Source organism: Labrus bergylta, chromosome 7 (assembly GCF_963930695.1).
Source record: "Labrus bergylta chromosome 7, fLabBer1.1, whole genome shotgun sequence".
NCBI lineage: Eukaryota > Metazoa > Chordata > Actinopteri > Labriformes > Labridae > Labrus > Labrus bergylta.
This window is the reverse complement of record NC_089201.1, coordinates 17,139,429-17,283,607: the sequence shown is the minus strand read 5'-3', so window position 1 is coordinate 17,283,607 and position 144,179 is coordinate 17,139,429. Positions and strand designations below refer to the sequence as shown.

General features: G+C 40.0%; 5 protein-coding genes across 9 annotated transcripts in view; 2 read left to right on the top strand and 3 right to left on the bottom strand.

Annotated features, from left to right (window-relative positions):
- Positions 1-2,063: 2,063 nt before the first annotated feature.
- alx1 (ALX homeobox 1) lies at positions 2,064-8,937 on the bottom strand. The gene is made up of 4 exons (XM_020637236.3): positions 8,569-8,937; positions 7,859-8,163; positions 7,337-7,465; positions 2,064-3,624 (listed from the first exon to the last, which is right to left on the bottom strand). The coding sequence occupies exons 1-4, from the start codon at positions 8,753-8,755 to the stop codon at positions 3,283-3,285; spliced, it is 963 nt and encodes a 320-aa protein (XP_020492892.1). The 5' UTR covers positions 8,756-8,937; the 3' UTR covers positions 2,064-3,282.
- A 2,311-nt stretch (positions 8,938-11,248) lies between these two features.
- On the bottom strand, positions 11,249-53,566 carry lrriq1 (leucine-rich repeats and IQ motif containing 1). The gene is made up of 23 exons (XM_065957236.1): positions 53,426-53,566; positions 51,584-51,804; positions 50,816-50,890; positions 47,222-49,192; positions 46,839-46,991; positions 46,122-46,272; positions 45,479-45,672; positions 44,334-44,461; positions 43,988-44,061; positions 43,439-43,532; positions 39,456-39,635; positions 33,562-34,026; positions 32,869-33,058; positions 30,627-30,752; positions 29,122-29,208; positions 28,051-28,193; positions 26,897-26,968; positions 26,667-26,749; positions 25,765-25,866; positions 20,284-20,398; positions 19,371-19,431; positions 18,593-18,713; positions 11,249-15,009 (listed from the first exon to the last, which is right to left on the bottom strand). Exons 1-23 carry the CDS (start codon positions 53,499-53,501, stop codon positions 14,876-14,878), a joined length of 5,016 nt encoding a protein of 1,671 aa, XP_065813308.1. The 5' UTR covers positions 53,502-53,566; the 3' UTR covers positions 11,249-14,875.
- A 22,474-nt stretch (positions 53,567-76,040) lies between these two features.
- On the top strand, positions 76,041-97,155 carry slc6a15 (solute carrier family 6 member 15). The gene is made up of 12 exons (XM_020637201.3): positions 76,041-76,197; positions 77,894-78,421; positions 83,155-83,312; positions 84,036-84,162; positions 84,267-84,448; positions 88,819-88,929; positions 90,575-90,816; positions 91,778-91,976; positions 92,611-92,803; positions 93,603-93,762; positions 94,409-94,571; positions 95,825-97,155. Exons 2-12 carry the CDS (start codon positions 78,121-78,123, stop codon positions 96,203-96,205), a joined length of 2,217 nt encoding a protein of 738 aa, XP_020492857.1. The 5' UTR covers positions 76,041-76,197; positions 77,894-78,120; the 3' UTR covers positions 96,206-97,155.
- A 1,033-nt stretch (positions 97,156-98,188) lies between these two features.
- lrrk2 (leucine-rich repeat kinase 2) lies at positions 98,189-134,062 on the bottom strand. Its single transcript, XM_020637204.3, has 52 exons — positions 133,521-134,062; positions 131,994-132,079; positions 130,757-130,866; positions 128,982-129,070; positions 127,783-127,920; positions 127,297-127,431; positions 125,420-125,551; positions 123,984-124,103; positions 122,881-123,041; positions 122,710-122,789; positions 122,257-122,363; positions 121,903-122,032; positions 121,124-121,248; positions 120,082-120,209; positions 119,057-119,201; positions 118,647-118,786; positions 118,379-118,507; positions 117,780-117,950; positions 116,815-117,076; positions 116,505-116,693; positions 115,278-115,393; positions 115,063-115,135; positions 114,064-114,260; positions 113,720-113,970; positions 112,421-112,569; positions 111,768-111,861; positions 111,490-111,676; positions 111,224-111,405; positions 110,850-111,073; positions 110,061-110,188; positions 109,538-109,756; positions 109,250-109,451; positions 108,844-108,932; positions 107,905-108,092; positions 107,662-107,816; positions 107,390-107,536; positions 106,854-107,045; positions 106,335-106,481; positions 106,053-106,165; positions 105,436-105,626; positions 104,855-105,015; positions 104,520-104,690; positions 103,953-104,053; positions 103,566-103,766; positions 103,162-103,355; positions 102,554-102,626; positions 102,257-102,447; positions 101,654-101,803; positions 100,479-100,705; positions 99,798-99,866; positions 99,566-99,706; positions 98,189-98,794 (listed from the first exon to the last, which is right to left on the bottom strand). Exons 1-51 carry the CDS (start codon positions 133,654-133,656, stop codon positions 99,582-99,584), a joined length of 7,620 nt encoding a protein of 2,539 aa, XP_020492860.2. The 5' UTR covers positions 133,657-134,062; the 3' UTR covers positions 98,189-98,794; positions 99,566-99,581.
- Positions 134,063-137,136: 3,074 nt separating this feature from the next.
- The window catches only part of LOC109986536 (proton myo-inositol cotransporter), a 9,738-nt gene continuing 2,695 nt past the window's right edge, over positions 137,137-144,179 (top strand). Inside the window, exons 1-10 of one of the 5 annotated variants that reach the window (XM_020637221.3) lie at positions 137,137-137,237; positions 138,493-138,977; positions 139,826-139,985; positions 141,098-141,306; positions 141,389-141,497; positions 141,674-141,837; positions 142,063-142,177; positions 142,593-142,718; positions 143,273-143,391; positions 144,080-144,179. The exon at positions 144,080-144,179 is cut by the window's right edge and continues 53 nt beyond it. In XM_020637221.3, the coding sequence (XP_020492877.2) occupies positions 138,530-138,977; positions 139,826-139,985; positions 141,098-141,306; positions 141,389-141,497; positions 141,674-141,837; positions 142,063-142,177; positions 142,593-142,718; positions 143,273-143,391; positions 144,080-144,179 (1,550 nt within the window). In that variant the 5' untranslated portion in view covers positions 137,137-137,237; positions 138,493-138,529. Of the gene's footprint in view, positions 137,238-137,600; positions 138,978-139,825; positions 139,986-141,097; positions 141,307-141,388; positions 141,498-141,673; positions 141,838-142,062; positions 142,178-142,592; positions 142,719-143,272; positions 143,392-144,079 lie in introns of those variants that run through there. The other 4 variants (XM_020637222.3, XM_020637223.3, XM_065956909.1 and 1 more) reach the window with 4 other exon arrangements.

Here is a 144,179-nt window from a genome sequence, read left to right as displayed (position 1 = left end):
TCTCTTTTTTTCTTTAATTGGGGTCACTAAGGGGCGTGAGGAGCCTAGCAGTTAGTGTGCGCGCCCCATGTACAAAGGCTTAAGTGCTCGAGAGTGGGCAGCCCCCGGTTCGAATCCGACCTGTGGCTCCTGTGACTCCCTCTCTCTCTCTTTGGTTCCTATCTAAAAAATAAAGGCATAAAAGCCCTAAAATGATCGTTAAAATTGGGTTGCTGATTTTGTAAATGCAGGAGCAGCAAAGTGTCATTAATGTTTTTTAGTCAAATGTAATTTTGCACTGTCAGCTATGAAGCAATTATAATGGTTTTAGTTCCTAAAGTGTACAGATTTAATGCCATTCTCTGATTTATTTAGTTGTAAATTAGGATTTTGGTCAAAACAATCCATTTTAAAGACGTCTTTTGCTACCTGAGAATTAATTGATATTTTTGAGTATATATTGGACTTCATTGATCAACATATATATATATATATATATATATATATATATATATATATATATATATATATTTTTTTTTTTTTTTTTAAACAAAGAAAAGGCTTAAAGTTGTAGGATTGGTTGGGTTTTTATGCTATTGTTTGTAGTAAAATTTTATGAGTGACAACAGTGATATATTACAACCTGCTAAAGATCTGAATGACTAGTTAAATATATAATATGTCTTGCAGGAATATCAAATTGTTAAAGGATCAAACCGCTGTTGTATTTACTTTTCTTAAAGAAGGCAAATTCTATTACGAGACTTAAACCCGGCATAAGACTCGTGTTTCTGGGACATGGGACCAAGCTCACGGGTTCTTACTTAAGACATCCATTTTAAAAACAAATAACAAACAGATAGCACCATTTGGTCAAAGTGCTTCAGTGTGTGGTATTCCTTAAACAGCAGGAGACTTTATTTTAAGTTTTTTAAGGTTTATTTTGGGGCTTTTTGGGGCTTTATTTTTAGAGACAGGACAGTGGATAGAGTTGGAAATCAGGGAGAAAGAGAGGGAGAGAGAGAGAGAGAGAGAGAGAGGGGAATGACATGCAGGAAAGGAGCCAAAGATTGGATTCGAACCCGGGCCCTTGCCCTTGTACATGGGTGTGGAAACTAACCACTTCAGTCTGCAGTGCCCCTTCAGTTTGGACTAAATATATTCTAACACACACACAAAAAGTCTACATTGGGGACTATTTTCAGCTGTGCCTTGATCAACATTTGGTGATCTTTGGAGTTTTTTCATGAAGGTGCTGTAATTTTTTTTTTTGATAAGTCAACATCATTTTGTATATTTAGGGTAACAAAGGAACAAGACACCTAATGAGATAGTTTGGTGAATTTACTTGTTTATATTGTTTGGAATGCAATAAAGCTCTCTGCCACATAAAATAAATTACACACAGTACATGTCTGTGGATCTCGTCATGTTCTTCTTTGAAGTTGGAGTCAGTGGCATGTTTTTCTTTTCAGCTTGTAAACACAACATTCAAACTGGGCCCCCCCTCCTGGATGCATCGCTCCTAGAAGTGCACACTTACTGCAGGACATAGTGTGAAAGTATACTGCTTGTACCTACGCTGCAAGCTACAGCAAGCTAGCACGAGCTAACTGCTTGTGTTTGGTACCTGACTGTCCAACAGGAAGCAGACCAACTCCGCCTCCGCAGGTAAAGGCTAACCAAAGGTTCGCCGCCGTTCTGGTCAAGCTTTATCTGCTTGGAGTTTTGCCTCACTATGATTATATTTTGTCTGCTTTGCCGCTACGTCCACATCTATCATCTTCACCGGTTTGAATCACGTCCAATCACTGAATTGTATTCACTCCTAAACTCAGCTGCGCGCTGTCATTGGCTGGAGAAAACACACTATCTTCCAGCACAGAAACGTCCAGAGTCAAGTAGAAAACATGAAAATCCGGGAAGAGGACAGAATCCTTGCAGACACAGTCACCACCACACATATATGGAGGCCCTAAGTGATGATTGAGCAGCATTACTTCTGTAGAGGTCTATATTAGATTTTTTTAGACTCCGCCTTTAAGTTTACCGATAACGAGAAAAGAAAGTGCAGACCTCTGGAATCAAGAGACATTCATTTATTTTGCTTACATCAGATAAATTTACAACACAATTACAAAACCTGCCTCCTCTACCTGCATCATGTACCTGTGATACAGAACAGAGACAGGCCATAAAGATTACAGAGCTTTGCTGCAAAGCACAAACACATGTCAGTACATCGCGTCACTTTGACCCCCGCGCCGCTCATCTTCAGTCCTGAGCTGTAAGGAGGGAGGAAGACGAAGGTATAGAAAGCTTATTCACAGTTCTTACAAAATGCTGTAGTGGTTTGAGGACGCCTCCCTCTGGATCCACATGCGCCCACGCTGGGAGCCCGGGAATTTTTTTCTCCCGCGCCACTCTTTCAAAGTCTTTTTGTCACAATAAAATTAAAAGGACTCTTCAGGTCTTCCTGGTCCTGATTAAAAAACAAAAATAAGAAAGCAAGCACTGGACACTATCCTGAATCGTATCGCTAACGTTAAAATTACTGTGAGGAACTTTAGGGTGTGTGTTAAAAAAAAAAGTCAGACCCCTGAGGATGAAACAGTACCTCTGATCTCTTTGTTCATCATGTCCTGTACATGTGTTAGTATGTTTTCTGACAAAAAAAAAAAACTCATCCTGCTTTTTTTTAACAGTCAAACATATCACTCACTGTTCATCTCTTTGGTTGAAAATGTAAACAAAGGCACTTCCGGTTTGCTTTGACAGAACCGACCAGCACTGACAGGCATCAAAAATAACTTTATAGACAGCCTGTTGGCTTTATGTAGGTCATATAGAGACATAGAGACATAAGCATATTATTCAGTCCTGGACATAATCAGTCATAAGCTCTTCAAAGAGGGTTTGAGTTACATGAAGGTCCAGACGAGAGGACAGTCTTTGACCTCTCTATATTGTTTAAGGTCTTTTTTTCAAATAGTTCCAGTCCACTTTGCTGTAGATATGACACTGTTGATTGTCTGTCACATATTATTATGGCTTTTAAACTTAGGGCAAGACGTTTGAACATATTGACTTGAGTCCTTTACAATATGCATAAACTTTGGTCTAAATTAGAAGGATAAAGTAACAGGGCACCTCTGATTTTCAACTAAAAATAAGTTACATATAGTTTGTAGATGAATAAAAATATTAGAGCTGTGCTGTGAGAGACAAACAGATTCTCCTGAAAACTATTTCAGACACATCTGACAAATCTTTCCATACATTCTCCAGACTTTGCAGGAACCCTCACATGGCCCACGTGATGTTGGCCGCGTGCTCCTTGGCCTTCATGCGCAGCACGGCGATGCTGGACGAGCGCCTCTCAAACTCAGGCTTGGTCTCGAAGGCATGGTGGCCGTTGGCGGCCGGCGTGAGGAGGGAGTCTGTGCTGAAGAAGTTGTTGAGGGAGACGTGGCTGAACTGGTTCTGCTGGTTGGGGAAGCCAACGTAGCCGTGGTCCGGGGCGCCGGCAGCAGAACGAGGGGAGTGCGAGTAGGAGGTGACGCAGGGAGGGGAGCCACGAGGCAGCATGCAGGAGGAGACCACGGAGCCGGCAGGGGAGGAGCTCGGCCACAGGTTGTTGGGGATCTGTGGGTGGAAGACAGTTTTAGAAAATGAAGATCCATTTGAGCACTTGAAGCTGCATGTTCAGAAGAATACAAATGTAAAACTTCATAGTCGTTTGTAGACAAGTTAGGAGATTCCTCCAATCAGAAACACTGAAGACAGATGTTACTCTTACTGCACATGCTCAGTGAGACCTTCCACCCACCAGGAACTCAGATGACACATCACACATTTACTGTCCTAAATCCTAAAGTGTTGTATGAATTATTGAAATCTTTTGAATATGAATCCTTGTTTTTTTTTGGTAAGTAGTGTCAAGGTTAATGTGTGTGTAGCTAACACATGACTTTCTGTAAAGACTGGGAATGAGGTCTGTAGCTCCCCAACATTTATTTATTGAGGGAAAAGATGTTAAATAAACATTTTTTAAACTGTTTTTGTTCTTCTCATGTCTGACAATGAAATACTCAAGCATTAAACAACATCTGTAACATCTGTAGTTACTTCAGTTAGGCCTTTTTTATGCATAAACATTTTTAATAAAATGTTGTTTAAGAAATATTAGACTGATTATTATTATTATTATTATTATTATTATACTGTATTTCTATTGCAAAATAAATCATACTACAATATAAATTCATTATTGGGATACTTTGCTTATTGAGACACACGGAAAAAGTAATTCATTGAAATGTAATCTTTTTTTATACATGGTAACATCTTAAAAGTTAAGAGCAACATGTTGAGGTTTGTCCCGTAAAAATGGTTTGGGTAATTCAGCAAATTGATGTAAAGGGTTACCGAGGGTTACCCAGGTGATTCTGTCAGAAATAGAGCCTGACTGACTTCGGGCCTGACTTCGGGCTAATTTTTACTTTGGGAATGTGCCGATAAAACGAAGTTTATTCCATTCAAGTTTATTATTTATTGTTACATCGTTTAAATTTACAATGTTAATTTCAAAGTAAAAATGTGTGTTTCAGTGAACTGTTGTCAACTTTGAAATATATTTTCTTAATTATAAATCTTTTCAAATAGAGTAGATAAAGTGTTCGATAACAGCATCTGAGGGATCAACGTTATACATGTGTGTAAACATTGAAGATAGGTCTAAGTAAGATATCTGCTGATATATATATATATATATATATATATATATATATATGGCGTTACACACAGCCACCCAGAGAAACTGCAAGTTCCTCATTTCATCATCAGCACATGCAAACAGTCTCTTAATAACATACAGGAAAAAAGTATTTCAACCATCCCCAGTTTATTAAACCCTTCACTGAAGGAGAACCTCATAAACTGATGTTGACCATGAGGTGAGGCTGAAAGCGCTGAAAATAGGATCGTATCCAGTTTACTTCTAGTTTACAGAAACATTTCAGTGCTCCCTATGAACTAAATAAAATCGAGATATTTCTTTAGAAAATAATTCTCTGTTGTAGCTCGAGTTCAGTAAGTGTTTTATATGCAAAGCAGCTGTCAATGTGTCCGAATCAGAATCGTTTTTTATGCCAAGTACATTTACACGAGGAATTTGACTTGGTGTTTTGGTGCTAAAACAATGAACAGAGGACTAAAGATAAAATAGTAAGAAGCAATAAAACTGCTGAGCTCCTGCTGACGACTTTAATAAAATAACACACAAAAAATATAAAAGCAATTAAAAAAGGTATAATAGAATATAAAACTATAAAAAGGTGCAGTGGAGGAGCTGTGCAGTTGTGCAGGTTTGTTCATGATTTACTGCCAGTATTCTCCTCACAGAGTGCGGAGTTAAATTTCAATAGATACTTAAATAAGAAGACAAAAATGAAAACCTATAATCTACACATAGAAACTGAAAGCATGCACATTTAAAAAATGAATATATAAAATTAAAGTATTTGGGTTGTGTTTTCCAAATGTTTTAAGTGTGTTTGTTGCACACAAAAAATAATTTCTGCCACAACAACTGAGTCTCTTTTCCTAAAGGTTTGTTGACCCGTACAACAATGAATAAACATGTTAACATTTAAACCGATTGCTGACTCTAGTAGACACTCATATTCACTGGGACGACTTGTTCAGTGACGAAATATCCGTGAACCCCATTGTCCCAAAAAAACGTAAATACATTAATCATTATGGTGAAAGGAGTTTGGAGAATGACAGAGCTACCCGAGACAACAGAGCGGTGACAATCTCATCTGGTCAGCAGTTTTGAGTCCATATGACAGTGGGGATGTGAGTGTGTGTGTGTGTGTGTGTGTGTGTGTGTGTGTGTGTGTGTGTGTGTGTGTGTGTGTGTGTGTGTGTTGGCACTGAATCCAGACTGCAGTGACTGCTCCATCACATTCATTTGACATTATTCACTGTGACGCAGATCATTTGGTCTGATTCGCCAAGATTTCAATCAAACGGAGAGGTCGAGCCAATGTGAGTAGCATGAAAAAATAATTTCTCCCTGAACTGTATTTCATCAAAATGATGTCACGGAAATGTGCCAACATCATTTTTGTTCATTCTTAACATACTTACGCATTTCATAAAGCTCCCAAGCGGTATTTTAATCAAAAGAAAACTAAAGTAATGCTCCAAAATGTCTCAACACATTTTGTACAAGTTAAAACCAGAAAAATGGTTCCTTGTATTTTACATGGCTAAACAAAAACAAAAAAGTATAGACAGTACCAACTGGCTTTTGCTCAGTACAGGTCAGAACCATTAGCCAGAGTATGTTTGTAGTCAGTACAGCTTACAGAAAATGTAATTTAAAAACCACAAAGCAACAGTGGGCTCTGACAGTTTCATGAATTTCCTTCACATCATGGAAACATGTTGTAGCTCGTGAAACAGCTTTGCCAACATGTCCCTGAAGCGAGCCATCAATAAGCAGGACTTCAGTCTTTGCCTATAAAGCCGAAATATTGGCCAAAACCTCCCTTTTAACAAAACAACCTCTGAAAAACCCACAAAAATGCAATCCATGTCCACTGTGTTCAGGGAGACGAACCCCCGCCCAGTGCCAGCACAATTACACATGGGATGGTCAATTTAATGATAGAAATCTGGATCAGCTGGAAGAAGAGGGCATGGCTGGTATTCAGGAAATCTATCAGAAACATATGTGGAGACAATTTAAGACCAGAGTTCTGACCTGGTGTTGGGCCGGAGCAAAGCTGGGCCCTGGCTAAAAATTCTACCTCTTTAAAACATTCAGTGCATTAAGCTTCTTTCTGTGAGCTAAAAATGTCAACACACACCCATCCAAAGAGCTCCCGCCTGTATATCACTCTGAGGCCTAATCTCAGTCTGTGAGAGAAAACACCCTCCACAGGGACTGACACCGTGCGTCTCCTCTCACCTCATCTCGTACCTGACCTTTGTTCCAAACACCAAGACAAATGCTCAGCTAACATGAAATCTGATATAAGACCATTAATTCAGCCATGACACCTCACACAGGCTCTAATCAGCGTCCAGCCTCTTATCTGAGGGTGGCTTTCATAACAAGTGATGAATGGAGCAGCAATGACAGGGGCTGATTAATGCAGATCCAATCTTTCATTTGTTGTGGGAGGGTTTTTTTTTTGGAAGAGAGGACTTATTTAGATGAAGAATTACGCATTACGTATCACCGCCTACACAGAGTTTACGATTGACAAATAGACTAAAACTCCCATCAGAGGCTCATTTAAAATAATTGTAAATATAAACCACAACTGTTAGAAAAACTTGCCTGTGTGTAGCTGTCGGTCCTTGGTAACACAGATAAATCGTAGGTGGCTGCGAAGTGAGTTTTGGCTTGTTGGATCTGACCGTAGCGCTCTCTTTTCCTCCATTTCGCTCTTCTGTTTTGAAACCAAACCTGAGTGGGAAAAGAGAAAGCAAATATATGTGACGTACAGGTTAAATCCAATAAAATAATTCGACTTCTCTATAGAATTTTTCGTGAAAAAGAAGTGCAAAGAAATTCTGGCAAAAACAATTAAGTAAAATTAAAGCCCCTCTTTTGCACTCGTTCGTTAAAAAAATAAAAATGTTGAAATATTAATAATAATAAAACAATAATATAAGAGATGTCTTGTGAGTGTTGCACATATGTTGATTTATACGCCCTGCTTCGTTGAATTTAGATTTTTACGCACATAGGCCAAACGAGTGCGTCACATTCTTGTGTGTAGGCCTAATGGCTGTTTTCTTGATTGTGTGGTTTCTCTTCTTCGTACGTGAGATTTACAACAATGTCGATTTACTGTACCTGTACTCTGGCCTCGGTTAGTTCCGTCCTCATGGCCAGCTGTTCCCTCACGTAAACATCTGGATAGTGCGTTTTCTGAAACACTTTCTCCAGCTCCTCCAGCTGCGCGCTGGTGAAGGTGGTCCGGTGTCTCCTCTTCTTGCTGCTGGACACGTTACTGTCACATTTGTCTCCAATCTCGTCCAAGTCCGTTTTCTCCTGGCCGGATGTCACCGGAGAGGCCCGCAGAGTGCAACAACTGTCCATCGGCCTGCCCAGGTCCGAGTGCAAAGTGTCCTCGTCTGTTTTTGGCACACCGTAATTGCCTACAAAACCAAATCACACGTGTAAAATAATATACTTTCACCTGCTATTCCAAGACACTTTAAACCGAACCTTAAAGCATACAAATAAAAATGCAATATGGAAATGACTGCTCCCCATACGAAAAAAAAGTGTCTTGGAATAGCACACTTAAATTACCGGCATTTTGTAAGACCAAGAAAGATTTTTACAAGTTTAAATAAATTAAATTGCGAAAACATAAAATAACAAGCCTACAATGACACCATTTAACAGAAAACCAAAAATGAATCATGATAAGAATCGTGTGGACATTACATTTCCCTCAAGTGTCTCTCTTACTCACAGACAGACGCAGAATAGCTCCAGAAAAACTGCAGTGTTCATGCACAAAGAATAAAAAGTTACAAAAAGTCGCCTCTACGCACCGTTCTGGTCTCCGCAGGGCGAGGAGCGGTGCTCTCCGCTCTGCAGCCCGAAGGCCTGCACACATTTCGGGGAGGACTTGGTGAAGTACTGCGCACCGTCCAGGCTCTCCATGACTTGCTCCATGTAGTAATCGCTGGCCTTCATCGCTTGGCTTTTCAACGCAAATTTATCCTCCATATACTCCATCACCGTAATCCTCTCGCTTTAACCAAATGTCACCATATAAAAAACGAAACTAATCTCCTTCGCGCGCAGATGAGCGGAGCGATGCGTCGTAATGCAATAATTCGCCAATGGAGTTAATTTGCTCTGTGTTGAAGGCACTACGTCTTTATAGCCCCAAAGAGAAAGAGATCCTTAAAGAGCCCCCCACCCACCCCTCCTCTCAGATTATGAAGCAGCACCAACTCCTCCCACGAGCTGAACCCAAACCGAGAAGCAGTCTGAAGAGATCCTGGACCCACTACGACTCAGAGAGGAGGCGATCAAAAGTGACTTTAATTTACAGCCTGTTTACACATCAGCAAAGAGGCTATAATTTACACTGCTGCAGCTGCTTCTGATGCAAACTGGATCTTAGCTGAGGCTGTGGATCGACTTCAAGTGGCTGCTCGTTAACTTCAAATTTTAAAGTTTTAATTGCAAAATACTCGAAAATTTACTCGTGGAAAAAACATACATTCACATAATTATATTTAAATTATTTAAGTTATTATATCTAAACCTGGACGTTTGGTAATGCCTTTACTCTGAAATAATTAGTCCATGCAAATGTGTTAAACCTCATGTTTCAAGGATAAAGGCCTTATAAGAGATGCCTCTATTGATGGCCAGAGGAACACATTGAAAATAATCAATCAATAATAATTTTAGAAAAGCAGAACTTTTTCTTCTTTTTTTTTGAATGGATGAATTTGCTGTTTTTTTTTATTCTAATAAAATGATGCGCGTTTTGCCTACGTGCACTTTTTTTTATTTAAAAATATGGCTCTAAAGCTTTCATTTTCGTTTCGATTTTGAAAGACAAGCTTGCATCATTTGTCAATTTAACAGTGATTAACACTTACAGCACGCTCCAGACTTTAAGCGAAATCTAAACGACCTGGAGAAGGTCCTGGGAATTTGGAAAACTAAATGTTTACAGTTGTAACTCCTCGAGTGGCTTGAAAAACAATTTCCTTAAGTTTATTAAGCAAAAATTAAGTTCCTTATTTGAACTCCCGAGGTGGGACATTTATGTCGACGAAAGATATTGGATGGTTTTGCGCACGTGTGTGCACTACAGTCAATGTTCTCGATGAAATTCGCGTTATGGGCCATGAAAAAATAATACCTTTGGCATACGATTTCGTCACAAGAACAAGTTATGAATGAATTCCTTAATTCAGTTTTTAAAAGTTTAACAGGAGCTTAAAAACATGAACACTTACTAACCTGTGCTCATGAGCAGCGAGTGTTTTTCTGACCTTTAGCAATTTATCCTTTATGAAAAAAAGTATCAATAAAACAAAATATATCTTACATTCATAAGTCCTGTAAATAAAGTATTAACCTTTACTTGAATTGGACTACGCAGCAGACACACACACACCAGACACACACGCACACACACTTAACTTAAACCGAGTTTAAGTTTTTGCAAAGAAATAACAGGAAAAAGCGGTTCTTCCATTTCTTCTTATTGGAGGAATTATGTTACCACTAACCAAAGCCTATCTCCCTCCACCTCCACGTCTCCCTCCGCAGCCACACCACCTGCCATGCACACCATGCATGCAGCTTTGGTTCGCTCTGGGGTCAGTGGCAGTTACCTGGAGCTTCATGGTGCCACAGGAGAAAAAAATAAAAATAAACAGGGTAGCAGGGGGGATGTCTTATTGGGCTTCTAAGATGACCTCGCACACTGGCTCACGCTGAGGAGAAAATGTGAAAAGTTCACTGAGGTTTGGTTGGGACTTCGTCTGGAAATTCCTGCGTCGATAGATGCTGTATATGGACTAGTGAAGTTTAGGGGGCTTGGTCACCTTCAGGCCGATCAGTCAGATTCGTTCTGTAAGTCATACAGCCAATATGTCATGTGAAAGGAGAACATGTCATTTTAAATTTAAACTAAAACTGATAGCTGTTAAAACCTCATGCTGCCTCCACATGGTCAAAATGTGATGAACTGAACTAATCATAATTCATTAGAGTTCTAACGTGTCTGATCACCGTCCAATAAACCAAACGGAGCCAAGACGTGCCACTTCAGAAGGCACAAACATGATATCATTTTGCTCAAAGCCACCCTGGGGTCTAATTCAATCAACTGAAACGTCTTCAAACTTTGGCGAGCCACTAAACACAAAGACGAGCAGAGTTTATTTTCCCCAAAAGCCCAACATTTTTATGGAGCTTATGAATGTCATCTGAGCCTGCAGAGCTTTTGGCTCGCAAAAGCTTTTGAGTTTGAAAAAGTGAAAGCAGTGCATTCGTGCTTTTAAGAGTTCGTTTTGATTTTGTTTGTTTGTCTTTTTGTTTTTCCAGGAGTCAGGCGTTCCTGAGCGCTGACAGTCTTCAGCGCTCAGTCACTTGACAAAGTCATCTGGGTTCATGGCAGAATGTTAAACAAGTCACCTTAGACTGAAAGCAGAACTTAGCCGCCGCGAGCGAGCGTCAGACTCAATCCAGATGCTGTGATACACAATAAAAGACAATTTTAATGACCTTCAAAAAGTCACAATAAGATTTCCCTCATATAGAACTTGAACAGTTTATATCAGCAGAGAACACACCAACACGATAGAAAGTAACAGTGAGCAAACACACATTATCACAATTTAAATTACCACAATTTGACCTTTTCTTAATGCTTGACAATTCAAAATGTAGAACAGATTAAGGTCAGAGTAGTACAGCTTTAAACAGCATTGTGCATTCCTAATAAGTTAATCTAAAACACAACATTTTACAGAATAACTAAAGAGATGCACAAACACTAACTCAACACATCAGGGAGTACTCCGGCTGCAGATAAATACGCTGAAATTAAATCATGCCACTGATCGAATATTTACAAGTTTTCTTAGAGCGATATCTGTTCCTACTGGTCTTACCAATGTATTTATAAAATGTGATTAGAATTTAAAATGAAAAATCACAGCTGAAATTATTTGTGTGCGTCTCTGTGTGTAAACCAGTAATTCAAGACATCTTTAAAAAAAGTGAATCTAAATCTGAACATTTTGCAAATGTCTCAAACATAACAACTTCTATAAAGACGTCATGCATGCACTTATTTTCATCAGTCTTCCATCTGTGACTGTGTTGGTAATAAACGTGTTAGTAATCTTTTAACAGGCTTGAATCTCATTGGGTAATATTCTCAGTGCTTTTACTACCTGTCCCGCCTTCAGTCTAGTGAAAAGAGCGACTCAAACCCGTCTTCATCTGCGTGACATAAAAAGCAGGCGGTCGCTGTTTAGACGATAAATCAGCTTTGACCTCTCTCAGGCTGCAGTGCAAAGTTTCTGTTTGTGTGAGCTGATTCCAGATTTCTCTGTAAACAGGGTTCATATTTCCAGGAGTGTTTACACACACTCAGGGAGTATTTCATTTGCATAAAAGCATATTTAGGCATATATTTGTAAATATATGTATGCATTATTTATTGAGGGGTTTTAGTATTTTTTAAACATTATAAGTGACTCTTGCATCCTGGACTATATATGTCATTTTTAGATATCTGTATTGCTTAAATTGATTTTTTTGTGACATAAGATCTGGTATGTTGAATGTGATTATAGCTGCTGTGACTTTATAATTTCCTTTAAAGGATTAATAAAGTATCTGTCTTTGCAGAAGCAGTTAAGTCAGTATTATGCTGCCTGCACACATGTACTCTAATTGTCTTTTGTATGTCATGCAGCGTCTTGTAGTAGATGCAGTGTGCCTCAGTTTAGTGCCGTCACTATATTATAGTTTCTAAACCTTCATGATATTTGGTTTGAGACGAGCTCTGAGGACGGATCAACCATCTCTTTACAAGCATTGATCAGGTTAAAGAGGCCCAACTGTTAGTGTAATAATTGATGAAAACTGTCATGGATAATTCTCAGCCTGTTTACACATCACGTTAAAACTAAAGTTGTAAAAAATGAGCAGAGGCATTTCCATCATCAGAAAGAACGCCTATTTTCTAACAGAAGATACAAGAAAACAAATGATACACCCTTAAGTCTTATCCCAGCAGTCTGGACATCTAATGATTCAAAACAAGAGCTAAATAAGATCCAGCTCATGCAGAACAGAGCTGCCCGTACGGCTCTACACTGCTCAATGTGTGAGCCTGTCATGGATCAGACGAGAGACTCGCATCTTTCAGTTTATTATAAGTGTTGACATCTCTAGTAAACCTACATATATATACTTCCAGCGTACATACACATGTAACACAAGGCAGCGAATAGCTTAAATGCATAAAACTCAGTCTGTGTTCATTGTGTTGTATATCCTTGTACGACACAAAGTGCATTACAATTCAATGATTATGAAACATTTGATAAAATCTGATTTGCCGCTGAGTGTGATTAATTACACAACCCAAGCACGTTTTTTCATACATACACAAAAGAAATAGAAATCAATGGCTGCCTGAAACGGTTTACAACATATATCAAAAGACAGCAAAGGAATTTAGTCAGCAGAAAAATGTGGATTGTATATAATTTGTTGCTAAACTTGATGGCACTCTGTTGTTCTTGAATGCATTTGAAGGAGGATTTGGAGGGATTCCGACACAGAACCTCTGCCTGCCAGACTCGAGCTGACAACATTTGCTGACTTGAGGTCAGGCTGGCAGCACGGTGCAGGCCGACAGCTACATTCTTCATCTTATCTAAATGTGCGGTGGAACACTCACTTCACCAGGCTGTGGATTTTGAATGTCTTAGGTTACATGTAATTTACCCACAACTCGAAAGTAGATAAATCTAATAAAAGGCTGGTAGATGATGGTTGAACAACAACACAAACAAGCTCATGTGAAACATTCAGAAACTTTACAGTACCTGTGTGCTCGTATTCATGTATTTTCAGTATTTTAAATAACAACCTAAATTCTCCAGTATCACAGTTGTGTAAGGACAGAGGAACTCTCGCTTTATGTCCCCCAGAGAGCCAGAAGAATGAGCCTCCCCCTGGATGAGGAGGACAGTGCTCTCTGGTTTCACAACAGGACCTCCACATCTTTGGCATACACGACTCTCCGAGACAAAAATCCCCCCACCAGCTCTCGTACAGTCAAAACACACCCTCCAGACATGCGCTAAGTGAAAGATAGAAGGAAAATAAATAGACGAGCGACATGCATTTCCTGCCAGGCAGCCACTCTGCAGCTCTGACTATTTGTTTTGACATTCATTAAGTTATCATTTCCAGGCGGCGGAGCAGCGAGGAACCGCCAAGCCTGAGGTTCACCGCCTCCGGTAAGGCCGTGTTTGACGCCTTAGCTCTCCAAATTCAAATACACAGACAAGGCCATCGTAATCCACTGCTAGAATTAAAGAAAACATTGTTCTAATTCTAACACCAATGTTTGTGCTCGGCTCATAGAAACAGTAATTTCAAGCCCTCTGTTGGTAAGCAGGAGCTTAAAATAGAAACAGAGTGCGGGGGTTTTCTCTTAAACCTTTGGGCTTTATTAAACTTCAAGGTTAAAAGGGGGCGAGAAGAGCTGTAAAAGTACGCCTCTTCCCATGGCTGCAAACCATAATTAGTGCATTTTTTATTGTTGACATAGTAAATGGATGCAGAAGCAGCAGTTCAGCCACTTAACAAACATGAATGCAAAGATATTAAAGCTCATGGTTTGTGTTTCCTGATATTATTTGCATATAAAGCGTGCCATTTTGCTGAAAGTGTGCCATTTTCTTCCATGTGTTTTGGTGCTGGTCGGCTGCCATCAAACTCAGCCAGTGACACTTGAGCAGAATCAACACAATGGAAGAGCCTGGAGATATTTGGGCTGCAGCGGGTCCTATTGGTCTTCATTTATTTGCAAAAGAGTGCTCTCAAGAAATGTTGAGTTTAAAATGAGCTGCTGCAGGAGGATCAAAAGAGTATAAAAACAAATAAATTAAGTCGTCCGCTCAGAGAAAATACCTCTGTGGAGCGAAATCTGTAAGTGTAATTCCTTTTGTGTTTTTCCTTGAAGTCATGTTAATAACACAACGGTTGTTTGTATAAGTTGCAACACAAACATAGGAAGCTTTTGGTGTTGGGGAAGGATGGCATAAAAGTGGACATTGTTGTAGAGGGTTCTGAGTTTTACTTGTACACTTTGTCCCTCTTCTTGCCTCCTCCCCAGCCGCCGCTCAGCTGGACGGGGTTGTCTCTGAAGGACATGCGCTCCTTTTTTGACGGAGCAGACGAGACTCGCTGTGGAGATGGAACCTCTTTTCCTGGAGACAGAGAGAGGAAACAGTCAATATTTTTCACATGTAAACCATTCCATGTTTGACTAAACTTTAAGTTATCGATATCTCTGCAATTTATAGAATGGATTTGCTGAGAGTCGTGTTGCCCTTTGTAATTTCATCTTAAACTTATTAGGATTCTACAGAAATATTGTTGACCAGGTCTGTTTGTTTTTCAGTCATTTTGTCTTACTTGATAACTTGGGTTAGTAATGATTAATATCTAGGGGCAGCAGTAGTCTAGAGGTTAGTCCCACGTACAGAGGCTCAAGTTCTCGAGCAGACCAGGTTCAATTCGGACCTGTAGCTCCTGTCCCGCATGTCATTCCGTTCTATCTCTCTTTGCGGGTTTCTGTCTCTATCCACTGTCCTGAAAAAATCTCTGAAAAAAGGCCCCCAAAAGAATCACTAAAATAAATCTTTAAAAAAAATCTATAAGTGGTTTCTAGAGGAAGGACCATCAGTACATGCTTCCTAAATCAACATGTTGCTGATGCTAATGATTGCCTTATTCTTGCACAACTGAGGATTTATCTCTGGAAAGATGTCACCAAAATGTGATTTTGTTTAATTTTAATTCTTTAAATTATTGAGAAATTTAAACTACCTGAAACAGATGATGATCTCACGACGTTAACTGAACCATATAAAGTTTATCACCAGAATATCTGTGTGAAAAATTAAACCTATAAATATGAAATTTGCTGATACAGTGGCTATCATTATTTGCTAACCTGCTGATTATTACTGCTATTTATCAAAGTATTAGCAGTTTAATTGTGACATACTGTGGATTATTCAATGATGAGCATCTTTTTCTTTCAGCATTTTAATGCATTCCAATCAAGCAGCACTCACAGAGATTGACAACAGTGAGCCTGCAACGTTTGACCTTACATGCATGAAAAGAGGAGGATATAGAAGTTTTAAAAAAAAAATACACATTTTTACTTTAACCGTTGGAGTTTCTTTTAGATTAAGAGACTGATTTGACGTTTGTTTTTCTCTCTGTCTCAGCAGATTTAGGACTACACTACAGTATATAAAAACTCTCTTTAAAGACTTCAGAGTGAGCAGGTATTCTTTGTGCAGTATCAGAGGTCTGTCCTTTTCACCTGGGGATCAGCACAAAGCTTTTAAAAACACAGAGAACAAAGGCAGAGCTTCTCCCGGGCATGATGCATTCCACGTGTAGAGCGAGGGCCCGCGGTCTCAACAGCCGCCCCACACAGGGAGCCAAACAGCAGGGAGGGCTCTGGAGGAGGTGGAGGGCCTGGGAGGTATTGCAGGTACTGACCCGGCTCTGAATATCTGCACAGCTTGCACACTGTATAGAATATCCACGGACTCACACGTCATACCTAATCACACCCTCTGTACTTTTTGATTGAACTCGTGTTTGAGGGTATCGTTCCCTTTCCTCACGGTCTGAGCGATTTAGTGTGAAGATAAAGCCACCGCAGTCTGGTGTGTTTATTTCCAGAAATGTCCGGCCATGTTTGGTGGCTAAATTCAGTTTATTAAAGACTTTTGTCCAACGATCTATCCTAAATCAAATACAGAACCTGACGCACATGTTGCCAATTGTGGACGATTAAATGTACAGAGATAAACAAATGGCCGTACATTTGACCCAACCGCTGTGACCAAACAAATTGTTTTCCTTCATTTTGCTCCCATTAGAGCTGAGCGGCGGACAAAATTGAGGGAGCAGATATGCAACTTAAGCGGTTTCCTCTGCACAAGAAGTGAAAATATTTAGTGAGGCTGGAAACCCATTTTATGGCACCGCCCCAGCAAGTGGTGGGTATCGTGTTTCAATAGGTTATAGAGTAGGTTATAGAGTATTTATGTAGGCTTTACTGCTTTGGCAAACAACGTGAACCTTCCCACTTTAAACCTTCACTTTGATGGGTGTGCGCCACTTCAGAAGAATAAGATACATCGTTTTATATGGGTACCGTTTGTTTTTAATCTCTCCTTTTTCTTACCCTTATTTCACCCGAGTAACCCTTCTCCTCTGATATGTTGACTTTCTGATGATGTAGCAAAGAGACCATTAGATGCCCTTTTAAAGTTTATGGAATATCTCAATTGGCTTTTTGAGAAATGCTCTTTCCTTACATACACATTCATGTTTCAATTTGTTGTAGATTATTTCAATAAATGGCATTTTATCAGTGCGGACAAAGACGCTTTCTTTTTAGAGGCAGTCCTTAGCAGGGGAACAACAGTCTGCCTGCTGAGCTTGGCGACACTCGCTCCTGCTGCTGCTGCACCTCGTGGAGATCATTTTAAAAGCATCATCAGAATCCACTTAGGCTTCGTTAACGTGGACAGGGCTCTCCTTCACTCAGATTCCTGGGCTTGTTTAAAGCGGTCATCTGCCTTCAGCCCGTCAGTAGCATCTTTGTCAGTCAGACTCCTGAGCCCCACGTCCTCTGACACAAGGGCCAGTCATTATTCTCTGAAAGGACTGAGAGTTTTTTTTTTTCTTCCTTTCTGCCAGTTTCCTGTCAGAGGAGAAATTCACGGCACTCTGTCCCCAGCTCGACCTTGTGCCCCCCCCCCACTCCCACCCCTCCCCTCTCAAAGCAGCAGACCGATGGACTCAGTCTGGGCTGAATAAGCAGCAGCATTTATCCCCGGCTCTGCAACCTCAGGTCTATGTGATCCAAGACTTTGGGTGCAAGTGTGCAAACATTGACACATATGTGTATCTGTGTATGTGCTTAATGTACAGGTATTTACACACATGCACACATACTATAGGTATAAACACAACAACATGCAGGTCCCTTAGGTAGCAGCATGAATGTAGTGATAAACTTATTCTCTTAATACCACAGGAATAGTTACTTAATTCAAAAGTTGGCAGAACAAAGGTGTCACAGCTTTTTTGCTGGTGTTTACAAATACTGGTGACTTGAATTAGAGTAATTTCATATTAGTTAGTTTAAAAAAAAAGAAGAAGGAATATCAGGTATTGCAAGACATCTGAATTACGCAGTACTACCTTGAGCACTATCTGTTCATTCACAATGTATCTGAGTGTTTATGTATGTATTTTATGTAAGTATAAAATATGTCCTGTGTCATGAATCAGTAATGCCTGACAAGAAAAGTAATGTAAGGCCTTTTTACACACGTGCACCCCTAAAAACATCTAAACATTTTAAGGACCGGCTGTCCTGAAATCTTCCTAAGTAAGTTGTTCACATATGCACCTCACAGCGGGGGGCACTATCCTTGGGAATGTGGCCACTTTGCATTCATAAATGCAGCTCACCCCAAAAATGTCAGGAGATTTGCAGGGATTTTGTGTATGCATGAAAATAAACAAGAATCCTTTAATTTAGCATTAGCAATATATACCACTATAACCATTTACCTGGATTAAAGTTATTGTGAGAAAATGTTTAGCTAGAAGTCAGTGCCGACACTCGTTTATTTCAGGTAGCAGTTGAGTCATCTGAATGCAGAAAATTTCATGAAAGTTCAATTCAAAAAGCCTCTGAGAGGTGGATTGTAAATCGATTTTAAGAGTGAAGAAGTTCACAAGACTCACTTGCATGACCCAAAGAGTTTCTGTGAGGATAACCGTTGTCTTGGCAGGGCCGGGCAGCTACACTGCTGTTGGCCCATGATCCACTAGCGTGATGTTGATGTTCTGTGTATCCAAGATCCGCCTGCACGCACAACGACACACACACACACACACACACACACACACACACACACACACACACACACACACACACACACACACACACACACACACACACACACACACACACACAAATGAGGCCCAACATAACACGTCTCACGCAGCAGGCATTCTAATATTGTGAAAAACATTGGACAAGCAGCGGCTCGGCAGTCTGAACATATCTAAGAAACAGGAGGAAAGGGTGGGGGGCTCGTCTTGCCAGTGATCATAACTCAAACTGCTCTATAACTGCACAGGGAGACCTGCAGTTTCCCACTTCAAAGACCTCAACAGCATCAGCATCGTTCTCGAGCACAGGCAAACTGCTCCAAAGTGACACTGGGATTTCTACAAGTAAAATGAAGAAATTGCAGCCAGTTGATCCAATTGGAAGTGTCACCGCAGAGCTACCCCCACCCCCCCCCCTCCTTTTGACTCCTTAAAATGGAAGCTGATGAGACAGGCTCCAGGGGAGAGAACATGCAGCCCAGGACGTGACTCTGACTGCTGAATGTAAATACTGCATACCTTCACATACATGCAACTGCCCCCCCAAAGAAAAGATCCAAATCGAGATTCACTGTCGTACCATGAAGTGAATGAACTGCAGAGGGAAACAGGAGAGGAGTGTACTCACCACAAGCTGCACTCTGCCTCCATGCAGAATGTCTGTGCTGATCTCGGGTAAGAAACGAACACTGTGGAAAAAAGACAAATGGGCCCAAGTATTTGGGCTTTTAGTGCTCTGCATATTTCTATCAATGTAACAGTTTCCCTCCTTTATTTGTGCAATTACCTCTGACATATCATAGAATAAACACAGATGCTCTGCATGATAAGTTTAATGTCTCTTTGAGGGGAAGAACGGCCTGCAGCCTGATATGTCCTGTTTGATTTTATATCCGCTCTATATCACAGTCATTTATGAGATTTTTTGCCCCTCAGCTAATGTACTACACAAATCACTTACCTCTTTCACTTTAGAAAGAGTTAATTCATTAAAGAGAAATAGCAAAACTTCTCAACTAGTTATGAAACTTCACCTACAGAAATACAAAAAGAAAGCCTCCCTAATCTGTGATGACACATACACGGACAATATCTGAAACAAAAAAGCATTTATCTTCTGAAGGGGGACATTTTTCTTTCCTTCATCTCATTTTTGATTTTAAGAGAGCATGATTTTGTGATGTTAGAATTTATTTTGAAACCCATTCAAATAGTTTTGGTTTCCTTTGCGCAGTTTTTAAAATATCTACCTACAAGACTTCAGCCTTCCTCATAGAACAGCAGAGAATTTGTGGTTGTATTGAAAAAAAATTCTGGAAACATCCAAGATACGCTGTATAATCCTGTACCTCACTTTGAAATCACAGAGATATACATTTCAAAACCGTAATGTTTACAAGCCAAACTATGTGCATGGCTAGATACCAGGGGTAAATCAGAAATCAGAAATCAGGATACAAATTCTAAAAGTTGTTTAAGCAACCTTTCAATTTTAGCTGCACAAAAAACAAACATCATATGCCCATCAGTCAGTGCCTCACCTCTCTGAGTCCCTGTCAGAGTGAACAGCCTGACTGTGCAGCCACTGCTGAGCTCGCTCTTGCTTCACTCGCTCCGTCTCCTCTGCCTCCTGAAGGCCCAGCTCGCTCTCCACCACTGCAATCAACACAGAAGTTCAAACAAACATCACAGGCACTTCATTTTCCACATCCCTCTCGTCAATCAGGTCGTTTTCCCGAAGACAACGGTAGCAGAGAGTGTTCAGCGTAATCAGAGAAAGTTAGATTGAAGATAACAGGTTTATAAAGGAAAAAAAAGACTAAATAAATACTGCTGAAAATGAGTGGAGTTCACAGATGCTCAAGCTTAGCAAATAAACAGCTCATAAGGTTGATCTGTGGCTAAGTTTGACATATTTCACTGTAACTAAAGCTGCTCAGGGATCCCTGCTTTGGGAGAGCTCAGTGGTCAAAGCTCCTGGCGTTTATGTTTGGGCTTAAGCATTTTGTATTTGTTTGGAGGAGTCACAGGCAGCTGCTACGAGATGCACCAGGAGAGGATCTGCTTTTTTTCAGTGCCTGTTAGGGATTTGATTCTTTAAAAAAAAAAAAAAAAAAAAAAAAAAAAAACACAATCAAAGCAACAGTGTGTTAGAAAAAGAAATCTGAAAAGGCAGCTGATTCACGAGCCGTACTGACATCCTGTAATAAGGTCATAATTCAAAGTAAACATTTATGTTGCGCTGACAGCAATGCTGCCGCCGACTGGTGTAAACTGATAATGAATTTTGACAGCCCAATGCTGGAACTAATGATGCATTTATTTAAGCCATTTACTTGGTTTTGCTGAGCCATAAAAAGGACAAAAACAGCTTTACAGTTTTCATGGGTTAATTGCAAAGCGCCACTAAAAATGTCAAGTGATAGATTTTCCCCTCGGGCCAGCAAAGGGCCAGGAAATGGCTACACACACACTTCCTAAAATACACAGAGAGGCAGGGCACAGGCAGGCCACTTACACTCTATAAAGATAAGGAGATTTCTACTTTGATAGATCAACACATTACGTAGAAGACTCATGGTAAAATAGAAATCTCTGAGGATTAATACATATTGTAGCAAACACAGTGACACAAGACGAGCAACATGAAATAAAGCTATCGTGTAAGTTGCACTCAAAAAGCTTGAAGAGACTCCACTCTCCCTTTTCCCCTCTGAAACTCCCCCCACCAAAGCCCCCCTCCTGACCCCCTAAACCTCCTCAATCCCCCTACAGTGCCCCTCCAGGACATCAGGAGGGGGCCTGTAGGAGTCACGCCTGTTAAGAAAGGCTCTTAAGCACATTAAGCAATCCTGTCTCTGCTGAGGAGGAGAGAGCCCTGACTTTATATCACAGAGTTTGGGATGAGGAGGAGGGTGAAGGATTTGGCCTGCAGCAAAGCCACAGATAAAAGGAGACACACTGATCCCACTTTTAAGCATCTTCTCCTTCTACCTTTTTTATGGAACAAATAACACAAAGAGTCGGTTATCTTGAGGGACAGTTATCTTTCCACAATTTCCCAGTTTAGGATCAATAAAGTAATTCTATTCTAATTCTATTCTATTCTAAAAGTGTTTCTAAGATTTTGGAACAGGATGAGGCCAAAAACAGGCTGTTATAAAAACAATCAACACGCCAAGACTGCAGTCAGGTTGGACAAATCATTTTTGTATGAGGTGTAAAATGGAAAGACAGCTCAGCTGTAATGACTTTCCAGTGTACAGCAACACTGTAGCACAACTACAGAGAGTATGGTAAATGTTGCTAAGTCTCAAGCTAAAGTATTTGCAAAACCCAAAGGGGAGAACAAAAGCCTGCCGTCATAGAAAGACTGACACTCAGTATATTGTAAAACATGTGGATAAAAGTGCAGACTTTTGGACGGGAATTCTGACAATTCAAAGTTATTGCACAGTTAAGCATTTACACACCTCCACATTATATTTTTGCATATTTCCACTTAGTAGAAATACCATTTCAGTTGATGTTCTTAATTCTACTGATTTTCCACTAATGTTGCTGATACTGTCTTTTTAAATGGAGTCATTTGTATTGTGTCATTCTGTGATCTCCTGCTGCCAAATTAATTTCTCCTGAGACAATAAAGAGAGTCTGAATCTGGACCTGACAGTGTCTTCTTAAGGGATTCTTATTGTTGCACAAAAAGTGAGGACAATAGGTATGTGAAGAAAAGTGCATATTTAGTAGCGCACTTATGCCTGACGGATTTTCTGTTTGGTAAAAACACCAAAAACTTTAGATACAGACACGGTCCACTTTCTACTAAACAGTCAGTTAAGACCTTCATTTAATGCACACTGACGACAAAATATGACCAAGTATCAACACACTAAAATGATCCTTTAATCATTCATCTAAGAAGACATCCAGGTCATGGGAATGCAAAGCTTTATCCAAAGGCAACTTCACCAAAGTCCAGTTGTCTTTAGGATATAAATCATTTTAAATAAATTTAATATAAATCACATTTTAATCATTAGACTTAGATTACATTTCAACTAATTTGTCTTAACACAACAAAACATGAAAAAGAAAGTAATCAAATGGTGTGTCATGTTGATGGTTTATAGACTTGCATCCTTGCTTGCTATTCCTTACGACCTTTATTATTACAACAATGTAATCTCAATTAACTGACCAATTTTAAACATGTCCTGTAACATTTAGAAAAAGAGCTAAACTAAGACTTACTCTTAACTTCTTTTGAATTAATTTTTAACACATTTATGAATCCTGTTTTCATGACATTTGCAGAGTGACAGAAGAATCAGAGCGTATCTGAGATTGGAGGATATTAGCTCTGTAAGAGCCTGTCACTGTGATTGACTCTGACTGTACTGTAGCTCTATATGTTTCTTCCTTAAGTCTGCCAGTGCATCTCAAACATACACCATGAAGAGAGGGCTCCGCTGCCTGACATAAATAGAAGCTCTGGGATTGCAGGGGAGAAATTGAACGCACATGAATGGTGGTAAATAGTCTGACATTAAGTTATTTTGGATGATGAATGATAAACAAGATGATTGAGTTTCAGCTGGACTTTGTAGATGACTTGAAGTGTGAAATCGAGTTAAGTGCTCAGGAGGTAGGGGTTCCAGGCTGAAATAAAAATATATACCCTTGTGTCCCTCTGACATGAGGGCGGATGTTTAGTGGGGCTGGATCCCAGTTTGGATGGAACAAGAAGGTTGGAAGAGTGTGTGTGCCGAGAGGAGGGGGGTTGTGTGGAAGGTTTTGGTGGAAAGAAAGAGGAGAAAAAAGGAGAAACGCTTGAAGGCATGAAACATCTTCAACATCTGCAGCCACCAGAAACTTGACAATACAAACCATCTAAAAAAATAAGGAGATTTTATAACTATATAGATATTTTTGCCTTTAGAAGAAAATGTCTTGTGGCTCTGCTCCATTCTCTCCCTCAGTATCTCCCTCTCTGGGTATGTAAGCCGATACCCATTTCAAGTGGGTTACTCATGTCCAGCACATCCACACAAAGAGCCCGGATAAAATAAACACGCCGCGTCGGATATCTTGGAAAGAATCTGTCATGGGTTTGGGGCTAATCACCTCCAGAAGGGGCTTGACTCAAAGCCTGAAACGTTAGCCCCTGTCGGGGAGCGCTGGCTGGGCCGGGCTGGGCTGGCTAGGCCCCGGGCACTGAGGATGGATCCGGAGGAGGGGGTGCCTTCCACAGGTCAGGACCAGGGGAGCAAGAGGGGAGGCTGGTTTGGGCCGAATGACAGAGAACCAACATAAACAAGTTCTTAAAACACAAATCTCACATCTCTGTCCCAACTATCTTACAGTCACCTTGTTAAAAGACAACAGGAGTCGTCCCCTCCAGGAACTGGCAGGCTAAGGTTACATATCATACAGTGACCAGAAAACTGACTTAGGACTCTAGAAATAAGCAAAAACGGGTCCTAACCATGACTTTATCAGCTGATGTAGCTGCTTCATTTAATTGCAGAAGAACAACAGCTCTGTTTGATAAATTATCAAGGTAATGCAAGAGTAGAGGTAATGACATTGGAAGAAAGAGAGCTGGAAATATTGTGGTATTGGTAAATAGGCCTTCTTTGGATGGAGCTGGTTCTCGACTGCCAGTTGGCTGAGAGCTATTTGACAGAGCTATTAGTGTTGGTAAGGAGAGTGATGAAAAGCTGACATAAAACAGATGCAGTTCAAAATGAAAGCAGAATGATCTTGTCACTTCGTCATCAGTTAAAAATCCAGCTGCCATCGACCGAATGCTAAAGGTTAGTTTGTCCATCACCTTCCAATGACAGTCAATTATTAGTCTGGCAATAAGATAGAACTAATCAGGTGTCAGTTGACCAAAATGTTTTAAAAAAAAAATACTCCACAGAATCACTGCAGCTAAAGGTCAAACAGTAACTTTTCATTGTTTTCAAAGATGTACATCAGTTAAAAGATGTGTGATGATAATTCTAATGGACAAGGGGACTTCTTTACAGAAATGAATACATCGAACTCTTAAACAAGAGGGATCCCAAAGCCAAAGAAACGGGTTGTAATACTTTTAAAAGACTAACAAACATATTGAGTTTCTCCACAGGTTATTAACAGGTATTTTCATAATAATGGCAGCGTTGGACCTGGACTGGAGACAGTCATTTCACTGTTGTTACAGCGTCACCCTGACTGCTGGATGACCGCAAGCATCGTGCCCTCTGCAAGTGAGGCCTTGACCCTGCTGTGTGGAGGTGGAGGGGAAAGATAGAGACAGACTCCCATGATAAAAGTAGACTTCCACGGTCCTCCGCCGCCCTGAACTCCCTCAAGCTCTTCCTCCCTTTTAAGTCTGGCTGTGGATGTCACAATGTCAAATTATCTACGCACCTCAGGGCAGAGCGGGAGGCCACAGCAGGAAAAATACAGTGGGAGAAATTTGCCTCTTCACAGACTATTGTACTGCTTTACATCAGAGTCAACGCTCTTTGGGAGATGGTAACAAATTAATTAACTAATTAATTTCCTGGACCAGTTACGTAGCTCATAGCTTATCTATTTGTGTGAACATATTTAAAGGGATATTTGGCCACATATTAGGTAGGTGTCCAAACAGTGCATGCTATTCTGAGCTAAAATGCTGAATTCTTTTTAAGCCATGCTAGAAGTGCCCAAATGTTCAAAGATGCACTTAGCGTGAGCACCATTGTCTGCATATCTAGGTGTAAATTGTTTCCTCTTCTGTAAAATCCTCAATGCTTCTATTTTTGGGTCCCTTAAGCAGTTTGAAATTCAAGATAAAGCTGAATATGAAATTAAAGTTGAAATTGCCTGGGTTTTTTTTCCAACTCAGTGGAAAAATGGCGCTCGACCAATAAGAATCAAAGATCGGGGAGCTTCCTTGATATTCGCCTTACGGACACTGATAACATAGGTCCAAAATTGAAGCACTTTTCACACAGAGTAAACACATGTGAAGCAAGTCCTACCCTTTTTATTATTTCTATTGCGCTTGGCTCGCCTGTTCGGTGCCCCCACTGGATCCATCTGGTAACTGCAGTTTCTTAACGACGTCGGATGGCCGGAGGGATCTAAGAGAGTAAGAGAGAAAGAACAGGTCAAAGAAGGACAAGCCAGGCCGAGAAACAGAAGCAGAGAAGCAGAAGCAGAAAACCAGATCCTTACATTCGGAAAATATTAGAACAGTGCTCTGGTTCCACTGAGGCAGATGCCATTAGGAGTTAACGTAGACATAGACCTGTTTGTCAGTGCAGCAAGATGACAAGAGCCCTGCCGCCTTTGGAATCATGCATTTACAATTCTGATCAAAGAGCAGCCCCCCTCTACATGACTGTGGCATGATACCCGTGGCAGGACTACTGTTTCTTGGAGCAGAGCTGAGGTGAGGTCACCTTTCACTGCAGCCGCACTCAACCACTACAATGAATGGTAATGAAAATCATCACGGGATGACTTGTCAAGAGGTTTCTTGGCAACCGTTATTTCCTTTGCAGGATTTCAAATAAGGTCCAATAAGAGGCGACGGGCCTGGGCTTCTGCTGTCTGTTATGGCTCATTAACATACACAGGGTGGAAATGTTTGCTGCTGTTGAAGCAAGGGTGAAGAACAAAGACAGGAAGCAATAATTACAGTAGACATGTCCCTTTTTTTAAATAGGATTTATGTCTTTACAGAGCGGTCTGTGCTGTTGAAAATATTTAAGAAAGAAACCATGAGAGCATCCCACTATGTCTGCTTTCATAATGTTAATACTTTTGTTAACAATATATATCAGAATGTTTTGATTTAAGCCGTAATATTGTGCACACAAGAAAAGAGGCACATGCAAGACATTATTACGTATACAATTCTTCATGTTCAGATACTCACTTTTCTTTTGCTGTTGCTTCTTTGACTTCATCTTCTGAGCCCTTTTCAGCATCAGAAGAGCTGTGTGGCTGTGAGTGAAGCCCCTACAGAACACAAGATGAAACTATCTCACTGACTATTCTACATGAAAACATAACAAAAAAAAAAACACACACACACACGGCAATACAAAAAAATAGTAAAACTGATCACAAAGACTTCATAAAGAAGAGAAAGAAAACATGATTTACCATTCTTCAAGAATCTTTTCCGATCTCTCGGTGAGACCGTTGAGCAATGGTGTTGAGGCAGGAGATTTACTTCTGAAATTATTTTACAAAAACATATTGATATGGCATCATATGGGCTGTATTGTATATAACAGTCACAGCAGCACTGTATAAGTTGTTTTTTCATGATATGTGCATATTGTATGCTAAGGTTACTTTTTTTGTACCCGTAGGTAGATTTGGCTGCGTCCAGACGTAAGAAACTGAAATTCACCATTTGAAAGGTGTGAGTCAGCCTTTTTTAAATGGAGTTAGCAAAAGGTATGATATACATACACTAATGTTTACACCAGTATATATACATGCACCATATAGGAGTAACAAAACAGCATCTGGTAATTTCTCAGTTCCAAGATGGGCTGTGACTGATGTGGAAATGAAACCCATCTTGACCATGACGGATACAGTTAATGAAATATGGTCAAAACATTTTGGCTTTCTAAACGATATAGCCGTTATAATAACGGCCTTTAAGTATTTCCTTCTTCATTTTTAAATTTTTTCATGTTTGGAGTGCCTGATTTCCTCCACTTGTGTGTAAGAGCATCCAGTCCACTTTTTTCTTTAACATCTACTTTGACCTCATTGACCAATCATTCACGCCCTCCTCTCCTTTTTCTCTACAATACTTAAGTATCTATTGAAGTTTTTGATTTCAAAGCTTTCTTAATCAATGCACATTATTGATGTGATGTTTTGGATGTAATGTATTTTGCCTAATTTACTGTACAGCACTTTGGTCCACCTTGGCTGTTATAAATGTGCTATATAAATAAAGTTGACTTGACTTGACTTGACACATTAAAATACAGAGGCACATGTCTTTGAAACAAACTACCTCACACTTCTCAGATTTTATTGTAGTGCATTATATCATTTAAAGACACACCTCTATGTCATTGTATCTACATTCCTACAGACTGTAACTCCTGTTATTCTCAGAGGGGGGGCATCTTCATGAGACTTTTTCTGGCATCTAACCACCTTTGCACAATTGTTTAACTTGTATTACTTTCTGTTGTCTTTTTTTTAGTAATGTGCAAATAAACTAAACTAAAAGTTTTCATGCTATCAACTTAAGGCCAGATTTAACATAATTGTATGGATGCACCTACCTGGTGGAGCTCACAGGGGAAATTCTCTGTTCAGCTGAAACCACCTGTTCTTCATCCACCCAGGCCTGCTTTGACCTCCATACAAGCGGTGGAGGGAGTATGTGCTGGGAGGCTTCAGGAAAGGTCCCAGGAGGCGGAAATACCTACATGTACCAATATCACCAGAAATGTAAATCTTTTTTTACATCACCCTGAATTGATATCTAAAAGCTTACATATTATACAAAATATATATAAAGAAGCTAGTCTTCATATATTAGCTTCAATTTATCAATCAAATCCAAATTTAAAACATATTTCAAAACAGTTGACATGTACGAGTAACTTTTCCTTCGCTTGAGTAAAAGATTAATCCTTAATTGAGGTGCTTACAGAAGGTTTTATGCTTGATCTTCAAATGGAAAAATAAAATAAACACTTAGTACAGGGAAAATAGAAAACAATGTATAAAATGTATAGATGTCAAGTCACATCTAAATCTTCTTTGTGTTTTCTTTTGAGGTATGTGGCTGACACTGTTAACCACAGCAAGTTTATACACTCTAGGAATGCTTATATTTAAGTCTAACTAACAGCTTAATTACCCTCAAGATCCCATTTTCTCTCTGCGGAAGCTCTAAATTCTACATTCCCGACTTTGATGTGTACCTCAGTGTCAACACACTGAAGCTGGCCACGACAGCAGCTGCATCACATCAGCTGGCCTAAAGCAGCTACCATGATGTACAGCCCTGAGCACGCTCCAAAGAAAAGATCCAACGAGAGGTAAATGAGGGGGGGAAAAAACACACAACAGTCCGCTTGCATGAAATATGACATCTGCTGGTGCAGAGCAACCTTCAGCCCTCCAGGAAATAATCTTGTTTTCTAAAAGAATACATTTAAAGATCAACCAGGGAGGGTGAGAACAATCCTGGTGGGGGGGCAATATCTAAGATGAGAGAGGGATAAGGCGAGAAAATAACTATTTAACATCATACAGGGAATGGTGATTCCAGATCTCTGGCAACTTTAACTACCAGCCAGGTAGGTTTACAAGGATTACATATTGTCCTTGAATATTTGTTTTACCTTAAGAGACAGCTGCTGCTCTGATTCATTGTAACATCTGGGAGGTGGGTCTTCATAAAGCGTTGTCCAGTGTTTCTCCAGTGCTGCCTTTTTTTAAATGAAAACATAGTTTTTTTTTAATCTCAATGTAATTGTGGACACAAAGAGGTGAAAATCAAACAAGAAAAATGTATATGGAACCACATCCAATATATTCTCTTTAATATATGTACCTCAGTGTATATGATATAGGAAAGTGAGTTCTTCATTGTCAGGATGAGGTTACATTAGAGCTCCTAAATATTTGCAGAGATGTTTATTTTTTGTGAATAGGTGTGTATCTATAGGTTAGTTTATGTGTGTCATTGTTGGGCCTTGGATGGAGACGTGGCACAATTATATCCCACCCACGCTGGCAGAGAAAGAAAGTCTTACTCGTCATTTCATCTCCTCACAAACAAAACAGAAGAATGCCTCAGAGTTGCCTTGTGGTGGGAGTTGTTACTGTATGAAACATGGATGTAGTCTCAGTGACGTCACCCAATGTTTTCTGAAGAGGTGTTACGAAGCGCAATGAGGATGGCTGCCATATTGTAATGCTATCTTTCAATCAGTCTAGACACAGGCAAATAAGTGGACTGGAGCTGAGGCGGGGCTTAAGCCTCATAGCAAACAGCTACTACGCACCCACCAGTTAACTCTGCCCGCCGCTACTTATGCAAATGTATGAATCATTCTTAGCCTTAATATACTCCACAGATAAGCTGTAAAAATGTTCAGCCCCCTCCGATATTTACCAATAAAGAATTAAGTAAAACTGTTTCTGCTCTAGGCTGTAAACATGTTTATTTCTGCTTTAAAAATGTAAACATGTCCTTGGCATTTGCAGCCAGCTTCAAGTGGACACTTGAGGAACTGCATTTTTTTTTCACTTTCTCATTAGCTTTTTCAACACTGGAGGTTGCTGCATGTTTTCTATCCACAGGTTAAAGAACTGAGAACTAAGATTGTTAGCACCAAAGTTCAGAAACTCAGTCTTGCAGAGAAAACAGTGGATAAGGGTAACACAACGTAAAACATCACCAGGAAGAATTGGAAACATTGTTACTTGTGCAGACAGACTGTAGGAGTTCAAGCTAATGTATCCTTGCATATGTGTGCTTGATGTTGTGAGTATGGAGATAATGTTAGGATTATATATTTATGAATTCATGTTGTTGTTTTTTTTTTTTTTATATTTATTTTTGCCTTTACTGGAGAGAAAGGACAGTAGATAGAGTCGGAAATCAGGGCGAGAAAGAGTTGGGAATGACATACAGAAAGGAGCCACAGGTCGGATTCGAACCCGGGCCACCCGCTTGAAGGACTACAGCCTCCATATATTGGGCACGCCATTAACCACTGCGCCACCATATTGTTCAAAATATATCGCATTCTGTGCAGGTTTGTGTCTGATAGGGTTGAGGGGTAAGAAATCACTGAATCATGAAAGTGAGCACGAGGAGCTCATGAACTTGTGTGCATACCTCATCAAAAACAAATTCATCCACATCCACCTCCTCGAAGGTGTCGTCCTCTCCTGTGTTCGTGCATGTGACGGCAGCCAGAGCAGATGTGAGCCTCCTCCTCAGAGTGAAGCCCCTCCAAACAGCCTGGAGGTAAACAGAGAAGAAATGGTAGAAAACCTCTCATGAATCACAGGGCAAACGTAAATATTGTGTGTTATCCCATTAGGGAGATAAAACATGTTAACCTCTCTTTTAATTGCTGAGTGTTCTGCTGTCTGAACTCTGTGTGACTCCAGCCTGTTCAGAGACAAATGGAGCTCCATTGTGCCTCTAAATCCTACAATTCCCAATGGGCTTGGGGGGGCACACTTCACTTCAAGTTGAGCAGAGCAGGAATCCTACAACTCTTACTACCGCACTTCTTTGGAATCTGATTAATCACTCTGTATCCCCCCAACACACACACACACACACACACACACACACACTATCCCACTACACCAGAACCCCCACCTCCTGCCTTAGAGAGCCCAAGAGGATCATCAAACACTTTTTGTGTTGAAAAGGGATTTGGGAGAAGTGTTGAGTAGCATGTTTTTCAGAACAGCAGCCTACACCTACAGTGTATGCAGAGAATTAAGCCAATAAGCCTCCACAGCACGTATGAGGCCCTGAGATGGATGATCAGGGGTGACAAAGTACATTTACAGATATCCACAATGTGAAAGTAACTCCAGTCTTCAGCCATAATATTGAATAATTCTAATTTTAGCAGTAACGTCCTCTATTACATATTGACAGGTTAAAATGCGGTCTCTTGTTCATGCTAAACAAGTCTGCTCAACTAGATCCTCTTTTAGATCACCATTCTGCAACAGTGCCACTACGAAGCTCATCCGTCAGTGCATCTTTGTACATTCATATCGAATCCCGAAAGCCCGATGTGTAGAAAAACAGGGGGGCCTCAATTTACACACACACTCAGGCATGCACCTACACACACACACACACACACACACACACACACACACACACACACACACACACACACACACACACACACACACACACACACACACACACACACACACACACACACACACACACACATGCACCCACGCACACAGAGACGTCACAGGGTCATACATAACACACTTTAAACGGACAATCTAAAAAAGGGCTTGGAGAGCGTTTGAGAGTTCTGATGCAGATTGATTATTAAGCAAAGAATTCCAAACCTTTGCTGTTTTTGTCTCTTTAATGTAAGAATGTAAATTTCTTTCTATTCATAAAACAATGATAAGTTTGCATACACATTTCTTTAGGATCATGGGCAATTGAACAAAAAAGCATTTTTTTAATTTTCAAAAAAATCTCTTGTAGAGTCAATGCAGGGTACACTGTGCTCTGAAACTAGCAAAGCTATCTGCTTGCTATTTGTGTTCCTTTTCTTAACTATTTTTAATAATACAAATAATAATTAGCTCAGTTATTACTGGCATGAGTCAGGAGAGAATTGTTTTATCTTCTGAGGAGAGAATGTAAAGAAAGATTGAGGCCCACCTTCTAAAGGTATGTAAAATTGTAAATATTATGTGTAGATTTACAGAGCTTAAATAAACTTCAGGATTAACCAATATGCAAAGAATTGTTTTATCTAATTTGTGTATTCTACTTGGACAGATTAACTCAATTGGGATGGTCCATAATTTGCAAAACATGAAGGTTAACTGTTTTGTTATTTGTTTGGTCCCTCCACCATATAAAGCATCCTTGGGTTCCTTGAAAGGCACTATATAAAATTAAATATATTATTATTATTATTATGCATTGCGTATGTGGGTGCTCTTAATTTGTATCTTTAGAACTAATCTAGGTTGCATTCAAACAAGCTGCAGAGATTAAAAGAGTGGGAGGTATGCTCATGCTCTGTGGGTATGTTGTTTTGTGCATGTATATTGAAATTTACTTTACAGGGAGTTAGGGTCAGGGTTAGGACATTTGGTTTTAGATATAGCCATCTTATTTCACATGTGGAAGTTGTTAATTTTTTCTCCATGTGCAATGTGATAGTATCCTTTCAAAATAGCACCAGAGAGATCATGTCTGGTGGAGTATATTGGGGTATGATTTCTATAGCGCCCATATGTAACAAGACCAACCACCAACATTAGAAAACTGTCGACTTATTGCACTTAAACTCCAGTAAAGCCAATAAAAAAGGAGCGCACAATCTGTTTACTAATTCAGACAGTTTTACCTGGATGACAGTTGCTGCATAATCTTGGCCATTAACGCTCCTGGTAATAACAGAAGGTCCTGACTCTGGCTTTTCTCCTCCTCCTCCTTCTCCTTGTCCTTCTCGCTTCTCAGCTGTGGAAGGGCTGCTGATGTTCCAACATTTCTGCCTGTATTTCCTCCACATCTGCTGAATCAAGACTGCTGCTTTGCTGCTCGAGAAAGAACACACATAGAGTGAGGGATTTACATGATGTCACAGCACCTTCGTCTTTCAAAAACAAAAAATGTATTTCTGAGCCGACATCTGGAGAGCAGGGCTCTGGGGAGTTAAAAGCCTGCCAGAGCCACCCTTCATATGAAAGATGTATAGTCCTCCCAAAGATAGTGCAGTGTTAATGATGAAGCTGTGTGTTAAAATGAATAAGATGTTCAACATATTCTGCTGTAAATCACATAGAGGAGGTTCCAATGATGACAAATGTTCTGCAGCAGAAACTAATAAAATGCAGAGCCAATATAAAACAGAATCATATGAAGAAAGAACGAGGCTTGAAGCCAGTAGTGTCCAGTCGTGTGTTCTGTGAAATAATATGGAGGCTTTCTATATAAACAATACATCAGCTAATGTCACTGATCTGTTGTCAATGGTGTATAATTTTAAGAAAGAATCAAACAAGTAAATACTGTCAACTTAGAACATTTTGTGAATTACCTTTGGAGCTCCAGGTCTTGATGGTTGGACACAGCTGCCACTTCGAAATCAGAGGAAATCCTACTTTTTGACTTTGTTGTCACTGTGTGCTCACTGTCAGAGTTAGCTATATTAGCATTCAACCCCATCTTCACGCCTGCTGTAACACAGTCCGATGAATCTTGAATCTTTGCAACGGACTTCTCCTCCAAAGTCCAGTAGCTGCATCTGATATTGTCTCTGTTCGGAATAACTGCTGGAGCTTTGTCAGTAGCCTCCATCTCCGTTGGTTCTGTATGCTTCTCAGCACTGATAGGGCCCATATCAGTTGTCTCCTCAGGTGTTGTTGGGCCTCCAGCCTTGTGTCTGTCTGACACTGTTGTGTCACCATATTCATGGGCGAATCTCTGGTCTTCTGCAAGCTGCAGGGCCTCTGTGAAATGTCGGCAGGAGGTCTTTAGAGCATCCAGAGGAGATGAGGCTTTACTGTGAAGAAAAAATATGTTTAAGAATGTTTGCATGTATTGTAGATCAGTGATGGTCTCAGTCAGACTAAAGGGCCTGTGACAAACACCAAATAACAGACACACACACACACAGAAAAAAAATAGTCTTTAGCACAAAAATAGTCTCTACACAATCATTAACTGGGACTTGAGACAGTCTCCTTTTTAGTGAAGGAAGCTGAAACCTTTACAGCAACACCAATTAGCTTTAATACATTTTGTGATATGGTTTAAAACAGGTTCTCAAATGGCCTAGCTTCAGGAACCCAGTACACCTCTTTTTTTCAACAAATGAAATATATTTTATGAAAAATAGTGCATACTGTATTTTATGGTTTCATTCTTTCATGGGCTGGCATTTTGCTGCACATAGCACTGCGTTTTTTTTACCCTCTCTGTCCCCCAATGTAAGAAAACCCATGTTAATGAGTTCATTGTCATAGTTACATAACTAACTTTACAATTCTTCCTCATCCTCCTTTTGTTGTTTATTAAGAGTGGCAAACAGCCTTGAGGTGCATTTCCACCATCTACTGTGTGGGAGAGTTATAAATAAGGCACAGCATAAAGTATTTTCCCCTGGAACACATCGACGACCCGCTGAAAAGGGTTCCATAACCCACTTTTGTGTCCCAAACTACCAGGTAAGAACCAAGGGTATAAGACATAATGATTGTATCTATTTTCAAAATGCAACAGTAGATGTGTATGAAGAACATTGAAAAGCTTGCATTGTTAAATGCAATCATGCAAATATTCATTTAATCTCTAATCCTACTGACTGGGCTGCTCAGGGTACCAGAGGTTAACTTTTGTCATGTCTTAAAGATGTTTTTGAAGGAGACAGTCTCTCTCCTTTTTTCATATCAAATTAAATTCGTAACTAATAATCTTTTGAAAGGGAAATCATTACATTTTGCAGTGATATTTGTTTTTTTTGTAATTATTTGTTATATTTATGGTATTATCCAAGTCACTAGTCCTTGAGCGTTAAATTAGTTTGTAGGCTGAGGACTACATTTTTAAAAGTTTTTATGTTACTTTCAAGTCCCGCATTCATAATGAACTCCTCCTATTCACCTACAAATCTCTCCATGGTCTAGCACCACCGTACCTCACCGACCTCCTCCATCCCTACACCCCGTCCCGACAGCTGCGGTCCTTCAGTGCCTCAGCCTCCACCCTCTGGAACTCTCTCCCTGCCGAAATCTGCACTGCTGCATCTCTGGTCATTTTTAAAAGCCTCCTCAAACACCACCTGTTCACCAAAGCATTCAGCCTCATCTAACATTCCCTCCAGCTGATCATCCACTACTTTCCTCCTTTATTTGTTTGACTCTTGTTGTCTCCCAAAAAACAGACTTCCACTTTTTAGAAAATCTTCGCTTTCATCAACAAACACACCAAAGAATATTTCATTAGCTAACCATGCCTCAAGTAAACACTAAACAATTTCAAATAAATTGTAGTGTTATGCAATGTAAACAAACTAAATGGAAGCAGCTGCAATTCTAACAATAATCACGAGTTGTAGGGTAATCAGGTTTAGATAATACTGTTGAATAATTCATTTATACCTACTTTTTTTATTTTATTAATTTACTTTAATGTTGACCAGTTCATCTGAGGTGATATCGATGAATTGAGTGTGTGTGTGTGTGTGTGTGTGTGTGTGTGTGTGTGTGTGTCTGTCTGCCAATACCATATAATGTCTCTTTCATTGAGGGGATAAAGTGACTACAAAGCCACCTCAATGGAAACTTAATGAATCTATTAGCAATGCTCTGCCCCCTCCCCCTTTCCTAAACCCCGAGGGGGCAGATACGCTTCAGTACTCAGCCAGTCCGGAGATACAGCCTCTTCTCTACAAAGACGCGGCTCATCAGTCTCAGTGGGACAAGAGAGAGAGGAGTCGGGAGGTCCAAAAGGATTGTGACCCTGCTGACCCCAGCCACCAGTACCTGCTGGTTCACTCCAGGGTCACTATCAACATGTATACCACTGATAAAAGAGAGCAGGGATAGGGTGGAAGAAAAATGCTTTACACTGTTAAAGCTTCAAGTGAAAGAAGAATTACAAGCCATTGTCGTTTATTTTTTATATTTCAGGAAATTTGGACATCAGCACTTGCTATGGTTGTGTTACATACGGTACATTTATTACAAAAGAAGTTTTAGCTGCAATAGCTAATGGTGACATTGACTGACAAACATCAATGTATTCTGTACAGAATGAATTGAATGGGTTTCTATCATAGTTTCTTCATTCAGTACTGGCCACAAAGAGTTTTTTCTTAACATGACACCACTGAAAGAGATGGTGGGCAAATTCATCTGTTCACAATTGTTAGAGTAGAGAAGTTGTAGGTAGTGTTGTGCATCCAACAATCATAAGATAAGTATTTGTTTTGTTATGTTACAGTAAATGTCTGGAAAGAATGTGTGTTACAGTAAAAAATAATATGTTACAGTAGATGTCAGACATTGCGTTTCACAATATGCAGGCTCTGTCTTTCAAAAAAAATAATTCACCAATGAATGTCTTAATTCACAATATCTAAAGAGAAAATAGGCGGATGCAGACTGACTACAATGAACAATTAATGTATTGTTTTGATGAGATCACCATTTTGGTGACATTGAACATTTTTAACAGTTTAATGAAAGTTAAATAATCAACTGAAGTTTTTAATAATTAGCTCAAGCTGCAGCTGGCAGGGTTATGGGACAAGAAATCATCTTATTTGCTTGTTCATCCATGCAAATGTTGGTAGGATGTTCAGCAGTAGTCACATCAGTAGAATCTGGTTCCTCGCTGGGTTGAACATTCATCACTTTATCCTTCAGGACTGAAACTGTAGCTTCAGCTGGCAGTTATAGATGGTACCCAAGATGGCATGGTATCCATCAGCAGGTTTGTCCATTTGAGCTTGAGGCTCGCTCAAACAGCCCACAGATGTGCCCCCACTACAACATCAGTGATGGTGTTCAGTAACTCAGATTCAAAACGGTTCTTCTTCTTCTTCAGGATGTCTGGAGAGAACGTCTGTCTCACCTTTCCTGTGACAGAGAGGACCATGTCGTCTCTCATGGATCGAGAAAAGGAGACCTCTCGTAGCTTGGTTGACAGAGCAGCGGACACCCGATCAAGAACTGCCTTTGTGACTCCTACAGCCATTTTACATAGCTGCTTGGAGGGCATTTCCCAGGAGGTGGTTCTAGGACGGACCCATAAGTCCTGCAGGACTTTGGGAACCACATCTATCACCACCCCTTGCAGGCCCAACTGTTTGGAAATGGGAACCTCATGTCGCTGTTCTTCCAGGATCCTGCAATATTCATGCGCCTGGCTGATGATCCTAGGATGTTGAAAGGAGGATGGAAACTTTTCTGGTGAGTCAAGCAATCTTCTTGCTTCAAACTCAACATCTCTCATCTGGAAACTGGTGTTCACCTCCCACACCAGTTTAAGAAGAGACCTGATGTCCACATCATCAAAATCCTCCAACTCAAACTCCCAGAGCTGCACCTCTGAGAGACTTCTTACTCTCCATCATTAGAAGGTCAGTCATGTCTTTAACAGTAACCTCAGCTGGAAGCTCGTTCTTCTGCTGAAGATGTAAAAATTCAGCCACCATTGCGATCTTGACTTTATAGGACTGGATGTGCCAGCAGATCTGCAGTGCATGTTCATAAATGGGAGTGTCGAACAAGACCCCAATGGCTCTGTAGACGCCGTTACTTCCTTCATTAAATTCCATGATGTCTGTGTAGGTTCTCAGTCATCCAGGTTATGGTGAATTCGAAGCTTTATCCAAAGGCAACTGGACTGGTTGAAGATCTTGAAGACGTTTCACCTGTCCTCCGAAAGGCTTCTTCATTGCTGAACTTTCTGGTGGACGGAGCTAGAAATGTAAGCCTCTGTGGATCATTAGCATGCTAATCGTCAAGGATTACTTACATCAGAGTCGTTAACTTAGTTTCACCTAGAGTCATTACCACCCCCAGTCATCTGTGGGTCGTTGGAGTCACATGTTCCAAGGTGGGACTGGGGCTTCAGTTGTTTTGAGAGAGAATTCAAAAAGCATTGTAGGTTGGTGAAAGATGGTGTTTCTCAGACCACCATATCTGCATATCTGTCATATATGGGACAGGGAAGACCATTGGTTTGAAAGGGTTGTTAAAAACGCCATGTCAAGGTGAAAAACCATCTCTTAGCCGAGGTGGTGGTCCGAGACACCATCTTTCACCAACCTACAATGGTGTTTTGAATTCTCCCCCAATACAACAGAATTCCCAGTCCCACCTTGGAACATGTGACTCCATCGACCCACAGACGACTGGGGGTGGTAACGACTCTAGACAAAACTAAGTTAACAACTCTATCCGAGTCATCCTTGACACAATGAGGACAAGGTTCTAGGACTAATTGCTCTATGACTGATTTTTTTTCTAACTTGTTGCCATGTCGCAAAAATAAAGAAGATAAACAGCAGCTAGACATGTTGTCTGGTAAGTATAAAACAGGGGCATTTTGTATGAAACAGAGATTCTAGCCTCCACCCTACACCCCGTGGAGAAAAGTTGTGAAACCATACGACTGACAAACCCCATGGTTCCCCACCTCACAGTCTGCAGTGGACTGACGTGTGGCACTCTGCTCACCTCCTCTACACCCCAGTCAGACACGAGGTCAGGCCGGGGGTTAAATGGCTGTGTCGGTCCTTGCAAAGCCCCCAGAATGGCTCATTGTCCAGAGGCCAGGGGGGTAGAGGGCACACAGTTAGGGGTGAAGCAAAAGGAGCGCCAAGCTACCCCTAAGCCATAGGAGTCCTCAGTGTGACCCGCTCTGGTAGCCGCAGCCACGTTTCATCTTTTGTGCGGTGTAATTTGGAAGGGTCATGAAGATAAGCAGAAAGCTGACCACTGTTTTAAGTGTTGGTGGTCCGCCGTGCACAGAGGTGTCAATGTGTGTGGAGGCCGGTGACATCGAAGGAGTTGTGAAAATAGATGGACGTTGTCTTAAGGCTCACTACGCCCTATGTATCAGACATAACAGGAGGATAGCTAACATTCCTGACAGCATGTCTGACTCTCTGAAAGGCTGATCAGCATAAGATGAAAGGTGTAATAAGTTATTTAAACTTTATTCAATGTGACTGCTGTTTGCCCCTGATTATTTTAGTGTGTTAGAATCCTTTTTTGGGATCACATGTCACCAGGTTGTTTCATCACGGTACACACTTAAATCACTTTGAATTGCTTTATACAAGAGTAGTGCTCTATAAATAAACTTGGCTTGCCTTGTTCAGTCTATAACAGCTCCAACACGTATCCAGCTGATCACTGACCGACCCAAAGCCCACAATGACAGTACCTCCACAGAGGCAGTCAGTCATTTGTCTCTTACCTGAGTTCCCTGCTGTGCTGCTTCTGTAAATCATGAGTCTGCTGAAGCTGAGCCTGACAGAACGCTAGGAAGCTGTCTGAGGCCAAGCTGACCTGTTGAACAGCAGGGGGCGATGGAGAGGAGTCTGTCTCCTGGTCATAGAAGGCCCTCAGACCAGGCAACGCTTTCTGGAGAGTGGATCTGAAAAGGAGAACAAACAGGATCAGATATCTGCGGCCATTGAGGCCTCTATTTCAAGCCCAACTTTTTAGTTATTATAAAGTGAACAGAACATTTATTCAAAACAGTAGCTTATTTACTAATTTAAAAGCTACTGCAAGCTTCTCTGTCTTCTCTGTCTATTCAAAGGACTCCTGCAGCTATTGTACTAAATCATCAAGCAATCAAAACATGCTTTACACCATTGCAGTGCTTACAATCTTTTTGATGAGTTTTACAGATTGTATGAACAACAATATATTTAAAGACAATAAAGACCCTTCAGAAGGACATGAAGAAAGATTTGAAAAAGAGTTCAAATTCAAGATTAAACAAAAAAAAAATATGAAGATTAGACTTGAGTTCTGGCTAAGAAACTTGAAACAAAGCATTCACACTAAAGAGTATCATTGTCTTTAAGTAAACCAAATGGCGCTTACAGATTACCAGTTTAATGAGGATATCTTTGTCCATGTTACTGCAATGTGTAATGCACAGAGGCGCAAATATGGGGCCATGGTGTTCCACCTCGATCCACCAACAGAGCTAGTAATAGCGGTGTAATGAGGGGTACTCGGTAGAAATGTGTAATGTCAGTATTACAGCAGAAACTTCACATTCTCTAAACGGCTGTATTCAAAGCTGTATTGCTCGGATGCTTCACGTCAAGATAAAGGGAGAAAAGCCTATCTATCCACTCAGACTGTTTGGGTACCACTCATAGTACATGCTGTTCAGCAGACAGAGCACACTGTATAATTTGTCCTCTAGAATAATTCGTCTAATCTATTTAGAAATATTTGGTTAATTTGCTGTCCTCTATCAGCTGCTATAAATGATGCACACTAGGATCTGGTGTAAAAGTCTGAATATATACTGAGACAGTTAAAAGCATTTTGTTTTCTGACAAACTAGCCGCACAGCCACTTTGGATTAAAACTAAGACAAATAATGTTTGTAGAATAATCTTTTCAAACTGGATGGGATCCCTGAATGACTTGTGAGTGTGGGGGAGAGGTAACGGCTGCCCGAGGCTAAGGATGTCCAAGCAGAGGAATCCCAACTATCTGCCAGAGAAACAGACTCACAGCGTCCACCAGCGGAGGCCAAATGTGGTCTGTGTTCAGTGGGAAAATGTGGAGCTGGAAACTCTACAGGACACAGGGGAATAGCAACTATAAAATCTGTTGAAAAAAATAAAAAAATACAAGCCTTCAGGCTACTAAGTAGAATTTTTAAAAACCTTTTGAGCAACTGGGTTTCTTTTTTAAATTGACTCCCAGAGTTGCATATTCTCTTAAAAGTTGTCTGCTGTCTCAAGTCTCACAAGAGGAGGATAAAATATCTGTTGGGAGAATTTCAACAGCTCATAAAGTGTTATTTTTGTAGATATTTCTGTTTTCTTATTTCATACTGTATTTCTACAGATAAATATATCACAATGTTGTGTTTCATCTAGCCATTTATATTTTTAAGTGTGGATCGAGCTGGTTTATTAAATATATAGCCCTTATTTTAAATAAGAGTCAAGTGGATCCGACCATAAACACTTAAGACAAGTCATTAAACACAGTCATATATCAATGTCATAAATAGACTGTGCTTTAGGTGTTTTTTTGTTTTTTTGATGCAGGTTTGGATTGTAATAAAAAATGTTGTTACCCTTGTAGGAGGTTAAAAACCATATAAATTGTTCATATAGTATTCTGATAGCATGCAGAGTTCTCCAGACTGGCCTGCCAACCTGAGAGAAAGACATGACCACAAGAAGGACAGGATCTGTGTTTTCTCAGAGGGTTTTTGATGTGGCCCACTTGGTCTCTCCGACACAGATCGGGATTAGATTCCAACCCTTCGGGCATGTTGTCTGGCAGGCTGGCTGTCTTCATATGAAGCTCCAAACCCAAATAGGACCTTTGCATCGTTACATGAGCTCATTGAGGTGGGGATAGTAATTCAATTCAGGGATAGACGCCACTTTGACACACTTGGGAAAAGCTGATTAGACCTATGTATGTGCGTAAGAATTAAATGGCATCTATGTGGACGTTAGCGATGGATGAGGAAGAGGAAGATTTTTGCTGGTTTTACTGTGATACCCTCTAGACTACGCTGTTTTAATTATATTTCTGAAGCATACATCCATGTTTCTGTGGGGTACACCATGTGTTAAATTGAACTGTATATATGAACCTCATAACTCCTCAGAAGAAGTGAAAGCATCACAATTTAGATGCCGTTAATCTCTCTTACTAATTCTCCTTGCATCTATTTCTACATTGACTATACTTGGACTTGAACCTGAACCTTTCCTAAATTGATATAAATGCCTCTCCTCCTTTCTGAGGGAAACACTGTTCTGTGCTCACATTCCTCCATCCTCCTTCTCCAGCACAAATCCGTATTTCATTTAGTGAAGACTTCCTCCAAAACACATGCTCTTCCAGTGGCCTCTGATTAATCAGGCCCAGTGTTTTCTTCTTCCACGTCTCCTGGATCAGGGGCAGCCTACGGGGAGTCTAAGTCTTAGCGCTTGCCTTTTGGTGCTTTAATTTAGCCAGTGTTATCACTGGCGCGGGATGAAAGGGCCAGGGCATGAGGGTGGAAATACAGAGGGTTAATTCCACTGTTGGCACTGAGAGGTTAAATAAAGTTCAATGAAATATGTTTCAGCTAAGGCTTAAGACAAGTCTAGGACTAAGCCATGTTTTTTAGTGATATAGAATTACAAAGTATAAAGAGAATTTACAAAAAATGGTAAAGATATATTCAACCTGTAAGCGCTTTAAAACGCACACAGCCACTATAAGACTAAAGTGTCTCTAGGGGTCTAGCTGATATTCAATTCTTCTCGATTATTATTTCAAATGTTTAAAGGTGAACACTTCTTTTTTTAAAGTCCAAAAAATAAAATCCTCCCTAATTCAAAAGCATAGATGAAGGTATCTAAACAAGCCATGAAAACATTTTCAAACCAAAACACTTACTGAATGTTTGGAGGGGCGAGCAAAGTATAGTTTTTCATATTTTGCTGTTACTAACTGGGTGTGAGTAGCTCTGAGGAGCCAAACAATTTAGCCAACCGGTAACAACTGACATCATCGCTCATGACAGGCCAACAGAGGCATGAAAATTGTAAGTGGTCATTGCATATTTTTCATATAAACTCACTGCAACTGTCCTAACATCGGTAAAATATTTGGGGATGATAAGTGAAAGAGCAAATTGAACTGAAAGGATAATTGATTTTTCTGTTGTATCAATATTTGGGGGAATTACGGGCACTTAGTGCAAAGTGCGTACACACGGGTGTCGGTGGCACGTTGCAGTAATCTAATAGCGGACGCGGATCACAGCGCTAATCCTGGGATGTGGACAGGAAGGCCTGCGTTCTGCTGGAATGTTTAGACTACCTCAGCCAATAGACCAAATTTGTGATAGAGAAATGGAGGCTTTTCATTGGTATACTCCTTTGAACATCCGTCACAGTGAGTGGGTGATATTTCAGAGGAAAGGAGGCTGAAACTGAAACTTTTGTCCAAAGAATGTCCCAGAAAGAAATACGGAAATTTCTTATTATACTATCTTGATTTGAAGCTGAGAGGCTTTCGCTGCAGAGGAGCGAGTGTTAAAGTCGGAGGTGAACAGCCATCTAGAAAAACAGAGGCTTTCTGGTGCATTTAAATCAGCTAAAAACTGCCTAAAACAATCTACAAGCAGATGCACAACCACGAGAAAAACAATGCTTTAGCTCCAAGCATATAGCACAATAGCCTTACTCTTACCTCCAGCAACTCTCCTGCTGAAGAGGATTCCCTGTGAGTCGGAGCTCTTGCAGGATATGACAGCCATCCAGACTTTCGCACAAATTCTGGAGCTCTAAAAAGGAAAAACATTTTTGCCTTGTCGATGTCTATTTTTTAGTATTTCTAATTTTCACCATTGTCAATTCTAGTTATGAAATGAACGATCAACCAAATGAAACTAATAGCGATGTGCTCCAAAGACTTGGGAACTCTCTGAATGCATCCAATATCTATGGAGTCGTGTAAAGTACTCAAACAGCTGCCATAAATTCAAAATCCAACAGGTTCAAACTGTGTTTTATACATGTACATTTATACTTACAAACTGAGAGTCTCACATTATATTAATTAACATAATAACCCTTCCAAACCAAAATTAATGATTGCTTTACACAAGGCAGAATATCAGAGTCAGGAAATTTAAGTAAGAAAAAGGAAATTAAATTTGTCCTGCATGGTCAAAGTTGGTACGTTTTAATGATGAGGAAATTTGATTTAACAGCCTGTAAAATCAAGTCAATCTGTTACCTGACAAGCAGTTGAATCGAAGATCAAGATTTGCAAGGGACACAAAATCAGACATGGAGGGCAGCTGGATAATTCTACAAAACAGAGAGCGATATCTTTATTTAAAACAACATACATGTGGCTGTTAAACACAAAAACAGTCTGAAACTATCTGACTGATTTTTAAGTTGTCTAAGTTGTTTGAGTCCTCTAAAATTAATTATGTCCTTTATTTTGTAAAAATACTTAATAAAAGGGTCAACTCAAAGTGGAGAAATGTATTGTTTTCTCCTCTCTATTTGTATTTTTGATCAGAAAACAGGATGTATGTAAAAACAGATATGAAGTAGGACTGGAGGATATGTACCTGTTCTGGGCCACAGAGAGATGTTGTATGAGGGGAAGCCAGCAGGTACTGAGGTCCTGCAGGGAGGAGATGCTGTTGTCATCTAGATGCAGCTCTCGGAGGAGGACGTGGTTGTTTATACTCGGAGGCTGATGGATAAACGGGGTGAAGATGACAGTTAACACCAGTCACACTGAGAGGTTAGACTAACTTTACCCTGCTGCTGCTGCTCCTGGTCCAGCGAAGCCGAAATGGCCTCATCCATCACTGTCACTTGTTTTAGTGCTGCTGTGTTTACAGTCATCAGTGTCAGACACAAGTAAACATCTGCTGCAATTGAAGGTGTCTTACAAAACACCAAACATGCATTGTTGCAATGCTAATTAAGTTTGTTGAACTAACTTTTTTTTTTGCATGAATTTTTTTTTAATTTGCTTTACCTTGACAAGCATTGACAAAAAGTGACTTTTCTTAAAATAGAACAATGAGTTTCAGTAATTTGACTTCTCTTTTTCTTCTCAAACTGTTATTTGAAAATAATTCTGATGGTAAACATTTAAACCCCTGTTAATAAAATGTCGCCAATAAAATAATTGAATTTATTTTGTAAAGATTTGCAAGGACACCTTCTTTGTGCTGGCTGACTTTCTCACTCCCTCTTTGCTTTCAAATGCCCTTAATGTATTCAGTTTGATATATCTAAGACCTTCATGTCCTAGTGCAACATTTTTCAACCTGCAAATTGCCAATGCATTAAAATAAAAAAAGTAACCTCTAGGTGTAATTTATGCTGGGAGAAATATGTATGTGCCATAGCCCCTGTTACATCACATAATTGTGTGGAACAAAGGTGAAATAATGTTCAACTGAAAGAAAATGTGATGCTACATTTCAAATGTAGCAATGGTCAGTAAGAAGCCATGACATGAAGTTGTAGGGTCACAGAGAAATTTTAAAATGTTGTTGTTTTTAATGGGAAATCCCTTCATCGCTCCATGGAATTTATTTAAATCCCTACAGAAGCATAATGATGTTGACCTCAGACATTGAGACCAACATTGACCCCTGTTGAGGATAAAGCCAATTATTCCCTCAAACATCCTAATAAATGTCTATAGAGGTCTTGTAAATTCAGGGCCAATGCTTCCAGTGATCAGCTGTTTTACCTCAGTCAGGCTGTTGGTTCTCAGGTCCAGTGTGTTGAGTAGAGCACTGTTCTCCAGACCCTCCGCCCTGACCAGGTGGTTGTGTGAGCAGCTCAGGTGGAGCAGAGTGTACACGTCCTTCAGTCCTTTGGTGCTGATTAGCTGGTTGTGATCCAGTGACAACCTCTGCAGCCTCCTCAAAGACTCCAGACCAGCTGAACATGATCCATGAAAGCAGAAAACAAGGCATGTCTAACAGCCTCTGTAAAATTTGAACAGAGGCAGTCCAAAACGTTTCAGTTTTAGAAGAGAGTCAAAAAGAAGTCATCCAGTAACTGAAGGGAAACATCAATGTGTTAAACCTCTTGTTTAGCCAATAACTTTTTATGACTTCAACCTAAGGGCTGACTTCAAGTTATAAATCACTTTTCAAGTCATTTTGCCGTGAAGCAAATATTTTCTAAGCCTGAAAAGAAGAGAGATGCTGCCCTCTTGTGGAGTATTGCAGACTAGCCGGCAGTTCAGGCTTGTGAAGCTTCACATCCACAAAACATCTTCACACCCTCAATGAAAGGTATCAACACTTGTGGTTTGGTACAAGTAAATATTCTTCATACCAATAATTATGTTTCATATAGCATGTAATGTATTTTCCAGTCCTCACCTATGCGGGTGATGGAGTTGTGCGAGAGCTCCAGAACGCCCAGACTTTCAGCACCAGTTAAACCATGGATGGACGTCAACTTGTTGTGGCCAAGTTTAAGAACTCGTAAACTTGTCATGTTTTCACAGTCGACAAATGAGATGTCATTTTCCTGTACAGATAAAAAAAAAAGAATATCTTAAAACACACTGAAATTTCTCCAGTGATACCCTCAAGCTTTAAAATAAAAGAGATAAAGAAAATTAGCTTAAAGGACCATGATCAACACAAACATATTACTTCATGACGATACTTTAAACCCTTCATGGCCTGCCCCTGAATATACCACTGAAATACCCAGCCTCAGATCCTCAGGCGGCATATGTTTGAAAACTAAAGTGAGACCAAGAATTTGCTGTTGAACATCCGCGGCTGTGTATGACCTCAAAATTCAATTTTCTGCATACTTTATTCTGTTTGAAGACCAGATATTATTGAAAGGCCTTTTCCAGTTTATCCCTGGTATCTTATGTATTGTTTTAAGCCAAACCGTTGTTAAAAGCTGTCTTTTTTTCTTTAAGAGTGCCTATTTCATTCATAAATTACTCTTTTTTATATGTTCGTTGGTAGTGCTGGTTTTAATAGCTGCACAGCAGATTACATTCATATCTTTTTATAACATTGAAAATGATTAAGAAAATTGCATTAAGACTAATATAGTTGAGATTTCATATCCACCTGTACATCGATGTAGCAGAGCTTTGATAACTGGTTGATGCTCTCTAAGGATTTGAGGCCGCAGCGTCTGAGAGTGAGGGACTGAAGCTGAGTACACTGAGAAAGAGTGGACAAGCTGCAGCCGGGCAAGTCCTCCAGCGACACTGTGGTCACCTGAAAAAGAGGCAGAGAGGTGCTGGAGTTTCACTTTAATCGATAGTATTCCTCTGCTTCAATAATAGTATTTTGATAAAGAATACAACATTTATTGCCATGAGAATGACCAGAGAGTTTTGTGGCCTCAGGTCAAAACTCCCAAACTTTAATGTCTGTGTTTAAACAACTACCTCGTTATACATTTTATTGGCAGTGCGTTTGAATCACATCAGAGGATTTGCAGTTACCTCTTTCAGGGATGTCCAGCCTGCTGTCTGAAGCAGAGTATTTTGGCAGAGAGGTGGTAGACCGCTGGCCTCGACGGCCCTCCTCAGCCCTCTCACACTCCGGAAAGATCCTTTCCGCTTCCTTTTGTTCTGCAGGGAGAGTTGTGACCAGGGGACGCACTCCTTCATCCAGGACAGCCTCTTCTGCTCTGTGTGCTCTGGCAGGAACACCGGTATAAAAGCAGACACAGAGGAAGGCCTTTCTACTTGATTTTTGTCGTCCACTTTTTTATCTGTGGAGGTCTGACTGGTGATGTCTAAGTCATTTTGTTGGGGTTCACTTTCAGTAGTGATGGGGCTGATTGTTGACTCCCTGTGTGAAGGACCAGGGCTTGAAGAAGTCCAGGTGTTGCTGATAATGGAACATTCTGGTGTATCTTTATTCATTTTCTCATAAAGAAATGCTGTGCTGTAATCTTCTTTTTTCTCTTGTAGCTCATTTTCTTCTACTACTTTTACCTCCTTCTCCTCCTCCACTATTCTCAAATTGTTCTCCTCTTCTCTCAATCTTACTCCATCTTCTGTTTCTTTGTATACATGGGTACTGTTTTCCTCCATCTGCTCCTTCTCCACCTTTACATTTTTCTTCTCCGTTTCTAGCTTTTGCTCCCCCTCTTCCCTCTTACTCTTGTCATCTTTTGTTTCGTTCTCATTTTCCACCGTTCTTTGGTCCACATCATACCCTTTAAACCTATCCGTATCTTCCTCTTCGTAATCCTCCTTGTCCCCTTGCGTCCTCCATTGTTTTTCCGGTTTTGTTTTGCGTTCATCGTCTTTCTTCCTATTCTTAGTCTCTACGATTGGTCTCTGTTCTTTTTTCTCCCCTTCCTCTTTCCTTGCCTTTTTCTGCTCCATCTCTTTCCATTCCATCTCTGTCTCCCCTGTTTGCTGCCTTTCCTCCACTTCTCTCTGTTTCCCACCCCCTGCTTTTCCTTCAGCTCCTTGATTTCCATTTTCTTCTGAACCCCACGTCCTCTTCTCTTGATTATTTTTGTCCTGGGCGCTGTTTTTTCTCTCTTCCTCTTCATTGTTCAGGATAATTTCATTTTCATCTTTTTGACTCTTATTGGCCTCTTCAGCCCTTTCTCTCTCATTTTCCTCCTTCTCCATCTTTATTCTCTCTAGCTCCCTTTTCTTTTGCTTCTCTTCTTCCTCCATTATTCTCAACTCAGCTTCCAACTCCAAATTCATTTTGCTTTTTTCCTTTTCTCTCTTTTCCTCTTCTTCCCTTTCCATTCTCCTCCTTTCCTCTTCCTGATTTCTCCTCTCCTCCTCTTCTTTTCTAAGTTTCTTCTCTTCTGTTTTTCTCTCTTCTTCTATCATCCTCCTTCTCTCCTCCCCCATTCTTTTCCTTTCTGCCTCCATCTCACCCTCCTCTTCTTTTCTTTTCCTCACCTCCTTCAATTTCCTCTTCTCCTCCATTATTTGCTTTTCTTTCCCTATTTTTAAATTTTCCCCATGCATTTTATTTATGTCCTTGTTCTCCAGGACCACTTCGTCCTCGTTTTTTCTATTCTCCATCTTCCTGACCTCTTCTATATTTTTCCGGTCTTCCTCAATTTTCCTCTTTTCATTCCTCTTTATCCTCCCTCTCTCCACTCTCTTTTTTCTCTCCTCTTCCTCCATCAATCTCATTTCATCTGATAGCTTTTTCTTTTCCAGATTCAGCAGCCTTTCCTCTTCTCTCTCCATTCTCCTCTTTTCCGCTTCCTCATTTTTCCTCTCCTCCTCTTTAAGTCTCATCTCTTCTATTTGTCTCTCTTCCTCTTCCTTCCTCACTCTCTCCTCCTCCATTCTCCTCATCTCTGCCTCTATCTTGATTGTCGCTTCTTCCCTTCTCTTCTTGTCCTCCTCATCCTTCAGTCTCTTCTGCTCCTCTTCCATCCTCCTCCTCTCTTCCTTCACTCGTCTTTGCAAGCTGCTGATCACTTCCTGTGATAAAAAAAAAAGTTAAAGCACTCAAGGTCTAACACTTCAATAAGATATTTAATTGTAAGAATTAAAACAATACACAAATAAAATGTAAGTAAATCGCAAAGACTTCAAGGGCTAAAGCATGTACATTACAACAACCAGGTATTTCAGGGCAGCGAAGCTCCCCTAAAAGGACATTTGTTTCTTCCTATATACTTTTATTAATGTGAGAGCTGGCAGCTCTCACACTAATGTTATCTTCGCTCTATATTTTTGTAACTTATTATTATTATTGTTATTATTCCTCTGTTTTTCTGATGGTATCTACTCCTGTACAAATTGTGCGAGAAACATGGTTCAAACGGGAAATGGTAAATATTGGTGAGGAGAAGTGTGCCATTACAGTTCATGATGCACAGTGTTCCAATGATTTAATATTAATATTTTAAACTGTAAAAAAATGAATGGAACCCTGTAGGAGACAACTTTGAAAGCTCATAACTCACAAACTAATAGTACTATGGTATTCAAACTTCAAAATATGGTTCATAATGGCAACATGCATACCATACTAAAATATGATACTCATAGCGCCACCATGTGGTGAGATATTTAGCGTTATGCTATAAGCGAAGATACTGGGTTCAATTCCCGAGAAAACACAAAAGCTTCTCACTAACACGCAGACTTAAGTTCATGTGTGTTGTGAGGGCTTTTGCTTTTCTCAACACTAAAATGTTTCACTGATTTTAAATGAACTTTTTACAGTAAATGTTAAACATTAACTGCAGCAGATATTAAAAAGCTGATATCTCAAAATCTAAGAGTACTGTAGTATTCAAAATTGGCCATGTGGTTGCTTGTAAAATGCTCAACATTCTCATAAATGATCCTATAGCGCCACCATCTGGGCAGTCATCAAAAAGCGGATATCTCAAAAACTAAAAGTGCTATAGTCTTCAAACTTGGACATGTGGTTACTGGTTGTACGATGCGCAACATACTCATAAATGATCCTATAGCGCCACCATCTGGTCAGTCATCAAAAATGTTGTGTTCAAGGCGCATTACTCGTTTGCTGCAAGTAGTATAAAATGTATAAGTTCACTTCTCTATATTTTTTACATTTATGTTTAACATTTTGAAAACAAAAGTGTTTAAAGTCTAAGTCTAAAAACCAAAGATTTTCCAGTATTTTGTCACTGCCACATAGTGTGGCATTGTTTGATGGTGTCTTGCCTCCTCTGTAGCCCAGTGGGGGTTCGAGTCCCGAGAGTTCCAGACTACCTCATTTATTATGGAAACTTTTTCCTGTGGTGAAAACAATCACCAACAGTTGACCTACAGGTGGTGCTCAAGTACTTCAAAAATGTTAGCTGCTGCTTGGAAGTGGAAAAAGCTGCCAAACAGACTGTGGTAGCGATGGCTGCCAAGGCCATGGCTGTGATCGTAGAGTTGCTCCCGCTCCCAACTCTGCCAGCTCTTGCAGCGCTCACACTGAAATTTCTTCAGGAATTTCCCATTCTAGTTTTAAATGAAATAATGACTTGAATGATTCCTGTTTGGGAGTCCCAGCGCTTAAGCATCAATCCCTTGGCTTGAGTATGCGGGGGGAAGTGATACAATGGGATTCAGGCCTACCTGCTGAAGCAGCAACTCCTGTTCAAGTTTTTCCTGAGCTTGCTTCTCCATCAGCTCAAGCTCCCTCTGATGGAGCTGGAAACAGAGAGCCAAAATTAGAATGAAAGAAAGCAAAACGGCTGTATGATCTGGACATTGATTACAGCTTGATTTCTGTTTAATTTGATGTTTTTTCACACGGGGAACATGTCTCACTGACATGTGCCCCGTGATGATGACAAATGAGTAAACATTTGTCATAAAGATGACACAAAGACCAACACAACAAGCTTGGCTCAGAGCTTCTTATAAGCTTGTGGTGTCTCTCTTTCTCTAACGCACACGCGCGCACACACACTCAGACAATATTTCTTGAAAAGGCTAGAGGGAGCACTTGAGCAAGGCAGCACAAGACCCTCACAACATCCTTAGCTCAGAGCATCTTAAGTAAGCTTAGTTGTGTCTCTCTTCCTCTATGAAATTGTTCTTTCACGTAAACGCACACACACAGACCTTTTCTTGAAAAAAATCTGAATCTGATTTTAATTCTGAAAAGGCTAGAGCACTTGAGCAAGGCAGCAGATGCCTCAGGCTGTCTGTTTCCATAACTGAAACAAACATTAGACACATTTGATGCACAAGGTTCTATTTAACCTTTTACAGCAGCAGCATGAGTCAAATCTTTGAACATAACATTCTTGTTCAATTACACAAACCTTTCTAATATTATATTAGAAAGATATCACCAGAAGTTATCATGTTAAGTAAAGACCATCCAGAGAGACTCACCTTCTCTGCTTCCATAATCTTCTTTAGCTCCCTTTGAAAGTCATTTTCTATTTGTCTCCTTTGCTCTTCCTTTTTAACCTCCTCACAGCGCAGTTTATCTCGCTCTGCCTCGTATCCACTGCTTTTCAGGCTCTCCTCCTCATCTAGTGAGATCTCAAGGGCCCTCTCTTCAAACACAGAATGCTTCTCACCCTCCTTATCTATATCTGCCCCGGCCTCACCTGTGACAAGTAAAAGAATATATAAGTTTTATGTAGTAGTAAGCTAAAAAGAGGGCAGAGGAAAAAAACTATCTTTATTGTGCATGCATTTTTTCTATCGCACACTATGCAGTAAAAATAAATTGACTTCAAAATAATGCATAACGAGATATGATCTCATAATGATTCAGGCAGCACTTGGGCAGGTCATTGGGAATATACTTTATGTCATTCAAACTACAGTGGTGCTGAATCAGTCGATGTCTTTCAAAACATTACATTTATGGATCTAATGAGGATGGATCTTTCAAAGACGATGTTTAGTAATTAGGACATATTGCTGAAAAGTTGAAGCTCAATAACAGTTTTAACAAATGAGAAGACTTAAAGAAATTTAATTTAAGGTCTGCACCCGTAAAATTGTAACCCTTTGGTCTTTTCTGTTCAAAAGTGAGATGTTGTACCTCTTCATCATTACTGTACCACACTACAGACATTAATAGGTACAAAAAAATAAGACAAAAGTGACCTCTTGTGGGCAACTGCTGTATTACAAGCATTATACATTTCAGCAGCAACAAGAATCCCACCTGTTAAACATGTCATGCGCTACTTTCAGGGAGAATATTCAGTGTCAGGCGGGAACGTTTAAGGTTTTTACTCAGATTTTACTACAGAAAAAAACACCTATAATGTGAAAATAAACTGGCAGGGTTAGGGTTTATTTGTTTACCTGTTCTAGATTATGGTGATGTATTGTACATGAATGCCTCTGCTCAGAGTCTTCATATGCTGTGCAGTCTGGATCATAGTGAACAGAGATGTATCCCAAACTGTGGATTTCTTACTCATTATTGTACTTTATCATCTGAAGTCAATTGAAACTGATTTAAGTAGATGTCTGCTTGCACTTTGGTACTGTATATCTTCATTAGGGCAAGACTACCTTTCCTTTCTTTTACTTTCAACAACCTTTGTTTGTTGGACATTGTGCAATTTGTCCAAACTGAGATGGGAAAGAAAGCTTTTAGCTTGTTTTGCACCCTTTGGAACAATCTACACAGTATGATTGAAAACTGCAAAACGTAGTTACCCTGAATGTTTTTACATCCTTTGTGACAAGTCTTGAATCCAAAATTCCTTTATGCAACTGTTTAGTCTGATGATTTTATTATTACTTTACTTGAAATCTAATGTGTTTTGAATGAGTTTGAGTGTTTTTGTTGTTGACCAGGTCTCCTTTGAAAAACAATGAGACTAAGGTGGCTAAATAAAGGTTTAATGGGATCAAATTGAAAAACAGATTCAAATTGAATTAAAAAATATTCAGAATACTGTCCAAAAGTTTATTTAGAACCAAATTTCTAGGCTCCTCATAAAATGTGATTTTCATTTTCAAGTAACCGGACAAGTGCTTTTTACAAGTACTGCCTGAATTTTGTTATTTTTCCCCAATAAAGATGTATTAAATTGTTTGTAAATGTTTTGTATCTGTCTAATATGGCCTATATAAAGCCATGTGTCCCTTGTGTGTGCTTTTTTCAGTTAACCTAATTTCAGTGGATGAATATTCTCAAACTATTGTATTCACAGTGCACAGCTCCTCCATTTTCACCTCATTTTTTGTCAACATGTAATGTACCTTCTTTGTTGGGACACACTGACACACTGTGAGTGAGAAGTTCCTCTGTCTCTGTGGGTGCATGAAGAAGGCGCATGTCAGTGGAAGAGCTGTTCTCATCTATTTCTGGGTCACAAACGACCTGATTCAGGGAAAAAGAATAATAATAATTGTATTACCTAAACTTGGTCGTATTTATTTTTGAGTGATACAGTGATAGACTTAAGTCTATAGACTGTAAAAAGAGAGACAGTTACCCGCTCAACATGTTTCATCATGTCCTCATCTAGTTCAGAAGACACATTTTTCTTGTCCTCAGTGTGATGTGATACAAAAAAGTCTAAGATTAAATACAAGGAAAACACAGATATGATCCATCATCACAGAAAATAACCATACCAGGCATCATCAAGAGGACTTGTTATAGTGAACATTTAGAAATACAGAATATTAAACTGACAGAAACATTCAATTGCCAAGTTAGATACGCAATTTATCAGCATTTTCCTTGGGAACATAAGCTGCAGAGTCCAGCACCTGCGTGGGCATTTTGAGCAGCTAGAAGAGGTCATGGAGCCTAACGCCTTGTAGGTGTCCTTGTATCCCACAACAAAGCAGCCTCTAGAAGAATGATGATTAATGGTGTGCTTGCTGTTTCACAGAATGACATACCTCCAGGTTCTTCAAGGATGAGCTTTTCACACGCCACCGCTCGACTTTTTGAACTCTCAAAGTAGCTGAGCAGAGATAGCGGAATATCTTCGAGGTCCTAAAGTAAGAAAGATGGCTTGCGTTAATTTGGCCTAAACACAATGGTGTCTTTATGTTTAAGTGTGGTAATGTTTCATGACGCTCTAAGAATACACATGTAAAGATGATCATGATTCTAACTGATTTCATTGAGAAACATTCAAGCAACAGCATTTATGGTCATGATTATAAATAAAGCAAGCTTGTGGTAGTTCTGTTGATTGACATGAAATGGTCCCACGTTGTACATATTCCATCCATTATCTAACCTGCTTGTGTTATGTATCGTCCTGGGATTTACTCTTCAGTTGAGTCTATCATGAAATTAATAAAATTATTGACATCAGCCTTGAACCTAAACGTCTGGTGCTGGATATTAAATCTCAGTTGTTTGTGTGCAAGGCAATTGGATAAGTATATGTATAATATCGTAATATGTTATATGTGTGCTCTTAATCTGTATCCTGTAATGAATGAACATGCATGTGCATATTGAGTATTGTTGTATTTAAACAATTTTTTACTAAACACTTTTTAAATGCTTGTTTATTATCTTACTTCTCTACTTTTGAATGATATAATTAAATTTGTTGTTCTCCTTCTTTTACATACAGAAGCGTACACTCGAGACATTAATAAAAAAAACTAAAAATACTGTAAATTAGATTAAATGCCATTTACGTTTTTATTCAGTTTCAACATGAATCTTTAACACAAACAAAATAAAAGACATAAAGCAAACCTGTAAAAGAAATACTCTTAGACCTACCATTAATGACGTCATACATTTCTTGAAAACAAGCTTATAGCTTTCTGTCAGTGGCTATCACCTGCGAAAAAGTTAACACCTGTACTTTCATCTAAGTATTAAAGTGCTCTGCAGGACACTTTGGGCTACTCACCGTCTCCCCGTACATTGAAAAACTTTCCAGCTTTTCTGTAGTTTCATCGGCGTCACAAATTACGACATTACTCATCTCCCGAATGACTGTGTCACACATGTCGTCCGCATGCGTCATGGTTTTAAAAACGACTCATTAGCAATTAAACACGTTTGTCGTCAAACATAACAACAAACGCTGTTAGTCTGACAATATACCCTCTCTAAACATAGTCTATAACATGCTATAAAAGGCTTAGCTAACGTTTTATAACCCGCACTACAAGTCAAGAAACCAGGAAAGGTCTTTTCGCGTCTCGATGATACTTCTGTCTCCATGGAAACAGTGCTGTGAGGTACGTAGCCAGGCGAGGGACAAACCGTGCAAAAAGCAAAGCGAAAATTCAAGCCTCTTTATAATACGTCCTTGTTGATATGAATATAACAAAACAATGGCATTTATCTGGACGTTATGCCATTAATATTATATATTTTTTATGTTATATTTAAAATATTTCTAACTTTCAGTGCAATCCCAAGAGTTCTTTTCATACACAAAATACATACGTATATTGGACATTTTTCATGATGATCAGTTTGGTATGATAAATGTTATTGTTATTTCGCTTTATTTGGGTTTCTTAGCCACAGAGGTATACTTGCTGTACTATACTGTTGTCTTTAACTTGTATTTTTTATTCTATTCTATTCAACGCCACAAACCAATGACACCAAGACTATTTCCTGATTTTAACCTCCTTAGCAATAATTCTGGTTTTGGACGTTGTTCAAAATTGTAGGCGTACTTTTTGTACATCAAATAACAGACATTTTGTCACACTTTTGTTTAATAGCCTACATAATCAGATGACTGAAGAGCTGTTTTATTGAAGTTTTGCTTCGTGAACATAAGATGCAGAGTCAAGCACCTGCGTGGGCATTTTGGGCAGCTAGAAGGGGTCATGGAGCCTAATGCCTTGTAGGTGAATCACAAGACCAGAAAAACAAAAAAAGTGTTTGGCTGTGAACAATGCACACTATTTCCACGCCATTTCTGATCACAAAGACCAGTTCCTCTCTCCTGTGGTGAAGCTGTGCACTTGTGCTGTACTTCTTCCCTTTGAGCAGATTCCAGTAGCCCACACAGGTTTTCCCATACACATTCCCGAGGGCTTTCTAAAAAGAACCCAGTCTCCTTCCTCGTAGTATCAAAGAAGAACAGCATGTCCTCAATGCTTTGGAGACACACGGAGGCCTGTTCCCCTGTCTCGTGACGTTCCAGGATGAAAACAAAACAACAGAACGGCGCCATAAAGGAGCATTTCTTTCTTCAAAGACCAAAAACTGAATTCCACAGTGACAATGAAAGGCAAGGCATGTACATCAGTTGTGTGGCCTACAAGGTCAACACCATCAGAATATTCACATTTCAGACCCAGAAGTGCTTTTATCAAGGTCATCACGGGTCAGAGCACAACTTCAGTCCTTCATCTGATGGCCAGAAAGAGGACACATTGGTGCTGCCCCCGTTGTTGGAGTCAAACTGCCTGTCCCTTATGTTTCATTAGGTCCTCTAAGAATCATTGACCAAGTTCAATTGCTCAAAAAGGCTCCATCAGCAAGCCTTGTCCACTCTGATTAGGACCAGGCCCTTTGTCGGTGGGCAAGGTGTCCGTCGCTTTTGTCCAAGTGCACGGAACCCAGACAGCAGCCAGACAGGGCCAAGCTGCAGATTTACACAGCAGATTATGCCAGTCAATGGCGGCTCCGGCCCAAACGCAGCAGAGGTTTGGATAGCAGCCGTGTGTTTACACTGTCAAGGGTTTTCTGTTACTCGTCTGTTGCCATTATCTTGGCAGCCATTGGGCCTATCAAGCCTATTGGGCCTATCATTTCCATCTGGGGGCTTTGACAAATGAAGTGATTGGAGGGAAAAATTACATCAACTCAAACTTCCATTTTAATCTCTCTTGTTGCCGATTTCAACGCACGGGTTCAGCCTACAGATTTATGACCTATTAATGCATTGAACTGTGCTTCCATGCATTGATTAAAGACTAATGCGTATCACGTGGTGATATTGTTTAATCCATTTACCACCTTTATTCAATACAAATTGATTTAACTACAGGAGCCAAAGAGAGAAATTCAGCCCAAGAAATGAAAGACTTCTCATACATGAACTCTAGCTGACATTTCAAACCACAGTGCTGGAAAACGGATGATTCTTCTCAATGCGTTGATCCAGATTATAGGCCTCTGAGGGTGAGGCGACTTGTACGTAGACCTGATTGTAGTTACAACATATTAGATACACGTGAGGGGGGGACCATATTTAAGTGAGCTAATCCTGCACGAGCCCCATTATAAGCCTAATCACACTTATCTTATCAAATTCTTGCCTGCATGAGCAACCAATATCTCAAGTTGATTCTTCGCAAATTTCCAAAGCAGCTAAATGTGCACAAAAGCGGCATACATCGGTGAAGTTCAACCAGTTCAACCAGAGCACCTTCCTAACCGAGATTATGTCTCCTTGAGGAGGATAAAAACAGATTTGGATTGTCAATTAAAGTTATCATTACACTGTCAGTGGGATCTTAGTACTTCTAAATCTGCTTCAAATGACTGGGATTACTGGAGTCAGAATTCCCTCCCTGCATGGGACTGTTCTGCTCCTGGCAAACAGTTACAGGTTCACTAGTTTTTACCTGTTTTGAAGTTTTTTATTTTATTACTGTGTCATACATATATTCATATGCTCAGCCCGCATGGGCTTACATGACACCAGAAGTTAAAACGTTCCAGGATCAGAGTGCACTAGGTAAACTATATTCATTGTCAAGAAACTAAAAGTGAAAGCAAAAGCAAGTGAAACTCATTAAACAGAATATCCTGTCTTCTATTCCAAGCTTTTGAAACAACAAACACATCAAATAACTTAAACAGCTATTCCAGTATCTGCACATCTGTCCGCCCCAATCTTTCAGGTTTTTGACGAGCTACTTCATGAAACAATAATTCTCTTAAATCATATTTTGTACAATGCAAAAGAGCTCTCATATGTATTTTAAAAGCTACTGGAAATCTAAATCCACAATAGGCTTTTAATCATGTAATAAAGTGTCTTAGGTGTGTGATAATAGGCATCAAAAAGCTTTTAAAAATCGTCAATCCAACTTAAAAATATGGTAATTTATGTTTCTGCGACCCCTTTTGATCCTGTTTTTAAATTGGTGTGGTAACACTTGGATATTACTCCTAAACTTGGTCACGATACAGTTATTTGACTGGACACATTGCCTGTTTGTTTTTGTAACTGCCATGGGGGATCATTGACTGTACTTCTTTATGCAAGATTCAAGATCAAATTCAAACATTTCAGTAAGTCTTCTTTGCCAATCTCAAAGTCACATGATGAAAAGCACACTTCTCCACGGGGCTATCAGTGGTCACATTGACGACCAGGGGCAATGAGAGCTCTTTTGTGTACGTCACTGAGGGTTCATGTAAAGAAAGTCTAAAACTAAACTCAGCAACAGTCTCTGTTAAGATGTCAGTTGTGTAAAGGCACAATGTCTCTTAGTGTTCGATCACTGATGACTGTTTCAGAGTATTTTATGTAACTTTGGTAAATGGTAAAGTGGTAGATGGACTTGAGCTTGCACAGAGCTTTTTTCCTCCTGACTATTCAAAGTGCTTTTACACCGCAGGTCACCCCTACCCATTCACATTCACACCCACGCCACATCCACACACAGATGGTTGCTATGTACAGTGTCCATCAATATTAACTAATCCCATTCATACACATTAATACATCGTCGACAAAACAGTGGGAGCAATGTGGGGTTAAGTGTCTTGCCCAAAGACACGTCGGCATGTGGCTGCAGGAGCTGGGGATCAAACCCCTGACCTTCTGGTTGAGAGACAACCGACTCTACCACTGATCCACAGCTACATAAAGATGCAGAGTAGAGGGAATTGAAGCTGAATTTGACCTTTTTTAGACAAAGCCCTGATCGGTGTATGAGCAATAGTTTGCATTAATATGTATGAAGTTGATAATGACTAAAGCAGAATCTGGAACAGTTCATCCATCATAAAAGTGCAGCGCAGAATGGGAACTGGACTGCATTAATACTGCACTTTTTTTTTATTTTTAACTTCAGTGTGTTTTACACTGCATGCCATTAACAAAATCCTTGGTGCAAATAGCAACCAAGTTCAATCTTGGTCGCCACATTTCCAAGTTCTGCATTGTCTCAGCCTTGAGCATATTTTTAACATTTTGTCCAAATAGCATCAACTACAAAAAGCCTGTTGCTTGCTTAAAGATAAGCAACAAGCACGGCACTATACCTGAACCCTAAAGTCTACACTCCCTCCATCCACTATGCCTTGCCAATGAAATGCACCTGGTCTGACCTTCACAACAAGGCTGTTAGTCTCTCACTAAACCGTCCGCTCTCCAGTCTCCTAACCCTAACCCCCTTTCAATCTGCAGAGTTCATTCCCACCTTCAAGAAAAAGCTAAAGACCCAGCTCTTTTATCAGCCCTTAACGAAACTGATGCGACTGATGATGTTGATGAAGGTGATATTGAGGATGATGATGTTGATTGTGATGATGATATTAAAACAAAAAATTAGAAACAAAAACCCTTATAGACACTTCGTGGTTTACCTCTGTTCACTGCCTGTGTCCGATCAGACTAAAAGTTTTTGTTTGTGGCACTTGCAGATGTTGTTTCCTCCTGATCATTGTATGTGTTGTACTAACTCTCAGATGTAAATCTATTTGGGCAAAAGTCTCTGCTGGGACATAACTTAACTACATGAGCAATGTCTGATTTATCATCAATAGTTGATGCAAAATATTCCACACCCACCCCAAAACAGTTTTGTGATTTGAAATCTTGGTCTTGTCGTGGTCTCAGAAGACTCTGGACTTGGTCATGACTTGGTCTTGGAAATGCTTTACCACAAACTGTGGACACACTGCTTTACCTCCTGTGCCACAGCAACTTACTGAAAATGCTGCAAAAAGTATTTTCAGTTACACTCAAGTTGAAAAACATAACAGGATAGAGGGATGTGCAACTTTTCACTTGCTTGATTTCAGTTGATAAAATTACATTTACTACCTTATAATATTGGTAATGAGATACTTTTTATGTTTGAGGGGTTTTCAATCCACCATGGAGAGAGAAAGACTTTAGAAAATAGTTAACAAATAGTAGCAAATGGATCAAGTTTAAATATTGAATCACTCATAGTGCTGTCAAATAATTACATCTAATAACTAACTGACGTTCATTATTCTGTCATGCATTAAAAACTCCCACCCACATGGCGCCTAAGACGGGTAAAACAAACTATAAAAACAGCACTTGGCTGAATGTCAGCGCTGTGATGTTCTCTGTTGGGTCTCATGACTTGTTCTTGGCCTTGTGTCACAGGACAGTTCACAGTGAGGGAGAGGAGACGAGGCTTTGCTGCAGCTAATCCTCTCTTTGAAAACGCATCTCCACCTCCAAGTGCAAGCGCCAGAGGTGAGCCTGAGCCACAGTGCTGCCATTATGTTGTCTAAATGAGGCTTGTGTGTCTGTTTGTGTGGGCAGTGTACTGCTGGATGTCTTTACCTATCATACTGTGGTGCAAGTTACTGCAGGGCTGTGCAAATAATAGTGCAGTTTTGTTAATTGTGCCTTTACATGACCATGTTTATGAGCAGTTCCGAGATATTTAGCCTCACAAGTTTTATGTGTAATGAAAGAAAATTATATATACCCAAGTATTTCAAACAAAAATAATTTATAATAGTATGTATGTTCTGAGAATACAGATTTTAAATGTATGTGTGGCTTGGAAATGATTATTCTTTTCTGTGTATTTAATCTTGTTTATGCAGCATTTTATACACAGGCATCCATTGACTTTGCCAGTTTGTTTTGCAGGACTTTGGGGACTGGAGCACACAGCAGCCCACACTGACCGTTCAGCAGGGTAACAGTGGTTTACAACAGGAATAACCTACTTATCAAGGCAACATTTTAAGCTCACAATACCATCTGTGGGCAATTTACGGTCTAAAATCAACCTCACCTGCTTGCTTTTGGACTGAGAAATGAAACTGTTGCAGAGGAAATCATCATGCAGACAAAGGAAGAAAACACATGTGTGCATTTGCATTTCATGTACTACACACAAGACCAAAGACCATGGGTCAACTCACACTGGTGTCAAATATATGTATTTGAAGAATAACATTACAATTGAAGTCACTGAAGTGGGATACCCATTTTCTGATATTTCTATAGTAGCTTTTTTAACCAAGTTACAGAGTCATACTGTCCTGTCAAGAAGAAACTGGAATAACACCTTTACCAACAAAAACATCCATTTATATCCAGTTTCCAAACATGTAGAATCTTATCCACTCTATGAGAACAAACTATAAATCAGAAGTGGAAGCATCTACCCCACCCCGACATCACCTTTGGGTTTTGAAGCCTTGAGTTTAGCGTTTTGGTTATCATTGTCTGCTTTTCAAATGCATTCAACGCTAATGTGCGGTTAGCTTAGTTAGCATAAGGTTCATCACTAATTCAATGTGATATTAATCAGTATGCTATATTTGAAACGCTAATAAAACGTTAATTTTTTCATATATAGATTTCTTGGGCCATCTTCGCCTTTATTTAGACAGGAAATGTTGGGATAAAAGGGAGTGGGGGAGGACATGTAGCAAAGGGCCAACGTCAGATTCGAACTCATGACAACTACAAGGAGGACTACAGCCTCCATACATGAGGAGCGCATCATAACCACTGGTGCCACCTGAGGTCAAGTTCTGGTCTCTGTTACCATGCCCTAAAGCAACCATCCTGAAACTTATGAATGTCACAAACCACTTTAAAAAACTACACATCAAATCAAACTACTCTAAACCACTCATGACAATGAACAGTATTTCTCATTTTCTATTTTATCATACACAAAGACAGAAAAATAACATCCAAGTGAGCCTTCAGCAATGCACTGGACGGTAACAATGTAACGCAACAAATAACTGCAAAGTGGTAATGGTTAAATTGAACACAATTTTTTTTAGAACGTATTCATTGGAAATGATAATACCCACCTGCAATACCTTCATGGCCCACTAGGGGGATGTAGCCAACACACAGGGAATGATTCACTAATAATCTGCTTTATTGTCTATTTGACTCTAAATGGGAGAAATTTTAAGAAAATAAACATCTTGCTGTATTGAATAAGTATTCTAGATAGCTATTAAGACCACAAACCCATCAGGAAAACTAATAATTAGATCATAAATCAAGGGAGAAGTAGGATCATTCTTTTGTAGTCTCGCCTGCAGACCATTCAAAATAACGCACTTTAAGGTATTTCAACACTGCCTACACTTATCAGACTTTGGGCTATTTTCATTTCCCATATAGAGTCTATGGTGCAGAGCTAATCACAGGTCAAATAGTGACACACTGTGAGCACAGGGACACACACGCAACAGTAGAGCTGTAACAGAAGATCAGGGCACCAGAACTTAACCTGCTGTATGCCTGACTAGTGCAAACAGATATAACCATGTATGTTACCTACTGTACATCTCTGTAGTTTTATATGGCCCCAAACAGTAGGGATACAAAGAGGGGGAAAGGCCATACAAATAATGTGTAAGAGAATAAACACCTTGAGGTAACCCAGAGTCAAAGACTATAGTAGAACACTTGTACTCAGAAAAGACACAACAAGGGTGGGAGCAGATAGCATTTATCATCTCCTCGTGTTTCAAGTCTTATTCAACCCATCTGAACTCTGGAATCAGCTCTTCTCATGGCCTCGCTCGCACTCTCATTTTGACTCTTGTCTTCACACACACAAAAAAGAACACAAAGCCTGATCAAGGCTGTGAGGCTGGACGTCACAGTTGCATCACTGCTGACTGTTTTCTTTTGTTTTATCAGAGCAGGTTTGAGCTGAACTTCGCCTATCACAGCAGCACACACAGGCTTTACTGTGCTTCAAAGCTGCTTCCAGACAGCACATGAAATACTCTTTGTTTCCCCCCTGGGAGAAAACGGAGCTTTTCAAGACAATAAAACACACACATACACACCAAAACACACACATATATCCTACGTTTTTGTAGGTTGAGGGGTTTGGTGTGTTACTTGAAGGTATAAATAGTTATTCTAAATATAAATGCACCATAGGAGCTGAGAACAGTTGCATGATGTGACCTCTTAAAAAAGTGTTACTTTTTCAATTTTCCCATGAACTTCCACCCCTTTTTCCAACACTTGTTATATTTGTGGATAGCAGTTCTTCCATGGTACCTTTGACAAAAAAAAAATATGGAGGATGGATTTTTTAGCTGTTCATTGCACTATACAGAGAAGTGTTTCTCAAATGGGAGTATGCATGACTATCCTGTTTGGAAGACAATTATTAAACGTATCATACTACTATGTAAATGAAAAAGTCAAGATGTATGTAAAATAACCTTTAAACTAAAGCTACTGTGTGGAACTTGTATTTTGTGATGACTCCCTGGGGACACAGAGGTTTGTCTCTGTCAGGTGCGGCAGTAGCTCAGTCTGTCGGGACTTGGGTTGGTAACCATGGGGTGGCCAATTCAAGTCCAGGTGCGGACAGAAGTATGGAAGTTGGTCTAGTTGCTGGAGAGGTTTCAGGGGTTGCTTTCTGATTACACTGCCAAGGTGCCCTTGAGCAAGTTTGAAGCAGCCCCACTCTGACAACTTTCATTGTCTGACTCTCCATTTCTGCATGTCCATAGGTCCTGTTTCTGCATTTTGGGCCTATGTGTGTGAGAAGCAAGGTAAGGTTCTCAATAACAGAGTGTCAACCAGAATTTCCCCTCAGGGATTATTAAAGTTAAATAAATTAAATAATCATACAATTACAAGTCAACCTTATCACAAACTCTAACCAACAAAATACCATGAAGTTGAATTGGCCTTGGTTTAAAATGTTAAAACATATGAAGGAAGGATTTATTGCAGGGCAGTCGCTTTAGGCCTTATTAATTGTAGCTAACATTACCAGTTATACTGGCCACTGAGTGTACAACTTCCCTTTGTGTCCATTGAAGGAAACATTCATTTATAAGGATCTTCTTTGGATAACATCACTATTGTCATTATTTGTTTCCTCAGTACTTTCCTCAGTTTTCTGGCCATGTGAGTGTAAGGAAACAGAGGCATCACCAAATCCTAGATTGGCCCATCCATTCATTCTCTATGTGATTCCTATTGGCTGAGATCATACGTCCCTGTGACATGGTGAAAACCAATCTGCCTTAACTTTCCATCGGAGGTGTGGGAGGGGTAAACTCATGGCGGCTGGATGGCATTATGTTACCAAAGTCAGAGTCAGTTCATAAAGAATTCAACAGGTAGGCAAGGTAAGCCGCCATCTGTGACTGTCTCTGTGTTTACCATCACAAAATCAAAACAGCAGCACAGAACGGAGGATATCAAATATCTGGTATTAACAGTCCATCTGAATTAATCCATTTATTCTGATTTCACAACAACATCAAACACAAATCTCACAATTGTTAGATTTATGACTGGAGTTATATCAAGGCCTGAATTTACTCATGTGTCCCCAAAAGTAAGGACGTGAGAAACCTTTCTCTCTATTAAATTGTAACACTATTTCAGGTTATAATGTCAAGAGTACACACTCACCCGCTGAGTTGTCAACAAGTTGACCTTCTGATCCAAAAGCTCCATCTGATCCAGCTGTGTTGATCATTTAACCAGCTGTAAAAATACTGAAAAACAGTTTCTGATAGAAAACAAGGGCAGGCAGAAAACAACACTGAAGAAGAGTCAGAGAAAATGTCACAGCATGGAGAGAGGCAGCACAGCAGTCACCAAAAAGGGTTCAAATGAACAGTCAACATAAGGGATATTTGTTCATTTTTTGCAAACTAATATGGTCCTACAATTCTACAATTCACTTAGCAGATGCTTTTATCCAAAGCGACGTACATCAGAGAGTAAGTACAACACAAGCAAGGATCTAGAAAAGAGGAAACAATGTCAGTAAGTGCAAACGATCAGCTTTGAGTCCAATTGGACACACAGGTGCTGACAGGCAAAGTTCAACATTGACGGCTTTTCATGAGAGCTCTAATCAGTATAGAAACCATCTTAAAAACGTTGTTATCAAACGAAACCATCGTCATTACCATCATCATCATCATCATCAATAATATCAAAACCATCGTCGTCATCATCATAAAGGTCGCAGGTATTCATGAAAGCGCTGGGTCTTTAGCTTTTTCTTAAAGATGCAACAGGATTCTGCAGCTCAATCCAATACAAGGATTCTGTCATAAATTCAGCCTTTGTGGATGCATGCTCTATTTTGGTTGACGCTGTTTAGAAATAAATTCATTAAACTAAATCTTTATTTATTTCTTAATAAAAGGGACAGGACAGCTGAGTTAAAATGTTCACTTTTAAACAGAGACCAACCTTTATCCACCAATGAGCAAGCACTTGGAGGCAGGTAAGAAACTCCCTTTATGAAGGCGGAAACCTTGAGCAGAACCAGACTCTTTGGTGGACAGCCATCTGCCACAATTGCAGTAGAAAGCAACAACAATGGAAACAGGAGCAGATATGATGATCATGGACAATAATAATAGAAATTTCAAAAATAACTTAATTAGAAATCCTAATTGTAGCCATGGGACTCAAGCAGGAGGCCCTAAAAACGATCTACAGAACCTTCGAGCAAACAGAGTTCATAAACTCCTGGGAATATATACATTCAGTGAGATTAATTTATGGGACATGAATGCAAAAAGATAGAGGGAGACATAGGAGCTCATCGTGGGCGGCTGTGGCTCAGAATCAGTCGCCTCTCAACCGGAAGGTCAGGGGTTCGATCCCAGCAGCTCCTGCAGCTACATGTCCCCCAGCAGTCTAAGCCTATAGCAGTATAACTAAGGGCTGATCCAAGCTCGAGTCATCCCTTATGAAATGTATTGAAAGGAAAGGTATAAAGCTTACTCTTAAAAGTGACAAGGGTGTTTGACTCATGGACTGGTCAATGGTTTCAAAGGACAGGGGTCTGATACTGAAGGGTCTGTCTCCCATACTATTTTGAGAGACTTCATATATAGTTATGTACTGTAATGTTGTAGTAAGCAATATGGGCTTGTGAAGATATGACATAGCCTGACCTTTTTGCATTTTGTAGGTGTGAAGAACTTCCACTTGAAAGATTTTTAAACATGTCACAGGTAGCCTATAAAGACTTGAGGATAAATCAAGCAGCACACCGATGTAGACGCTTCTCTATTTGTTATGTTATTTCACTAATCGAATAAGGTTGTTCCTTGAATTTGTGTGAGATAATAATGGAAATATGAGACATAAAATATAATACAGAGGGTTTGGACAGCGGTAAATATTGTGACGGTCACTGCCTTGGCTGAATATCAGGCTATTACTAATTGATTCTGTCTCTCTGATTCCTAGAGTACTCAACTGGTCCAATTTAGAGCACCTGGGCTTTTTGCTCTCAGAGAATAAAAGCCCAACCCAGGGTGGCTCTTGCTCTCTCTATCTCTCTCATGCAACATTGGCTCACATCGATCATCATTTGTATATTTCAGACTTTGTTAAATTTTGCTTCACAACACCCTACACTTCATTTATGCCACACATCCATGAGGGAAACAGGCTATACTTCAGCCAAGACCTCTCCGCCGAAACCATACGACAATGGAATCAATTCAAAACGATCAGGAGAGTGTTTATCGAAAAGGGAATCTTCTGTGGATTTCAACACAACCCGTGCAGGATAAGAGTCCTGCACGATGGGAAAATATGTCTGTTTTCAACACCAAAAGAGGCGGAAGATTTCCAGCGAGGACACACCTGAAAGGAATTAAGCTGACAGAAACTGTCTGACAGAAAGCCTGCTCTTGAATAACTCACAGAAGATATAGTCTTTCTCCTTCCTTCCACTGGAACTTTTATTGAGGACTTTCTTGTTTTTGTTTTATCTTGTAAGAGGTCCTGTGTGCCGCAAGCTCAGTTTAATATTGTTATAATTTGCGTTCTTAAGACTTTGGTGCAGTCTGTCTCTCTTACTTGTTTTAAGAACTACAATTTTTGAGGGAGGAGGGCTTTTACTTTTATATGAGAAGGCTACTGATCAGAGGCTAAACTGAAACATGTTTTTAGTTGTTAATTGTATTATGCTTTTTCCTACTAAAAGGGTTGAGAATTTGTGTTTTAATATGTTTAAAGGTGCATGTTTGACGGACACCACTAGCAGACTCTGGAGATGGTTTTGCGTAGTTTAGCTGCTCCTCCAATGAGCGGATCAGCACAAGCCCCAAGGTTTCTTGTTTTGAGTAAGGGGGGAGGGTTCAAGAGTTTAATGTGTATGTTAAATGTGTTTTTAATTTTCCTTTATGTATGTAGCGCACTCCACACGGCAGTCATATTTTGTACTTTCTGCACTTGTATGATCAACATGTACTATATTTGGAACAAGCAATAACTGAGGACTTCTTTGGCATAAAACTAACGAGCTGGAATGTTAGGGGGCTTAAAAAGTTAACCAAACTAAAACAGGTTATAAATAGAATTAAACAAATTAAATCAAAGATAATTTTTCCTCAGGAAACGCATCTCACAGCTACAGATATGAAATTGATACAAAATAGATGGCCTGGTCAAGTAATATATGCAACTATGCAAGAGGTGTAATTATACTTATTCACAAAATGATACCATTTCAAACTATAAATATAATCCAAGACCCAGCCAGTAGATATGTTATTGCTCATGGAACATCCTCACTCTTACTTTAAACCTAGCCAGTGTATACGACCCAAATGAGGACAACCCTAAGTTTTTTGAAGATCTCTTCCTTACTCTATCTACTTTGCGAGGATCGTATATTATTGGAGGGGATTTTAATTGCACCTTAAACCCTGAAGTAGAATTTGTTGAATATGTTGAAACTAAAATTTATAATTATTTTGAGTTAAACACAGATCAAACTAGTGCCAGTACGAGATGGGAAGCATTCAAGGCGTACATCAGAGGAGAAATTATTAGTTATACAAGCTCAAAGGCCAAACAACAACAGATGGAAAACTTGGAAAAACAAATTAAATCCTTAGAAATAGAACTAAATAAAAAGGATGATCCAACAAAACAAAATACCTTCTACTTTTGAGAACAAATTACAATAAGTTATCCACAGAAAAAGCTGCAAAAAGTTTAATGTGGCTGAAACAATCTTATTATGATCAAGGAGAAAAGGCTGGAAAACTTCTAGCATGGAGAATTTAAAAAATGCAATCAACAGTATAAAAACCTCTTCAGGAAACCTTACAGTAGATCCAACAGAAATAAGTAATAGTTTTAAAGAGTTTTATGAACAGTTGTATAGATCAGAGGGGAGTCAATCCTTGGAGGAAAGGGAAACGTTTCTTGACCAGTTTCAATACCCAACATTGACAGAAGAGATTAAAAATTGAAGATAAATTGAAGAGATATCAAAGGCTATCCACAGTATTAATAGTGGTAAAACTCCAGGGTATAAATTCTTCCAAGAAAAGCTAATGCTTCCACTCTTAAATATGTATAACGAGTCCTATCAAAATGGAACACTCCCGCCTTCTCTAAGGCTAGCAATGATAACATTGATATTGAAACCAGGAAAGCCTCCTACTGAAAGATCTTCATTAAGTCTGATTGGATCCGACACAAAAATACTTTGTAAAGCATTAGCAAAGAGGCTGGAACCCTATATCCCACATTTAGTTCATAATGATCAAAATGGCTTTGTGCCAAAGCGTCATGGATTTCATAATATTAGAAGAGTTCTCAATATAATTCATGAAAAACTTGATGCAAAAGACACAGCAGTGCTGTCACTTGGCTGTATCTGTTTAATGTTTTACCAAGATTTGGACTTGGAAATAACTTCTTCTCTATAACAGTAGAGTTTCTAAACCTGTCACCTTGGAGCGTTCTACTCGACAGGGATGCCCCCTGTCACCAATGTTATTTATACTGGCCTTGAAACCACTGGCTTTGGCAGTTAGAACACATGGGGCCCTGTCAGGCATTAATATTGGAGAGCAAGAGCATAAAATATCCTTATATGCTGATGACGTAATTATTTTTTTAAACAAATGTATCAGTTAATATTCCAAACTTACTACAACAAATTGAATTGTTTGGACAATTCTCTGGATATGAGATTACTAATTCAAAATCATCAATACTGTTTTGAACAAAGAAGAGAGATGAAAACAAGTCATAAAAACTCCATTTATAAATGCAAAGGAAGGATTTACTTACCTTGGTATTAAAATCACTCCAGACATCAAAACCATTATACCAGCAAATTATGGCCCGCTAATGAGTAAAACCGTGGAGCAGTTTGACCAATGGATGACAATGTCCATATCAATTATTGGTCGTATAAATATTATTAAAATGTCAATATTGCCAAAGTTTCTTTACCTCTTTCATTCACTCCCTCTCCCACTATCAAAATATTTTTTTGACAAGGTTAATCACATTTTTAGTAAATTCATTTGGAACAATAAAAAATCTAGACTGAGACTAAGACTGCTATACCTGCCCTATTAAAGGGGAGGCCTACAACTTCCAAACATGGAATGGTATTATTTGTCTGCTCAGTTGCAGTCTGCAATGTTTTATTTTTCAGAGGAGATTATTCCAGCTTGGGTGAAAATTGAGCAAACATCAACACCAAATCTCCCATTAAAGTTATATTTATACTCTGCAGATCTAAAGAACCTGAAAAGAACAACTAATAATCCAGTTCTAAAAAATACTGTTGTCATCTGGTATAGAGCGCATCAGCACATCAAAGATACCGCCGCAATCTCTCGTTTCTCCCCGATTTGGGGTAATACATATTTCAGGGTAGGGAGAACAGATGGAGGTTTCAGAATATGGGCAAACAAAGGAGTGCAGAAAATAGAGGACCTTTATATGAATGGCATTCCTCTAACTTTTGATCAACTGTGTCAGACATACTGCATCCCAAAAAAACACTTCTTTAAATATTTGCAATTAAAGCATTTCATTTTATCAAAATATACAGATGTGATGGCTGAACCACCATTATCACACCTTGAGAATCTTACACTTTTAAACCTAAATGGAAAGAGGCAGATTTCATTATTCTACACAGCTTTAATGTCGCATAATAAGGAGTCTTCTGCCGACAGTTTAGAGGCATTGAAATTGGATATTCAAGAGAAGAAGCTGAATGGGAAAAAAGCATGTTTGAAAGCCCAAAAACAATCAATCAATGCGAGAATGAAGTTATTACAATACAAATGGTTGATGAGAACCTATATCATCGCCTCCATCACTGATACTCCAGATACACTTAAATATACAGTAGAAAAGGTTGCTCTGTTTCACTGTGTATGGGACTGCTCAAAACTGAAATAATACTGGAATGCTGTTGTGCTGAATGTTTCGGAGATGGTTGGAATAGATGTCCCCTGGAAAAGCAAGGTTGTGTATACTAGGAATATATCCAGAAGAACTTGGGGTTAACTCAAAGAAAGCAGCTTTGATTGACTTTGGACTCCTACAGGCTAGAAGGATGATAGCCTTATCCTGGATGAAAACTGATGTGCCTTTGATAAGCGTATGGATGAAGGAGATAGCATCTAGTATTGCACTGGAGAGACTGACTTACATAACTAAAGGAAGGACAAAAGAATTTGAAAATATGTGGAAACCTTTATTGGAGTTTCTTTGTCATCAGAGCACATGATCCTTTTAAGATCGCTGTGTGTTGAGTGCTTGTGTTTCTTTATTTATTTACTTGTATTTTCTTTTATTTAAGTGTTTTTTATTTATTTTTCGTAATGTTTATGTAGGTATTGTATTTGTGTGTGTTAAATGTGTTTATTGTAGTTCAGTTATATGTGTAAAAATATATGTAAAAATTTAAATAAAAATATTGTTAAAAGAAATATATGAATAAAACCTCCTCTATCAAATCTGTGCAGCATCAGAGTGTGGAGGCCTGTGTACTACATTTAAACTAGGTTTATACCAGCTAAGAATGTTATTTTACCAGATAAGATAACAAAAACTTTTATTTACCCCTTGATATTTTTCTTGGACTCAGTCCAGCTGCTGTCTACAAGTGAAAAAAATCCCAAAGACATGTAGTTAGTCATAACAGTAGAAAGAATATGTTCAACTTTGATAACTTTCAAGGCCATTTTAGACAAAATTTACAATTTAATTTGGACGGTAAAGATTTTTTCAAAAAACATCTGTATTATTTTAATTTTAATTTCAAGTTATGTTTTATACTTTTCTGCCTTTTATCATATGTGTGGCTACTTAAGATACTCTGCTGTGGACATCTTTCGAGGGACACAAAGTAATAAAGTGATACATATAGAGGTTGAAATGCAGCACACCACACAGTCAGTCTCATGATAGGACCTTTAGAAAGAGGCATTCTTCCAGACATACAGTTACATAAGCATTTCTTCGAAGGATGACCTGATTCCCTCTTATACTGTCATCTATTATTCACACACACACACACATCCTTTAAATCGCTATCAGCAACATCCCTTAAATCATTTTGGAGTCCTGATAATGGCTAAAACAACAGGCTTCTCGAGTCATTGATTCATAAGTGACATTAACAAATGAACATTAATGGCCATTTGGATAGCGTCTAGATGACAGAAACTGTATAAGAGAAAGTGAGAGATTGATAAAATAAAACTGCAAAATCCATCTGTACCCCGTGCTGTGTCGATTAAGATGATTCAAAGATGTGATGATGGGATATAAGAGCCTTATTACAACACAAGTGATAATACATTTTCACAGATGTTTCACAAGCAGTATATGCCATCTTCTTGTGCTCTCATCTTCTATTTTAAATGCATATTCGGCTCAAATATTTGTACTCTTTTATGTGTTTAAATCCACAAGCTTCAAAGCTTTATCATACTCTAAGCATGGAAAATTGGTCAACATTATGTGTAAGTTCTTTGTATTCAGAGATTTCCCTGATACATGTCGTCACACATAGCCTGCATTAGAGAAAAGCACAAATGACATATTACGTTAATATCAGTGACACTTGTCAGCAGTACATTCAGTCCTAGCTGATAGCGTTCACATTGTGCAGATTAGAGCACGAGAATTAAGCATCAGAAGTTAAATTTCTGGAATGTATTGATATGAAAAACCAGGGAATGATGATAATCATTTGCTTTTGTTTCTAACTATTCTGTTTGACTTGTGTAAGAAACATCCCTCCAAACCAGCATCCACTCTGGTTACATCTCCTTTCGTTTTGAGAAATAAATGCCACATGTTGGGAAATAAGGAAGTAGGCATTTTGACTTTTTTTCCATCCTAACTGCACAGTGATAGCACTATTGGGTAGTCTAATGTTTCCTCCCCTGGTTTGGTCTGCTGAAATATCTGAACAATTACAGTACGCAAATTAATTGTACTGGGGCACTGGTGGTGCAGTGGTTAGTATGCGTGCCTCTTGTATGAAGGCTGTAGTCCTCCAAGAGGATGGCCCAGGTTCTGACCTGTGACTCCTTTCCCGCATGGCCCACTCTCTCTCTCTCTCCCTGATTTCCGACTCTGTCCACTGTCCTATTTACGTTTTCTCATAGAAGTCCTGCATGTGGTACATGATGTGCGGTGAGAGATAACGTGGAGTGGGGTGACTCTGGGAGCTCACTGTCCGTCTTTCCAGAGGTGTCCTGGGACTAATTGGATGAAACACTGTAGAGAGGAGATTCCCATTTGACAACCCCCAGTGATGTCCTGGCTTTTGTTGCACATATGTCTGTACGGTTGAGTTGTTGGGACCAGAAGGGGCAATGTGGTAGGGAAGGTATCAGCGTTGTCACTACCTGGAACTTGCATGAAGACATGAGACTGGGTCTGAGGAAGGTGGCGATGCTGTTTTGGCGATGCGGGGGCCAGTAACCACAGGACATAGGGAAGGTTATGTAACTTATCAATTGGGCATAGCAGCATAAGAAGGGTTTCTTTACTGAGCGCTTATCTTTTCATTAGGGCACAAGTTCCTAGTGTTTATTTCAAATCTGCACAATGAAGTTGATATTTGTAGTTCGTTGTGAAAACCTTAAAACTGTTATTTGCAGTAATGTCAGTCTTTCCGTTTATATTCACATCCTAGACAAACAGGGTGAAATTGCAAGCATTATACCTATAACATTAGCATACATTAGCATTAGCATTGCCATGATTAGCATTTAGCCCTGACATTTCATGTTGCACCGTATTAAATTTCATTGAATTTCATTTATACTAAAATCAAACTAAGATGGTTAACAAGTAAGCAAATGTATCTAGTGCTATAATCAGGTCAATTTGTCCTATTTGTTTATGACATTTCAATAGTTGTGCTTGAGTGCTGATAAGCAAAATTGTGCATGCTTAAACAATTAACTGGGATGGTACATTAGTTAGCCTTGTATCTGTTATTATCAACATGTTAGCTTTGTCATTGTTAGCATTAAGTTTCAGCAGCCGCTCGAGATTCTATGGCATCAACATAGATAAAAAACATTTCTTATTCATCAATGACATTCCCACTGTGGTGCCGTAGTTCTTATGAGAAAATGTTAGGATTGTAACACAGCATTCAAAAAAGGGGACATAATACACATTACAAATGCTTACAACGTGAGCATGTTAGCATTATCATTGTAAAAATTTAGATCTTCTATTGAAAGGTATTTTTCTTATTTGTCTTTTAGACATTTGTAATTTGGCCTGAGTGATATTGATAAAATGTTATCATTATGAATACAATAACCTTAGTTCCATCTACCACACTACATATATTGTAGGCTACATGCACTAAGAGAATTACCATGAGCATTGGTTTTCTGTCACTGCTCTCTGGGTTTCTGTGCCGTCCTGCTGATGAGATGGAGGCTATTAGCAGCAATCAATATGTTTTCTACTTATGCTGCTCAATCTGACAACCTGCAGAAACAGGAAAACTGCTGCATGTATGCAGGCAGGCAGGATCTTGGACTATTTGTACAATGCAGGCAACAAGCTGTGTTCAGAAATACTCTTCCATCTTTCAACAGAGAGCTATGAACTGGGTGTAATTTGTGTGAGCATCAAATAAACACCCCCCTCCCACACACACACACACACACACACACACACACACACACACACACACACACACACACACACACACACACACACACACACACCCACACCCACACCCACACCCACACCCACACACACACACCCACACACACAGACATTTTGGCATATCAAAAGAGATTTCCAGGATGATGTTCTTGATGCAACTGAGACACTGTGGGTGGACATTATCACACATGGCACTGGGGCAACACAGGACACAAACATGGATGGCTTTTGGACTCTTCTTTAAAAACCAGTCAGAAAATACTTAGCAAACTCTCAAAGAAAGCAGGAATGTCAATATAATGAATCCAATTTGGAAAGAGTAAACCCATCACCTCTGACTTCATTGATGAAAATCAGGTTTTGCCATCTTAACTCTTACTCTTCTACACAAGTCTTGATCAAAGAGTGTATGAATGTAGTTGCAAGGTCCCCTCCCACGACTCAGTTTCATTTTTTGTGTCATAGCCACCGTCTCACCGTGTGGTTTTGCTCTGAAACATGTGAACATACACTCTCAAACTCTAACCACACAGTACAATATGACTTTACTTTTGCCGCCAAAAGTTTCATCATGAACAAAAGCTTTTCTTTGCTAAGCTTAACTTTGATGATGGCAACAGAAAAATATGGATCCACGCTCAATTAAGCGATTCATGTTTATGAATAGAGATAATAGCTTTTATATCAGTATTTATCATGTCAACTATGCAAGATTAAAATCATTCAATTAATCCAACAAGAACCAACTCTGTTTATGTGGTACTAAATGGTCATTTTTATCTAAAAGTGGCTGTAATATTTTATATATATATATATATATATAAGTCCCCAGTTAAAGATAAAAAATGGAGGTACAATACTTCCTGCAGAAAAGTAGAAAGGCAGAGGTTTCAAAGAGGCACAGTAGCTTTATTTGAGTAAATATACTTTACTACATTTAACCATTATGTCTTAACTTTAGCTTTGTGATATCTGGTCAGCCCTATACAGCCTTAAAAGCCTGCCTGATTCATGTTTTATACCCGGACTAAATGCGTAACACAATGACAAGATCTGTAGGTTTAGGCTACCATATAAATAGGATAAAGAATTATGTAAGTAGCCTATTACTTTGATATAGGAGTCTTTAATTGATCTTGATGTTAAAATAGTTTACAGTAAGATCATAAATTAAATGTGGATTCATTAAAAAACAAAAAGAGATGTGCCCCCTACACAATTCTAAGGTTGGTTAGATGCAGGGCTATTGGTTATTGTTTCTTTTGTTTCTTTTGTTTCCTGTTTCTCTTTTTCTCAGTTGAAATGGTTAAAATACCACGAAGATTGCGTTTTCGGTGAAATCCTAAAAAGGAACCTACATGTCCGTACTATAAGGCAGAACAATAATTAAAAAAAAAGAACCGGCATCATGTCCGAATTATTAAATAACAAATTAAAGAAATGAGCGTTTATAAACAGAGGCACATTGCAATCTTCCATGAGAGAATCCATTTGTAGTGGAATGTACCAAGTAGACTTATAGGGGTGTTCGGGGATACAACGATGCTAATTACACCTTAAATATACAATTTCACAACACTTTTATCCGTAGGTATTTATACTAGATACTTTTTGACGTTTATTCGGTAAAATAAATCATGATTAATGTTTTATAAAGGAGCCAATCATATGGACCTGGTAGGCGGAGCCCCCCTCTCAGCGTGCCGTGTTTCTGGCTGAGATAAAGAGAAGAGGCAGTCGGAGTCTGGGTAGCACATTCATTCACTGGTCGGACTGGTTCATTGATACGCACATTCATAATGTCTGCCCCGTGCATGTGCTCTCACAATTTCATTCCTTGAGACTCATGATTTCAGAAAAGGACGACTGTTATTCAAACTGGTGAGTACTAACCACAGCTTGTTTAATTAGTAATATCAGGAAGGTGTTGAAGGCATGGCATGGTGGTGTGTGTGTGGATGTAAGAGTGTGTGTGTGTGAGACTCGGGTACCAGTGAGCAGGATGTGGCTGGCCAGTGAATGATGAAACATCTCACATGGATGTCATGAAGGCTGGGCGGGAGGGAGAGAGAGAGAGAAATGATTTATTGGCATTCCTCAGGGAACAATTTGTGCCTCGGTACAACAACGAGCCACATTGCACCGGTGTGTTTCCCCTTTTTCTAAAAAAAAAAAAAAAAAAAAAAATCCGCATTTTTCTAATTGCATTGAATCGTCAACCCGTTTTTGTCTCATCATGCCTGAGTGACATTGTGCAGACCCTCTGAGCGCTCATCCTACCCAACCTAAAGCCAAACAAAGCCGTATTTAAAGCGACCAGTGCGATGCCATTTCCTATCGCAGCCTCCATAAGAATTGCAGTGAAGGTTACTCAGCATCCTCGCTCCCTTTGGCTGCTGCTGTGTTGCGTTCACTGGATTATGAAACGAAGGCCTTTACCACATACAAACCAGGCTAATCTGGAAGCGTTAAATCAAAGCTATTAATCACTTGATCCTCTAGCTGCTGAAAGAGGGGGGGGGGGGGGGGGGGGGCATGTTGTGTTTCTGTTAAAATATGGGCGAAAATTCCGGCGTTTTATGAAAGTATGTGAGGGGGTGGGGATGTGTAAAATGTACTAGGACGCCACAGGATAATGTCTGTTGTTTAAGAGAAGCATGTTGCGCACCTTAATCCGCCTTTTAAGTGTCCACACCCTTGAATGCTATTCATAGTAAAAATCATCACCTAGTGTTTCCTCTGTCCTCAGATAAACCCAGCACATGTCTGCTCATATTTGCTGTATTTTAGAAGATGTAATTTCGCCTATTGGGGCTTTTCCCATCCCAAGGAGCTGCAGTGAAAAGAAGTGTTTGGGTTCCTATGCAAATGCCCTTCTCCCTTCAATAATTCAGGAGGCTGGAAACACGATAGTCTCCATACCACGACCTGTCCCTGTCCAAGTCCACCGCCAGGCTAATGTTCCCCCGGCGTTTACTTATCCCACAGAATAACGAGTTGCAATAAAATGATCCCCATCGATGTTGCTGCCAAAGCCAGACATGTGATTTTCATGTGAGAAATAACTCTGCATACCCGTGATTCTCTTCATGGACTTTTTTCAGAGTCAGATAAAATTGTGTGGGATCATGGACATTGGAAACTTTTGCATTTCATGTAAATCAAAAATATCGTACAAATCCGACTTGAAAAATGTGCTGCTCAGGTTATTCAGTCACTTAACCTTACTCAGTACTTCTGTTGTATTGGTCTGGATAAATGGATAATGTCTTGTGTGAAATGTTTGAGTAACAATTTAACTACAGATCATTAAAATGAAATAGTTCACTAAAAGTCCCATCTTTTTCTCATTTGCCAAACATAGCTGACTTTGGTTACACAAAGTTCATTCGGGGTGAAACCAGTCACAGATGCAATTTATGGTAGGAGATTAGAGACTAGCAAAGCAATCAAGCTAAACTGATGACTGAGTTTGAGCAGAAACCATTCTTTGTGTTTTATCAATGACAAGCCATCACCAAAACCTCCTTTGTTATTTTGCTTTTACTTACTGCAATTGTTTCTGTTTTCTCTGTAGACATTTGGTGATGATGAAGAAGTAACCACTCCCTGATCAAACCTCAACCTCAACCTCCTAAAAAACTGTTCTCAAAAACTGAACCAAACTCCTTTATAAAAAAAAAAAACTTGCATCTTTGCACAGTCAAAGTTCAAACAGTGACTTTTCACACACGCCTGGCCTTGCCCCTTTCAGCTTGACAACCAAAAAGACGTTCCACCCTTTGCACTTGTTTGCTTTATCAAATGCCCAAAAACAGCAAGGCCGTCAAGAGAGAGCTTGACGAGGATGTCACAGAGTCTCACAAGGACCTGCTTTCCAATGAGGACGCCTGCGACGATTCCTTCAAGAAGACCTCGTTGATCGTCAATAACCATGAAGGGGATGGGAAAGAGTGTGATGTTGAGGAAGGGGGCTCGGATGGTGAGGAGGAGGAACGCCCGGCCTGGAACAGCAAGCTCCAGTACATCCTGGCCCAGGTTGGCTTCTCTGTAGGCCTGGGCAACGTCTGGAGGTTCCCCTACCTGTGTCAGAAGAATGGAGGGGGTGAGTTTTACCAAATGTCCTACTTAAGATTTCCCTGTCATGGTTGTAGCTTACAAAATGGAAAAAAGTAATGAACTTAATGATAGTCTTTGCAATAGAAATTATAGTGGGTTGTGTGATTCAGAGGTATAAGATTGATTGATGTGGACAAAACTGTCTGCTGCAACTTTAACTGTATTCAGAAAACCTGGCTGAGGTGGAGTGATACACACTGTGAAAAGTCCCAGTGGTGGTGTGCTCTAGATCAGCACTCATTGAATCTCTCTTGTCCAATTAGATTGCTTGGTTGGTACTTGTAAGATATCACGGTTAAACTGTGTCTATGAGTCAAAGGACAGTTCTAGTTGTAACAACACCAGAATTCATTTTATAGTTTTGAAAAAAGTTTAAGTTTCACAATTTACAGTAAGTAAGTAAACAGGTTTGCCGACATACAGGTTTTACATCAAGGTGAAACCAAAAGTGTACACACCCACAATGCCGGTAATAACGGCTAACATATGAGAAAATGTGAACGTGCCACAATGCCAAGAAGAGTAGGTCAGAGTTGGGTAATAATAAAACTGATAGTACTATATTATCTTCAATGGAGTTTAAAAAAAAAAACTTTTACAATAAATCTGTGGTTATCCAGCAAGCTTAGGCTAACACATGACTAAAATGCAAACTAAGCACAACATTGTATAATTTGGGAACCAGTATTAAATCAGTATTGTATTTATTATTATTGAAGGTAAAGAATAGGTAGGTGTGTGTTGTATGCTATTTTAGTGGAAAGTAAAAAAAAAAGATTGACATATGGTTCACTTCCATCGCCTTGAGTAGAATCAGGCGTATCGCATCACTTTCTTTTTTAAATTATTAACAACCCAGACGTGTTTGAAAAAGCCTTTCTATATTCCCAGATAACAGATGCAAAGTCTTCCTCTTTTCCTCTGTGATACAGCTTTTATGTGGGTCAGAGATTCAGAAAACGATAATGTGACTTTTATCATAACACTGATTTGAATTTGTCTCCAGTCCAGTTGAAGGGTGCTGTTTTAATGTCCACTCCATGTCTATGTACACATCTCAAATGTGCTATGTTAACACATTGCATTGTAAGAAAGACCAACAAGATACCCTTAAATAGTCTCACAACTTATCAGACTGCAATTCTTGGAAGCTAAAAAGGACTCATAATGATTTGTTTTGAAATGTGAATCATGAAAAATGCCACAGATACAGGTTATATGATATACTGAACAATGTGGTAGGTATTACATGTGAGCTTTTCTATGTGGAAGAAAGATGGGGAAGTAGAATTGGTCCTATTTGGTCTGCAAAATGTTCAGTGATCTTCAGGACTGACATAAGAGCCAACCTGTGTCTCTGTTGGTGTGTAGCTTGTGACATTTCTCTAACAACAACAGATTACCCAGATATATATCCTTGTAAAACTCCTGGCAAAATGTAGGAAATCATTTTATGAACAGCTGTGGTTCTAAGCATTTAAGTCGAATAACAACACTCAATGCTGCGCTCAAACCACATTTCCCATAATGCCCTTAATTGAACATATCTGTATTTTAACCCTCCACACAAAGTGTTGTTGGAATACAATTAAGACTCACTGCTGGCTCGAATGTGTCCTGGGGAGGTGATAAGGTGTTGCAATTCCCACCTGGAGATTATGTAGAGCTCCCTCACTAAAGCTGATTAAATGAAACCGTCTCAAACAGGTTGTCCATGTAGCACATGAAGTCTAGATAGTTCATTTGAATTGTCTTTTATCATTTGCAATGTGATCCGAGTCAAGTTGGTTTGAATAGTTTTTTTTATCATTTTCAATGCTTATGTGTGTTTCTCCACAACAGTAATGATTCCTGTTACACTCCAAGCCCCAGAAATGCATAGAAAGAAAGACCAATTATCATGGCCAATCACTCACTTTACATGTCTACATGTAGACCAGGTCGCTTTAAACCAGTCTATAGAATCTGCTTTCTCGTACCTTTTCAAATTGTATATTAAATTATTATTCCCATATCACAGTCACAAATTTATATTGTTACGATTTTGGCCATTTTTTAAGTATAACATTGGAAAACAGTAATTTGAAATGAACCTCAATTTAATCATTTTGTATGATTTTTTTTTTAGATTTGCATACTGCAGCTAAGGATAGTTCTCTGGTTATTTGATACTAGAACAGAGACTGTGTCTGCTTTTGCATGCAAGGGCAGAACTTTGTCTTTGACTTGTGCCAATGTGCAGTTTAAAGCACAAGGTAATACATTCTAACAAGGTGGCACAAAAACATTAAATACACTTAAATGTAAATGTAAATTACACTAAAGTAAATATTGAGGGGTGGTAAATACGTGCTATGTGCATGATGAGGAAGCAGGCTGACTTTACTGATCAAGATATGACTGACTGACTGTTTAAAAGGTCAAAGACATTATCCGAACATTTTTAGATTTTTCAATATGGTCAGAAACAGAGGGCTACACTTGGTCTGTGTAGAATGATGGTCCCCTGTTTGTATTGTAAGTCTGTATGTGTGTGTGTGTGAGCTGGGTGAGTTCAGTTCAAATCAGCACCTCTCATTAGACTCTTTCATGTTTTCAGGTCTGTTCTAATCAGCTCTGGTCGCCCTGCTGTGTTCAACTGTAATTATATTAAAATGGGACATGTCTGAGTGTGTTTCACTCTATGTGTGTGTGTGTGTGTGTGTGTGTGTGTGTGTGTGTGTGTGTGTGTGTACTCTAGCTACATATTTAATCCAAACCCCAGGAACCTTTGTGACAGAAATAAACCCCAAATTTGCCAAAAGCTGAACAAGAGTTTGTTAAACCCATTGACAGTGCATACAAGTATAACGCCATCTACCAACACCTTTTCTTGCATCTGGTACTTCCTGGTAACACTTACAGGCCAAACTTGCTATGCTGTTTTTATAGGAATTGTGCAACTTGTTAAAAGAATACAGAGGTGGAAATAACATGTCATATGATGAGTGATATATGTTGAATATTTCATTTCTGCTCATACTGCATGTATGTCATTTATCCATGCTCCCATGTTATTGTAAATAGATAATGATATCTGTGTTAATACTACTACGGCAAGGTAAACAGAAGAACTTTTTGATACTATCATTTGATATCACGTGGTATGGAAGTATCATAACTTTTGAGACTGTCATTGTACATAGCAATGATGGTGCTGCTAAAAATTGCAGAAATGTCCCTGATCTGTACAATGCCTTGCCTGGATAAATCTTTTCTTTTTTTTTTCTCACACTTTTATGTATTGCAAGTGAAGAGAACCGTGAAGCTATTTTTAAGAAAAAGATGAAATGAGCTCTTATCATGCTGTTTGCTTTTTCAAAGTGCCATCAAAGTGTTCGTAAAGTCCAAAGGAGACGGTTGAGGGATTTAAAAGACAATGGAAACCAGAGGGGTTTTTTGATGCTTGCGGATGTCAAAGCCTCCTCTCAGAATGAACTGTGTACTCAGTGAACCAGAATTGGATGTTTTAATATTAGAAACCTAATAGTTTACTGTCCATACACAAACACCCTTGCTTAAAACAACAGATAGACATACACATCCTGTCTGTGACCACTCTCATCTAAGCCCAACCTGGGAGGGACAGCAGGAAAGGATCTGAATGAACGTCCTGCCAGATAAAAACAATAAACTGTGTTGAAACAGTGATGAAACTAATCTGAAAACAATACACCCATAGTGGAAGTTTTGACGCCGTCATCAGCGACGCAGACATTACACTCAGTCTTTCCGCCTTAATTTTTTGATGTTGTGGTTTTTACCTGAATGAAGGGGGAGGGGTCACAAAAGGGGGATTTTTGAACGTGCGGCATCACTGCTGTTAAACCACAAGTATGACTTCAAAAAGTTTGTTTTCAAGAGTTTACCATCTGGCTTTTCCATCGGTGGTGTGCAGTTTTAGAATGATGCAATGGTTTCTTCCAGTTTTCCATGTTTGAGGGTCTAAAAATGTGACATATACTTTATACTGTACAATATGTAACAGGGAAATAAAAAGATACATTATTTAAAAAACTGTTGCTGCTAAACACATGTGACCACTGGCTGTAACTTCTAAATAAGATTTTAAGGTTCCCTAAGTCTTCTTCAGCCATCATGTGCCTGGTTGTCTTTGTTCACAAGTGCTCCATACTCCTCTGTATTTTATTGCACCACTCTATTATTGCCTGTCTAGATGTTAGTCATTCACCCTGAAACTTTAATTCTAGAGAGGAATGCCGCCTTTGTAATATGCCTCAAAGTAATCCCACTGTAATTGAGGTAATGTTAGACTTCAGTATCTCTCCTGGTTTCAAGAATTATTTGATTGCACCACACACCACTGGGGATGTTTAAGGTAGAGGTGCACACATGCAGCACAGCAGATGCTTGTATAATAATGAGCATTTGTGTTTGCTTTAGATAATGAAATGGATAACGACGTTAAAGAAGCTGCTGTGTGTTTTTATGTGTTTTTAGGAAAATGTGTCCCCATCAGGGAGAAGAAGAATAGTTAAAGTTTACAAGGCTTAGCTGTGTGTTTGTGTGAGTTAAGCATGTGGCAGATAGAGGGATTAAGTAAAACTGGTGTATGTGTTTTTTTCTCAGAACTAAATTGGGGTCACCTCACAGTTATCTGATGATACAGTCTGTGCGAAACTCATTTAATTGTGTTCTCTGTATTGTTTTGACTGGTAGGAGCGTACCTGGTGCCCTATCTCATCCTGCTGATATTGATTGGCATCCCGCTGTTCTTCCTGGAGCTCGCAGTGGGACAGCGCATCCGCAGGGGCAGCATCGGGGTTTGGAACTACATCAGCCCTAGACTGGGAGGCATCGGCTTTGCCAGCTGTGTGGTGAGTACGACACTGGGGCTTCAATCAGCTCTCCTATACCACAAAGTGTGGCAAAAAGAATGAGAATTTGACAACAGAAATGTTAGGCTAAGTTATCCTGCTATGAAAAGACACGTGACAATACATTGAAAATTGTTTCTTGACATGTAAAGTAACAATTTACAAGTTTGAAATTAATAATGCAATATTTAACAATAGTGCCATCAACATATATTCAATAACATAAAGATGTCTTTGCTGTAAACAAACAAACAAAAAAAATCTTAATTCATATTATGTGAAAACACATTGAAGTAAATTCTAGTTTTGTTTATTTTAAATTGACCACAATAAACAGGTGTCCTCACTTTTGTCAGTGTAAAGTTACAGTCCCCTTTTGGTACTATAGGACAGTATGTGTGTGATACACCTTAAACAACCTTTTCTAAGCTAAACCTCCTTTATTGTGTCTTTCTATTGTGCACAAATAGTTTGCCTTGATATTAATTGGACTACAGGAGCTATGAATAGCTGAAACAGTAGCAGCATTTGCTGTTTGTAAATTGTTCTTTGATGGATGCCCAAATTACAAAAAAACATGAGGAGACTGTTGTTAAAAAAAGAGAAATTGCAAGGTGTGTTGTCCAGACCAGTTACATGTTTGCTGTAGGTCTTTTTTAGCTATCAATGCACTTTTTCTTTTTTTGATTTTGTCTGAAGTTGACTTGCCCTTCTTGCCTGTAGGTGTGCTTCTTCGTGGCTCTCTACTACAATGTCATCATCAGCTGGAGCCTGTTTTACTTCTCCCAGTCCTTCCAGCAGCCTCTGCCATGGCATGAGTGTCCACTCGTCAAGAACAAGACCAACACATGTGAGAAAATGATATATTGAGACCAGGCCCTGGGTTCCTGAGCAACACATAACAGAACTGTAGTAGACAAAGCTAAGGATTTACCGCAACCATTTTGTTTATAGATGTGGTGCCGGAGTGTGAGAAGAGTTCAGCCACCACCTACTACTGGTATCGTGAGGCCCTTAACATCTCTGACAGCATCTCTGAGGGGGGAGGACTCAACTGGAAGATGACAGTGTGCCTGCTGGCTGCCTGGTCGATGGTATGCCTCGCCATGATCAAGGGAATTCAGTCTTCTGGGAAGGTAAGGAAGATTTGGTTTTCTGTTAGCATCTCCGCCTGTTACACTTCAAATTTTCACTCGCTGACATAATTACAAGTAGGACATTGGTCAGAAGAAGAGGCAGTTCGTGAGAGGAAAAGAACATAGGAAATGGCTTACTTCAGCTGCCCTGAAATCTTGGCCAGCAGCTTGGCCTACTTAACTACTCAAATACAACTTTTGTACCCTGAAAAATAGGGAACAGTGACAGAAACAAAAGGCCTGTTTTGTGTTTTGGAAAATCCTCTCACACATAATTAGCTAACTTTTAAGGTAGAGGCTCAGAAAGTGTGAAAGGTATTTGTGCCTGGTTAAAAGACACTAAATGACTACTGTAATATGACTTGACAAATTTTTCTAATGATATAGCTTCAGAAACAAGCCTGAGACCTCATGTGATCTTGTGTGGGATTTCTGGATCAGCTTACTTTATCTTAGAGCAGTAAAGCTGACAGTAGCGTGACTAGCATCCGGAAGGGATTAGCTCATTGGCCAAAAGGTTGGCGTTTGCTTGCATACTCACCCCACTCCTCTCTTTTTACAGGTGATCTCTATCATTCCACACTTTCCCATATCATATGACAAGCATTAGCCCGGTGTGCTTCTGAGGTCACCGTCAAGCTTGCGCTAATTGGAAAAAATTGGTGAAACTTTTTAATCTTCCTGGAGAGTAAGCTTTGATGGGGAAGTCATTTGATTTTGGTATTATCCCTACTTCTTATGCCAGACCTGGGCTGGGTTACTACAACGTTTTAGGTCAAGCTTAATTCAGTGTTTTTGATATTTTTCTTTGTCTCGATTGAGTTAGTTCTTACAGAATTTTTCTGATCATAACTAACTTGAATAAGTCTTAGTAATTGAGCAAAGACCTTGGAGATTTGACTCTTTACTCTGCAGCTCTTTGTTTGTTTGTTTTGAACCTACTACTAACCTGAAGAGACACTAAGATGAGGAAAAGAAACAGCTAGCAGCCAAAGACAAGTGACGCTGAAGGTTGTATGCTTGCATGTTAGCCATAACAGCTTTCTTCGTTAGCTTCTTAGGATCTTAGCCTTGCTAGTCCATTTATACCAAGCATCTCTTGAAAAATTAGAAGTTCTAAATGATTTATTTTATGTGGTCGATGGTCGAACAACTTTTTGGTAATAGCACGGTCTCTCTCAGCTTTGTAGAAAGTGTTTGAATTGTAAATACAGTCTAGTTATTCGATATTAATTATTATTGGAGAAAAAAAACATGGCTGTCACCAGCTAAATGAGTTTTCCCGCCTTCACTCCAGATATTGTCCTTAACTCAAGTCTAATCCCAGCAGCTGTCTGCTGTTTGCTTGGCTCTAACGGGTCCTTGTCTTTCACGCTGCATTCATCGCAACAGCTGCAGACAAAACAAGATGGATGCCTTGAACAACAGAGGTGCTTTAATCTTGGCCTATATCACAGTAGCTTAGTGGCACTAGACAGTCTCGTTTCCTCTGCCAGCCACATGCTGCAGCCTGGCAAGAAATGTCACTGATAACCACAATCACTTTCACAATCACCTTTATCTCTGTTGTTGCTGTCAAGAGACATAAAGGTTGTGCAGTTCCTTCCACTGACATTCAGAAACTGAAATGAATAGTTAAAACTAAGATGCTCATATTGGGTTAGTTAGTGCAAAAACAGGCAAACAGGAACCACCCAAGCTGCTTGTTAATGGTACAGTTTTGCCAGATGGTTTTCCTTCGACTACCTGGCGTGTCTGGATGGCCTTTTCAGTTGGCCACAGTAGAAATGGGCATGAACTTTCCCCACGAAGGGGCCAGCTCCAAGTGTCTTTGAAGTTTAATCAGCACAGTGCACAACAAAAGAATATTAATGCCCTCTCCGTCCGTGTTCACAAAAGCCTTTTCCGAAGAATATCCCTACAGCGAGCCGCATTTCTCTCCCCTTTTTGTGTGTGTGGGTGGGCGTGAAAGGGATCAGACCATTTTGGTTACCATGGTTATACGCGCTCTTTTGGCTTGGCTTGATTGTCAAGAGTGTGTCAAAAAGGAGAGTGGGGGAGGGGAGTGATTACAAAATGATGAAATTCAAGTGTTTTAAAGTTGCCCAACACCATTTCAAGTATCAAACTGTGAAAAATTATTACTTTCAGATGTAAAATAATCTTTAGATTACTGACACTCTGTGCATGATGACAAGTACACGTCTGTAACCATGAAACTCAACTTTTTCTATCAATTCACAAAGATAACAGTACAGTTCTCGGAGTGTGACCTTTGCAAGCAGCACATGTTTTCAGCCATGACATATAATCTTTCATTCTCTTCATTCAAGATTTATTTTTGGGCTTTTTGTGCCTTTTTTTTTAATTTTAAAATTTTATTTTATTTGACCTTTATTTATCCAGGAAAGTCCCACTGAGATTAAAAACCTCTTTTTCAAGGGAGTCCTGGCCAAGAGGCAGCAAAAGTTACACAGTCACACTCACAACATACATAATTGAGAGATAGGACAGTGGATAGAGTCAGAAATCAGGGAGAGAGAGAGAGTGGGGAATGACATGCGGGAAAGGAGCCACAGGCTGGATTCCAACCTGGGCCGCCTGCTCAGAAGACCACAGCCTCCATACATGGGGCGTGCGCATCAACCACTGCGCCACCAGCGCCCCCATTCTCTTCTTTGATAGAAAATAAGACTTATCACACAGAATAGCAGCCTGCCTGGCTTTGTGCTGACCGAGGTCATCGCTATGTGCTCATAAAAAGGGGCACTGAGTTGATCAGAAAAGAGCTTTCAAGAACAAAGGAAGACTAAGCAAAGAAAACGTAACTATTGTAACTATGATGTTCAACTTTTAAATGTTTAGATTTGTATTGCTTTTAGCTTATGTGTAGTTTAACAAAACATTTATGTCTTTGTAAAATTGAAACACACAGCAGGGATTTCCCCAGTATGATTTCCTGCAAAGGTAGAACCTGCACTGTGAAATCCCAAAACTTAGCAAGTTTTTTGTCTAATCTCTCATCAGAAATATCTAGTTACACTTATTTTAAGCCACATTAATTTGCAAGTCTAGATAAAAATCTTATTTCAAGATATAATAGATATAATATAAATCACAGAAAAAGCCTCCATTGCTTGTACTAAGTAAAAAAAATATCTACCAGTGGGGCATGAAATGAGATATACGGTACTACCTAATTTTGAAAGTACATCTCGTTTCAAGACACTCAACATATAAATGTATTTTTTACTGATTTTGTTCTTACTTACATACCGTATTTTTGTGTTTTATGTCTTGAAATAAGAGTTTTATCTGGACTTGTCAAGTTAGTGTAGAGATATTATAGACTGAAAATCAGACAAATATACATGTTCAGTGTGTTTAGGCTTCACAACCCATACATTACAGAAGGACAAAGCTACATTTCACCTTCTCCTTCAGAGCTATGTATGGACCACCATGTAGGAGCCTTAAGGTCTCTGAATCACGCTAAACAAGTGTATGACTCAGTCCCAAACCATCTCTCAATGCCTGCACCCAAACCACACTACCAGGCCTGTAAAGCAACATGTCACAGTTGAGTGTCTGAGTCAGGCCTCTCAGCCTTTTAAGTACTGTATTGCCTCGTCTACACAGAGGAGGAGGAGAAGGAAGAAAAAAAAAAAAAAAAGAGGCCCACTGTCTAATTAGCAAGATAATTGGACAAAGGGTCTTGCACAGGCTCAGCAGCTATACCAGATCAGGCCTCTGTCCCTGCTGAGTTCGGTTACACAACTTTTATGGTACATTAAGTCATCACCACCACGTGCAGTGAGTGATGATGGCAAAGATTCATGAAATTAAGTCTAGAAAATATGTCTTAAACTTTCACAAAGATGCAGACTCAAATCATTGACAAGGAACAAATGAGCGAAAAGGGGAGGACAATGTAAACTTATTTTTACCTGCATTGAACCGTCATCTTCAAAAAACAGAACTGCCAAGGGTTTCCTCTTCTTTCTGAAAAAAGAGATGTTACTGTTGGATTAACATGAACTATTATGTTTATTAGTTATAGTATACTATTAAGAATGCATGTATGTAAATGTATTTTAATTGTTATGCGACCTTGTTGAGCTTGTTGTCCTTGGTTATATCTCCAAGTATGTTCATTTCTGTGTACATATACTGATCATCTGACCCTGATTGTGACTAAGTTTAAACTGTAATTACTGTTTTATTTATGCATTCATTCATTCAAAGTCTTAGTTTTATTCCTTTAAGGTAGAATTAAGACATGATCAAACATGAGGAGTGACCTTACAACTTGCTTCTGCTGTTTATACCCGTGTGTTTATGGTTTACCAGGACTGATTATTTTCTTGCAGGTGATGTACTTCAGCTCCCTGTTCCCGTACGTTGTGTTGATTTGCTTCCTGGTGCGTGCTCTGCTGCTCGAGGGCTCAATGGATGGGATTCGACACATGTTCACACCCAAGGTAACATTTTCCAATCATTTTCTAATCTACCAATTATTTTGTGTTTAAAATGCCAAAAGTAGGGACATGTGCACACACCAGAGCTCCAATGTGACCTTTTCGAAATCTGAGTTAGTCTGACCAATAATGGGGAACACAGATATGTTCAGTTTACTTTTTTGTAAAGATTTATTTTGGGGCTTTTTGCCTTTATTCTATAGGACAGCGGATAGTTGAAACCCAGGGCGCCCACTTCAAAAACGTTTGCCTCTGTACATCGGGTGCGACCTGACCACTAGACCATCTGCGCCTCATTAGGGTTTTGATTTCATATGACAAAAAGGAATCAAATACTCAGTTTTGAAAAGCCTTGAAGAGCAAAAAAAAAAAAAAGTTTTCTTGGTAAACGTTGCCTGTGAATTTTCTTTCAATCAACTTCCTTGAAGCTCTGCTTTGAGTAAGAGACATTGGTTGAAAATGTAGAAACACTGCCTGGATATCCGCCTCTATACCATCTGTTACATGTATCTTCTTTTAAATCTCTTCTGAATACCTATTTTTTATCAAAAGTCCTTTTAAAATATTTATTTTATCCATTGTGTTTTATTTATTTCTTGTCTCTTTTGGTTAATTGTTCCTCTATTGTTTGTGTTGATTTTTATGTTTTTTGTAAGGATTTTTGACCAGTACAAAACAAAACAAATATTTATACAACTTTATTAAAACACTAGTAGAAATAAGTGCACATCAGGGCTTTGTGCATTACAAACCAGACAGTTAAATTAAGTCCACTGGCTGCTGAAAAAAAAAAGAAGCTGAACTCAAAAATTAAATCTGCACTGTGATTGGCTGGCTTTTTAGCAGTAACAGGCCAATGGCACCTCAGGCTGCAGAATCATATCACCATGGAAACTGCAGGAGTCAACTGAGGTTTTATGTAACCAACCAGCCAAGGAAGACGCTCACTCACAGCAGAGTGTGTCCGTCTGTCTGCATCACGTGTCTGCTCAGTCTCGACGGTTGACATCTTAAGACTTCAAAAGAAACGTTCTGTCACCATCTTCTCCCGTGCTCATCAAAGTCCTGCTGCGTGTGTGCTCTGCTTTGTTCGCACGCCGAACATTTTGAGGTCCTTGTAATAGAGAACGAGCACCAGGAAACTGTCAAAATGCCAGCTGCCATTTGGAAAGAAAGTACAATGAGAATCAGCAAAATACAGACATAAATAAATATTAGGATGAAATTACAAACTCATGAAGATTTATTACCTCTACATGTATTGTCCCCAAAGTGAAACCTCTCTTACAGCCTGGAGGAGCACAAAGCAACCTCCAGCCATGTCACTCTTAAGTCTGAAACATTGGCCAAATTATGCAAATGTGAATTATGTTCTGTTTGTAAGATGTTCAGTAGGCAGAGCACTATCCTGTTGGACTTCAGGGGCTCCTTAAATTAATGACTTTGTATTAATTTTCATCATATTTGTCAGGCTGTGTAGGCTATTTAGTCAATATGGGGAAGCATTTATAATCATTAAAGGAATCTGTGACTGAATCACACTTATATCTTCATGATAATACAGGAATAACTGTTTTACTTCAGTGGTAGCCTTAAACATCGACTTTGTTACCAAACTAAGCCAACTCTATCTGTATCATGCTTTCAGTTGGAGATCATGTTGGAGCCTAAGGTTTGGAGAGAAGCTGCAACCCAGGTCTTCTTTGCTCTGGGCCTCGGCTTCGGCGGTGTCATCGCCTTTTCCAGCTACAACAAGCGGGACAACAACTGCCACTTTGACGCCGTCTTGGTGTCTTTTATCAATTTCTTCACCTCTGTGCTGGCCACCCTGGTGGTGTTCGCTGTGCTGGGCTTTAAAGCCAACATAATGATCATCAAGTGTGTCAATCTGTGAGTACTAGCTTCTTCTCACACTAAGATATTTTTAGACTGCACTTGTGTTTCCTGTAGACCATCAAGGGGCTCGTCTGTAATTTCAGGTGTGAAAGGAACTCACAGTTAAATGGGGATTGTGGCTTTTCTTTTTGTTTTTAAAGTGGCTCTGAAAACTTTGAGTCATTAGACGTTAGAATCCAAAGGTCTTACAGCGATAGGGTTTACACAACTGTGTATCTCTGGACATGATTCCTCTAAAGGATTTAGAAGTATGAAGTATGAAATTCGATTAGCCAACCCAGACCTCAAACAGCAATTGCCCAAGAATAGCATAGCAACGGTTAAGTCAGCAAGGCCGCAGACCTATGTTTCAAGCTTTGGGTTCTTCCACTCAATGAGTCACATTCAGCATTAAATGAGTGGAATTCTTCTTCCTCAAAACCACAGAGCAAGAGTATAAAGAATGTATTTGATGTAAGGGCATTATGATAATAGAATTTTGAACATCAATCTGAAGCTAAACAATCATCGATATATGTTTCAATACTCCGGCAACATCAGCTGATGAAGAAATTAACGAATAAGACCAAAATCGTTTTTTATACCAGGTTGTAAACATGTTTATTTCTGCTGACAATTTTTTATATGGGGTGTGTATGGGACTTCTGGGTCTTTTGGAGCCAGCCTCAAGTGGACATTCGAGGAACTGCAGTTTTTTGCACTTGTGCATTAAATTACATTTTTTAACATCGGAGTTTGCCGCTTGGCATTTGATGGTTGTCAAATTGATAATTGTTGACCTTGAAACGAGGAGTCTGCATTTGTCTACATCTGGCTGTAATCATTGACCCGTTGTTTCAAAACTTTGTGAAAACCTAAGATACATCTTTTGTTGTAAATTAGCACAATAAAGAAAAACTTTACACAATTAGCAACAGTTGCTAACTATTAATCATTTATTCCTTTTTTTTTTTAGGAACTCAAAGAAGATTGTGTCGTTGTTGGGAAATGGCATTGAAGAAAGCCTGATCCCCCATCATATCAACCTCACTCTGCCTGCCCAGGTCAGCAAGGAGGACTACCTTGAGATGTTTAACGTCATCAAAATGGTGAAGGAGGACGACTTTCCTAAACTGGGACTGGAAGACTGCAGTATTGAGGCTGAGCTCAATAAGGTATTTGCAAAATAAAATAAAAAAGTTGCATCAAAATTGGATGGCAGGTTTGATTCGACTCCCATACCTGTAATATAAACATTATAGCTAGCAGCATGTTAGCTTAGCTGACCATAGCTTAGCACAAAGTCAAACTAGTACAATAGACAAAATCTCCCAACCAGCACCTAAAAAGTTAATGTTCCCTGATTTCGTACAATTCATTTGTCTAATTAACAAAACCTTGTTTGGTTGTGCGCTGTGCCTTCCTGGAGTCTTGTTGTTACTGTAGGCTAAGCTAACCTACTGCTTGATTGATGTACTTTCTGAAGATGTCCCCTAGAATGACAGACTATTTCTTTCACTTGATTTAAACAACAAAAATTGAATCATTCTCACTGATAGACTGTTTAGCTTTAAGGATGTTAATCTGCTGTAAAGGTCCAACAATTTCTGCTTATGTTTTGATATAAAAGCTTTCAAGGGAAGGGAAGGATTTTTTTTCCAGTCAACAGCTCAGAGGATTTGAATGTAAAACAGAAGAGACTGTTGGGCTTTTAGTCTTTTTAGATAAAATCCCCCTAATTAAGGATAAAATAAAGCCCCTGACTATTGAATTTTAACCTCTTGTTCTTTTTCTCTCCACCTACAATAGGCGGTCCAAGGCACAGGCTTGGCTTTCATTGCCTTCACGGAGGCCATGACCCACTTCCCAGCCTCGCCCTTCTGGTCTGTCATGTTCTTCCTCATGCTGGTTAACCTTGGCCTGGGCAGCATGTTTGGCACCATTGAGGGCATCCTCACTCCACTGATTGACACTTTCAAAGTCCGCAAGGAATTTCTTACAGGTTTGAGACACCTTATATTTAATTTGTTTCCAAGCCTGCAATCTGAAGGTATTCTGTAATAGCATTGGGTACATAAACGCAGGTATTATTGGTAAGATATCTTACATAAGTCAGTTGATCCAGGATTGCAAATAGTTCTCTGCAGACTTCCTGTATGTTGAATATTGAGGTTGTCTTTTTCAAGCATAATATCTGAAGCAATATTGCCATTAGGAAATAGGAAATGGTATACAGACTCTGCAACTTACCCAGACAGCGTAGGTTGCGTAATATTAATTTAAATATTTCCATATTTACAAGTTTTTAAACTAACAGTAACTTTGAGTATACTTAGTATTCTTTTGAAGAGAGAGATATTTTGATTTATTTTAATGTTATGTTTAAATCTCAACACAAAGTCTTATACTGTAGGTATTTTATTATTTTTGAATGCACAGCTGCTGCTACTTGATACCAATTGACTCCCAGGAACTGAAACTAAGAAAATCTAACCCTTTTTCTTACATGCTGAACCAAAAAAATACCATATGAATCCAAAAGTAAGCTCCTCCCTTAAAGAAAGGAGTAGACGGAATAAAATACATCACAAAATAGTTAGAGAAAAATAGCCACTGGGAGAAACAATAAAACAGGTTTGATAAATGATCACTCTACAGATGCAGGCTGTCTCACTGGTTGTTATATTGGTCCCACTCTACTCAGACTTCTTCTCTAACTTTAAATATAGACCTGCACATCTCACAGTTACTATAACACATCTTCCAGTATGCACAGTAACTAACCTGCTCCTCTCTTGCAGTGGGATGCTGCGTGTTGGCCTTCTCCATTGGGCTCCTGTTCGTTCAGCGCTCAGGGAACTACTTTGTGGCCATGTTTGACGACTACTCGGCTACTTTGCCACTGCTCATAGTGGTGGTACTGGAGAACGTGGCGGTCGCTTGGGTTTACGGGATCGATAAGTAAGTACACCACATAATCGTCAGCATATTGACATTTTTTGTCTGAATAACACATTATTTGAAGCACAAAACTTGTAGCAAAAGAACTTGAATTAACTGGATTTTTAAGGTGACCACATTATTATCTTCATATTTAAAATGTTGCACATAATAAGAAAAGAAGAACCTATACAGGAAATATTGCGTCATTCACAATTAAGAATAGTATAATTTGGCTTTTTGTAAATGAACAAAAATGAATCCATGAGGATTAAAGTCTGCATTCATTGACAGTTTATTCAAATCTTAATTTATATATCTTTTTATTATTTATATGTTAATAATCTTTTATAATTTGTATTATATATTTAATGCAAACTTACTTGGTATGACCTTGCATAGCCTAACAGTCTGAACTTATGGTAGTTTCATACACTACATGTTGTAACTGTTCCTGAAGGCAACTATTTTTGGAACCATTCCTTTTGTACTTTGTTTGAATGAGACAATTACATAAAAGCTGTATAAATAGCATAAAAAGGCCATCGGGGTTATGAAGAAAAATTATGAAGCAATAATGAATTCTTCACCACAAACATCTGATCTCACCTCTTGCTGTGTCGCTCTCTGTTCCCCCCCCCCCTTGCCTCTCCACCACTCCCTTCAGGTTCTTTGAAGACCTGAAGGACATGCTGGGCTTTACGCCGTACCGTTTCTACTACTACATGTGGAAGTACATCACACCCATCCTGCTTCTGGTTCTCCTGGGCTCCAGCTTCGTCCAGCTGGCTATGACGCCACCCAGTTACAGTGCCTGGATACAGGAGGAGGTGAGTAACAGCTCTGGCCCGCTGTCTCCTTGGACCAGGGTTCAATGGGGGTGGAAGTTGTCTCACTTGTTACAAAACCAGAAACAAGTACAAAGCCAATTAAAGGGTTCAAAGTGATGATGCAGTGGCTAAAAATGGATGATAAACAAACATGCATGCATCTTTATTCTTTAGACTAACAATAGGATCGAGGGCCACCGTAGAAATGATACAGGCACCTTTAAGATTAGAGAGGCTGGTCATTTAAAAGGTTCAGACCAGAGGAACACATTTTGCATGCATGTACTTGTTGAGAGTACAGTGGGGCTCACACTTCTCGGCACACCAGAGCAGCTAATGAAGTTTAACTGCAGCTGAACTAATCCGCACTGTGAGATGGATTCATTTAATGATTTATCATTGTTTTTCTTGAAGTGCAGACTCTTAATGCGTTCAAGTAGACTCCTGAGAAGAAGTGGTGAAATCAGGGCTGCGGTCATTTCAGTTATCATTTAAAAAATTAGATGTGTAAAAACACTGCTTACAATATCCAACGTAATGCTTGGACACTGTCAAACTTAGCAGTCATCAAATTCAGCATGAGAGCCAAACGTGAACGTTTTTAAGTTTGAATCTTAAAGAAGTACACTTTTCTCTATCCTGTTTGAATTAAATATGTTTCAACAAGAATGAGGAGAACTTTTTTTTTTAATTCACAGTGTCACAACTTTTTTTTTGGACCTGGTATTATTCTCTAAAAAACATCATAACAAAACATTTATGAAATGAGCATTGCCATTTCTACAAGGTTGCCATATTTGTATTACATTTAAATTCCAACTTAAAGTCTACAACCAATTTATATTTATATTTGAAAGTGAAAAGCAGAATAAAACTCGCTTATAAAACTGAACTTGAGAATGTAAGCCTACTTGTGTTGGAGACAAAGAAATGTATAGACTTAAAAAAGACAACCTAAGCCTTGAAGGAAATGAGCAAAAGTGTGATTTGACATAAAATTCTTTATAGTCCATGAAGTAGGCTTTTGTATAAACCAGCATCTACTGAATAAACTGATCACAAGATGATGTGAGTCACAACCTGAGGGGCTAACCAGCCCTGCTTAATACTGTAAATACTTCAGGCCTGCATTCCTGCCATTTAAGCTGTTCTACTGCCAACTATAATCAGCACTGAGAAAAAACCCAAAAACATTTGGCACATTTAAACCCACTTACCCACTTGTTCTTTTTTTTTTTTTTTTTGTCCTCCAGGCCAAGGAGCAGAGCATGATTTTCCCTCCATGGGGCATCGTGGTCTGCATCTCCCTGGTGGTGATGGCCATCATGCCCGTGCCCGTGGTCTTCGGCCTGCGCTACTTCAACATCATCGACGAGAACACTAGCGGACTCTCCACTGTCTCCTACAAGAAGGGCCGCATCATCAAGGAGAGCGCCCGGCCGGGGGAGGACGACGACGCCAGCCTGATCCAAGGCAAGTCACCCAGCGAGGCCCCATCACCGATGCCTGGGAACAGCATCTACCGCAAGCAGAGCAACGGTGGCGGTCCTGACGCCGACACCGCTCCAAACGGCCGTTATGGTATTGGTTACCTGATGGCCGATATGCCGGATATTCCCGAGTCGGACTTATAGACTGACTGTAAAATAAGCCCTGCCAAACTGGCCTTTCCTCCCCCTCCACCCCTTCTGCGTGCGTTTAGTTGGCTATAACATTGATGTATATTTCACTTGTACTGTATATTCCTTGTAGATATCGTAGCTGCTACCTTTTTTTGTCATCTCTGAACCTTAGCTGACTGTCTACAGAAACGAAAAAAAAAAAGAAAGTGTGGGAATAAATGTCATCCTCGTCTTACCCTTCTCTCCTTTGCTTGGCTGTGTCCCAAACTCTCCTCTAGCTCCTTCTCCCTCAAATGTTTGACCCCGCCCCTTTGCAGATAAGGTGTAAGCAATAAGGTGGACCCACCACCGGGCCTACTTGAACAAAAAAATCAGCAAAGAAGAAAGCAAACAAGAGGGTTAAGGTGGTTAGAGGCGAGACTTGGGACTAAAACTGTGTCTATGGGAAGTGTAAATCACGCCAGCCTCAAGTCCTGCTGTGTAAAATGGTAACTTGTGTACACTATGACTAACCTTACTGCTGGCCAACAAGTACTGAGATTATTAGCAGTGTAGCCGCTCCGGATAGCGTAATGATGCAAGAAAGTTGAAGTGAACCGAGTTCAAACAGCAAAAGGATGGCCTTTGAAAATCCCTCCCGTGATTGTCTGCGACTAAAGTGTGCCTAAGTAGTTTATATTTGTTTATAGAATACATGACAGATGTTGTATATTTAAGGTATTCTGTAAATACAATATAAATATTATAAATATATTTATCTTGATAGTTTGGATATCAGAACATCATGTTTTTAAGGTTCAGAGGTACTGCAAATCCTTAACTCTCACGTCTTTGTTTTTTACTAATGTGCTGTCAATGTTTGTGAGGACCGAGTCCTTCCTGTAAATATTTTTTTCCATGAAATGGCTTCAGATGCAATGTCTTTTTTTCCCGTCAAGATTAAAGATCAAATATGGTCCAGACCCTGAAAGTCATGTGTGTCATTTGTTGTTTGGTGGTGGTCTTTTCGCTGGCCACATGGCAGATTGTTCATTAAATGCATTATGGGTAACAGAGGCGTCATGCTCATTCAAACTCTGACAGGATTGTTCTCATCTTATTATTAATAATTTTTAAAAAAGTAGCGGTAAATATTATTTCAAGTATGGAAGAAATCTGCTACGTAAAGCGATGAAAAAATGAGCAATTAGGACGTGAGGAATTCTGCATGATTTAAAGACAGGGTTGGTCATTTTCAAAAACGAGCATGATTTTGAAATTAGCATTCCCTCAGTGCTCCGTCTAAAGCCACACCCCTCTCTTACATGCAGCCTAGCGCTTGCATTGTGTAGAAATGATGTCGTCTCATGTCTCATTAGTAAGTAAATTCTAAACTTCATCATACATGTAAAAAAAACAACTGATTATTTAACTACTCACAACGGCTAATGACAAACTCAGTATAAACTCTGTCATCGGTGATGTGCTTTGAGTGTGGGCTGGTGCATGGAAGCGGTAGAGATCGAGCAGAGAGACAGGGAGGCCTGATTGGTGCATCAGATTGGAACCTCGTGGCAGACATTGGTCAAAGTTTTTACAGGCTTACAACAGCTACAGATGATGGATTTTCTTTGTTCCTTTTTCAGAGCACAAGAGGTATTAATGTCTGTCAGGACCTAAAGACCATTTCAACCAAAATCTTAAAAAGTGTATCTGGAGGAAATTACCAACCCTGCCTTTAACTTTGGTTTCCTCAGACTGATCAAAAAATAATAAGCATTTTGCCTTTTGATTATAAACGTGCTTCACTTTTTCTTCAGAGGACCTCTCGACCTCAATCTAACTTAGCCCCCCCCCCCAGAATTGTGGCTTGCATGATGCCCCCTGACCGATAATACTTTTTATATTAAAATATATTATAAGTAAATGATCCAAAACAAAATAATTACAAGTAAGGTAAAGAAATGTAGACATGACTATAAGACGTACATGTAAGAAAAAAGCTGAAACTTTCACTTTCACAAAATAACGTCTTTTATCCAGTCTCCACTTTCTTTTTTGTAAATAATGCACTGAAACAAAATGAACATCCATCACAGAACATAAAATAATATTTACTCTCCATCACAAACAGTTTACATACAAGTTGTGTAAAAAGCAGGCAGCATCTGAGACATCCTTCTTGTTCAGCTGTGGAGTGAACGTGCGCTCAAGTAAAGAATAAATAATCAAATGTACAATTTAAAAAAAGATTTTTTTCCTTTGGCTTTCTTTCCAGTTTTATGTTTGTTTTCTCTTTTATAGCACGAGTAAACAAACATTCATTAGGAGTCAGGAGGTCTTACTGTACATCTGCACTGCTCACGCACAAATGAGACCATCTGTGTCCCTTTTAGAGAAATGTCTCTTCATAAATCAGATCGATTGTAATCAAGATCGTTGTCGTTTGGATAATCCTGATACACTGAATTCTTTTGATTGTTTCTTTGCGATGTGCTCGCCTCATTAGGTTCTCTGTCTTTCAGGGTCAGTGCAAAAGAAAGTTCATATGGCTGTCAGAAAATGAAGTAAGTCACCCGCAGACACTTCCACTGAAGCGTTGATCCCTTTTCAATGAACAGTCTGTAAAAAACAATTGAAGGACAAATGTTACCGATATTACTACGCAATCACGAGGACAAGCTACGACTTCTACTTCTGTTCCTACTAACCATTAATCGTTCAGTATCATGTCTTTGTCGGGATATACTGATCAGACAAAATAGAGCTTTAAAAATCCTGAAGGAGATTCTGGCAACTTCCAGAATATGATATAAATCAATGTATGCACATCCTATCAGTAGTGTTAACATTAGCTCCCTCTGGGCACGCTAACGTTGGCGACATTACCCCTCCAAAATAAGCTTATATCAGGCTACATTTACTGATTCAACAATAAATAAAATGATTGTTTTTGTTGTGTTATGAGATAATAGCGAGTATTTGGGCGTAATATAAAATTTGGTCATGGTTGTTTAAGATTAGGATGCGCCGTGTTTTTGCTAACCTCAATACGCCCTCCCCATGCGACTGGGCCCCAGAAAGCTTTCCCCTGTTTCCCACATTATCGACGGCCTTGATTCTGGTAACAAAATTGCTCAAAAGAAGTGCTCCATAAATGTAAGTAACACAACAGAGCGAGAGATATACGTGAGGGAAACAAATGCAAAGAAGATGCTGCAAACGTGATGGTATGACACTGACAGTTGTATTTGCATTATAGTGACCGGGAGTGAAAATCACTCTAAACACAATCAAATCTGCCAGATTTATTGATAGGGCTTGTTGTGCTGCATAATTAGACGAAAAACTAGAACATCACCATAGTTTGTAAAGTCAAACATTTCTACGTACATTCACGCGTGTGGGCTCAGTCAGGATGCAGCTGTTCTCTCATTTTGGCAGCGATCTGCTCTCTCTTCTCACAGTGTTTTCTCAGGTCTTTGACCTCCATCGGCAGCGTGCTGTTCCACACCATCAGCACCGACTCCTCATCTGAGACCACAGACAACGTCACACGTGAGACCAACGTGGAGAACCCAACAGAGCCAGATGTGGGACAGATAATAAACCATCACACACTCACCGAACTGATTCTTGTCCTGTGGGAGTCTTCTGCCCAAAACCAGCACCACATTCTTCCAGTTCAGTGTTTCTGTGATGAGCGATAGCAATCATTATCCGTTTATTCAGACACAGCATGTTCACTCGAAAATAATGACAGCAAAGGACATAGATATATATTTATGTAGAATAAGAATCAGAGTAGCTTCATGTCAGGCCAAAACAAGGAATAAATCACAATATATACTGAATATATATGCTGTAACAGTTTCACTTTTTATAAAATGCAGATTTTGGGAAGGTGGTGTTTAAAAATTTAGATTATTGGGGACGAGGTAGCCTGCTGTTCAGTGTGTGCACCCCACGGAGGCTTTAGTCCTCCAAGCAGGCGACCAGGGTTCAAATCCAACCTTCGGCTTCTTTCCTGCATTTAATTCCCCACTCTCTATCTCTCTCTCTCCCATTACTGACTCTATCCACTGTCCTATCTCTAGATAAAAGCATAAAAAGCCTGAACATAAATAAATAAATAAATAAGATTATTTTAAAGGCAAGTTTTATCAAAACAAAACAACATGGTGTACATTCAGACAACATGACATCATATTTTCAGGTCATACACTGGTGACACACTGCTGGATTGTCATCCACATAAACCAGAATAAATACATTCAGAAATGTTAACTTAAACTTAATCACTGACCTATGAGTGCAGAGGCTATGCAGCGGATGGAATCGCAGCTGGGGGCGATGACCTGCAGCGTCTGGTGTTTGGAGAGCTCCAGCAGCAGCAGGTGGCCCCCTCTAGTGCCGATCCAGAGATGTGCAGCGCTCTGCACCAGCAGGGCCTTCACCCGGGCCCAGGAGGGAGACGCCTCAGTGGGCAGCTCCGCCTCGCTGCCCTGCCTGCCTCTGCAGCCAGAGTCGTGTCTGCAGAGAGAAGAGGCAGTAACACGCAGCTGAATTATATAAACAACACCTATAACGCTAAAATGTAACACTCTGCAGGGCTGTAGGACTTTATTGAACTACAGTGAATTATATTAGAAAGAGGTACACATTCATAGTTAAGGCAACAAGATGATGCTCGATTTTGTGTGCTTGGTGCCGAGTTTACATTGTAAAAATAAAGACAGAGTTGGGAAAATCAGTCAATAAATAAACAAAGATAACTACCTGAATATTTGGGTATTCAGAGAGGGATTTGGTTTTTAAAATGTAAAAAAATGCAAAATACAACACATTCTGATTTAATTTAAGATTTAATGTTTTGTTCTTCATTTCTAGAGGCAACATAAAATTATCAAATACAATAACTTAAAATATATAGTAAGTCTAGATAGGAGATGCACGGTGGTGTAAGTGGTTAGCGCTGTTGCCTCACAGTGAGGAGGTTTCTGTTTCGATTCCCCATCAGACAGGAGCCTCTCTGTGTGGAGTTTGCATGTTCTCCTTGTGCATTTGTGGGTTCTCTCCGGGTACTCCGGCTTCCTCCCACAGTCCAAAGACACGCTCATTAGGTTAATTGGTGACTCTAAATTGCCCGTAGGTGTGAATGTGAGTGTGGCTGTTTGTCTATATGTCAGCCCTGTGATTGACTTGTAAACACTCCAGGGTGAACCCTGTCTCTTGACCAATTACAGCTGGGATCGGCTCCAGCAACCCCACTGCCACGAGCAGGTATAGATAATGGATCGATGGAAGTATAAAAAGATATATAGAAGTACATATGCAAGCATATATAAGTCAATGCAAACTGAAGTATAAAATGTGGAATCACCCTTTAATTTACAAACAGGTAACTGCTTAATTACACATATCAGAGCCACTGAATCCTCATAAAATGTGAAAATAATTCATTTCTGTTCTTTCTGTTACCTGATGATCTGAGCACAGTCGATGCAGTCCACCATCCTGTCACTCCTTTTATCCCAAACCTCGACAGTCGGTGACCCGGCTTTGCTCAGGTAAATGTTTTTATCCACAACCATTCGAGACACACACGAGTCACCGCTCAATGGCCGCTGCCTGAAAGAGGGCAAACACACACACAAAAAAAAACTTTATAACTCTACCAATGAAGAAAAGAAAACTCTTATCTTGTAAAGATGTAATGTATGCTTAAAATGTGTGTGTGTTTGTCTGATGTGCTCATGTTCATATCCTTTCTTTGAGGTACCAAGAGGTTGTCATCATACCCTGCTAGATCTGGAGCCCCTTGGTCTCTCTCTCTCTCTCTCTCTCTCTCTCTGCATACACCCACACATTCACCCCTGATGATACATATTAAACACACCTGACTCCGCTCGTCTTTTGCCAAGACCCATGAGTCAGTTTTATGACACCAACAGCAACGTTTCTTTTAGTGCAAATTTCTTTAATTCAACACAAAGAACCCCTCTAAACCAAATACTTCTAATGTCTGCACCCTACATTTCAACCTCATGCTGCCTCTCATTTCCCTACATAACATGGACTCACTGGAAGAGGAGGCTGGGTCTTGTGTCGATGGACTTGCAGACGTCGTAGTCGGCAGTAAAGGAGAGGATCTTGTTCCCGCAGCCGGCCCACACACACCTGCTGTCCAGTGAATGCACCGACTGTCCCAAACACAAGACGGGCGTGTTGACATTTCCCACAGTGACAGTTTTAACCGGCTGCCCGTTCTCTTGCTGGAAGAAAGAAGAGTGGATGCAGTATTGTAATTTTATGGGATGTGATGATGAGGCTGCACTAAGGATGATATCATAAATAAATGATACTCTTTACAATATTTACCTTTAGCACTGAGTCCTCATAAATAGTAAGAATTCCATCAGCTGTCCCAACCAACAAGTAATTCTTCCTCTGGCTGAAAAAAAGAAAAACATCAAAAGACTTTTAAATTTAAAACAGCTGTAGCGTCTTGTTTAACACGTGCACAATACTCTAAAATGTCATGAGTAGAGAATCTAAGTTCTGCCCATAAAGTGTTCTGGTTGCAGTACATTTGTAAGCCAAGCTGTATTGGCCAATCACGTATCAGCAGGCTTTGGTGTATGCAGGTAGAACAGTATGTGTGGACACAGCAAGGTTTCCAAAGTCGCTCCAGACATTAGATGACTCAGCTCATCCAAATTCACCTCAGCTATTCATTAACCTCTGACAACACCCTCAAGCACCTCTGTCTCAAACATTTCTGTGGATGAGTTAGGTTTTTAAAAAGTTGAACCGTATGTCTTTCAACCCGTCTTATTCTAATCAGGACAGAAAAGTCCATAAATTGAACAAAAAAAATCGTACAGCCAAAACAGCATGAACTTCACTCAGCATTTGAGCCGCAGAAGAACAAGGTCGTCAAAAGTATCACGTCTGTTTTCTTTTGGGTTTTTTTTCCAGACACTTACTTGCGACGTGGGTGCACATGAAAGTAGAGTGAAGTGACAGCGTCTGTGACACTCTGCAGGTGGTGACAAGTCGACGTGTCCTGAGTGCTGATCACCACTAAGGAACCAGACTGGGTGCCCGCAACCAGCCAATTGCAGGCCTCTTGTGGCATTTGGACGGTCACAAGACACAGGACAGGACTGCTGTCGATCTCCTGTAGGAGGAAGAGAACCACCTCGTGAACATCGAGCATTGGTTCAACAGCTGATATTTAAAACTGCTATAAATAAACTGACTAGTGTTATGAAACCTTTGTGGTTAAGCTCCTCCTGTTTTCTCTGTAACAGCTTGATTGTATAACAGAATTTAACTTCAGCAATCTGTGTATCATTCATTCCTGAGGTGATAACAGAGGTGCAGGTACCTGTGTGGTGACCACGTTGGTGTCCAGGTCTACGGCTGTAACAGAGCCGAGTCTCTGAGTGCTGCTGCCTCCCCCCAGCCAGGCTCTGTGGCCCTCACTGCTCCCAGAGCTCACTGTGAAGCACTCAGCATTGAACGTCCTGGGCACCACCAGCTCCCTCATCAGGCACAACATCTCTCCTGAATTCAGCCTGTCGAACACCTGCACACATGACAGAGACATAACTTGTAAATGTTGTCCTTCTGCTGCTCTCTGTCAGAGTGTTTTCTGTTTGGAAAGTAGCTCTTGCAGCATGTCTCTGTACTGCATTGCCTTTTCCAACTTTCTCAGTACAAATGAGAGCACCAGCACCCTGAAAGCATAGTTTTATAGTTTTCAGGTCCTCACTTGAGCCGAGGTGGGTCGATTCTGAGGGCTTTCCTTTAAACAGTCCTTCATCAGGGTCTGGAAGCCCGGCCAGGGAGAGCAACCGTAGTGTATCACTGGATCTGTGTGCAAGACAAACATGCAAGTTAAAGTTTTCTGATGAATCCTTTTCTGTGAATTAATATTTGGTTGTTTACTGGCTGTAAAACATTTAATTTTATTTATGGTATGAGGAACTTCGAAGGAGACCTGTTTCAGAAAATACAGAACTGACCTTAAGTTGAACTTCCATTGTGCTTTCCAGGAATTTGAGTCGTTTACTTTGTACATTATTTAAAAAAAATTATTTATCTAGCCATCTATTTTACATAAAAAGCACAAAAACAAAAGGGTCATGCTACATCTAAATATTGAAAAAGGTCTGCGTTACCCTTATACAAAGACCAAGGTTCAACTCAGACCTTCGGATACTTTCCTACATGTCATCCCCCACTCTTTCATCCCCGCTTCCAACTCTCTCTACTGTCCTCTCTAAATAAAGGCTTAAAATCCCTAAAAATAATTTAAAAATAAAGGACTGAGAATTACCTGGCAGTTTTCCCTGCACAGCAACCTCGTCAAACTCGCTGGGGAACTTCATACCGTCAGAGATCCGTTCACCGCAAGTCAGGAGGTCGTAGAGCAGCAGGCCGAATGAGAAGACATCAGCCTGCTGGTTATAGATCACGTTACCCCGGGCAACCTCAGGTGCACGAAATCCTGCAAGACATACAATAAAATGTATTGATGAGCAAAGTTAAATTATATATCATACTGTAATGAAGCAAAAGGCTTTGGCTTTTGAGAATTTCTGGCCAGATGTAATTTTAGCATAATATGAATATTAAAGATTAAAGGAGGTAAGAGTTGGAGTGATGTCTAACCTGGTGTGCCCTCTGAGCTCCTCACTCCCATGCTGCAGCAGTACTGAGCGATGCCGTAGTCCGTGATCTTGGCAATGATCTCGGAGTCGGTCTTCAGGTTGAACAGAAGGACGTTGTGAGGCTTGAGATCGCGATAGATGATCATGACTGAGTGGAGGTACCTGATAACAAAGTTTAAACAATTACGAGGATTGCCTTTTTCTAATCTGCACATTTGGCACTCTACAATTGCCATCTTTTTAAAACCGATTTTTAGACCTGTGTGTTTATAAATGAAAACATAACACAAACCTTATGGTTATTTTGGATACATGATTTATGTGATACAACAGTGGCTCTTTACTGATGCAAATGTGAAGGTAGCTAAATGTGTGCAGCACTGAAGTCCAAGACAAATTTAACAAATGGACAATAAAGTGTATCATATCATGAACTTCAACATCACAAGACTATGTCATAACACCTTACAAAACCTGATAGCAACCCCCAAACAAAGGATATGATCAATTAACGTCTGAATACTAACTAAAATAAAACTTCACAGCACCAAGAAATGTTACTCTGTCATCCTCGATTTCTACCTGAGTCCGTCTGCCACCTGCAGGGCGATCCTGTGCTGGAGCTTTCTGTTGAGGCTGCCGTTCTCGTGTTCAAACAAGGAGTCCAGGGAGCCTCTCAGAGCCAGCTCCATCACCAGGACCTGAGGGAATGAGCCAGCGGCCAGCAGGCCCACAAGGCTGGGGTGACGGAGGCGACCCAACACCGTCAACTCCTGGAGAGCAACAGAGAGAGAGGAGAAAGTAAGTGAGAGATGCTGCCAGAAAAATCACCACCTCTATTTCTAAAAAGTAACGGGCAGATAGCTATTGGAAATCGTGATTAAGAGAGGCACTTTGTCAATTTGCTGTCTAGGATCTCTCATCCAAAGGCATCTTGTAGTTTGTTTTTTAATTATTTTGGCCTTTGTCTTTTATTGCATCGGACGGCTGAAGAGAGGCAGGAAACAAATGAAATGTACAACAGGCAGAAGTCTGCCTTACCAACTGAGCTAGTTTAAAATATATCCACAAATTGACCAAGATGAGTGACTATTTCAAAATACATACTAACAGTTTTCATAAGTAAAACCTGCTGCTAGTTCTTCTAGCCAGAGGCCAGGAATGAGGCAGATTTAGTTGTTTCTTTTATGTAATGGTACCTGTCTGAGGAGTCTGTAGATGTAGAGCTCAGACGCGTGTTTGTTGAATATTTTCACAGCTACTTCTTCGTTTTTATAGACACCTCGGTACACAGTTCCAAAGCCACCATCCCCTGCAAACAAAAACACATGTTCATGAGTATCCTTTAATAATCTTAAGGCAACATGAGTACATGTTTTAGATCAAGACAAACATAGAGCCATAATGAAAAAAGACACCAACAGGAGAAGAACCAACTGTGGATCTTAATCAAAAGTCAAAGGTTTAAGAACTCAGTGTACCCAGTCGGTTCTCTTTGGACCCGTCCACATGCAGCTCTTCACTGTCCAGTATTGTTCCTGCAGGCTGGTCACTCAGCACCAAGTCAGGAGCAATCTGAGAGATGGGAAGTGTGCAGCGGGGATCCTCCGGGCTGACCAGCAGGAAATCTACGACACAGAACATAATGGACGTTGAAACCCCCGTTGAAACTATTCAAAAGTACAATCAGTTTACTGCACATTGCACATATTGCACAAGTTTACTTTTTCTTTAAATTGTATTTTATTTTATTTACCATTTTGTACCTTTTGCACAATTTAGAATTTATTACTGTAAATATTATTTATCTTATTTTACCTAATTTTATTTGATCGATTTTACCTTATCTTATTTTACTCTATTTTGGTTGTATTGCACCGCGGGACGGAGAGTAACGCAATTTCGACATAGCATCAACATAGCAGATGTCAGATTATCTGCATGTGGAATGATTAAAGTGAGTCTTCTCATCGTCTCATTGGTGTGATTTTCTTTTTTACCGTTGTCAAAGCGGGTAAAGAGATCCTCGAGCAGAATCTTGCTCCACCCCTGCCTGTCCTCAAAGCTGTAGAGAGCCCACTTCTTCAGCAGCGCCTCGCCGCTGCCGTGCATGTCCGTGTTCAGCAGATTGGGAAACCACTCCTCCAGGAGAGAGTCGATGTGGTCTACCACCTGACCCAGCAGCACCCGGCCTGAAGGGAGGGGAGACAGAAATGATCAATACATGCAAAGACTGTCAGGTTTATAAAATCTTATCTCATATCTGCTCGTTAATATAATATATAAAACAGATAACTGAGAGGTTAACTATTCCTGCACTATAATTCTTATCCATAAACATCACCCCCCTCATGCTAGACTACATTATTAATATTATCTACCAGTGATATTACTGTATTGTACATTTTATATACTAGATGAGCAAAAATTGACAACAAAAATAAGTCAGGGCCACTAAATTTGCCCAAAAATGAAGTTATGCAATAAGTGCAGTGAGGGTTGATGATTTGATAGAAAAATAAGGAAGGAACTCCACCTTTGCGTGAACAGGGCACGGTTATCCTGACGAAGCAGGAGGGGTTCTGATCCCCCGAGTCTGCCTCCACCAGGCAATAGGCCTCTGGGGACCAGCTCAGGTACAGACCTCTCCTCCAGTAGATCCGGTTCGGTCGTAGCACTTTTTCTAAAACATACACATCATAAAAATGAGGTTAGAAATCACTGGGCTCTGTCTTTGAATATACAGTATAACTGCTGAATTGCATCCCTGATGAAACAGAGAATCTCTGTACTGTACATTTAATTTACCTCTTCCACAAAGCAGATAAGAAGAGAACTCCAGCAGGCGGCTGATTTGTCGAGACCAGTAATCTATGGGGAAGTACGGCATCTCGTACAAACGCACAATCACCTCAGAGTTCTCGCAGTGAGGTAAATCTATCATCGGTCTGTGTTTGGGCAAACTGTAAAAGGAAAGGATAAGAGGTCTGTGATGTTTGTACAAAACCACAATCCCCATATAGCATCCATGGCTGTATATTTAATAAGTACCTGCTGGGTATCAGCAGCTGGTCGTCACTGAAGGGTAAAGCGATCTGAAACTTCTCCAGTAGTTTGAAGAACTGCGTCAGGTGGCTCAGAGGGAAACATTTGGTCTCGGACAGAAACTTTTCCACCACTGAGCGCTGAACGACTCCTTTCGGATGATCCCAGAGGCCGCAGCCCTTTAAAGTCAGTTTCTGAACAGGGAGCAGACAACATCAGTGCAACATCACACAAGTCCCTTAACTATTCTGTACCTTCAACAAGCTGCAACACCTGTTGGTCTGACCTGATAACTGGTCTCTCTATATCTGGAAAACCGAGGGGCGTCCTAAACAGCCGTGTGGGGGTGCCTTAAAACCGCCTACCTTCTCTGGTCCAAACAAATCCAGACCATTCAGGACCAGAATCTTAACTTAGAAGGAGGACATACTGACTGCTGCATTGTTGTCAGAGAAGCCAGCACTTGGCATGTTTCCTTAATGTCTGATCATACAGTAAGGTCACTTTATCATTTCATTCACTAAATATCTTACATATAGGACCTTTAAAAGAACGTTATTCAAGCACATGAATAAAAAATGTCACTTGAAAATAAAGAACTGTGAAATGCTGTCATAATTAGCATCAAGCCAGAAACCCGTTACTGTAGCTTTTTTTGAATCGGAACAGTTTCACAGAAGCGATGCAAACTAGTGTCATCAGATTTTTTTCTTTTGTTTTGCCCAATAAAAACATCCTAACCCGCTCTAAGTGGCAGAAATTGCTTTTAGTTTACAGAGCGGCAGCAAATATCAAATCACCTCCTAGCGTTGCACTATCATTCTTAATATATCCTGACTGTGTTCTTGCCTTTTATCCACTAAGATTACAGTCTTACTTAAGTAAGACAGAGGTATTAAAGACCTGAAGCCTTTGAGACTTCTTTGTGTGTTCAGATGAGGATACCTGGGAGATGATGTTGCACAGCCACTGTGGGTCGATGAAGTAGAGGTCTTGGAGCTCAAGTGCGGGATCATCAAAGTGCAGTAAAACCCCTGCAGTGACGGAGGAGAAGAAATTAAAGTTTTGATCATTGAGAAAGTATTTAAAACATCAAGTGAATTAATAATCCAACATTTGATAAAGGGAAGTTCAATTTAAACTCGTGCAATCACTCATATAAGAGTCGTTTCAGGGTCAGCCTGTGGTTTGTCTGCTACATGTTACCACATTATAATTCAATAAGGTGGGTACAGCTGTGACTTAGGACACTTTATTTAATTTAGGTACACCAAAGTCAGCCACTTAGTAAGGCCTGTGTACTCTTGAATGTATTGAATTTTTTCTTGAAACTATCCCTGAATAGACTGACCGGCCTCCCTGAGGAAGTGGATGGCGTGCGGCAACTCGGCCTCCTCCAGCTGCAGCTGACTCTCCTGGATGAGGTGCAGCAGCTCCTGGTTCCTGAGAACGGGGAACTCAGGGGGAACCCTGGTTCTCTCCTGCAGAACCCGGCGCTCCAGCTCCACGTAGCTGTCTGGAACCAGCTGACCCATGACGGGCTGGCCCTGGATCTGTATAAAGTAGAGACGAGAAGGTGAGGTCAGCAGAGAGGAGAGGTAAAGACAGTAAATGTTTATCTGCCGTTTATGTCCTTTACTTTGAAGCTGGTGATCTCCCGGGCGATGGCCTTGCGGAGTTTGGTCAGGGAGTCCGAGTCCTCGCAGACGGAGACAATGTGGTAGTCTTTGATGGCGGGGAAGCCCTGGTGGCTCAGCAGCTCCTCTCTGATCTTCTTAAGGCAAGCCTGAAGCTGCAGCTCGTCACTCACGTCTGTGTGGGTTCCCACCAGGATGACCGGAGACTGAGGAGCTACGGCCTGAAGTCAATTAGTGCAAGGGTTATTCAAAGGCTGGAAAAGACAATAAATCATCGCCCTGAACTGTGTGATTAAATTGACAGCAGATAATGCCAGCGGTCAAAAGTTGATAACCAGTTGGTACACCATCGCGAAATAAAAAATCTACTGTTGCTTTACTGAAATTAAAAGTGGATACTGGAGAACACTTGGTCCTTGGTTTGGAGTTTCTTACAAATTGTATGAAACTGTCAATCTAAAACCTAAATGCATTTTAGCAGTATTCCATCAGAATGAGGTGAAGCTTTGGTTAATGATGACTCACTTTGATGTTGAAGAGCCAGGGTTTGAGGGCATCCACCTGACTGGCTCCTTTGCTGAGGTTGTAAACCACCAGGTACAGAGCTCTGGAGGTCAGGAAGTGAGGGTGAGAGCCGCTGAACTCCTCTCCACCTGCGGGGGTTGCAGAAGCAGAGAGTGACACTGAGTCCTTCCAGCTGATAAGGATACTTATCATATATGTATGATTAACATAAATCACTCTATTAAAACATGTCAGATGTAAGACATACGGATACTGTATGTCCCCTTAGAATCTCTTGCTTTATTCCTCTCAGAAAAGCTTCTGTTGGGGAGCTGGTGAGCTAGTGGTTAGTGCGTGTGCCCCATGTACAGAGGCTGTAGTCCTCATTGGGGCGCCCCGGGTTCAAATGGGACCTGTGGCTCCTTTCCTGCATGTCATTCCCCAATCCATCTCGATCCCCGATTTTTAACTCTATCCACTGTCCTCTTTGTACAATAAACTGATGACGTGGACCTGAATAGTTTGATCTTTTTTTAAATATGACACATGATCAATTTTATATTGTGCCTGTATACAAATTCATAGGTGGAACTAGTTGCATCAGAAGATGTGTCAAGAGTGACACCTAGTGGTTCAATTTGGTACATCTTCCTTGCTCAGTGATAGGCTTGATGTCATAGCCGTAAAATAATATTTACAAACAAGCCTAAACCAACCATAAACCATTTCTGACTTGTTTTTTTTTTTTTTAGTTATGTCTTAAATGATTATTGTCCTTAAACAAAAGACAAAGACCACACGTTAACAGACCTGAGAAGTCCCAGACGTTCAGCACCATTTTCTTCTTGTCCCGTTCCCTGATGGTCCAGTCCTGGACATCAATGCCAGCAGTAGTCAGCTTCGAGTTCACATGGGAGCGCTTTAGCTTCATCAGCTGCTGAATTAGGGTGGTTTTCCCGCTTCCTGCGTTCCCCACCACGATGAGCTTCATCCTGTAGTACGGCACGGCCTTCTTCAGACGCTGCTGCAGGAACCTGGGAGAGAGGGAGGAGGTTAAGTACGACTCATTTATCAGGATTTTTTTTTCATTGTATTGCTTAAAACTTTAAAGAGCTGTGCAGTTTGGATAAGCGGATGTTATTCAAATAGTTTAATGTCCTATGCTATAAACACCTGACCCTGACCTGACAATGTCTTTGGTCTTGATGCCGATGAGTTTGAGGTCGAGCTGGAGTCGAAGGCCGTCCAGAGGCAGGTCCCACAGTCGGCTCAGTTTCCCCATCTCATCGGGGAAAGATCGCAGGTTAGTGTTACGACTCACGTCCAGAGAGGTCAGGCCTTCCAGCAGGCCGATCTGTGGAGGGATCTAAACAAAGACAATACAACCATTCAAGGATGCATACTGGCTGAATAAATTTAAAAAAAACTATTGAGGTTAAATATTCTATACCTCAGTGAGTTTGTTGTCACTCAGGTGAAGTTTCTCCAGTCTGGCCCACTTGTAGATGGGTCCACTCAGATCCAGAGCTGTGATGCAGTTCTGACTGAACATCATCTCTCCGAGGTTGCAGGACTCCCAGGACCCGGGACCTGGCAGAGCAGCAATGTGGTTGGTTCTCATGTCCACCGACCGCAAGCTGGACAATTGCAAGAAATGAAAAATAAAATGATTGCTAAATACGAAGATAAAATACAGGAATAACTCAAGCTCTGGCTAATCTGACTTACTTTGGTAGATTCAGTACAGCCTCAGGAATGTGAGTGAAGCTGTTGTTTGCCAGTTTCAGTGTAGTGATCTTTGATGAGAGGTTCGACAGAGAACCTGCAGAGAAAGAAAGATTGTTTTCTGTTTGCCTGACACATAATTTTTCATTTACAAATAGAACTACTTTAATGCAAAGATACATTTAAACATTGGAGAAATATCTGGTTTCTTGAAATTCAGCACTAGATAACTGATGATTGCTGATTTACTGATGAAATTCATTGATACACTTTTCAATCAATATACTGACCTATCTGAACTGATGATGATTTTGATGATGATGGTTTTGTTTGATAATTACTTTTTTTTAGCAATGTTACTCTGCACTGTAACTTTTACATGTCTCTTCTTATATTTTAGCCGTTTATATTTTATTTCTTCTCAGTGATTTTTAAGATTTTGTTTCAAAGATTTTTAAATGTCCTCTTTGAATGTGTTTTTCTGACCGTTATCGTGATGCTTTCGATGATTTGTGCGCACGTTGATTTGCCTTGTTGCTGAAATGTGCTCAACAAATATACTCGGCTTGCTTTGAATGTGTAAACACACACGTGCAAACAAAAATCAAGCTCAGTGTGACTGTGATGTAGTAATCCATTGAAGGTAAAGTACTCACAGATTTTGTTCATGGAGACATTGAAAGTTTCCAGTTTGGGGCAGGCCGTCAGGAAGTCAGGAGAAATATTCTCCACACTGTTCTTACTCACATCCAGCAGCTTGATCTCGGGCAGACACGGAGGCGTACACAGCTCCGTTATACTGTTCCTGAAAAGAGAACAGAAACATAATCACAACTCTGCTGATGAAAATAAATTAAAAGCTTATTATTATGTTCTGCTTGTTAGCAGAATATGTCAGCCTGAATTTAGTAACTAAGACCCCAGCCTGTGGGAAGACCTGAAAGAGTGTGGAAGTCTTTTAGCTTCGCTTTTACTTATTGTCAGTATATTTAGACCTGCACTGTTTTCTATTAACAATATTTTTTAATGGTTTTTAAATGTTTTCAATTTAAACTCAAGTTGTTTCAAACTATTTTATGTTCAGCTGCGCATTGGATGTCTGACTTGTGCTATTTAAATAAAGTTAGATTTTTAAGAACTTATTTCAAATACATTTAAACTCTTTATCAAAAGCTTTTATTTCTGGTTGTCTGCCAGGAAAATCTCTACGTTTTAAGGATGTGTCAGTATTGTACGAGACAATACAAGACGATACCAGAAGATAAGATATGATTTGAGACGATACACGTTATTGTCCCCCTTGGACAAATTTGTCTTGGGCTCAAAGTGTTGCAAAAAAACCCGCATATCCCATATTTGACATAAATTCATTTCAAACATGTTCTGTTTTCAAAGAACAGAGGAATGTGCAGCTTACTAGTAAGCCTTCTGGTTATAGTAAGTTTTACTAAAAAACATCACAGCACAACGGTAATCTGCTTGGAATGCCATTTTCTGAGAATTCTTTTTTTTTGTTTTACCAGGATTAAATTGGACAGCAGCCAACAATCTGATAACATATCTGTACTGATGAGGTCGGAGGCCACAATTTCAAGCCCTTTACACACAATGAACGTTATAATGGCGCTCATTCATATGTTAGGAAATACCCCCTTTATCACTGGACGTTCTGCTATGTAATGTTAAAGTCCGTTATCAAGATTTCATAATTTCCATGTCTTCTCTTTCTGAATGAGGCCAGATCATTTGTATGTGTTTCCTCCACACAGAAACCATCACATTAAGACCATAAAAAAAAGGACTTAAAGGAAGTGCATTCAATTAAGCTTTTTTTCTAAGAAATTCAGTCTTGCAAATGCTGAAAAGATAGAGCAAAATCCCCAAAACCTCCACTTAAATGAGACAGCCCTGTTAAAAACACACTTTCCCTCCTTAATTTCAAACCAGTAGCTTACCCCTCCATAAACAGCTCCTCCAGGTGACCCATGGCGTGGCCCAGCTCGTCAGGAAATGTGGCGATTTTGTTGAAAGATAGATTAAGCTGCCGCAGAGACGGGCAGGTGACGGCGTGGTCAAATGTCAGTAAGGGGCCCACACAATTTCGAGAGACGTTCAGCGTGCTCAGAGAGAGCAGAGACAGCAGCTCCTCAGGCAGCGACCGGAGCTGGTTTCCCTGCAGGTCCAGTCGAGTCAGACTCTTTAAACTCTGTGCCAAATCACAAAGAAGAATCCTTGACTTTCCATTATTCCTTTAAATGATTTAATATCTTAGTGATTAAGCACATAGCAGATAAATAACCTGGCAGAGAGCTGCAGGAAACTCCAGCAGATTGTTGTGGCTCAGGTCCAGGCGGAGAAGATGTCCAAGCTGCTGCTGGACGAAGCTGTCATCCATCAGGCAGGAGAGCGAGTCCAGCTCGTTACCGGACAGGTCCAGCAGGCGGATCCTCTCCCTCTCTTTGGGCAGAGCAGCCGAGTTCTCCGCAGATACAAGCACTGAGGAGGCCACAAAGGGTTAATTTATTCTGATGGAAGCAAGATGTTTAATAAAAGAGATCAATCACAGGCAGTAGAGGAAGATTATTTTCTTTAACACTGTTGGCACTGTATCCCACAATGCCTTTGTGAAAAGTGTTGTACAACCGAAGGTCACTATCCAAGCAATATATACCATCATGCATTGCGGTTCAAAGTTTTTAGTGAGCCGATAGTGGCGTTTAATTGCTCACAGAGAAGCATGTACCCACCGTGAACACACAACACAATAGAGACAAAAGTTGATATTTGGGGGCATTTTGACCGAAAAGTAGAAGGTGGTTTGAAAAAAGTAATCATTTTCAAAGGAGTGAAATTTTTCTCAATGAAGATGACAAACATGTGACCGTAAGGACGTCATTGTCTGCGGCGAGTAATGAGCAAGTAGTGTCCAAAATGTTTTTTTATTTTGCCAAATTATCAAAGTACCAGCAGAAAGTTAAATTAGATATTATACAATTTGCCTGGTTACGTTAGCGAAATACTAGTTATTTCACTAACGTAACCAGGCAAATGTACATACAACAAAGTAATTGGTCAGTGGTAACCATGGAAACAAACAAGTAGCAAGAGTGCAGTAGAATGTTTGGGTTGCTTAGCAACAGTGTACTTTCAGTGAAGGTGTGGAACAAGCTGAGCTGGTGGTGCATAAAAAATTATAATAAAATACATTATTACTCGTATATATGCTAAAAAAAACACACACACACACACACACACAAAAAAAAGTTATGCCTTCAACAAATGAATCTGATGGAAATACCTTTTTGGCCTGTGCCGATCCTTCCATTTCTGCGGTGTAGAGGCTCACTATGTTCACTCTCTGTTAGATTACTCTGGAGAGGGAAATACAACCAGACACCAGTGAGTAATATGTGCAGAGAGAAAAAGGTCATCATTCGTTGTGATTTACAGCTCTATTACGAGGGGGGGCAACTAAGAGCATCAATTTAAGAATGTAAATGATCATGTGTTTACCTCTGCACTGGCATGTCTGCGACGGCCGTGCTTCCTATTGTACGATCCTCCCCTCAGCTCTTCTGATGAACTATTATGCGGCTTCGGGGACAGAACCCCTGACAGAGAATCGCTTCCTACAAAAGGAAAAAACAAAGTCACATGTGAGCACGATATTACCTGAAATTAACCAGCTGTTATATCTTTTCCATCTCAGTTTGAGGTGCAGTTTAGTTCACGTATATGAGAGCTATATGAAGTGAACTTCAGTGTAGCACTGACTTGATTCTAGACAGTTGTTTTGTTGTTTGTTTTTTATATATATTTTCTACCCTTTTTGCCTTAATTACATCAGACAGCTGCCACATGTCCGATGTGTCCTTAGGCCAGACACTCAACCCCAAGTTACACCCGCTGCTTCATCAGCAGCTTGTGTGTGAAGCAGAGGGTTAATTACTTCTGATGGTCACTTTACATCTACCATCAGGGTGTGAATGTGTAGGTGTGACCTGCGGAGTAAAAGCGTTTTGAGTAGTCAGAAGACTAGAAAAGAGATACAAGCTCCATTAATCATTTACATGCAGCAAAGGGCCAAGGTTGGACTCCAACCCATGGCTGCTGCAATGAAGACAATAGCCTCTGTACATGGGGCGCACAACACAACCGCTTGGCCACCCGACGCCCCTTTATTAGTGTTAATAGTTAGTGAATAGCAGATTAGGTGTAGGTAAAATAAGTGTTAACTTCATCTTCTACTTTCTGAACATGGACTGTTTGCTTTGAGTCACATACAGAACTCCAATGTTTATGTTTACTTTTTATATTCTCGTTTTTTTTTTGTTCTGTATTTACTCTTGTTTTGTTGACACATTCAAAACAAAGACCAATCAATCAATCCAGCTTCAGTAGTTACAGCACCTCGCTGCATGTGTATCTGTTTCTATTTGTCCTGTAAAAATGTTTGATTACTTTATCATTTAAAAGATTTTCTCCCGAGTGTGAGACCACTGAGAAGCACAACACTTTATATAAGCGGATCGTATTTGTAGAATACACACTGCATTCAGATATATTGATTATGACTTTTCACTTTTAACTTCTAAATGTTGACATACTAAATTAACTTATTAGAATAAATCAGAAGAATATGTCGAGTTGATTGAGAAAGGTTAAACGGTTTCTTTTTCACTGAATTTGACTCTGCATGTGATTCATGTTTGATGTGTGTTCTGCAGGATTAAACTTTACCGTCACTCTCCATGTCATCGTTGTAAAACAAGCTGTCTTCCGCGGAGACGAAGCTGAAGTTCGAGTCGTCGCTCTCTTCAGAGATGTAGCCGGAGGTCAGACAGGGGTCGGCCAGAGACCTGGGAGTACCACTGCTGCTCTTGGACTTCTGCAAAGACTCAATGTACCTCGCCAAGCTCTTACCTTTACCTTGAAGTAAGAAGACAACATTTAAAAAAAAAACCTAGAAATTGTTTTATAAAGAAAACATCAGAAGAATACAAATCATGGCAAATATTTAATATTGTAAAGTGAGAAAAAGTATCCTCACTGTTGTTGTAACGGAAGCTGCATCGTCCCCGTTCAGCCAGCAGGGGGCTGAGCCAGGCTGAGTCCAAGCGGCCCAGCCTGAAGCCCCCGAGGCAGAGGGCGCTGTTGTTGAGGTCCAGACCCAGACGGACCAGCAGCTGGATTACTGTGGGTCCGTCGCCACGCTTCACACTCACAGCCAGAGCCCTGCGGAGGTACTGCTCGTGGGCGCCTCGGCTGAGCAGAAGCTCAACCAGGTCAAGTGGTCCGCCTCTCTCACACACCTGAAAAAGATAGCACAGTGGCAACAGCTGGGATTAAACTGATTATTATAGTAACTCAGTCATCTATAAGTAGAGCTTAGTATTGGAGGGGAATCTGCAAAAAAAGTATTTACAGCTGTCATGTACCAAACACTGTCTGATCACAGAGGGCATCTTGATCAAATTTTACCTGATTAAAATCTCAGTTTGGCCAATTTAAACATTTTCAATTAGGTTAAGTTGTTGTACTTAAAAAAAAATTGAACTTATTTCTAAAAACTAAGTATCCAAGTATTGTTATCTTGAATGAAAATGAAGACTGATGGGAACACATGGCTAAACGTTTGATTTAGAAAATGTAAGATTTTCAAAGTAGTCTTAACTGCCCTCCTTCTCTATGTTCTGTATGTTTTACACTGTCTTGCACTTGTAATGGTTGCACCTGTTTTCACACACACAAAAAGAGCATAGTTACTTTAGCAAATAATAAAAAAAATAGAAGTTTGACAATTGCAAGATCTCCAATAGTTTCAGACATTTTAGTGTGGTCAGTCAAAGATACATACACACCACTCATAAGTGTGGCTAAAAGGTCCAAGTCATTTGAGTCCGGAGTGAAACTATAACTTTTCCTGATTAGCTCTTCATGACCTAATGTCACTCTTGAACTGCTGGATTTGTTCCCCCTCAATGCTGGCCTTTGTTTTTCGTCGTGGCCTCTAACCTGGTAGATGAGAGATTCGGTTTTGGTCTTCCTGTTGATGTCAGCGCCCAGCTCGATCAGACACTCTGCCAGGGTGGTGTCTCCATCCTCGCAGGCCTTTTCCAGCATGCTGTAGTGCAGCTCTGAGTCGCACAACATCTTAGACAGCACCAGGCACACCGACTTACGCAGCTTTCAGAAGACAAAGAGAGAAAGAAAAGCACGTTTAAGAGGAATGTTTCCAATTCTGTTTTATTAAGTTATGGTGAAGTTCTCCGGTCTTATCTGCAAGGCTCTTTAAGAACTTTCCAAGAAGTAGACGAGTAACCTACATGTCTAATGAGGCATCTGTGGAATGCCCTTCACAGTCGTTTGGACTGTATGTTCCAGTGTGCGTACACTGCAGCCTGTGCTAGACTGACAACTCATTTACAGGATTTAATTAAGATTGAAACAGGAGATCAAACTGGAACATTACAGGGACATAATGATGCTTTAATCTACCGGTAATTTGTATTGCAGAAACTTGATCATTAAATTTAGATTTTAAATTGGAGCCTCCAAATACAGACTGAGGTGAGGAGAAAACAAAACAGGGGAAGGTTGTAAATCTCACTCACTGGGTTGTTGCTCTGGTCCGGGGTCTCCACTCGAAGTTGTTGGAAGATCAGCCTGTCTAAGTCTTCTCTCTGCAGCGCAGCAGCTGCACCTGAACACGCATCTAGCATTCTCAAAGACACCTGAAACCCCTGCAGGACATGAGACCAGAGAGAAAATGTCATCATGAATGTCTCGACTCACAAAATACAAATGTTTTCCTCAACTTAAGGAGACAGCACTTTAATAGTCAATTGATCTATAGTCAGCTAGTTATATCACTGAGTTCACCTTCAGAAGCATCTCAGAGTCTTCTCTGTACTGGATGAGTGAGGCGACCACAACAGAGGCCAGAACGGGTACGATCATCCTCGACAGCTTCTTTTTGGATACGAGGTAGTGGAGCAGGGTTAGACCCCAGTAGTGTATTTCTGGAAGACAATGGAGAGCCAGTGGAGCCATGATTAGTCATTTCAGATAAGGGAATCATAATATTTCAATGGTATGGTGAAGATTTTTATCAAATTCCTCAGGTCGTCAGACTGTCATGGTAGAGGCCACACTTAGATTTCCATTAATAATATCTCTTTAAGTTTCACATTCACCGGATTTTCTTTCTCCAATGCAATTATTAAACTGATAAAAATCTCACTCAGCTGACATGCTGGTTATCTGCTGTTAATGACAAAAGTACACTGTACCTCGTTCTTGTGGGAACATCTGTAGTGTATGCAGCACTGTGTCTATCGCCCCCTGCTGGCAGAGCAAGTCCACGGCACCGGAGCAGTCAGCCAGAGCAGACAGCACCTTCAGACCGCACTTCTGTATGATGGGGCTGCTGATGAACTGAAACGCAACACAAAAAACACAACTTAACATCTTGCTGATTAAAGCTCATTATACTGTGTCTGCATCTTAGGATGTAAGTCGTTGTTACAAAAATATAAAGAAAGCAGTACTGCGGGTTATTTAATTGCAACAAAACTAACACAGGACACAATATAGAAGCATGAACACAGTGCTTTGCATTAACCAATACCACAGTGTTATGCTCTGCATTAAGACTTGCTGTCTATAATACACCATGTTTGTGACCATGTGTTGTCTGTTGTTAACATCCTGCTCTGAGGCACAGAGAAAAAAATATATGCTCACCATTCCCTCATACCAGTAAGGCAGCTGGAAAATCCTTCTTAGAAATGTAATTACATCCTTCCGATGTAGAGCACTTTGTACTGTGTAATTCCTACAATGAATGGACGACCTGTGGTTGAATCTATGTAATGAATGAGGAGAACTATATGTACTGTGGCTCAGTCTTTGTACACTGTGTATCATTATGTGCAAAGAGGCTGCTTAGGTTGCTTTTTCAGTGCTACTGCCCTTGAATTTAAATAGTTTTTGTGAATTTATTTGTCATTTTATTGTTTCAAAGCAGGCAAGGACAGAAATAAAACCACAAAGTGACAAGACGTGGAGCGTATCAGAGAGTAGGCCTGGCCAATAAAACAATAATTATCGGATATCATTATTTTCAATATACATTTTTTGTGTGTGTTTTGAACCTCAAACACTAGTTGTTGAATCTGCTGTTCAATTTGAAAGAAATACTTATTTGAAATGTATGGTGATAATTATCAATATCGACTTAAATGAAAATGTGTTATTCATATCGCCCAGCCTTATGAGAGAGATGTTTTTGTGTTGATTGGTGTTTTTTTTTTACCCTGTTGAGAACCTCTAGGTAGAGAGTGTGAGCTCCTTCCACCACGCACTGGTTTTTCAGGACCTTCAGTGACACGTCGGCCATGTCCGGATCTGACACAGAGACGCCATGCTCCCTCAAACTCCTGTCTGGGAATTCAGAGAACACCAACGAAACGAGTGAAGACAAAGAAGCAAGCAAACACACACACACAAACACACACACACACACACAAACACACACACACACACACACACACACACACACAGACACAGACACAGACGCTCTGTTATCAATAACTAATCTAATTAGAAAGCAGAACGAGTGCAGCGCTAGGAGCAGAGACACAGCACATCATAACCTCATGATGAGCCACTTTCAAACAAAACTAGCAGCTTTACATATCCATACTCAACATAGAAAATGTGTTGTTCTCATGTCTTACAACTGGAGAATTATCACAAATCAGATTTATTGTCCTGCCTTTGAGAGGATTGTCTTCTTTATGCACACAACACAGACGCTGACTAATTCATGTTCAGAGAAAAACTATTAAAAACTGAACATGCAGGCTTGTTTTTCCTGAAAGTCCCAGAACATGAACAGCTGTATTTAGAGCTGTTCCTTTAAGTTCTTAGCTCCACAACACACTGAAAGTACAGGACCGAGTACATACTGTAAACACAGATTATTGAGTAGGAGAAGCATTTGTTTACATGTTTGTCGCTGTTATTCTGTAGTGTTGACCCCATGTTCCCTCTTCTTTGACTCTGTTTTGGTTTTAGACTCTACTGAAAAACATTTTTCCATAGCTGTGTGATATTTCCTCAACTTCAACCTCCAATAACTTCCTTTATCCAGCACCCTGGCTGTGCGAACATAAGGAAGCTACTGGCTAAACGCTTGAAGTCATTTTCAGTGTGCCACAGATTATTGATTTATTTTTCATGGCATGTTTCTGTAACCACACACATGTGAGAACGTATGGGCTTCAAGTGAACGTGTGTGAAATATTAAAAGTATGATAAATAAATATATGTCTGTGAAATAAACTTGAGCGTACCTGGGCAGAGGAAGACCAGGCTGGCCTGCAGAGCCTCCAGCTGAACCTCAGGGTGGAAGTTGTGGACCTTCATGGTGCAAAGGATCTGACTAATGGCCATGTTCAGCTCATCTAGACTGGCTGTCCTACAGATGCAGAGAGACAAGTTATCAGAATCTGAAATACTTCATTAATCTCGGGGAGGGGGGGGGGAGAAATTTGGTCGCCACAGATGCTCTTAAACACAATAAGCACAGTGAATTGAATATATGAACATGTGTAGAATATTTACAAATATGCATGAGCAGTGTTCAACTGTGTAGATAATGCTTGGAGTACTGCACATAATTGTACATAAAATGGAGAATTTCCCAGTTTTGAGTGTAAATACATAAGTCCAGGACATTTTAAAGACTAAGTGTATGACTCTCTCAAAGGGAGGAGGTATAGAGTTTCTTGGCAGGAATGACCTCCTGTGGCGTTCTGTGGTGCATCACGTTGGGATGAGTCTAGCACTGAATGTTCTCCTGTGTCTGAGTGGGTGTGAGACATTATCCAAGACGGCACACAACTTTGACAGCAAACCCGAAAATAGTTCATAGACATTGTGTTTAGAAAAGTGTGAGGAGATATCTTTGCTTAATTGTTAAACTAAATGTCTGCACACAAAAGTGCATTACTAAAAAACAACCATTGACTGCTCATAAAGCTTTTTTTTCCCCCATGTTGACTTTTCTTTGCTGAATGATTTTCCAAAAAGCCAACACAAAGGCGTAGAATGGAAACTGTCGTTCACCTACCTTCCCTGGAAGAGCAGGTTGAGCAGTTTGCAGGCGCTGATGGAAACTTCAACTGAGGTCGAATGTCTCTTCATCATCTCCACTAGATTGACATGAAGGCCTCTGGACAGCAGCAGAGAACACATTTTATCTGCAAACAGAGCAAAGCAGACGCTGCAGCAACGAACCACTATTTATACATTTGCAGTTGCAGCACAAATAGCTTAGAGCTGAGCCTAACTATAAACTCTGTAAGGCAGAAGGGAGCTGTAAATTCAGGTGACATGATGAACCTCTTTCGCATTATTTATAAACGATGTAACACATTGATATGCAAACATTATAGCTGCTTAGTGTGCACTGTTGAAGACTCACTGTTGTGCATGATGAGCGTGGCAATAGCACTGGTAGCAGCTTCAAACACGCTGGGAGACGAGGAGTGGAGCAGCATGGCCGCCATTAACTGTCTGTGAACAGGAGTCCTGAAAACCACCGCACAATATCAAACCAACTCATTTTAATTCATTATTCTAATGTCTTCTTATACCATGCATCACAGTAGTGCATTGTGTGTTCTCTAATTTCAAATCGCATACTCTTTATCTTGAATGGGTCAAAAGTTATTTTCATGAAATTATGAAGCTTTCCTTTTTCTGCTGAGAGATTCTCCATACTCAACTGTCTGTGGAAATTTTTGCATTTCACAGATCGGTACGTGGGCTTTTAGAGTAAGTAACACTGCAAACAAATGACAACCAGTGATACACATCTGTACAGGAAGTGTGTGTGTGTGTGTGTGTGTGTGTGTGTTTTGTGTTTCACTGTTACCTCTCATCTTGCTCCTCTTCTGACTGGCTCACTCCGGCTCCGTGCAGTAACAGATTGTGAATGGCCCAGCTGGCGGCTTCCTGACGCAGTGGAAGACAATCAGAGAGACTCTGATTATCAAAGTGATTCTGTGTTACATATCTGAGTAGCTCAAAAGGTCATGGGACTGACCTGAACAGCCGGTTCAGCAGCATGGAGGTCCAGTGCCATGCAGCAGGCCTCCATCCAGCCCAGGCCCATGTCCTCCACCTCCTCCTTACCCCGGTTCTCCTCCTCTTCTCCTTCCTCAGGACCCTGATCAGCAACCGCCTTGTTCTGCACAATGGTGGCAGCTGACAGGAGAGGATTCATGTCAGGCTCTGATGTAACCATCACATTATTTTCATGGCTTGTAAAGTTTGAGGTCTTCTGTTTTTAGCAACTGACTTGATTCCACTGATTCAAACACAAGATCTTTCAAAACGTACTAAATATGACTCTGTTCCATGTGGATCACACAACAATTTTTTTTACTGAGAACTTATTGTGAATCAACTGACCCCGTTTCTCAGCTTGATTTTTCTAATCAGCCGATGATTTCATGGTTTAAAAAACAGGCTATAGTCCTGTTTTGATCTAGAACTGCGTTGAGTTTGTTTGGTTACATCTTCAAGGATTTTGGAGTCGACACCACGGGCCTGTTTTCTGTGTCACATATGGGTGAACTGAAATACAAATAAAATCAAAGGACATGAAGGAGACAGTCTCTGGCTTTGCTTTGGTGGTACCAAAAAACTGTGGCATTAAAAAAAAAAAAAAACGACACAATGTGGAAGCCAGGGACGGCAGTAACTCAGGCAGGACTTGGGTTGGGAACCGGAGGGTCAGGAGGCAAGGAAAGATACTCAAGACTTTTTCATTTCTTCTTCTCCTGCCTTTATTTTCAGACAGGCTGAATATATTTATCTTCTATCCAGACTACTGCACACCAAAGAGGCAGAAGGAAACAGCTGGAGGCTACTGATGTTCATATTTGGCAGGTTCATGACTGACAAAAAATCAATCAGCATAATCAAAACAAATAAAGAAAGGGCTGCTTTCTTTATTTGTTCTGCTACAGAACAATGCCCACACAATATGGTTCTGTAGTCTCCAACCCTAAGTCACCTCTGTCTCTATAAATAAATGAGTTAAATATAGCAGGTACGTGTGTGTGTGTGTGTGTGTGTGTGTGTGTGTGTGTGTGTGTGTGTGTGTGTGTGTGTGTGTGTGTGTGTGTATGTGTGTAGCCTTACTGAGGTCAGCCAGGCAGGAGAGAGCAGCAGCTTGCAGCGTTGGGTTATCGGGGAAAGTGTGACAGGCTCTCACTGCGACCCTCTGGATGCCGTTTAGTACCAGGATGTTGTAGTAACTCTCTACAAACAAGAGGACACAAAACAAACACACCCTGGTTTGAACGGATACAGCTACTGACCTCTTCAATCTTAATCTGCCAACTATCAAACACATTAGCCTATCTGGATGAATACAGGCCACACACTGCTGTATTAATTTATTGACGTCACAAACAGTGTTATCACCACTGAGGGTAAACATATGAGACACTCAGTGGTTATTCATTGCCGTAGCTTCACTTGTTCTAGTAAATTCAGGAGGTATGCAACTAAACAGTATCCCCCAAAAAATTTGCATTCAGCTAAATGTGCATGTGCCGGTTGGTTTAACCTGTCGTATGCACAACTTTTCATAAAAGCAGAGAAAACAGGGTAAGAGTGATCACCGAACATAAGGTCCCAAATTGAAGCGCTTCTTACAAAAAGCTTTCAGCACAACACAAATTATTTCTCAGGTCTTGAGCAAGCTACAAGAAGCTAGCAGGAAGATTCTTGTTCTAATTCTCATTTTTCTCACCCTCCTGTATCGAAAGTATTTCAGGACAGCACACCTGAAATATTACTACTTATATTACTAATATTAACGACTAAAACACCTGTCCTGAAATACTTTCCAAACCTTTTTTGTTTTAGGATTCGGACGCCATATAAGTTACTGAGGTTGAGCTTGTTTTTTGGATTTACAGACCCTCCTGTAGCCCATTAGTCCACTAAACTCTGAAGAACAAATGAAGTGCAAAATTGTTTTTGCAGAAGTGTGTATTGTCATTGTGTAACAGGTAACAGCAAGATTAAGACATGCATAAAGACAACCCACAAAGCAAAACAAGCATCCTCATCAAGTTGATCCCAGGCTGAGCCAGTGGTCAGAGTTGGTCATCTCTCAAGGAAGGTCGAGGGTTTGATCCCCAGCTCCTGCAGCTACATGTCGACATGTCCTTGGGCAAGACACTTAACCCCAAGTTGCTCCCGCTGCTTTGTCAGCAGTGTATGAATGTGTATGAATGGGATTAGCTATACTGATGGACACTTTACATAGCAGCCTCTACCATCAGTGTGTGAATCTGTGTGAATGTGTAGGTGTGACCTGCGGTGTAAAATGCACTTCGAGGAGTCAGAAGACTAGAAAAGCGCTCTACAAGCTCAAGTTTTAAAATTGTTGAAGACCTTTTCTTATTTTTCTTGCGTAGTATTTATTTACGTGTTTTCTTTCATTTCATAGAATTGAGCACTCAGTACAAACGTAGGGAAGATGGGGATATTTAAATTTCGACATACTTTGTTTAAATCTGGCACAGACTGTGTGGAAACATTGAAAATGTAATCTTGTGTCTGACCTGATGTTAACCTCCTGAACAGGCAGCAGGCCGTCTCCTGCAGCTCCTCCACCTCGGGGAAAGCATCCATTGCAGCCATGATCACGCTGTAGCATCGAGCGCCTCCCGACATCAACACCTCCACGTTACTGCCTGGAAGAGAAAAGCCATAGTTACCTTTCACACTACCCCTTGCTTTTTGAAGTTCAAGTTAGGGCATCAATGACACTACTTTCCCATTTTGAGACTTAAATCTAATCTGACTTCACAGTGGATAAAACTGGGAAGGGAATAAATGCAAAGAAAGGAAAGAAAAACAAGTCAGAAAATATAATATTCATGATAGTTGGACAAATAGCCTTGAATCTCTCTCAAGAGCATGATAAATCATACACATACATATCTGATTACGTGGGAAAAAAAATGTTTATGACTGACTGACACTATTTTTTAATGAACACTTTTGAAGTTGCATTCCACTTTTTTCATGCCAAACGTATCCAGTGAAATACAAAGTGATGCCTTACTGTTTGTTGTTCAGTAATCTCTGTATCCTTTGTTATAAATATACTGAAATAAAAATAAGAAGTCAACAGCTTCATTTTGTCTGTTTTAAATAGAAACGTGAGAAATGGTGACAATGTGCAACAATCTTTAAATGACTTGTAATATTTCAAATGTAAAGACTGTACTGAAGAAACAACAAGGGCAGTGTGTACTCGGGTGTAATTCAAACAAAGCGTAGGTTGACATATTGTATTCTAAAAAATGTTTTAAATACTTTATTAATCGCAGAGGGAAAATGTTGGTTTTACACTCTGTTATTTAGAGACATGCTTCTCACACACATATGCCTGAATTACACACACATGCAGAAACAGGAGCTGTGGACATGTATTAGTGGAGAGATGTCAGAGTGGGGCTGCTACACACTGCAACACAGGGAGCAACCCAGCGCTGTTGGCGGGTTTGGTGCCTTGCGCAAGGGCTGCCTTACCTCGGCAGTACTCTGGAAGTGACCTGGCACCTCTTTACCAAACCAACTTCCATACATTGGTCCGCACCGAGACTTTAAGCAGCAAACCCTCCAGTTCCAAACCCAAGTCCCTACAGAATGAGCAACTACTGCCGTAATGAAAGCAGTTATTATCCAAAATGCTTGCTTATATTATGCATTTAATCTACATTATTATTAACATTAGTTATCCATAGTAGAAGCATACATTTGTCCTATCCTTGTCATTTAAAACTACCCAAATGAACTACTTCTTATGCTGAGGGAAAATTATTATGAAACCTTTTTCTTTCAGCATTCCTCTGATTACTTTTACATAAATTGTAAAATGTACCCACTGAAATCAAGCCTGTTGACATTCTCGTAATTGAATTTGCTGTCAAAAAAAATCTTTCTTGGAAATATTGCTGGACTTCAGCTAATTCATTTATGATAAAACTTTGCATCTGGATAGTAAATGCATGCAGTATTCACTGAAGCGGGGATTTCCATGAAGGTTTTCAGCAAACACTACTCTCCTTCTAACAACAAGCTGTTCTTCTGACACACTTGACCATCACACATGTCTAATGCTGTTTGAGGCATAATCAGATTTACAAAGGGACTGTTTTAAAGTCACAGTGACGTCATTGTCTGCTGCTGCTGCTGCTGCGGCCTGAAATAGACTGTGTGAAATAAAGAGAGAAAAGTGTTTCCTGAGGAATGTGCTTCCTTTATGATAATCTACTGAGTCATGTGGTTTAACACAAAGCTTTACATTAGTAGAGTGAACACATTCCTCTGTCCACACTAACATAACTGCATTGAAGTAGTAAAGTTAGTACACAAGTTTTCCTACCACTAGGACCTCCTTTAACTCTAGAGGAGAGTAATGACGACATACCTGGACGAGTCAGTGGGAGCAGCACCTTCATGGCCTGCTCGAGCAGCTGGGGGCTGTCCAGGAAACCCTGCAGCGCCGCCAGCACTACAACATGATCCTCGTTCTCCACAAACTCCACAAGGTGTGCATCGCTCACTAGAAATACATGAGCAATCGGAATATTTAGCAACTACAGTGAAGCACACAGAAAAAGGTCAATGCAGAGCTTCTCATGAAAAGGTGCAAACATTAGCACGCTAAAAGGCTGCAGGTTATAATTTAAACGCGAGCTTGTACATTTTTAAAAGCTGCAAGCTGACTATCTGTAAGCACGTCACCTTGTTAATGTATGCATACAGGCAGGTAGGTATGCTAACATGACCTGTTTTTTTTGTGATGGAAGCTAATGTTTGAAGGGAGCTAACATTAGAAGTACAAATATTGGAAAACAAATATTACTACACACGTTCATGGTACAGTATAAAGAGGATGGAGTCTTCAGCTCACCTCTCTCCAGGAGCAACTGCAGTGCTGCACAACCATGGAGCTGAACCTCTTCACTGGTAGGAAACGTCCTCATGGCCTGCACTACCAGGCCAAACACATCCTCCTCGTCCTCCTCCAGCACCAGCAGAGGAATAATGTCTCCAAAAGAAGAATTACAACAACTGTGTGATGCAGTTATATGAGCGTTAAAACACACATAATGCCTTAATAGGGTTCATATCTGACCAGTTGGTAAGTGATTCCTCACATTAGAACAAAGGGTTCAAGAGCGCTTGGGGAGAAAGCTGAAGTAAAACTTATTGCAAAGGAACTAAGAACTTTCAGGCCCACTCCTAAAAATAGAATATAATGTCTTTATTTATAGTGTTTACAAAACACAACACACTCTCTAACCGTAGTGTCAGATGTGTACAAGCCACAACGTACTCTCCATACTTGAAATTACACAATTTGTTGGGCGTAAAATCTCTGATGGAGCACCATTAGTGTAGTGGTTTGTGTGCCCCATGTACAGAGGCTTTAGTCCTCCAGGCTTTAGTCCCCACTCTCTGTCTTCCTGATTTTCAACTCTGTTCTATCTCTAAATAAAAAAGCCCAAAAATAACTCTTTGTCACATATTATTCAAAATATACTTCACCATGTTGTTCTAACACTAATATGTGTCCCTAGTCTGTCTACAAACACCCCGATTATATGAAAAGTCCATCCTCTCCGTCTTCTGCCTGCTCCACTTTTCAGAAAACGTGTGCTCAAACAGGCCGTTTGGAGATTTTCCCTTCATGACATCACAAAGGGCAGTAACCCCTCCCCCGGTGGGTGACACTCCCACAGCTAGGTGTTTGTTCTGTCCTCCGAGTCTGCCTTTCCACCCTAAACAATTTGGCACAGAGCGAGAAAGCCCAAGCCACCCAAGCCCTTCCAGAGAGGGGGCGTGGTCAGGCTCAGCTCATTTGCATTTAAAGCTACAGACACAGAAACAGCCTGTTCTGAGCAGGGCTAAAAAAAATTATCACAAAACAACTATAGCTTTTTAGAGGGGAAACCCTGATATATACCAGATATGGAAAATACTCCGACACACTGGTTTAAATAGCAGAGTAAGTACATGTAGACTGCTGTTCTTCAACGTTGCTGCCATCATATGTAGCAGGAGCAATACTACCATTTGTTATGGTATATTTCCTTTGTAGTCATGTACCTGATCTGAGCAGGAGAGCCAGCGCTCTGAGTCCAACCATGGTCACTCTGCAGTCTGTGCTGTAGTGAAAAAGAGCCTTCAGGATCTGCCTGCAGAACACATCGGCACAGGGAAAGAAATTATCCAGGGCTGCAGCAGAGATGAAGGGATTCAAGACTTAATGGTAAGTTGACAAACAAAGGTTTTACTGATGTGCACTGAAAATACTGCACATTTAAAAAACAGTTGTAAACATGATGCTGATTTATAGACCAGTTAATCATTGAGTAAAACCCCTCCCCTTATAGTCTGAGCACAATTATTTAACCAATATTACTAACACAGAGGATTGAAGAAAAACAACAGCTCGGTGAATCATAAAAAGTATTTAGAGAAAATGTAAGATGTCAGTACAAAGGAACTAAAAAAGGCCACACGGCATTAGGTAAAGGCGACCCTGTGTGACAGTGATATGAGCAGAGCTGTTTCAGTGCGATGAAGAGGAACTGAAAACTGAAAGTGGCATTAGACTATTGGTTCGGAAACTCCTAAAAGCACCAAACTGTCGACTAAAGAAAAAAAAAAACTGATGTAGAAAATATGTAACATCTGGAATCAATGTGTCTGTTTGTCAAAGATTGCCTGGTTCTGTTTAGTAGTCAGGCTTTTACATGTGGACAGTTAGGAGGAGCTATAATGTGTGTTTTACCTCTGTTGATTATTTTTTTGTTACACTCCTTGAATTGGTTTTATTTTAATCTCCAGTCATTTGCAGCAGTGGGCTAGAGTGTGGCGGGAGCTAGATAATGTTGGAGTACTCAAAATTGTCTCGGAATATAAAGCATTTTTACTCAGTCTTGTCTCTGTCTCAGACTGGGCGGACTCCGGATTTTAAATCAAGACCACCACTGATTGGATATTTTCACGTCATTACTCTGGTTAGAAGGAGAATATCCCTTTCTAAAAGAACGAATAACTTCAATTAATTCATAATTTCAGTTTTATCCCCTGGTTAAGGCAGCAAACGGTCTTCCTCTTGTCTTGGTTTGTCCTGTCTTGGTCTTGGTCTCGACTCGGTCTCGATCTCTAAGTGTCTTCCTCTTGTCTCGGCCTTGCCCTGTCATGGTCTTGGTGTTGACTCGGTCTCGATCCCTAACTGTCTTGGTGCTGTCTCGGTCTCAGAGCACTCTGGTCTCGGGTATGTCACTAGAACACTAGAGCTAGACAAAGAGGGTGTGAGGGTTTCAATATTTTCTACTATCATCGTAATTATCATCTTCTTTTGGACTTTTGTTTAGAATTATTTTTCACTCTTTTATAGAAACAATCAACAAACTTATCTGGACTTCTCTGAATTTTATTTTGATACGACGGAGTCACAGTTACAGGCCCACTTAGTCTCTGTGCGGTATTCTTCAACTTAGCCGCCACAATAGTCCTGATGCTGGTATCAATAAACACAGAGTATAACTGGATAATCATGCTGTATATTTGTCTCACACATTCATAAAAGGAAATCAACATGAGGCTGACAGGTAATGTATCTGTCATGTGAAATGTTTGGTATCAGAATAACAAATATTGATTTCCCATGTCTTTAAACATGCAGTAGTAGAGCTGTGAACATACAGTGTGTACTGGGAGAACAAATTCATTTCTCCTTTTGACTATTAACGAATCTCACTGTTGGTGTGAAACTGTTATGTATTCCCATGTGACAGGAAACCGTTGCTGGTATGAGTTCACGATTTTAGTGCGCCACAGCTGCGGCCCCCAATAAGTCTGTCTTTACTTACTGGTGCACTCCCAGTATCTCCCAGTCCTTGGCTGCTTGCAGAGGTTTGGTCAGCTCGTCCAGGGTACGGGGGCATATTTCAATCAGCCGACACAGCAGTGACCAACCCACCTGTAGCAAGAAGATTGCACAGTATGAAGTGTACAGGCTGGTGATAAAGACAAAAATTCATGAATAGATGAAAGAAAAAAAAGGTGATTTCTAACTGAAATGTGAAGAGTGTGCTTCAACCTGCGATGCTGTGGAAATGCTCTGAATAAATGCCAGATATATGTAAGATGCTTGAGCAATGTTCCAGCTTAGGACCTTAACATTTTTAACAAAAGTGTTGAGTAAAGTTCCTCAGAAGTGGAAGTACTGCTGTTTACTCTGCTTGCCTTTTTTTGTTTACTGTTATGCAGCAAACCAACACAACACATTTCTTTTATGTAAAACCTACTTGGCAAAATACCCAGATTCTGATTCTTCCATAACTAACAAAATGCCCGTGTCCTGATCCTGGTACATGAACAACCACTGAGTCATCATTGGCTTCTATAAGTAGGACAGACTGCAGAATAAAACTACGCTTGAGACATAGTCCTACATTTACAAGCTGTAAATGATTGAAAGTCTCTGACAATAAACCCGACAGCAGCCTATAGCTGATATAAAGGGTTACATTACACGATGACTTGCTAAATATTGCTATACTGTTTGCAATGTGATACCCACACAAAATTAACCACCACCACAAATCTTTGCATATTGTAGATAGAAAACAGATGCTGTGCTATGCAGCTTTTTCACAATGAGTAAAATCATAATGCTTCAGTATATACAAACTTCCCTTCACCCCCCAAACTGTCCAAAGCAGCCTAAGAAGGGCTCATAAAGAGAAACCTCGGGTACTGTGGATGAGTCTGTCGGTCATGACCAAGTCTGTAAATGAGTCTGACAATCCGAGTTCCAGTTCTGATATGCTACCATCCACTGCAGTCATGGGACGCCATAAACATGTGAAATGAGACACAGGCCTGGCAGCTGTGGATGACTTTCAAGTAACAGTACAAACAGCAGAAACGATCTTTGAAGTGGATTCTATGGTGTGCCTGTTTAGCCGCTTTTCTAGTCTTCTGACTACTCAGAGCGCTTTTACACCTCCAACTTTTAGCACCTTAAACGCTGATTCTATGGCACCGTTATTTAAAAAGTAAAGCTGGTCAAGATGCCACATTGTTTGTGATGTCTCGCTGTACCTGCTGGACTCCTCGGCTGTTCATGTAGGATGACAGCACTATCATGAGGGGGTCATGGACGGCTTTGTCCTCAAACAGTTCAGCAGCTGCATGACAGGAGAAACAGATGAAAAGACATGATGAGACCGGTTGGCTTTGAAGGACAGGGCGAGCTCTTTAACGGCCATTCCTATTTTAAAATGCACATTACAAAGCTTGGGAGAAGAGTCTAGAAATGACAAGGGTTCCCTTAGAAAAGTGGGAGTATTGTGTTGACTTGTAAAATATAATTCAGTGGACTCCGTTCCTTCTCTGGCGGCTAAGACCTATGGCTACGACCTGTTGTTGTGGAGTGGCTGAAGGGCAAGAGTGTCCTTCTTTATTGTTAAATTGTGTTTATTTGCATTGTTAAAATGAGAAGAGATGAATACACACTGCAAAGAAGAATACATAGAAAGACACAATTACCAATTGTTTTGAGTCAAGGGAAAGAAGTATTTGGAGAGAGAATAAACACAATACTAGTGTTGTCATTGGTTAAAACTCGGCAAACATAAAAATATAGATCTTTTTTTAATCATACAAGTTGGAGAACCAGAAAATCCTGACTGCCCTCCTGAACTTGGAGGGTGAAATGGGCATTATCTTTAACTTTTGTTTCGTTATTTATAGTAACCAATCAGTTTCTAATTGAATATTTGTTTCAGCAAGTCCTGAATTCAATATTTCAATGTGAAAGTATACCTAAGTAATGATGATAAATTAACGTGCATTCTTTTTACTATTCAAATCTAGACTTTGCTTTTGAATGAAACCACTCGTAAAAACAGCAACACTTACATGTCCCTGTGTGTCACCTCTCTGTGCAAAGTACAGTATGTATAGGGCAGTACATGTGACGGTACCTGAGTTTAAAATTGCACATAAAGAAAATGTTACAAGTCCTATTTGTTAGATAAACTCCTTAGCTGATGATGAGCAACCTAGATTGGCAACTAAAAGTCTCTTAAAACAGAACAAATGAGGAACAAAATAAAAACTATTCTGAAAATTCATTCTGAATCATCAGTTGCAATAAATCTGATATACTGGTTTCAATGTAGGTCTATTTAACTTCCCCTTGGATGTTTATATTTCCTTTTCCAACCTTCTTACCTCTGATTTGTTACATTATAGAAAAAACATTGCACTTGAATCTTAATTTAAGGGGGGATTAAGATGTGACCTACAAGCAGCCTATCTTTGTAAGAAAATATCATACACTTTTACAGCTGAAACCACCTTACAAAATATGGAGATTATACATTAACCTGCACAAATCGAAACAAAAAATGATGCCCACATTACAGTGTCAGAACAAAGGGGCATATAATAATCAAATATATATAAATAAGCAGTTTTGTGGATAAGTAAACATCTGTATTTGAAGGAAACTGGGTGTTTTCACACTGTGACAGTACTCTTAAATCAACAACATGCGCAAAGGAAATTGTGTCTTTTTATAAACAGGCAGTATGATTCATAAGCAGGAAGGTTTTTGTTTCCTACCATTGTCGGTGTGCGCCAGGAAAAGCAGATCCTGGATAATCTGAATCAGTGTGATCAGTTGTCTGTCTTCTTGTGGGGTTTTCAGCCTCACTAGCAGCTTCTTCAACCTCTCTTCCAACTCCTCTTGGTTAACCATGGTCTTTGAAATGCTGTTTCCCAGCTGACGGCTTGAAGTGCATTTAGGTCGATCGGTTTACAGCTTCTTAAAAACGAGTTGAGAGCCTAGCGGCGACCACCACAACACTGTCGCAGCATGGCTACTGTAGCATGAGGCGAAAAGTGCTGCTGTAGCTACTCATAGCATTACATCACATTACTTAATATTAGCTTTGTGGCATCATATTACGTTAGCTAAAAACAGCTAACCGGCTGTCACGATCTGGGGAAGCTGTCAGTGTCTCTCGTTGTTTCGGTTCCCAGGCTGACATCACCGTCCTCGGCTAACTTTCCCCCATGTTCCTCTTTGTGGAGTTGGACACATAATAATGTTGTTTCCTCTATGACAGGCGGGTTCCTCCTTCTCCTTCTCCTCCTCCTCCTTCGAAGTCACATCATATGACTCCAAGCTGAAAAACTTCCCGTTTGTCAAAGAGGAAACTGGAAACGGTCACCGCGCAACAGCACCGGGAGGGGAGAGAGAGAGAGAGGGGGGGGGGTAACGGAGTCACTAGGCAACCGTCTTAAAACTTTCATTTCAGCACAGAATCGTATTTTTTTTTAATCTAACTATGACCGTCTGTAATTGACAGCTTAACTTTTGAAGTCAAGGGGAATCCTGAAGCTGCCTCCCATACCGAAACCGAGTTCCTGAGAGTGAGATAATCTTGGCACAGATTTTTTTCGCCGTATTCCCTTCAACAATTCTTCTATGTCAATTATTGTTCGCAATTTGACGGGCATACTTAATACACAGTGCTAATATGTAAATATTTTTAAATTGTTATGATTGCTAAATCTACGTTCGTTGCACGTCGCTTCACGTAAAATTGAGTTGAATCCAAGAAAATACAACTTTTTGTAAGTTTTTCAATTCGCATCAAACGTCTCGTTTTGCAGCGCGCACGTAGCACAGTAACTACGGTATTGAACACTGACATTACGGATAGTCAACAAAAACAACAAAGAAAGATAGAAAACAGGAAACATTTGTGAAACTCCTAATATGTTACTTACTCGTTTTTTATACCCCTATGTTTATACTTTTATTCAGTTTGTGTAGTTTGTATTCTGTTATCTTACTCTGTGTTTTCACTTTTTCTTAATGATAATTAAAAAAATAAAATAAAATATGTAGTCCTATTTTGCTACGTATTCCTCAATCTGTGATAAAAGTGGTTTAACCTATAGACTGTAAATAAACAGGTATTACCACTTCATCAACTCAGAGGGATTCATAATAACGTCATTATCTCACCAACCCGCTGAAAGCAGTAACAAATAAGAATAAATTCACTGAAGAAAATATCTTCTATCTTAAGGTCTTGTTTGCTTTTGTAAACCATTTAACGATATCAGTATAAGTTTAAATGAGCTCCATAGCTCCAATGACATGTCTGTATGATTGTTATCCTAATTTACCTTACACACATTTAAGGCATCATAAGAATTGTTTTGCATCCCAGCTCCATTGGTTGCCTGATAAATCATTCAACAAAAATAGCTATTGTAGCTTTTTTTTAACACTTTATCATACTTAGGGTATTATAAAAACTATCCATTCATCCAGTGTATCCTCTGAAGTAACTAGGGTTCATCTTAAAAGCAGGAGATATGGTGACACACCATCTTTATATGACTGAAATACATTTAAAAAAAACTACAACAGGCTGTATGGGAGATATACAAATAGACTATATGAAGTATATTTAATTTCTAAGAACTCAAGGTTATATATATCAATACTGTTTTTTAGTTCATTAATATTTCACAACTGATGGCAAGACAATGCTTTAATTTTTTAGAATGAAATAGAAACAATGTCATAGGTGACAATATTGTTGAAAGCAGTGGGTTGACTCTGAGTGTCATCATATAAATCATATGTAAGATAGAAAATATGAGACCAAATGTATTAGGAAAAACAATAAAATGTTTAATTATATATATATTACAGAATACAATTATATTGTGTCTTGTTAAGTCTTAATCTATTGTTTGTGGCCACCTCCTCCCACATACACATCCATAGGGCCCCATTGTACCAGATCGCCCTGAAATCCTGGCTGAACTAGTTACCTGTTAGGGGCTAGTGACAGCATAGGGTCAAGTGAAAAGTCAAATAACTTTCTTTTATGTTGAGATTACAGTCTAAAGAAGATAAAAATGACATATTTTAATGTTTGGAGTACTTACTTAAAAATGACAGACTTTGATATACATACCTTTTGAATTTTTGTTTCAATTTTCAATTTCCGCCTAAACTACATGTGTGTTTAAGTGTGAAAAATTCAACCTTTGCCAATTAACCAATTAAAAACTTTGCATAATTGTAACTAATAACTATCTGTGAACATCCTGTCCAAATTTGGTGAAATTCTGATTCTGATTCCCAGAGATACATGTGATAAGGCTAGAGCTGTCCCTTTTGGAGAAGCCCTAATTTGACCTATTTTCGTTTTTTGGTAAGATGCATAAAACATCCAAAAAAAGTTATTTTGCAGTCAAATATTTTTATACAACCATCCGTTTCATAAACTAGACATGTTCAAGTTATGAAAAAATATGGTTGTGCTTTTTTCTACCTCGGGTAGGGGTCTCTCAACTTTTAGGGGCCCAAGTTCCTCTACTAAAATGTCACATTACGTCCAAAACATAGGCTAATAAAAGCTACATCACACACCTGAATCCCATCATCTGGAGCCAAGTGTCCACCCAGTGTTCAGTGTCGGTATTACATTCAAATATAAAAACAAGCATTTTGGCTCCTACAGTCAGTAATCTTTATTGATTTAAAAAATAACGTTATTATGAATCCCTCTGAGTTGATGAAGTGGTAATACCTGTCTATTTACAGTCTATAGGTTAAACCACTTTTATCACAGATTGAGGAATACGTAGCAAAATAGGACTACATATTTTATTATTTTTTGGGAAAAAATATTGTTGTGCTTTGTTCTACCTCGGGTCGGGTAATCTCGAAAACTAAAGCCTTTTTGGGGGGTTTGTTCCTCTACTATTTACACATATCATTGAACCTGATCTTAAACCAAAATAAACAAAAACAGAATGAAGACTCTTTTCCATTAGAGTCAATCAGTCTATTAACATTTTATATAGGCTAATAATAGTTTTATTCATAAAGCACCTTTAAAAACACGGGTTTACAAAGTGCTGTAACATACAAGCAAAGGCAACATTAGCATAGTATATTGCCTTATGTTAAAAAAAATGACATTCAGTCTGCAGAGCGGTGTAAGGAACCGCTGATATGAATACATGTGATAGTTTACTCATACTTTACAATGTTAAAGTAACATTTACTTCAAGTGGTGCGAGTTTCTTCTGTTTGGCATATGAATTCAACCCAGCTGTTTTACAGGCCGTGAGAGGATCACTTGAAGCACAGGTAAGTTCAGTATTCGTTTCAACGTTAGTGGGCGTGTTCATCCTTTTCCTCCGGCCACATCATATGATCTACGGCCATCAGACACACTTCCCCGTTTGTTGAACAGGACACCAGCGGCAGCAGTGCTACAAATAGACATACACTTAAAACAGGTATGGATCAAACTATTTTACACAAATGCAAGATGATCTTTGGTTTATTGGCGATGTCACCTAGGCCTACGTCATACGTGTCATATATTAGACTTAGACTTAGACTTTCTTTATTGTCATTCAAACTTGTACTTTACAGTGCAGATAAGAACGACATTTCGTTGCATTTGGCTCGTTGTAGTGCAGGATAAAAAAAACAGCAGCATGTATTTACATTATTATTATTATTATTATTTACATATATCATCTGCCGTGAGTGACATATGCAACTCGATTTTTACCTGTCAGCTTATCAGTCACAGATTCTTCGATTCACATTCTATTGGCTTTTTTTTTTTAATAATCAAGATTTAATTAATTGTATACATTTTAGTAGTTAAATTACTGATCATGTTAATATTGTCAATAGCAATCCTTATAAGCGAGTTAAAGGTATAAGAAATTCATTTTAAATAAAACTTCATCGGCCGAATTGTAGAGACGCTCAATAAATTGCGTTCACATTCATTTTAAATAATATTAAATGTGCCAAAAATCGAGGATTTACTAAAACAACAACTTCGAAACGGAGTTCGGCGGTATGATAGGGAATTGTGTCACTTTGTTCCCCAAAAATATTTACGTATTTAGTTGGATGCTCGCAAGAAACGGCAGCTGATTTTTTTTGGATGCATTGTATCATTCACACATCTATTATTAGGATTCGTTTACATCAAATGACATCTCTTTTCAAACCTTCCTGTTTGGGTTGTTAGATGACGTCACGTAAACATGGCTGCACACAGTGGAGTTGTAGCACTGTTCGTGGGAAATATTCTCTCTGAAGGTTCTGTTTGAAGCCATCAATATGCGCCGTGATACAGAAAAAAATAGAAAATCCTCGTGACTTGATACTGAAGTTTGCTGTACCAGCAGGGACAAAGTACAGCCAGCAGCAGAGACTAACCACGAGATGTTATCGTTTCTGAAGTGAGCAATCGAGCTGACAGTGTCTAGACGTGTTGCCTACTTCCCTGTTTTTTTTTTCTTCTTCTCTGGAGCTGAGGTCTTAACTTTAAATTTGGATTACTGGGACGTCTGGTATTGGAAAGTCCTTCGGTTTTGGCTCTTTTTTCCCCCTCAACTTTTCTTTGTTTTGACGCAGCTGTGAGGAAGGAATGAGGAAGTCTATCCCCACTTAGAAAGAGAGAGGGACTCAGGTTGTAAAATTAACCCTTGATGAGTTTAATTCCTGGTTTTCCCTTATGTCCAGCAGCTACGATGAGTACAGTTTTAATCGTGTAAACATCCTTATGGGCAGCAGGGGACAGAAAGCATCTGAAGATGGACAGCAGAGTCTCACTGGAGCGCCATCTGGACACCGTGCCACACCTGGGGATCTCCTGGACCAGGATGCCTCCTCCTCCTCCTCCACACCCGCGTTCATGTACGTGTTGGCATTTTTCTCTGCCCTGGGAGGGTTCCTCTTCGGGTATGACACCGGGGTGGTCTCCGGGGCCATGCTGCTCCTTAAAAAGGAGATGAACCTGACCACTCTGTGGCAGGAGGTGCTTGTTTCCAGTACTGTCGGGGCTGCTGCCATCGCTGCCCTGAGCGGGGGCTTCTTGAATGGGTGGCTCGGACGGAGGATCTGCATCCTTTTGGCCAGTTTCATCTTCAGCATCGGTGGCGTCATCCTGAGTATTGCTCCTGATAAAGAGGTGCTGCTTGTGGGCAGAATCGTAGTTGGTTTGGGCATAGGTGAGTTGGTGTTTACTTCACATGTTAAAAGAAAAAATATATTATTACATGTTTGCAGGTGAAATGCAGTGAGGGTATAATAATGTCCAAAACCCCAATTTTTTGCAACACATCTCCTCCTACTTTTTATGATTCAAGGAAATATTGCCACTTAGCATTTTATCTTTAGGTCCCCACAATGTCATCCAGAAGCTGTGACCACACATATCTGAAACTCCTTATTCACCGTCTGAAGTTAAAATGCAGACAGAGCAAAATGATTGTGGTCTATTCCTGTTTTTGCTCCTCTGAGCCCTCATCCCACCTGTTCTGAGCCACTTTTATTTCTCATGTCATACTGCGGTCACAGCTTCTTCCTTACCTGAGAGTGAGAACGAGGCTGCTCCGCCCCCCTTCCGCACTCATAGAGAAGCGTGGACATCCTGGTGGTCATTCAGTTTACTGTATCTCTCTGTGTTATGTTGGGCTTCTTTGCCTTTATTCAAAAGGACATGGGATAGAGTAGGAAACCGCTGAGAGAGTGGAGAATGACGTGCAGGGAAGACACAGGTCAGACTTAAACCATGACTTAAACCCAGTCCAAAAAAAAAACAAGAGACTACACCTACATGTTGTGATTTTTCTCATAACTATTGAAATGTGCTGTGAGGCTTCCTGATCTTACTCCTGCATTTAAACCTGCATATAACCGGTTTATGAGCTGATGTGTTTATGCATAAATAAAGAGCAGTGCTGTGGATCATGTAACAGAATAGAGTAAAGACCTACAGATGTCTTTGCCTTATATTGTCTCTATGAAAACTGTCGATATTAAAATGAAACCCTACTTTATTTTTCTTACAAATTAGGCATCGCCTCCATGACAGTTCCTGTATACATCGCTGAAGTTTCCCCCCCTCACCAGAGAGGTCAGCTTGTCACCATCAACTCGCTCTTCATCACTGGTGGTCAGTTTATAGCCAGTGTGGTCGATGGAGCGTTCAGCTACATGAGACACGGCGGCTGGAGGTATGCGTTGTTTTTACACTACACCGTATTTTGTTTTATTCATTTACCCTCTCTCTCTCTCTGTGTCACCTCAGGGGACACTAACAGAGGGTGTTGCCGACTCAAAACGTAAACATATTAAAATATTTAGTGGAAATAGTTCTCCATATTAACTGTATATTGACTCCACGGTTCAGAGGTTCTCGAACTACAAAATATATCTACCGGCTTGTTTTCAAAGCAGCAGCGGTGATTTTCTTTCCGTCTATGCAGGATGCATTCTGGCTGACACAACATTGTGCTAACATCACCGGTATTTTGGCAACATTCAAACCCTAACGCACTTTTTCTGAATTTTGGATATGGGTTTAAAAAAATCAAGAAAATAGAGTGTAAAAGATACACCGCTGGTTGTGATTATTCTTGGGAAGACGACTTTTCATTTAAAATAGTAGCATATGTAACAGAAGTCTTAAATAATAACCTATGGTTTTTGCAAATGACCTAAATCAGTGGTTGTCAACAGGTGGGTCGGGACCCAAAAGTGGGTCATGGAGCTGTTTTCATTAGGTAGCAAAAGTGTCAAAAAGTCTATGATAAACTTTTAAAACATGATTGTTTTGTTCTGTCACTTTTTATGCCATCTGAGGTACAAAACGCAATATTTTTATTAGAATTATTATTTTGGGGCTTTTTGTGCCTTTAATGGAGAGATAGGACAGTGGATAGAGTTGGAAATCAGGGAGAGAGAGTGGGGAACGACATGCGACAGGTGGGATTCGAACCTGGGTTGCCCGCTTGGAAGACTATAGCCTCCATACATGGGGCGCGCGCACCAACCACTGCGCCACCAGCGCCCCAATATCTGACGTCTTAGTCGCAATTTCTCATTGAGGAGTGGTCAGTGGTTCCTGAGGCTAGAACAGTTGATTGATAATAGTAAAAAAAAAAAAATGGTAAAAATATACAACAGATATTTAGGTAATATCGATCTTGATGAATGTAGATGAATAGGTGGGGCTAAATATATATGGAGAGGTAATACCATGTTTTGTATGATTATGATTAAAAATGGACTGCTGGATTGACTTCCTGTAATCCAACCAAGACTTGTCTTTGTGTCTGGACTTTAGGTACATGCTGGGTTTGTCAGTTGTCCCGGCTGTGCTGCAGTTTGTGGGCTTCTTGTTCTTGCCCGAAAGCCCCCGCTGGCTCCTCCAAAAGGGCCGGAGCCAAGAGGCCCGACAAGTTCTCAGTCGAATCCGAGGAGACCAGGGCGTTGACGAGGAGTACGACCACATCCAAGCCAGCATCGAGGAGGAAGGGAAAGAGGCTGGCGGAGGTGACACATCTGACACATCTGACACCGATGGCCGAAATATTTAAAGAAGTGTAAGATACATGACTGACTTTTTTTTTTTCAGGAGGCCTTGTTATTATGAAGATCCTCCGCCACGGTCCGACTCGCAGGGCCCTCGTAGTTGGCTGTGGCCTCCAGATGTTCCAGCAGCTGTCCGGGATAAACACCGTCATGTAGGTCGTCTGTTTATCTGATACCCACATTATTATCTCTTCACTGACTAAAAACGTTCTACCCTTTCATAAAATATCAAATGATAAATCAAGCCCTGACTGCTCTAGGTTTGCTATGTGGTTTGAATTTAAATTGATGATTTCTCTTGTCAGTAAACCTCTTCCTTCTTATCAAGGTACTACAGTGCAACCATTCTGCAGATGGGAGGGGTGCGGGATGTGAAACAGGCGATCTGGTTGGCTGCTGCAACTTCTGCGACTAACTTTGTGTTCACCATGCTTGGAGTCTGGCTCGTGGAGAGAGTGGGCCGCAGGAAGTTGACCCTGGGCAGCCTTTTCGGTTTGTGACTTCAACAGTAGTCACAGTTTTTACTGGATTAACAACTCCATCGTCACCTTTCTCAGTTCTGTATCAGTGTGTTTACAACAGTCAAAGGATAGTGAGGATTTGTTTGAGTTAATACCTGTCTCAAGGTTGTTGTTTTTTTGTTGGTCTGATATATTATACTTTTTTTATCCTTGTGTCTTCGAGCTTCATTTAGTATCTTCATGTTTTCTAATACAGGTACTGGTCTGAGTCTGACTCTGTTGGCCATCGGGTTCTTGCTTTCTGCTCAAAGTTCTCCCCCCGTCACCCTCCACCCAGCCGATCCTCAAAACTCAACCTGCAGACTTTATGGGTATAAGGACACATTCAAAAATCAAATTCACTCTTTTTTTTTTGTAACGAACAAAAACTGCTTATTTTCACTTTGAAAGATTTAGCTGTATTTTCCTTAAAGGAGCAGTAAAGGAGTATTTGTCCATGTTATTGTTCTGTCTGCCTGTTTGGACATTGATGTAATGCTTCAGTATCTCCGTTCTTATCCCTGCTGATTGCTGACACAGCGGTATTCATGCCTGTGTCTGTTGCTCGGTAAAAACATGTCTCAGTCTTGTGTTGAGGATGTCTTAGTTTAGTAATTTTATAAACTACTTTTTGGTCAATAACTTTTCTGCACTCTTGTACTTTGAACTGCAATTTAATTTGTCTGAAAGGTGCTTTATAAATAAAGTTTGATTGATTGGGGGTTAACATTCACCTCTTTCCTCCAGGTCCTGTAAGCTCTGCATGCTGGATCCAGACTGTGGATTTTGTTTTCAAGAAAACGGCACCAGAGTGTTCGACTCCTCCTGCATCCCTGTCAATGAAGCGTCCAAAGAACATGCCGCCTGGGGAAGGTCAGACACTGAGTCCATGAGAGGGCGACAAATAGCTACATGTTAGTCACAGTACAAAATGGAAACACTGAACTCATACGACGATCGGTCGTCATTACTGTCATCATCAAGTGTTTGCATCTTTAAAATCCTAACAAAGTATCTGAGCGACACTTAAACTAGAGAAATTTATGGACTTCAAATGATTTTGAAACCAGGATTAAGATCATTCTGCTAGTTAGACGTAACCTCCTACATGTAGTACAATTGCTGCTGATGATTGGCCTTTGCGTTCTCCTTTATTTGTGAAAACAGAGCAGTTTTTATGTTTTGTTTTAAAGACGATTGATTTTGAGATGACGACTCTATTAACTCCGAAAATTTGTTTTAGTCAGGTGAATGCATGACGCTTCAGTCAATTTCACTCACTTAAACATCCTCTGAGATAACGCTAAAGGAATAGCATTCTCTTCATAATTTCAAATTAGGATAGTCATGTCATTTTTCTGAATGCATCATATATTTATATCAAGAGTTATGACAAAACCTGAAGATGGACTTTTTCTTTTACCCAGGTGTTCCAACCAGACAGAGGAGGCTGACAGTCCAATCTGGGCCTACAACTACTGTCCAACATCGTACTCCTGGATCATCCTGCTGGGCCTCATTCTCTACCTTGCATTCTTTGCTCCAGGTCAAAAAACAATTATCTCTTTGTTTCTTAATTTTTTTTAAACATTTCTTTACAGTTCTTTAATCAATGACAGACATGTCAAATTGTTTCCATGTTTTAAAAAAGATACTAGGGGCTTTAATAAAACACCTCAGAAATCCTTGTTTATGCTTTAACCTTAAATTCTCCCTGCTTACAAACGTCTGACCCCAACATAACTAGTGTTTAATCATAATTAAGTTATTTATAGGTAGTAATGATAAAAGTTCCCAGCTAAAGACATTTTATTTTAAATGCTTAACTTTTATAGGCCTATGAAAAAATGAAATATAATTACAATTTAGATTTTTAAAATGTGTTTGGAATTGTTCTGAGGGCCGGGCCAAATGTGGGGACGGGCCGTATCTGGCCCGTGGATCGTAGTTTGGGGACCCCTGATTCACACAGTGAAGGCAGAGGCTTCTGTGTAAACTACTTACTAATCCCATTCATATACTGCTGACACAGCACAAGGGAGCATAACGAGGTTAAGTGTCTTGCCCAATGACACTTCAACATGTGACAGCAGGAGCATGGGATCAAACCCCGAACGTTTGTTTTGAAAGACACCAGACTCTACCACTGAGCCACAGCCGGCCCTAACATCAAATAATGATGCATGCACTAAATAGTATCCTTGTGATGATTTAAGGATGACTGTCTGTGTTAGGTATGGGTCCCATGCCTTGGACGGTGAACTCGGAGATCTTCCCGCTGTGGGCACGCAGCACGGGGAACGCCTGTTCAGCCGGGGTCAACTGGATCTTCAA

Coding starts and splice junctions, on each gene's coding strand:
- alx1 (XM_020637236.3), bottom strand. CDS start 8,755: ATGGAGTATATGGAGGATAAATTTGCGTTGAAAAGCCAAGCGATGAAG. Junction 7,466..7,858: donor TAACCGAGGCCAGAGTACAG/GTACAGTAAATC, acceptor TTTCCCACTCAG/GTTTGGTTTCAAAACAGAAG. Junction 3,625..7,336: donor GGACCGACAGCTACACACAG/GCAAGTTTTTCT, acceptor TTCCACCCACAG/ATCCCCAACAACCTGTGGCC.
- lrriq1 (XM_065957236.1), bottom strand. CDS start 53,501: ATGCGCCTTCTTCATGCACCCACAGAGACAGAGGAACTTCTCACTCAC. Junction 50,891..51,583: donor AGATTATGGAAGCAGAGAAG/GTGAGTCTCTCT, acceptor CTCTGTTTCCAG/CTCCATCAGAGGGAGCTTGA. Junction 15,010..18,592: donor AAACTCTTTGGGTCATGCAA/GTGAGTCTTGTG, acceptor CTCTGTCTCCAG/GAAAAGAGGTTCCATCTCCA.
- slc6a15 (XM_020637201.3), top strand. CDS start 78,121: ATGCCCAAAAACAGCAAGGCCGTCAAGAGAGAGCTTGACGAGGATGTC. Junction 84,163..84,266: donor CAAGAACAAGACCAACACAT/GTGAGAAAATGA, acceptor TTTTGTTTATAG/ATGTGGTGCCGGAGTGTGAG. Junction 93,763..94,408: donor TGGGTTTACGGGATCGATAA/GTAAGTACACCA, acceptor CACTCCCTTCAG/GTTCTTTGAAGACCTGAAGG.
- lrrk2 (XM_020637204.3), bottom strand. CDS start 133,656: ATGGTTAACCAAGAGGAGTTGGAAGAGAGGTTGAAGAAGCTGCTAGTG. Junction 121,249..121,902: donor AACCTGCTCTTCCAGGGAAG/GTAGGTGAACGA, acceptor CTGCATCTGTAG/GACAGCCAGTCTAGATGAGC. Junction 118,508..118,646: donor ACTCTGAGATGCTTCTGAAG/GTGAACTCAGTG, acceptor CATGTCCTGCAG/GGGTTTCAGGTGTCTTTGAG.